The sequence below is a fragment of the Lonchura striata genome, chromosome 24, assembly GCF_050655825.1.
Source record: "Lonchura striata isolate lonStrDom1 chromosome 24, ASM5065582v1, whole genome shotgun sequence".
NCBI classification, from domain to species: Eukaryota; Metazoa; Chordata; class Aves; order Passeriformes; family Estrildidae; genus Lonchura; species Lonchura striata.
This window is the reverse complement of record NC_140726.1, coordinates 1,443,214-1,585,014: the sequence shown is the minus strand read 5'-3', so window position 1 is coordinate 1,585,014 and position 141,801 is coordinate 1,443,214. Positions and strand designations below refer to the sequence as shown.

Genomic DNA, 141,801 nt, shown 5'->3' with positions numbered 1-141,801 from the left:
AGTTTGGCAGTTTCTCCTCCTTTTTCCCCTCCTTTATCCCCCAATCAATATGGAGGGAAGAGCAATGTGTTTGGAGATTCAAACTCACCCAAACTCTCCCACCAAGCCAAGGAAAACCTTCTGGAAGCTCCTTTTTGTCACAGATTATTTGATGTGGCTCAGCATGGAGCAGCCGCCTCCCATGACCCTCCAATCCCTTGTATTACCCAGGCACCTGGGAAATTTAACGCTGCTATTTGTAAATATTCTGGTTTTTGCAAAGCCCAACAATACTCTTTCTTTAAAGGCATATAAATCACTGTAAAATCTTGACTTGCCGTGGTCAACAGCCTCTCTCTGGCCCTGATCATAATCTGAGCCAGCATCTCCATGGCCATGAATATTGGTTTTGGAGACCTGTAAGTCAAAAAAGAACCATTCTATTATCAGCAAATGATCTCTTTTGGAGCTTGCAGGAGCTTGCTCTCTTTTAAAATCCAAATGAAAAAGGAGATTGAAAGCAGAACTGTGGGAGAATTCCCCTCTTTTCCCGAGCAGAGCATCTCCTGTGGCTGCAGGTCCATCCCGGGAGGCAGCTGTGCCTGTGGGAGCCCTGTCCCGCCTGTGTTATTGTGAGTGTCACGTTACAAATCCCCTTTCCATGCCCAGATCCCGACGGGAAAATAAACGGGGCGAGGTCAGGACCCTGCCAATAAACAGGAGCCCAGCCCCGGCTGCAGCGGGGCCGGAGGGATTTGCCGGCCTGGCTGCAGATCCTGGCTCTGCGGTGGTCATTGTCCATCCCCATCCTGCCAGGACACACAGATCCCCTGGGAAAAGCAGCCCAGCAGTGCTGGGAGGGGCTGGCGTCGCTCTCAACCCCCTGCAGGTCGATCTATAATCGATCATCTTGCAGAGACAGAGGGGAATTGTTGGGTTTTCTCCAGAAATGGTGTCAAAGGGCCAAACCCCTTTGTTTTCCAGGGAATATTCCTTGGTGAACATTTGTAGGTATGGACCACACTCGAGGGGTGAAAATTCCTTCAATCAGAATAAGGCATGGAAGGAAACTCTAGGCAGGAGCTGTGGATCCATTCCTGGCACTACCCATGGTGGATTTGCAAAAGGTTTTTGGCGTCTGCTGAGGGAAAGGAAATGTTGAGGGCATCCCAGTGGGAGCCAGGGACTTTGAGCCGTAGCAGGGAAAGGGTTAACATGTGTATTCCCACAGGAGAATCCCATCCCATCCCATCCCATCCCATCCCATCCCATCCCATCCCATCCCATCCCATCCCATCCCATCCCATCCCATCGGGGTCACCAGGAGCCCATGAGGGAATTTTCAGCAGTGTCACCTTCAAGCTTCTCTTCTCCCCACCTTCCCCAGCCCTGGATGCCCCTCCCAAGGATTTTTCTCCCTAATTAAGGATGTTCCCTATGAATCTGTGGATTTGCTTTGCTATACAGGGTGGGGAAAGGCCAGAAAAGCAAAAATCCCCCCAGAAGGGACCAAAACTGAAATTCTCCTTTTTCCACATCCCTTTCCCACAGCTCCCTCCAGCACCTTCTGCCCTAACATGGTTTGGAATGAGGGCCTGGGTAAATATTTGCAGAATAGGGAAGAATTTAAAAAAGGAATTTGTTCACTATAAGAACAGAAACAAAATAATAACCCACAGACATTAAAAAGACAATATGGTTCAAAGCATTGGGGTTTCCATGGGATGAGGGGGTGAGGCCTTGGCACAGGTTGGGAGTGTCCAAGGCCAGGCTGGATGGAGCTGGGAGCAACCTGGGAGAGTGGAATTTCCCCTGCTATTGTCAGGGGGGGACAGGATGGGCTGTGAGGTCCCTTTCCAGCCCTAAGCACTCTGGGATGCCAATGATGCCTTGTGCAGGCTGGCCTAGAGCAGAGCTGGGCAGTGCTAAGGAATAAAGCAGGGATTTATTCAAATTTATTCAAAGGATCTCCTCCATGGATCCACCTTGGGCAGCACAAGAGCCCAGCCAGGGCTGCCCCAGGATGAACCAAAATGGTCCCAAAGTGCTCCCGGGGGCTCTCCCTGGGATCAGTTCTGCTCCATTGGCACCTTGGAGTTCATTGTCCCATTCCAGCTTCAGCCCAGGCAGTCCCATCCTGCTTGTTTTTCTCTCTCCAGCCCACGCTGTTTGTGCTCCTGGGCTGAGGTTTGGATCATTTGTCCTTGGTGCCCAGCTGGAGCAGGAATTGTTTTGTGTCCCTGCTCTGTGCAGAGAGCTCAGCATCCCTCATGTGAATCTCAGACCCACACACTGAAGCAGCACAGAACCTGAAAAGTAGAAAAGCTGAACCTGAGCCACCACCATAATTCCGTGGTTCCAGGTGATTTCAGAGCTTCTCCCTCACTCAGGTGCAGCTCCCACCACAGATCCCATCAGGGGAGGGGTGGAGGGGAGGGTTCGTGCCCAGGTCCAGGAGATTTTGGGTGGTGCCCCAGAAACCCCCAGTCCCAAAGAGTCGTTGGGTGCCCCAGGACTGAAACAGGGACCTGCCACACCTGGGAGCTGCCAGCCCAAAAGCACCTGGAGGGAGCTGGTAACGGGGAAAAATGAGAGAAAAAGAGGAAAAAGAGTAAAATGGGAAAGGAAGGGCTCAGCTGCACAAAACTGCTCAGGTCAAGGAGCACCTGGAGCTGGTTTTAGGTCCAGATTGGAGCAAACTTTAACAGCCAAAGTCTGGTTAAACCCAGACTTGCATCACTGCAAACTGAAACTTTGCTGCATTTTCAGGAGTCAATAAAGTATCCACATTTTGTGTTATATTAATATCATGTTTCATATCTTCATGAGGCAATAAAGGACACAAATTTCACATCATATTTGTATCATATTTTGCATCTTCAGGAGCCAATAAAGGACCCACATTTTATATCTTATTTTCTATCTTCAAGAGACAATAAAGGACCCAGCAGTTTATATCATATTCATATCATATTTTGTGTCTTCAAGAGCCAATAAAGGCCCCACATTTCATATCATGTTTGTATCATATTTTGTATTCTCAGGAGCCAATAAAAGCCTCATATTTTATATCATAATTGTATCATATTTTGTGTCTTCAGGAGTCAATAAAGACCCTGTATTTCATATCATATTTGTATCATATTGATACTTTTAAGAAACAATATTTTGTCAATAAGGGCCCCCATTTAGAATCATATTTTGATTATTCAGGAGGCAGTAGAGGCCCAACATTTTGTGTCATATTTGTATCATATTTCACATCATCAGGAGCCACAACAAAGGCCCCACATTTTGGGCCATATTTGGCTTCATTTTCAGAGAGGCTCGGGAGGTTTTGAGTGACACCCAGACACGTGAGCAGTTCCAAACTTCTCTCTCTCTCTGTTGCACCTCTCCAAAAAGCAAACGCTGCAGATGCAGAGGAGAGATTTCCTCCTATGCTGAGCTCTGAGTGTTGCCAGGGCACCAAAACCCCGAGCAAACAGTGGTGACACCAGTCTGGGGTGGGTGTGACAAGAGCTTCCCTCTCACCTCTGCTGCAGGCCAGCTCGGTGACAGCTCCTGCTTCAAGGCACAAAGGTGGTTTCTTTTGAGTTTTTGGGGTTTTGGTTTGCAGCTGCTTTGCCCAGGAGCTGAGTGAAACTCTTGAGATCAAGATAAAGGTTGCATGGCAACCAAGCACCCTGTGATGGGTGAAACATGACACAAATACAATATGAAATGTGAGGCCTTTTTTGGCTCCTGAAGATGCAAAATATGATCTGAAATGTGGGTCACTGTTGACTCCTGATGATGTGAAATATGATACAAATATGATATGAAATTTATGTCCTTTATTGCCTCCTGAAGATATGAAATATGATATGAAATATGACATGAAATGTGGGTCCTTTATTGACTCCTGAAGATGCAGCAAAGATTCAGTTTGCAGTGATGCAAGAGATTTAACAATACTTAGTCTGTTAAAAATTTGCTCCAATCTGGACCTAAAATCAGCTCCAGATGCTCCTTGACCTGAGAAGCTCTGTGCTTCCCTTCCCTTCCCTTCCCTTCCCTTCCCTTCCCTTCCCTTCCCTTCCCTTCCCTTCCCTTCCCTTCCCTTCCCTTCCCTTCCCTTCCCTTCCCTTCCCTTCCCTTCCCTTCCCTTCCCTTCCCTTCCCTTCCCTTCCCTTCCCTTCCCTTCCCTTCCCTTCCCTTCCCTTCCCTTCCCTTCCCTTCCCTTCCCTTCCCTTCCCTTCCCTTCCCTTCCCTTATTTTGGAGGATTTTAATCTCTTTATGGATCAAAGCATGCAGTTTATAATTTCTTCAGAGGAGGGTGGCAAAGAAATTCCCTGTTTGGAAAAATAAGGAAACTGCAGCACAGCACAGGGCTTGAAAAATCCTGGCCAACTCAAATATTCCACATTTCTTGGAGGATTTTTGGAGCACATTTCCTGGTGGAATAAACATGGGGCAGGTAGAAAATAATCCTGTGTCCAGGTAAACTTGGACTGCTGGATCAGGGGCGGGAATTATGCTGGAAAGGTCATGTTCAGCTCTAAAAATCAACCCCTTGTTTGGGCAGATTCCCCCTTTTCTGGAGGCAAAGGAGATTTTCCCATGGAAAACCGAATTTTGCTCCTTAAGAAGAGAATCTGCTCTGCCGGTCTGAATATCCTGATAAATGCCGGATAAATAAATCCTAAAGGATCTGTTTAATAATTGATATTTTTAGGCATCCTCAGCAGATCCCTTCTGCCTCTCGATGAAATTCAGATGATGCCCAGGAGCAGCAGGAATTCCAGAGGAAAATAAATTCTCCCTTTCCTTGCCACTCTCTTTCCCCCCCAATCCAGGTACTTCTTCAGGAACCTCCAGGATCAGAAATATTCACATTTTCCAGCCTCCTTTTTATGGGAAATCTGGGAAGGAAGCATCCATCCATCCCCCGGTGACAATTTGCATTTGGTGAAATCCCCATTTTCCACAGATCTGTTCATTTTTATTGTGATCAGCCACAAGTCCTTTCCCTTTAGGAGGAAACATTTTCATGGTCTTGGAAGGAGATTTTTGGGCAAAATTCCACTGAAATAACACCAGAGCAGCAAAGATTCCCCATCCTTCCCTCCTGTTTTCCAAGCTGGAGCATTCCAGGCTGGAGCACTTTGCCTGATCCCCTCCTTGCCTGTTTTCACACAGAAAAATGATTTATTCCTCAGGTTTGGGGGAATTCTGCCCCTTCCCCACGCCCCTGTAAAACCCCACAGCTCCAAAAGAACGGAATTGCTGCGTTTGATCCCCGTTTTCCCTCTCACTCCATCCCCCGTTCCAAATTTCCTCTTCCCCACCTCATAAAAGGATTTTCTCCGCAGCAAATGCTGTTCCTGCTCTGCGGCTGGGGTCAGGACCTTTCTTTTTTAGGTTTTTTTTTCCCCTTTTTTAATCGATTTTATTACCCCCGGGGAGGGAGGTTTTCCATCTGGGAGCTGTGTAATGCAATCCAAAAATAATAGCAGGGCTGCTCCCTGGCTGTGCCCAGAGCCCCGGGAAGGGACCACCAGCATCCCTCTGGAATGACGGGGAGATGGGAAAACCCTGCCCAAGCCAGAATTTATATCAGTATAGTCAGTATATTCTGAATAATAGCTTTAATAGTCCTTAAATGTATTGAATATATGAAATAATTGAAATCATATACAATATAAATATTGTTATAAATAATGTGTCTATATTAATATATTATTACGTTGATTATAATATATATACTATATTCTATAATATGTATAATTTATTATATTATATATTGTATAATATGTATTATAGCTATAAAATATAATATTATTATAATATTGTAATATTGTAATATATTATACTAAAATATATAATTTATCACACCCCTACTATATATATAAATATTTATTTATTATAACATTATTAACATACTAATGTTACATTTATATATTATACATAATATAATATTATTATTAATTTATATTAGATAATTGTAAACTTTCTTTAATAAAGGAGACATTTATATATATATATTTCCTCTGGAATTATGGAGAGATGGGAAAAACCCTGCCCAAATCCTAATTTAGGGAAATATATTCTGCAAATTCTGTTTAATAGCCAATATATGTATTGTATATATTAAATAATTTAAATAATATACAATATAATGTATAAATCTTATAAAATAATATAAAATAATCTATAATTTTCTTTAATAAGGAGACATATATATATATATATATATATATATATATATAATCCCACTTGTATGATGGAGATATTGGGAAACTCTGCCCAAACCATAATTTATATAAATATATTCAATATATTCTGTATATTAGATTTAATAGTTATTATATGTATTGTATATATTAAATAATTAAAATAATATACAATATAAATCTTGTCACCAAATATTTTTTATATATTATTATATTAATATATATTATTATATTCTGTATATTATACATTATATATTATGTGTTTATTATGTATTAGATCTATAACATATAATATTATTATTCCAATATTATATATTACATTCTTAATATACAATATGTATTATATTACACTAAATAATTTATCACACCTCTCTTATATATTATAATATACAATTATTAAAATATTATTAAAATATCATTGCTATATTTATATATTATAAATAATATAATATTGTTATAAAATAATATTATATAATTGCAAATTTTCTTTAATAAAGGAGACCTTTATATATATATATATATTAGGTTGTATTGTATATATTAAACAGTTTAAATAATACACCATATAAATATTGTTATAAATAATGTTTATATATTAATATATTTTATGCTTATTAAAATATAATATAATATAATATAATATATATAATATATAATATATAATATATAATATATAATATATCATATATCATATATCATATATCATATATCATATATCATATATCATCATATATAGTATATAATATATAGTATATAGTATATAATATATAATATATAATATATATATATAATATATAATATATAATATATAACATATAACATATAACATATAACATATAACATATAACATATATATAATATATAATATATAATATATAATATATAATATATAATATATAATATATAATATATAATATATAATATATAATATATAATATATAATATATAATATATAATATATAATATATAATATATAATATATAATATATAATATATAATATGTAATATGTAATATGTAATATGTAATATATAATATATAATATATAATATATAATATATAGTTAGTATATAGTCTATAGTATATATATTCTGTATATTCTGTATATTACATTTAATAGTCATTATATATATTGAACATATTACATACCTTAAATAATATATATCATAATGTACAAATGTTATAAAATAACGCTAAATAATTGCACATTTTCTTTAATAGGGAGATCTTTATATATAGAAATATTTATTGCATAAATATATCTTTGAAATAAAAAAGTAATCCTACCAACCAAAATATTTCTCCCCAAATCCCATTCCTGAGCGTCACCTCCTTAAAGAAACTCTTGGATACTTTATAAAATGAGCACAGGGATTGTCTTTGGCCCCACAGAGATCCTGGAAACCTCTGGATTTGGGATCCTTTCCCAAAAATCCTCAGCTCCAACGGAGATGCTGGGGCAGAGGCACAGCTGAGCTGGGCAGCATTTCCTGGAAAATGGGGAAAAAAGGAAAAACTTCTCATTTGTTGTCACGTCAGCCTCTGCCCCACTGCCCAGCTGTGTCCAGGTGTCTGGGCAGATGGGGAGAATTCATCTGAAAATGGAGAAATCCAGAAATATTTTCAATTTTTCCCAAATTTCTGAGTTTCCTGCTGTGCCTCATATCCCAGCAGGAATCCCAGGCTCCCTGCAAGGATCAGATCCTGCCTGGGACCCTCCCAAATTCCCAGATCAGGGCAGGAGGTCCAGGACAGCAGCTTGTCCTGGGCTGCAAGATGTGTGTGTTCCATTGCCACCTGTCAGAGCTGGGGCAGTTTCCTTTATCTCCCCACAGCCAATCCTCCCTCCAGGAGATCTCTGCTGTTCATGGGCCATTAATTATTAATTATCTCCTGTTCATGGCCACTGAGTGTCCCTGCATGGTGGAGAAAATTCCATCATCCATGGGGAGATGCTCTGCCCAGGGGAGGAGCCAAACATTCCTACCTGGATCCAATCTGACCTGGGAACAGCAGAGCAGCCTTTGCCCCCTGCATTCCCAGGGGAGCAGCTTCCTTCCCCCTGCATTCCCAGAGGAGCAGCTTTCTTCCCCCTGCATTCCCAGAGGAGCAGCTTTCTTCCCCCTGCATTCCCAGAGGAGCAGCTTCCTTCCCCCTGCATTCCCAGAGGAGCAGCTTTCTTCCCCCTGCATTCCCAGAGGAGCAGCTTCCTTCCCCCTGCATTCCCAGAGGAGCAGCTTTCTTCCCTCTGCATTCCCAGAGGAGCAGCTTTCTTCCCCCTGCATTCCCAGAGGAGCAGCTTTCTTCCCCCTGCATTCCCAGAGGAGCAGCTTCCTTCCCCCTGCATTCCCAGAGGAGCAGCTTCCTTCCCCCTGCATTCCCAGAGGAGCCCAGGCCCATCTCCCCCAGCCCTGGAGCTCCAAGGAAAACTCCCCCCTTGTGCAGATCCTGCTCCAGCAGAAGCACAGCTGGCACTGCAGGAGGGCTGAGCCCCCCTGGGATGGGGCTGAGCCACTCCCTGACCCACAGGGGACAGGGCTGCTCTGACTCTGGCAGGGCTGGTTTGTACTACTGCATTTTTATTTTATTTTTATTTTTTCCCTAATAAAGAACTGCTATTCCTGTTCCCGTATCTTTGCCTGAGAGCCCCTTAATTTGAAAATTATTATAATTTGGAGGGAGGGGGGTTGCATTTTCCATTTCAGGGGAGGCTCCTGCCTTCCTTAGCAGACACCTGGCTTTTCAAACCAAGACACATCTCCACCCTCACACTCAGCCCTGGAATTCTGACTCAGCCCCTAGTTCCAGCCAGCAAGAAGCAGGAATGCTTTATCCCAAAAAGTGGGGTGTTGATAATTCCCCTCCTGCTCCAACTTCCCAGGTTCCGGTGTCCCTGGATCCACCTTCCCCACCTCCTGTCCCAAGGGAAAAGCCATAAAAATTTGGGTGTCCATTGCTGCATCCCCTGCTCCTGCCATTCTGGGAATTCCCCTGGAAATGGAGCACCATCATCCACCCACCCCAGAATCCTGGAAAAACTGAATCCCCTGGGCTGGAAACAAACATGAAATCCTGAGCTGGGATGTCTTCAGCTGGATCAGGTTGTTCAGAATGTCAGATTAAACCCTTTTCTGACCCAGAGATGAGGCAACAAAGAGGCATTTTAAAAACTATTATTCCATTTTCAGTCTCATGAGAAGGGTGAGACAATACAGATGTTACAATTCACACTGTCACAATCAGAAGCCAACTATTTCCTAATTACAATACACTATAAGCATTTCTTGGCCTATCAGATTTGCCACACCATGCTGTAAATGCTTTAAAGACAATAATATAAAATCACCTTTTATGGATCCTATTTCAGTGCATCTTTCATAGTTCTATTTCTCCAAAGTATCCAGTCTGATTTGCAAGGCCATCCTTTAAAACCGGTTTCTAGTTCCATTTCTCTCTCAGCAATGTCTGTCCTACTCCCTGGCATTTCTAACTCAGCATTCCTTGTCTCAAGGTTTGCACACAGATGCACACTGCGTGATCCTTCTGTCAGGCTGTGATTTCTGCAAATCCATTTCCCACACAGAACCTGCTCCTGGGTGATTCCAGGGAGCAGTGCTCAGCCCAAGACATCCCAAAGGACAGAGTGGGGCTCAGGGGGGGATGTTGAATTGAGGGTTCCCTGTGCAGACCCCTTTGGATCACAGCACTGGTGTGACCCTCTTGGAAAAACATATTCTAAAGCCAAACCTTCCCAAATCCTCACTTCTGCAGCTTAAATATCTCCCAGAACAAGCCAAGCCTTGGCTTCCCCAGCCTGTCATCTCAACCCCACAGCCCTGTCCCAGGACCAGGGGCTTCCTTGAGTCCTTCCCAACCCACACACAAGGAGGAATCTGGGAGGCTGCAATCAAGAAAACAGAATCACAGAATTGCAGGAATGGTTTGGGTTGGAAGGGACCTCAAAGCCCATCCCATTCCACCCCCGTCATGGCAGGGACACCTCCCACTGTCCCAGGCTGCTCCAGCCCTGTCCAGCCTGGCCTTGGGCACTGCCAGGGATCCAGGGGCAGCCACAGCTGCTCTGGGCACCTGTGCCAGGGCCTGCCCACCCTCCCAGGGAACAATTCCCAGTTCCCAATATCCCATCCCTCCCTGCCCTCTGACAGTGGGAGCCATTCCCTGTGTCCTCCATGGAGTTATCCATGGCAGGAGGGTCACTGTGAGCCGAATTCCAGCCTGGGAAGGGGAATGGCACTCATGCAAGTTGTATTGATCCCAAAAAACTTCAAGCAGGTACAAATGTACCCAAAATATGGATGATAAATAAAATAAAGATATTGGCAGCTGCAATCAGGGGCTGAAATGGGAGAGATTGCTGAGATTCCTTTATATAAAAATCCTCCTAAATAACTGCTGGGCCTTCATTTTTTTTTTCATTCCCTTCATTCCCTGTGTCCCTCCAGACCCCGGGGAGCTGCTGAGGACTGACCCAGCTCATGGCATGTGCTCATCCCCAACCCCTCCACACTGGAGAGGTGGGAAAAGGATGGGAGAGGAGTTTGAGGCTGGTAATTCCATGTGGCACAAAGGACTTTTTGGGAAGTTCCTCTGAGGATGGACTGTCGATGTCCATGGGAGTTATTCCCTTGGCTATCCAACAAAATGTCCTTGCACCCTCTTCTTCTACCCCCTCCCTCAAGGCTGTGGAGGAGCCAGAAGGGAACAGGCACAGAAAGCCACCCCAAATCCTTATCCAGCCCACTAAAAATGCTGCCTCTCCTCTGCAGCCCCTAAAACCAGCTATTTTCAGTGGGAAATGGATTTGTAGAGAGTTCTCAAATGCTGACAGAAAGTTCACATAGTGTGCATCTGTATGTATACTTCAGAGAAATAGAACTGTGAAAGATGCATTGTAGGAGGACCCACGAGGGGTAATTCCAGATGATTTGCTTTAAGAAATCCACAGCATGGCATGGCAAAAAGCTGACAGGCCAATAAATGCTTATAATATGTGGGAATTCAGAGCTTCCCTCTGGCTGCCCTGGCAGGTCTGGGACCCTGGCAGGGGTCAGGAACCCCCCTGGACAGAGCCCCCAGAGACACTGGCTGTGATCTCTGGCCATGGAAAAGAGTTTTCAATCTTACAGGATCAATTACCAACTCTGAGTGTTTGATATCAGTAATAATTAAGTGTAGCATGGGTACAAAAGTAAAATTTTAGGATTCTAGATGAGGGGTTCAAAGGGGACAAGATGGAGGAAATTGGGTGTGCCTTGTCCTTTTTCTCCTTCTTCATGCCCTCCATGTCTCACTGTGGTGTTGGCATTTTTCTGTTGGTTCAGGCTGGGCACACACTGTCCAACGTAGGTGACAGATATTGGCACGTTCTTGTAAATCCAGCCCAGGGAGTTTCTGGTATTGAATGTTTGTCACATCCCACTGAGGGCAGAGCCCCACACGCTGCCCTGCAGGACAGAGCTGGGCAGGGCAGCAGAACATGTGAGAGATAAACAGAATAAACAACCTGGAAACCAGCACAGACCAATTATGGCTTCTGCTTTGGCAGGGGGCTGACAGACAGAGACTTTCTACAATCTGGGAATCATTTAAATATCACAGATTCTGACAATAATATATTGCAGTTAGGAAATAGTTGTCTTCTGATTATGATAGTGTGAATTATAACATCTGTATTTTCTCACCCTTCACGTGATACTGAAAATGGAATAAAAATTTTTAAAACACCTCTCAGTTGCCCCATCTCTGGGTCAGAAAAGAGCATAATCCAACAATTTTGGGGAAAAAATGCCATCCTTAACAAAACTGGATGTTTCCCATGAAAAACTGGGGTAGGATATGATGGCCAGATTAGTAGATGGGGAATAATTTATTATCTATTTATATCTCCGTTTTATATAGATATTTAATCTCTATCATATATTTTTTATATCTCATATATTTAATCTCTATCTTATATTTCACTCTCAAATCCCCAAGGACAGCATTTCCAAGTCACCTTTTTCCATTGTCCCCTTTGCTAAACCAGTTGCAGCTTCCAGGCAGGAAATAAAACTGAAATATTTTGCCCCTTGCAGCAAACTTAACCTTTATTTATTTTAGAGACATGTCTCGGAAAGAAATTCATAAATCCCTCATTCCTCAGAGCTTCCAAAACTCCTGGGAACATCATTTTCCTTTGAAGTGGAGAGTGGGAAAAGTAAAGGTTGAGAAAGGAGGCTGATCCTGCATAGCCCAGTTTCCCCTCCTGCTGCACCTCTCCCCCTTCAGAGTTTCCAAAGGGTTTCTTTTCAATTTTAAAATGAGTTTCACTCCCTGGTTTTGGTTCAAAAAGTGCAAGAGAAAGATCCCAACCGGTAGGATTCACAGCTCTTCCCATCGGTGTGCTTTGAGAAAAGAAGGGAAAAGTAGACATTTGACCTTTTTCTCCTTATTTGAGGGAAGAGAGCAGGCAAAGTGCTCTAAGTGGGATTTGTGGTGTTGTTTTGGGAAGCAGGGCTGACTCTCAGCACAGCCAGCACCGCTAGAGGGCCCAGAAAGCGCTTTAAGTGATGTTGGTGCTTTCCTTGTTGTGCTTATCATAATATCCAGTGCCCTAAAAATTGCTTGTGCATCACTCAATCCCTTCCAAAAAATCATGATTTAAAAAAAAAACCAAAAAAAACAAATGAAGGCCCAGCAGTTATTTAGGAGGATTTTTATATAAAGGAATCTTAGCAATCTCTCCCATTCCAGCCCCTGATTGCAGCTGCCAATATCATTATTTTATTTATCATCCATATTTTGGGTACATTTGTACCTGTTATTTGGGATCAATACAGCTTGCATGGGTGTCATTCCCCTTCCCAGGCTGGAATTCGGCTCACAGTGACCCTCCTGCCATGGATAACTCCCAGGGGCTGCAGGACCCTCCTGGAGCTGGGGCTGAACAGTGACAGTCAGTTCTCCCGGGATTTTTTAAACACTAATTCCATGAAATGAAGAAGGGAACAGCTTTTCCTGCCATTCCTCTCTTGGATATTTGGATTCCATCTCAGAAAACAGGGAGAGGAAGTTCCCCAGGAGTGGGCTGGGGGTGTTCCAGGCCTGGGAACAGGGATATATCCATTCTGAACCCAAACCTTCCCAAACCCTCACCTCTGCAGCTTAAATATCTCCCAGAACAAGGACAGCCTTGGCTTCTCCAGGCTGGGCTCTCAGCCCCACAGCCCCATCCGAGGATTAGGGGCTGCCTTGAGTCCTTCCCAACACACACAGGGGGGAATCAGGGAGGTGGGAATCGAGCAGGGATGGAGCAAGGATGTCAGGAGATGTTATCCCAGCCTTTATCTGTCATTCCCGGTTGATATCTGTGCCTCCAGCAGCCTCTGCCCTTCCCAATCATCCCTGAGCATTCCCAGGGGAAAGCACTGAGGGCTCCAGCAGCTCCTCAGGGACACCATTAGGGACTGGAGGTGGGAAATGGGATATTGGTGGGAGCAGTGATGGGGGAGGGCAAATCGAGAGCACAGAGCACCCCCAGCCCTGTTTCTGACCTAAACCTGGGGGCTCCAGGGCCAAACCCTTGGAGATCCCGGTGATGCTCCCAGCAATGCTCCCAGCACATCACAGCCAGGGTTAAAGAGCCCTTCCAGCAGGAGAGCGAGTCCCAGGGGACGCTGTCATTCCTGGAGTGACTCTCTGGGGTGGGAAATCCATGCAGGAATTCCCAGAGTGGCTCTCCAGAGTGGGAAATCCACGCAGGAATTCCCATTGCCAGAGTGGGAAATCTGTACACCTGCAGAAATTCCCATTCCCAGATCACCTCTCTGGGCTGGGCAATCCACGCAGGAATTCCCATTCGCAGAGTGCCCCTCCGGGCTGGGAAATCCATGCAGGAATTCCCATTCCCAGAGTGGCTCTCCAGAGTGAGAAATCCACGCAGGAATTCCCATTCCCATAGCTAGAACACCTCTCCGGAGTGAGAAATCCACGCAGGAATTCCCATTCCCATCGCTAGAACACCTCTCCGGAGTGAGAAATCCACGCAGGAATTCCCATTCCCATCGCTAGAACACCTCTCCGGAGTGAGAAATCCACGCAGGAATTCCCATTCCCGTTGCCAGAGTGTCCCTCCGGGCTGGGAACTCCGGGCACCGCAGGAGCCAGCCGGCCCCGCTGCCGGGAGCAGCCCCGGGCGCGGCAGCCCCGCAGCATCGCGGTGCTGTGGGGCGCAGGAAGGGGCCGGGCTCCCCCGAGCCGCCGGGATGTTCCCTGCCATCCCCTGGCCCTGACCCGCCTCTGGCCATCGGGGCTGCCGCCGACCCTCCCCGAGCCCGGCCTGAGCACGCCCCGGGCTGGCGCTCCTCTCCCGGGGTTCCTCTGGCGTCTCTGGACCAGCACGGAGCAGGGGAGGCTGTGTGGGCTGGAGGAGGCAGCAGGGGAGCGCCGCAGTGCCCAGGCACAGAAAACCCCTGGGGATGCCAGATCCTGCTGCTCCACACAGCTTGGCAAGAGCAAATTCCATTGTCCACATCATCCATGAGCAGCTCCAAAACCCCTCTGTTGAAACTTGCATTGGTGTAAGGTCCTAGCGAATCCTGGCATGGTTTGGGCTGGAAGGGACCTCAAAGCTCACCCTGTTCCAGCCCATGGGCAGGGACACCTTCCCCTCTCCCAGGTTGCTCCAAGCCCTGTCCAACCTGGCCTTGGACACTCCGGGCGTGGGGATCCTGGATAAATTTAGGGTGTCCTTGTGAAGTGCTGGGAGGCTCAGGGCACGTCTCTGCCCCTTCCTCCCCAGCCTGCCGGGACGTTCAAAGATAAACCTTGGTGGGAATTTAAACCAGGCCCTGGCTCCTCCAAACCCCTTTCACAACCCACCAGCATCCATGGGTGGATTCTGCCCTTTTTGAGGAATGGGAATCCCAAATCTAGCTATGGGAAGCTGCAATTGCTGAACCCAAACCCCAGCTGCCAGCTCACGCAAAATTACCTGACCCTGCAGAGAGCCCAGCCTTTAACGGGCCCTTCCAACCCAAACTCCCCAGGATTCCATGACTTTCTGGGGGCTCACGGCGCGGTTTGGGAACACCATCACCCCACAGCCGCGTTACCCGGCAGGCTGCACCCCAAAGCTCGGGGGCTGAGCTGCGGCACCGCCCGGCGGGGTGGCCTTGGCCCCCGCGCGTCCCCTGCAGCTTTTCCATCCTCCTGCTGCCCATTGTTCCCGCAGCCCGGCCCTGACCCCGGGTATTTATAATCCCCTTTCCGGGCCGGCATTGTGTGCGCGGCCCGGGATGAGCCGCGCTCCGCTCCCGCTTCCGACCTTTCCTGTTTACAGCCGGGCGGAGAGCTCGCACAGCTCTGCCTCCCTCCAGCAGGGACACAGAGCTTCCTTGGGATGGACCCGCCAAAGCCGTGAAGCCCCTGGAGTTTGGGAACAGTTGGGTCAACCCAGGAGGAGCTCTAAGACACCTCCACCTTCAGCTTCAAACCACGGAGAGTTTGGCCTGGGACAGCTCAAGCAATAAGATCTGGGCTGTCTCAAGTTCCTCTACACCCCTGAAACACTTTGTGACCCCAAAAGAACGTCCAGGCTCGGATTTGGGCCCCAAATGGATTTTTTTGTCTCCTAGAACAGGCAGTGTTGTAGCTCAGCAGGCCACGGCCATGCCTTGACACAGACAAGATTTGGATGAGTTTTGTATTTTAAAAAGTGGAAAAAAAATCTCCATTCTGTGCAGTTCCTGTGTGTGGAACTGTTCATTCCAGCAGCAGGGACCTTTTTCCCAGATAGTTTTTATTGTTGGAGGGGTAAATCAGCGCTGGCAAGGGGCAGAGCTGGGGCTGCCAAGAGCTCGTGGTGACCTCTGTGACAGAGCTGGGCCACAACAGGATGGGCTGTGGGCTCCTCTCTGCTGCAGGGCTGAAGCTCAGGCCGACAAAAAAGAGCTCGGTGTTTAGAAAAGAAAAGAGAAAAGGTGTGGCAAGAAAATCAGACCTGAGCCCTGTTCCAGTTGCTCCTGCTTGGACGGGTGGGTGAGTGTGAGGGATCCTCAGTCCTCGCTGCAGTCCTGGCAGAGGGAGAGCCAAGGCAGAGAGAAAAGGTGTTTTTCTTGTGCTAGAAAGAGGAAAAATGGCAAAAAGGAGGCAAACCAACACCTGGGCTTGCTCTGGCTAGGGTGTGACCAGCAGGGTGGGCAGAAGGATGGCCGGTCCCCAGCCTGGTCCCCTCTGCAGGCACAGGGGGTGATTTATCCCCATTTCCCAGGTGTTTTGGCGAGCAGAGCCATCATTACCCCACAGTTTGGAGTTACCCCACGGCCAAACCCTAGCCCGTGCCAGCAGCCTGGCAGGCCCAGGAGCCCGGAGGGGTCCTGCCCTGGGAATGGAGCAAAGGCTAAGCCCAAAGGCACCAGGAGCCCTGGCAGCATCAACCTGCCCCTCGCAGAGCAGGAAACCCCCACTGCAGCCACTCATGCATCCATCCAAACTGGAGAAACCATTGTCTCTGCTCCTGCCCCCAGCCCTCAGCCCCCCTGCTCCTGGGGACGTCACTGGCAGCCTCCATCCATCCCTGGAGGAACCTGAGGCGTGTTTTCCCCTCGGAAACAATGGCCTTGACTCACGGAGCTGGAAGGTTTGTGGGGGATTTTCCTGCTCCCAGCACGTCCAGGGAGAATTTCCCCCAAAATCCCACCTGCAGCCCTGGCAGATGTGCAGAGCCCACGGCTGTCACTCCACATTTATCCTTTATCAGCCCCTGACAGGCCAGCCAAACAGAATTCCAGATGTTTCCTACCCCGGAGCCCAGCCCAAGGTTTTGGGGTTTTTCAGTGTTGTTTTGGGTTCCTCAGTGTTTGCTCAGCTCGCCTGGCACTGGGACATCTGGACAGAGCAGCAGCCTGCAAACATTGATTTTTTTTTTCTCCCCCAAAATAGGGGAAAGAAAATTTAAATTTCCATGCAGCTCCTGTTAGCCAATACTTAATACAAAAATAAAATCCTGGGATTTGTCCTGGGACTGCTCAGGCAATAAAATCTGGGATATCTCAAGTTCTTCTACACCTCTGAAACACTTTGTGACCCTAAAACAACACACAGACTCAGATTTGGGTCTCAAATGGATTTTTTGAAAAAAAAAAAATTAAATTTCCATGCCACTCCTGTTAGCCAATATTTAATATAAAAATAAATTATGCTGTCTAATTTGTTAGGTCACTGGTAACATTATTTATGGGAAGAGGGATGGATAACAAGAATAATCCCACACAAGGGAGGCAGTGGGATCACACCAGCCTTCATGTGAGGATCTGAATTCCCTTTGCTGGGAATGGCACCAGGATGGAAACCCAGCTGAAGGCTGGTGCATGCATACCACAGCTTTCCTTGATCCCTGGGAGGGATATGATCAAACAGCTCCTGAAGGGTTTTGGATGTGTTGGTGTTGGCAGAACGAGAACTCTTAAGTAAAACAAATATTTAAAAAAAAATAAATTGTAGTTTTTGCTTTCTAATTTTATTTTAACTCTGAAGCACAATATTTTCCATGGAAAGCCCCTGTCTGGCTGTCCCTGTCTGTGAAGTGGGGCTGGGGGACCCCACCCAAACATCCCACCCACGGCCTGTGCCAGCCCTGCGGAGCTGCTCAGGGCTGGGTTCTGCCCTCCTGTGCCAGAGCTGCTGCAGGCACCGAGCACAGATCCCACCCGCATCCCCCCAGCCCCCAAAAATCTCCCGTGAGGCAGCAGCTGCCGAAGGGACTCCTTGGCAGTGATTCTGGGGGAGCTGGTGCATCCAGGGGCACGGCGTGGTGGGGTGGGATGGGGCCGTTTCCAGCAGGAAAATTGGGTTTTCTCAGGGCAGAATGCAGGATGGGGCTGGCGACCTGCCTCAGGTGAGCCAGGAAATTGGTGGAGGTGAAACTGGAGATCCACATCCCGGAGAGATGGCAGCCAGGAGGTTGCTGGAAGATTCCACCATGTATTGCCAAGTATTTCCTCTGCATTAATTCCCAATTTCGGCTTCCCAGGTGAGCCCCTGCAGAAGCTCCCAGCAGTGCAGGTGGTCCTGGGCCTATGGATGAGCTCTGTGGAGACAGAAATTCCTTCCCTCATGTGGAGAACAATAGAGTTTCTACCTTGACCTGAAGTCTGTAGTCACTGATCCATGCAATCATGACCAGTTTGGGTTGGAAGGGATCTCAAAGCCCACCCAGTTCCAGCCCTGCCATGGCAGGGACACTTTCCTCTGTCCCAGGCTGCTCCAGCCCCATCCAACCTGGCCTGGGGCACTGCCAGGGATCTAGGGGCATAACTCCATCCCTAATTAATGAAGGGAAACAGAGGCAGAACAGGGTCACACATTGATGGTGTGACTGAAAAACCCCACAGTTCCTCCATGTCCAGAGGAGACTTCCCAGAGCATTCCTGCTTTGTGGCCATCAAGCCCTGCTGGGTTCACATGGAACATCTGAAAAAACAAGAATTAAAGGGGTTGGAAAGGGAAAGATCTTTATTTCACTGCCTGGTGAGGGGCAGCTAGGGGCAGTGGAATTTCCCTCATTATATGCAGGTCATCCCTCTCCCCACACCAGGAAAATCCAAGTCCTTTCCTCACCAGCCCTGTCAGAAAGGTCCCCAAGGCCTGAGCCTTTTCCCGTTATTCCCGGTGGGACCATCCAGGCTGCGAGGAACCAGGATAAGCAGAATATTGTTGAGACAGGAGGATAAACAGGGCTGGGAGGAGGGGACTGGCATCTCCATATCCACAGGGAACAGGGACATCAACAGGAACCCTTGGAGGCTCTGGGCAGGTTGGAAAAAGTCCAGCTTGAGGATGTGGAATTCCAATTGTTCCTGCAAAACCTGGCTCTGGAGATGTTCAGTTTAAATCCAGCATCCTTGGGAACATCCCTCAAATCCAGCAGTGCCACCAGGCATGAGGAGCATCCACAGAGACCTTGTCCCATTCCTGCCTCCATTGCCCCAGCAATTCCATCGGGATCAAGGATCTTTTCTGTTGGAACCCTGCCTGCTGGGAATTTCAGACTTTCTGTGCTGACAGACTCTGATCCCCAGGAGAACACTGGATTTAACCTGAGGCCATGGAGAAGCTTCCAAAATGGAATGACAGAACTGGGATTGTGGGTGTGGAGTTTGGATAGAAGTGTGTGATACCACAGGGTGGGAAACTCAGAGTTTAAGGGCTTAGAATATAGTAATAGATATGGAGCAATATAGATGGAGGTTTTAGAGCAGAGGCTGCTCCTTCTTCTTCTCCTCCTCCATGGGTTTGGGTGGTTTTGTGTAATTGGACAGAAAAGCCCACATTACAGGCCATGGGTGGTTGGTTATTGGGTTAAAAGTGAAAATAATTGAGGTGTCATTTCTTAACTGGACGCTTTAGCCCTAAAAGACCTTGAGAGAAAGTTGGTGAGCTGTTTTGTAGCTGGTTAGTGAAGAACTGCAGAGCTCACTGCTGTGAGACTGTGACATGGATAAGAAATAACAAACACCCGAGTCTGAACACAAAACCTCTCCTTGAGTGCTCCAATCCCGACCTCGACAGAGGAAGGAGGAAGCTGAAAACCTGGAAAAGTGAACACCTGAATGCCACAAGGGATCCATTTCATTAATACAAATTTTAATAGATTTCCTGCTTTTTAGAGCTTAATCCTCACAAGAAGGGGCCAGCAGAGGGGGTCTGCACTGGGAGCTGTCAGAAATCCAGCACAAAGCTCTTTTTAGGGAACAGGCATGGAGAGAAGGGGCTCTTGGGTTATTTTCCAGTGTTTCCTTGTGCTTTCCAGCTTTGGTGGATGTAAGGAAACCCAGGATTTTTCCCTGGTGCTGTTAATCCCTTTCCATCCATGCACTGAGCAGAAAAGGGTGGGGAAGGACCAAAATCAACCAGGAGTCACTGGCAGGGAGGGGGCAGGAGCTGCCAGCATTGATACACAATAAATAACAGCCAGAGGGGTTTTGGAAAAGGAAAAAAATCCAGGGAAATTCCAGAATAAAACAGGAGAGAGCCGGGATTAACCTGGTGGGTTCAACATCCTCTGCAGTCCTCGGGGCAGGAGCAGGGGCTCTCTGTGCATAAAGAACAGGATCGCTGGGGAAGTGCAGGATGGATTTCCTCCCCAGCACCCTTTGGATTGTCTCACCAGTGCATTACATCCTCTAAAGCTTATAAATCAATTAACTCGGGCCTGCTTAGCTAATTAGAGCTGCTTACACTTCCAGATAATAAAATATTTGTCATTTCTGAGGCACGTGGGAGTTTTTCTTCAGCTTAACCCAATCACCCTGACAATTCCTGCAACTGAAGACATTCCCAGAAGTGTTTTTTGCCAGAGGTAAGAAAAATCTGGTTAGGAAGGATGACAAAAACGTGTATTCCTGTAGTTTTCCCTGCTGGAGTGTGGATGGATGGAGATGATGATCCAGCATCACTCCCATTGGTAATCCAGCAGCAGGAATGGGATTTGGAGGAAATGTTGGGTTTAAAGGTGCAGAGATCTGTTGGACACTTGGGTTCAACGAATTTCATCATTTTGGCTTCATCCTTAAGCCAAGCCTTGCTGATCTTGGGAGGATTCAAGCTCACCTGGTTTTTGGTGTTTATTCATCTCCACATGTTTAATTCAACAAAGGAAAAAGAAACTCTTTGAATGTGCTGCTGCATCCAAACAGGATTTTTCCTCCCTTCTATCTTCCCTTGTTTTTTAATGGACTTAATAAAGAAGGAAATGTATCAGCCAAGTCCAGCCCATGCAGCTTTAACAACTCAATTTAATTAACATCTCCCAAACTGTCTTATTAAAACTAAATTAAATCCCGATTTGAGAGGTTTAATAGATCACCCAGACCTTGTGCAGAGACAACTGCAGCCGTGGGAGTGGCAGAGGAAGGAGCTGAGCTTCTCCCTGCTCACCTTTGTGGGGCCAGAGCTGCTCCATCCCCCATCCCCAGGCTGCAATCCAGCTCTCCTGCCCAGTTAAACCAGTGTTCATTCACTGGGCTGCAGACAGCCAGCAGCTCCCTGAGTCCCGAGTTTATCTTGCAAGACAGGAAAAACTGCCAAAACAGAAGATAATGCAGAATATACAACCCTTTCCATGTTTTTTGTTTTTTTTAATCCATTTACCTAAACCACATTATTGTAAGATTATTTTTTGACTCATTAAAAAAAGGAAGATGTTCAGGTTAAATAAGAATCATTTTAAAAATGGCCCTGTTTGCCATACGTGCTGTGTGGGGAAGGATTTTGGCTTTGGGGGTATGTGGAAACTCATCATTTTTGGAAGAGAAACAGGGAAGAGCAAGAAAACACCAATTCCTTTTGGAAATTTTTGTTCCCAACAAGGAAAGTGCTGCTCCATCAGCCTCTTCTGTGGAGGAGCTGGTGCCTTCCCCCATCCTTCTGTGCCCTTTTCTCTCTATTTCCCTTTCCCCTTTGCTTCCTTCTGCTCCGGGGTTTGTGCCTTCCCCCTCTGCTCTCCAGCTCCCACCAGAGAACCTCCAGGAGCTGCTTCTGCTCCAGCCCTTCCCATCCCAGGTGTGAGGGCAGCGTCTGCTCCCGCCCTGCCAGCCCAGCCCGGCTCAGCCCGGCTCAGCCCGGCTCAGCCCAGCTCAGCCCGGCTCAGCTCAGCCCAGCCCGGCTCGGCCCAGCCCGGCTCAGCCCAGCCCGGCTCGGCCCAGCTCAGCCCAGCCCGGCTCAGCCCGGCTCAGCCCAGCCCGGCTCAGCCCAGCCCGGCTCGGCCCAGCTCAGCCCGGCTCAGCCCAGCCCGGCTCAGCCCGGCTCAGCCCGGCTCAGCCCAGCCCGGCTCAGCCCAGCCCGGCTCGGCCCAGCCCGGCTCAGCCCAGCCCGGCTCAGCCCGGCTCAGCCCGGCCCGGCTCAGCCCGGCTCAGCCCGGCCCGGCTCAGCCCGGCTCAGCCCAGCCCGGCTCAGCCCAGCCCGGCTCAGCCCAGCCCGGCTCAGCCCGGCTCAGCCCGGCTCCCACACCCTGCCCCGGCTCCAGGGAGCTCCTCGGGGCGAGGCTGAGGCTGAGCAGCCCAGAGCTGCTCCTGGGGATGCCTCGGAGCTCCTGGGGACACCTGGGAGTTCTTGGGGACACCTCAGAGCTCCTGGGGACACCTCGGAGCTCCTGGGGACACCTGAGATCTCCTGGGGACACCTGGGAGTTCCTGGGGACACCCAGGAGCCCCTGGGAACACCTCAGAGCCCCTGGCAACACCTCACAGGTCCTGGGGACACCTCAGAGGTCCTGGGGACACCTTGGGGCTCCTGGGGACATCGGGGAGCTCCTGGGGACACCTCGGAGCTCCTGAGGACATCTCGGAGTTCCTGGAGAGGCTGGCAGGGCTGGAGCTGCTCCTGGGAATACCTTGGAGCTTTTGGGGACACCTTGGAGCTCCTGAATGGACTGGAAGGGCTGGAGATGCTCCTGGGAGACCTCAGAGCCCCTGGGGACACCTGGAAGCTCCTGGATGGGCCAGCAGGGCTGGAGCTGGAGCTGGAGCTGCTTCTGGGGACACCTTGGAGCTCCTGGAGGAACTGGCAGGGCTAGGGCTGTTCCTGGGGACTTCTCCGAGCTCCTGGGGACACCTTGGAGCTCCTGGGTGTGCCAGCAGGGCTGGAGCCGCTCCTGGGGCTGTTCCAAGGTGGGGTTGAACCCACCTGGAGTTTTGGGGAGGGGTTGGTGGCCGGGCTCAGCTGCTGCTCTGGGGGATGTGCCCATTCCTGGGCACCCGGCGTGCTGGGGTGGCCATGGCAGGGACGGTGCCAGCCTGGAGAAGGTCTCTGCTGGAGCCAGGAGACGCCGCCCCGCAGAGCAGAGCTGTGGGGCCTGGAGGGAGCCGGGCAAGCGCTCAAATCCCGAAATCCAGCTGGCCTGGGGGCAGCACTCCGAGGAGTGGGAGCCCGGTGCTGTAGGACCTGTTTCCTCTGGGAGCTCTGGGATTCATCCCTGCGGCCCTAGAGGAGCCCCTGCCCATCCAAAGCAGCCAGCAGAGATGGAGGCCAGGATGGCTCAGGCTCCAGAGCCTGGGCAAAAAAAGGACTTAAAGCCAGATTTAAACCACACTAATTAGTTAAAAATCCACTGTTTCATCATTTGGTAGTAAAAGAGTGATTTTAAACCAGCAGCTGTTCATTTTGCAATTCTCTTGACGAGGATTTTCCATCCCTGCTGACGTTGGTGGAGTTATATCACCTGGAAATCTTCTCCCAGCGTGTGTGCAGCAGCGTTGTTTACTGAAGGGTTTTAATCCTCCATTTACAGCCCCTCTGCTGAGAATCTGAGCTGAAATCAGGAAAGGCATCTGCAAAAAAAAAAATATCCCTAAAAAAACCCTTTGTAAGCAGAAGGGAAGGAGATTTGAATCATCGAGTGCTGGAAAACTTCTCTCATCTATTTATTCCTGGGCCTGACATCTCTGAGAAAAAAATCCCCAACCATTTTCCAAACTCCAAGAGGGGTCTGGAAAGGTTAATCCTGGCACAGTTTTGCCATCAGCCGCTCTGGAAGCCGTTTCCCCATGGAAAATGTTATCTTGGGCTGGGCTGGGGCATCCCCGGGCGCTGCAGGGCAGGAGGAGGATCAGCCCCAGCCCGGCTTGTGACTCCCTGAACGCCGGGAGATAAGGATCGTGTGCTAATTCTGGCAGCAGGGAAAGGGAAATATTCCCGGTTACTGCTCCAGCCCTGGGGGACAACTCCCTTTGCCCTAAAAAAATGGGGGGAAATGCCCCTTTCCCTAAAATCATTGGGGGGAAATTCCCTTTCCCTAAAAACCATTGGGGGAAAATTCCCTTTGCCCTAAAAAGCACTGGGGAAACGCCCTTTCCCTAAAAATCATTGGGGAAAAATTCCCTTTTCCTAAAAACCATTGGGGGAAAATTCCCTTTCCCTAAAAACCATTGGGGGAAAATTCCCTTTCTCTAAAAAGCATTGGGGGGAAAATGCCCCTATCCCTAAAAAGCTCTGTGGGAAATCTCCCTTTGTCCTAAAAGATACTGGGGAAAAAGTCCCCTTTCCCTAAAAAGCATTGGGGGAAAAGTGTCTTTGCCCTATAAAGCATTGGGAAAACTCCCCTTTCCCTATAAAGCACTGGGAGAAAATGCCTCTTTCCCTAAAAAACTTTGGGGGGAAATGCTCCTTTCCCTGAAAAGCACCGGGGGAAACTCCTTTTGCCCTAAAAAGCATTGAGGGAAAATTCCTTTTCCCTAAAAAACATTGGGGAAAAATGCCCCTTTCCCTAAAAAAGCCTCAGAAAGCTGGCAGAAAACCAGCAGTCACCTTTTTTTTGGCACCTTCCTGAGGCTGACAGGATTTTTCCCAAAGAGGATTTTCGGGAGCTTTGTCCCCACCCATGGCTTGGGGTTTGTGCTCCAAAAGGAGGCATCTCCCCAGGTTTGTCCTGGTGATCCTGAGCGTTTTTGGGGATCAAAAACAGAGCTTGAGTTAGAAATGTCACTGAAAACCTGAGCTCTGTGAGGTTTGAAGTTGTTGTTTTCTTTTTATAAAGGGTCCTTAGAGGCTTCTACTTTTTGGTATGAACAATCTGCTTTTCCCTTTCCTGGGAATTCACTTTAACAGCTCTTTGGAAAAGCCAAGTGTTGCCTTCCAGCCTCCCAAAGAAGCTGGAATTAAGGACACAGAAATTCAGGTAAAAGAGGAATGAACAAAACCATAGCAATTATTTTCCTCACTTTTTCAAAACCCTTTTCCCCTTTTTGCCATCTCTGCCTTCCCCAGCTCTTGCCTTTCCTCTCCTGAAGCCATTGGTTGTGAGTGTGCATCAACTTTCCATTGTCATATTAATTTTTTCTTTTGGAACTGAAAAACAGCTCAAAAAGAAATAGAATATAAATAATAGAACTATTTTAAAAGAATATTGCTTTTCAGTTTAAAAAAATACTGGGAAGACATCTCTGTAAAATCACAAATTTTGTTCAAGTGAAAACTAATACTAAAACCCAAAGTTATGGACAGAGATATTGACCCTTCTGTGCAATGATGATGTGGAAACAACTTCCTTGGGCTTATTTTTTATATATTTTGGTTTAATTTTAATTCCCAGAGCTGCTTTCCTTCTGCCCAAAGACTCTTTTAGTAGAGAGAGGTGGGGTCCCCTCCTGGGGGCTCCTGGAGCTTCTCCCTCTCCCCCACAGCAATGAGGTAACCTGAACTTCCCAGGGCAAACATCGAAGCCAGGGGGAGTCCTGCTGCTCCAAAGGGGCTCATTTTGGGATTTCAGGCAGCAGAATCTCCCAGTGAATCTCCAGTCTGGAGCAGAGAGGTTTCTGTGGCCCTTTGGAGATGGAGCAGGGATCAGACACGTGGAGAGGGGAGAGGAGGAGGGACCCAGAGCTGCTTTGATCCAGCATTCCCCCAAGGCCCCCATGTGCCCAGCACCTGAGAAAGGCTATTTATAAACCTGCAGGAAGAACAGGGAGCCCATAAATCTTCTGGGCTTCCTTTTCTCTCCTCTGGTGCAGGAGGAAAATGAAAACCACGTGCTGGATTTCCCAGGGATGCTCCATCCCCCTGCCCAAGCCTGGAGGTGCCCACGGGGACCTGGCTGTCCTCACCTGGGGTACCCAATACGGCAGGAGGTGAAATCCACGCACTGGACAAGAGGGAAGAAATTTTCCTGACATTTTGGGGTGTTTCATGTAAAAACCCCAAAGCTCCCAAGCCATGAACTTTGCTGCTGCTGGATCTTCATCTTCACGGCTCCTTTCAGGACCAGATTCCCTCATCTCTCAGCCAAAGCCATTTTATTGAAGGAGGAGAGCTGATCACTTTGAATAGGAAGCCAAACCCTCCATTTTTAGCAGGGAAGAGTCACAGAGTTTGCTACAGGCTTCTGCAAGCGGCCGTGGAGATTCTCTGGTGGCTTACACAGGGCTGAGCTTGTGCTGCAGCCCAGCATCTCCACCCTCAGTATAAATGTGGCTGCTGGACCCCAAATTCCTGGAGGAAAGGTGGGTGCCATCAGGCACTGGGGTGGTGATGCCTCCCTGATGGGCAGAGCTGTTTTCTTTGGGATCAGCAGGTCAAAGGCCACTGTTATGTGTAGGAGATATAATTTGTGCCATTTCTAGAATGATATATGTGATATTGTGTGGGAACCCAGAGATTCCCTCTGGCTGCCCTGGCTGCCCTGGGACCCTGGCAGGGGTCAGGAACCCCCCTGGACAGAGCCCCCAGAGACACTGGCTGTGATCTCTGGCCATGGAAAAGAGTTTTCAATCTTACAGAATCAATTACCAGCTCTGAGTGTTTGATATGAGTAATAATTAAGTGTGGCACGGGTGCAAAAGTAAAATTTTAGGATTCTAGATGAGGGGTCCAAAGGGGACAAGCTGGAGGAAATTGGGTGTGCCTTGTCCTTTTTCTCCTTCTTCATGCCCTCCATGTGTCACTGTGGTGTTGGCATTTTTCTGTTGGTTCAGGCTGGGGACACACTGTCCAACGTAGGTGACAGATATTGGCACGTTCTTGTAAATGCAGCCCAGGGAGTTTCTGGTATTTAATGTTTGTCACATCCCACTGAGGGCAGAGCCCCACACGCTGCCCTGCAGGACAGAGCTGGGCAGGGCAGCAGAACATGTGAGAGATAAACAGAATAAACAACCTGGAAACCAGCACAGACCAATGATGGCTTCTGCTTTGGCAGGGGGCTGACAGACAGAGACTTTCCACAATCTTGGGATCATTTAAATATCACAGATTCCGACAATATTGAATATTTGTTGGAGTATAGACGTTTGTATTAGGAGGTCCCCCCCACCCTTGCACGAAACCTGGTGTGTGTTGAAACCCAATTTATGAGTAAAAGGATGTAGCTCAGCCAGGAGATGGGGATGGACCATGGCTGGAGAGATTCGGGACCCCAGGCGCTGATCACCGCGTGAACGACCCAGGACGGATCTCATGGAAATCCTCGGGCAGATCCATGGGAATGCAGAGTTCCGTAAATTTCATCAAGGGATTCACCAACTCTGGACACTGAATTGTTCTTCATCACCAAAAAAGAAAATCTCATTAACCTATGGACTCTGCATGGAAGAAAAGACTGACTGCCAAAATCTTGGCCTCAGGTGGAATTTTCCCTATAAAAACCGCTTGTGCCAGGGTGGAAGTGTGGGCACAGAGGAAAACCTCTGCTGAGGCTGACTCCTTGTTGCACACCCAGGGCCGACCCCAGGCTCGGCTCTGTTCTTTCCTTGTGGCTGGCTAGATAGAATTTGATTGCAAATAAATATTTTATTTTTTCATTTTAAATTTGGCTGGACAAATTTTCATTTCTAACACCACCAAATGTGTGACCTCCTGTGGGGCCCGGGGCTCACCCCGACACCAGAACTCCTCGTGGGGGCTCTGGGGGAGCAGAGGGGAGCTGCCCCTGTCCCTGCTCCCGGGTGACAGGGGCCAGGCGCTGCTGACCCCAGCAGATGGCAAACAGAAGCTCCAGTGTGGCCCTGCCCGCAGGAAGTGACCCCGGAATTGTCACCAAAATCCTCAACGGCACACGGGGCCGAGGGACTGCACAGAGCTGCCCCGGGCAGCAGCTGCTAAAAACACTGGGAGGGACAAAAACTGGCTCCTCCTGCCCCTGCAAAAATTGGGAATTTGCTGTGCTGTTTGCATGGCCATTAAAAAGAAAAGTCCCTTTTTTTTTTTTTTTTTTTTTTTTTGTGCTTTTTCTCCCATCCTTCCATCCTTTCCACTGGTGCTGTTCAGCTCTGAGCCTAAAATGAAGAGCACAGGGATCCCTTCTGCCAAGAAAAAAACAACAAACAAAACAAACCCCTGAGAAGTCATTCTTGATATGATTTTTAAGGTGGGAAAACTGAGGCACAGAGCAGGGCTGGATTTTGCCTTCCACTTCATATCCTGGGAATGAGACAGGGAATTTCATGCAAGTTTTCATGCAACCCTGGCCAAAATCAAAGCTGCTGCCCATGGACACGTGGGATGCTCTCTACATGGAGCAAGGCTGCCCCACTCACTTTGCATCCACTGAAGGAAAAAATAAATCAAACAAACCAGTCAAAAACTCCCTCCTAAAAGCCCCAGTTCTCACAGCCAGCCTCCCTGTGGTGCTTTCCTTGCAAAAACTTGGGATTTTTTATCCCTGTAGGATAACTGGGACAAAAAAAGGAGCTTATTTCAAAGTCCTGAGGAGAGAGGTGCCAAAGAAAGGAATTCAAGGTAATGAGAGGGAGGTGCTTGGCTGCACTTCTGGGATCACACCGGTAAAAACTGAGAAGAATCCAAGAAAACCACCATTTTGGGATGGAGCTGGGCATAAAATTGGGAAAAGCAGCAGAAGAAAAAATGATAAAATCTCCTCCAGCACCATCCAAGAGTTCCCTGAACCCCCAGGCCGGGCTGCACATGTGGGAAAACAGCCATAATTCAGGAATTGGGATTGGGAGCTTTGGGAAAAGCAGCGTCTGAAGTTTCCATAAAGGTCCCACAGCACCTGTGGAACATTTTCCCTGCTGCCTGCCCCTGATTGCATCCAGCTGGGGTGGAGGATCTCTTTCAACACCGCCCTGCCCTGCGTGGGCAGAAAGTGCTGGGCTTTGCCCCATTTTCCCCTCAGATCCCAGACAAACACTGCCCCGTCCCTGCAGGGGCTCCGGGCTGCTGGGACACACCCGCTTGTGCTTTCAGGGCAGCTTGGAGAATGAAGCTCTGGTTAAACAGATGATTTTCAGCCTCTTTTTGTGATATTCTCGGGAGAGAGAGGATGACAATGAAGGTAAAAAGGAGGGGCAATCCCTCTTGCCTTTTTCCCCAGGGGCATCACTGGGAATATCTCAGTTTCCCTGTTTATCTCTGGGACATGCTAAAGCTTGCTGCCCAGATGAGCTTAAAAAAAATTCCAGTGCTTAAAGTGACATTTCCATGTGCCACCCCCACGTGTGATGTCCCAGCAGCAGCAATGTAAAGAAAAAGGGAAAATTCCTCCACTTCACATGGAAAACTCTACTGGAGGGAAAACTCCTGCAGAGGAAGGACCAGGGCATTTGGAGCTGTTGGTTGGAGTTCAGAATCCTCCAGGGATCAGCCTGAGGCTGCAGCAGGGGCTGGGATTGTCATCACGTTATTAAACAGTTCTATAAAACATCCAAGTTTTCTTCTGGTGGGAAAAAGCTGCAGGAGGGAGGATGGGGGAGCTGGAGTGGATTTTTTCCTTGATTGCAATTTTCTTTGTCTGGATGTCAAGCCCTGATGCTCTGAAACAACCCAGTGACTCCAAATGATTCTGGACTCTGATTTGAAAAAAAATTCTTTCACGTTTTGGCAGCATCCAATAAAATTCTGGAGAGATTTCTCTCCCCATTGTCTTCCAACTAATTCCTAGAGAGTGGGGAGAGGAGATAATTAAGTCAAGCCTCATTAAGCATTTCAAGAATCCTTCTCTCCTAAGTTTTCCTGTGATCCATTCACTTGCAGCAATCTTTACCTGAGTTCATCCCACCTAACACAGAAGGAGAAGTGGGAAAAATCCAAGTGTGAGGTTCCCAGGGATGGAGAAGTGTCAGAAGCAAGGATTTAAATCGTTCTCTGGGTGACATCTCTGCTTCTCCTGACCAAAAGGTTGGGATGAGATATTTATTGTCAAGCAGCAGCACCTGAAATCACAGAATCATGGAATTACTTTGGCTGGAAAAGACCCCTGAGGGTCACCAAGCCCAGCCATAAGTCCCAGTGTGACTCACTGAGGTCCTGTAGGATGCTGTGGTTCTGACACCACCCACTGCCCCTTGATCCCCAGGGCACAAAATCCCTCCTCAGGTGGGTCAGAAGAGGCTTTTCATGGAACCATGGAATTCCAGCATGGTGTGGGTGGGAAGGGACCTTAAAACTTCTCCAGTCCCACCCCCTGCCATGGGCAGGGACACCTTCCCCTGTCCCAGGTTGCTCCAAGCCCTGGCCCACCTGTCCCTTCCTCTTCCTCATGGTCCTTCCTCCCTGCTCCCATCAATCCAGCTGAACTTCATGTAGGGAGTGGGAAGTGGAATCCAGGGAGGTGGAAAAGGGTGGGAGAGGAGGAAGAGGAGGGAGTTCCAGGCCCAGCAGCTTGCTGAGCCTGTTGCTGTTGCTGTTTTTATTTTTATTCCCTTTATGTTTTTCCAGTTTTGAAATTCCACTTAATTAAAAAAATAAAAATTCAAAGCCCTGCCTGGAATTTCTCCTGCTGCCCGTTCTCAGCCTGTGAATTTCCCAACGCCTCAGCAGGGGCTGCCTGGACTCAGTGGGCCCAGAGCCAGCTCTGGTTTCTATTACAGTGATTAATGCCAGGGACCACGCTCAGATCCCAGGCCTTCCACGCTGCTCAGGGATTTGGGGAATTTTGGTACCAGCTCTGGTGAACCCCTTCATTCCTGCGGGGCAGCCAGGGTCACATTTCCAGCAGGAGTTTGGGAGTTGCTCTCCAGGAGGATTGGAGCAGGGCAGGGCAAGGCACCCCCAGAGCTGCTGGGGTCCCCCTGCTTTCCCCGCTCTCTGCTGAGGATTTCTCCATGCTCAAATCCCAGATTTCCCTGCTCTCTGCTGAGGATTTCTCCATGCTCACATCCCAGATTTCCCCACTCTCTGCTGAGGATTTCTCCATGCTCACATCCCAGATTTCCCCACTCTCTGCTGAGAATTTCTCCATGATCACATCCCAGATTTCCCCACTCTCTGATGAGGATTTCTCCATGCTCACATCCCAGTTTTCCCCGCTCTCTGCTGAGGATTTCTCCATGCTCAGATCCTGGGTTCTTCTGTGGGAAAGCCACTGCTGGGATATGGGGAGGGCTGGGGGTGAGAGGTTTGTAATGGACCAGAGCATTTTCCTTCTTCCCTGTGTGCCTATAAATCCTGGAAACATCCAGGAAGCCACCACCAGGACCAGCCTCTTCCTCACCTCCAGCGATTCCCAGATATTCCCAGCTAATTCCTTCCTGGGAAAGGCATCACTAAATACAGCTTTATTCCTTATACTTTCATTTGCTTCATACTTCGTTCCCACAGACCACAGCTGGCTGCTCCCAAATCCCGGGGGATGGGGGATTTCAGGAGGAATCAGGAAAGCTGGGATGAAAGCAATGCTGTACAATCCATGCCAGATCTCCCCTGGGAGCGCTGAACTCTCCACACCCTTGCTCAAGGCTCCTTAGAGGCACCTCCACACTTACCCTGCTTATGCTCACGGTTTTCCCAATGCTAGATTCATTGGATCAGCCCCGGGAGGAAACGCCCAGGATCCCCAAATTCCTTCTCCAACAGATGTTCCAACAAGAGCACATTAAAAAGGAAGTTCCCTCTTCCAGGTAGCTCCAGCTGTCAGCGATCCAGAGGTGAGCCTTATCCTTTGCTCTTGTCCCTGTAAATCCTTTCCCGGGCTCCAGGCCAAGGCAGCTGCTGCTGAGGGGCCAAGGGGTGTCCAGGGAGTTCCTTCCTGCTGCCCTCACCCCAGCCAGCCTGCACCTCTGGGGAAAACCCCCAAGTGCCTTAAAATCCCATGGGATTGCCCTGTTGGCAGCTCCTGGAAATAGGATTTCTCCTTGTCCAGAAAAACAAGGTGGTCAGGGAAGTGCATGGATTGTTTGGGATGTGTTGACAGCCTTGGCCTGCCCAGCAAGACCTGGTCAGGTTTTTTGGATCTCCTCTCTTTACCCACACAGATGGATCCATCCATCCCATCTCTCTCAGGCATCTCCAAAGTCTTGGATGGACACCATATTATTTGGGATACATAGCAATGCCCTGGACAACAAAACCTCATCAGGTTGGCTGGGTCATCTCCCTCTTCCCAGAGAGATCCATCCATCCATCATCTATACGTCATCAATCCGTCATCCATCACCCATCCATCCATCCATCATCCATCATCCATCCATCACTGATCCGTCATCAATCCATCATCCATCCATCATCTATCCATCCATCCATCCATCATCTATCCATCCATCCATCATCCATCCATCATCTATCCATCCATCCATCCATCCATCCATCCATCATGCATCCATCATCCATCCATCCATCCACCATCCATCCATCCATCCATCCATCCATCCATCCATCATCTATCCATCATTGATCCATCATCAATCCATCAATCCATCCATCCATCCATCCATCCATCCATCATCCATCCATCATCCATCCATCCATCCATCCATCCATCCATCCATCCATCCATCATCCATCCCTCCCTCCCTCCCTCCCTCTGGGTGCCTCCAAAGCCCTCATACGACCCCACAGAAGTCTGTAACTTGGGTTACAGACTCTGGTATCAGGAGCCTTTGGGAGAAAAAGATTCTGGAATTTTTTTGAGAGGTGATCAAAACATGTTTTCATTTCGTTTGATTTCTGTTCTCTCCCAGAAAATCAATTTTTTCAGCTCAAAGCCAAACTCACCCCCTTTACTCCCACACGATTTGTATTTCTGTACTGATTCCTTCACCTCTTTTGTAATGCCCATCCCAGAATTTCTATGCACGGCTGATATATTTTACAAAGAGCCTATCAGGAATCCCATTCTTCACCTGGAGAATTGTCTTGGGGATTATTGCCTTTTCCAGGAAGAATTTTTTCAGGCTTTCCTTTCGTGTGCCAGCTCAAGTCTCCAAGGAGCTGCCAGAGCCATGGCACTCCGGGACATGCATTCCACAGCTCCCAGTATCCAGCTGGGAAGAGGAGAACAAGCTGGGGCTGCCTTGGCCCGTTCAGCCCTGCTGGAGGTCACAGTCCCTCGTGTTCATCCTCGTTCCTGGAATGCACATGGATATTGTCATTCCCAAGCCAGGCTCTGCCTCCCCAGCCCAGCCCACACTTCCATGTGCGGAGCCTGAGCAACCACCTGGATCCCAGCTTTGTCCCTCTGGTGATGGGGATGAGGAGCCGGCATTCCCTCCTCAGAACCACATTCCTGAGTCACCCCCCATGTGCCTCCTGCTGCCTTCAGCGAGACTCTGTCTGCTTCCCGCCGTGTCCTTCCCGGGACAGGGAAAGTGCTGGGAAAGTTCTTTCCCAGGGCACTCAGCTGGCTGCGGCCTTGGAACAATGCTTGGAAGGGAGGATGGGGAAAAAATAGCCTGGCTGATGGCGTACGGACTCATCCAAGCAGCAGCAGAGCATAGTTTGTGGTGGAAGTGTCCTGAGTTATTTCCTACGGAAATCTGGATTGGGCTAGGCAGCCCTGCTCGCGGGCTAGGATCTTCCCAGCTCAGAGGCCCTGTGCTGGACGGCCATTCACAGGATCACAGAATCGCAGAATAATGAGGTTGGAAGAGACCTCTGAGATCATCAAGTCCAACCTGTGCCCTAACACCACAACTAGACTATAGCACCAAGTGCCAAGTCCATTTTTTTTTTAAACATATCCAGAGATGGTGATTCCACCCCCTCCCTAGGAAGACAATTCCAGTATTTTATTATTCTTTCAGTGAAAATTTTTTTTTCTAATATCCAACCTAAACTTTCCCTGACGTAGCTTGAGGCTGTCTCCTCTTGTTCTGTCAGTGCTGTCTGGTGGAAGAGACTGACCCCACCTGTCTAAACCTCCCTTCAGGAGCTGTAGAGAGCAATAAGGTCACCTCTAAGCCTCCTCTTCTCCAGGCTAAAAAACCCCAACTCCCTCAAACATTCCTCACAGGACTTGTGTTCCAAGCCCCTCACCAGCCTTGTTGTCCTCCTCTGGACGCTCTCAAGTATCTCTATGTCCTTCCTGAACTGAGGGGCCAGAACTGGACACAGCACTCAAGATGTGGTCTCACCAGTGCCGAGTACAGGGGAAGAATGACCTCCCTACTCCTGCTGGTCACACAATTCCTAATGCAGGCCAGGATGCCATTGGCCTTCTTGGCACATCGAGGCCCATTGCTGGCTCATATCCAACCACCTCTCAACCAGCACCCCCAGGTCCTGGTCCCTTCCTGTCCATTCATTGGTCACCAGCTTCCTGCTCCAGGCTTTTCTTTTCCCAAGGAGATCTACTGGTCTCCTCCTTGGCTGGTTTTCTGAGGGATGTTCCCAAAACAGCATCTGCTGGATGCTGAGATTCCATCCCCAGGAAGACACCACAGGACTCCTCACCTGGAGCCCCCCAAGATCCATCCCATCCCAGTGCTGGGGCTTCAGGACTGAGTCAGAGCCCATGCCTATGGATTTGGTGGCTACGCATGGTGAGATGGAGCTCCTGGACAGGGTTTGTCCAGCACAAACCAGGACATCCTGGGCTGGGCTTGGCCGTGTCACTAGAGCATGACGAGGAAAGCAACCAGGAACTGAGTTGTCCCCAACAACTCCTGGTGTTTTGTTAGGAAAACGGGAAAGACAAAACTGAGTTCATATTTGTCAGCACTTCTGATCTCTCTCAGGATGTGACTTATCCTGATCTGGTGCTTTTGGAACAAATCTACCTTTGCAGAAAAATCTTCATCATCCACAAGGAAAGCACATAAAACACCAGAGTTCCTTCACATTGCACCTTCCCATTGTCAAGCCCGCTCCCCCTCTCCACAGCTCCACCATCTCCTGCTCCTAACATCAGGAGTGGAATTTTGGGACCCCACTGGCTGGCTTTAAGCCTTGCTTTTCCCAGGCCACGTCATCGCTGCTCTCCCAAAACCGACCCTTCCGGAGCATCTGGAAGCTGAGCACACAGAAGTCGGGCAGGGAAAACCACACAGCATTTTTATCCCCCAGCAGAACCTCCTGTGTTTATTTCTGGAGTCAGCAACCCCAAATGAGGAGTGCTAGGGCTGAGAAGGAATGTCTGAGAAAATTGTTAGCGGGGCTGGGAGACTGGCTGGGATGTGCTCTCCAGAGGAGGGATGTGCTCTCCAGAGGAGGGATGTGCTCTCCAGAGGAGGGATGTGCTCTCCAGAGGAGGGATGTGCTCTCCAGAGGGAGGATGTGCTCTCCAGAGGGAGGGATGTGCTCTCCAGAGGGAGGATGTGCTCTCCAGAGGAGGGATGTGCTCTCCAGAGGGAGGGATGTGCTCTCCAAGAGGAGAGATGTGCTCTCCTAGAGGAGGGATGTGCTCTCTAGAGGGAGGGATGTGCTCTCCAGAGGAGGGATGTGCTCTCCAGAGGAGGGATGTTCTCTCCAAGAGGAGGGATGTGCTCTCCAGAGGGAGGGATGTGCTCTCCAAGAGGAGGGATGTGCTCTCCAAGAGGAGGGATGTGCTCTCCAGAGGGAGGGATGTGCTCTCCAGAGGGAGGGATGTGCTCTCCAAGAGGGAGGGATGTGCTCTCCAGAGGGAGGGATGTGTTCTCCAGAGGGAGGGATGTGCTCTCCAAGAGGAGGGATGTGCTCTCCAGAGGAGGGATGTGCTCTCCAAGAGGAGGGATGTGCTCTCCAGAGGGAGGGATGTGCTCTCCAGAGGGAGGGATGTGCTCTCCAGAGGAGGGATGTGGCGCCTCACAGCACACAGCTCTGGAGGACAATCACCTGCTCTGTGCTGTTGTCCTTCCTGTGCCATCTCATTTTGGTCATGGACAAGGCAAAATTTGGGGTGAAATCCTTCAAATTCTTCTTGTAACCAGATCCCTGAGCTAATTCAACCCTTATCTCCAAGGAATCATCTCCGTCTCCACACTGGGGAGGAACGGGCGCTTGCAGATCTGTGCAAACCCCAGGCGAGCACAAACCACCCCCAAGTGATTCCTCTCAGCTTTTCTTGTGTGGTTAAACAAGTTTGAATTGCAACCCAAATTGTTAATTAAACCAATTTCACTAAAATGTGCCACTCCCGGAAGCAGCCTGTGCTCCAGTTTCCCCCTCTCCCACAACCCCAAAGCTCACAGAGGGGGAATCCAGAGCTGCAGCTGCTGAGATTTCTAAATCCACACACCAAACCTGGAATTGTTGTTTCTGTTTGTCATTTCCATAAGCCATCCCAGTAGGAATTGCATATTCCTTGTTGCTAATTTTATCGGAGAAGGACTGGCCAGATCCCCAGGCTGATATCAGGAATGCTGCTATGGAAAGAGCATCGTGTTTTCCTGCCAGCCTTGTGCGTACACACAGTGGCTCTTCCTGAGAGGAACTGCAGACGGATTTTTGTTGAGTTGTTGGGTTTGTTTGGAGTTTTTCCCTCCTTGCTGGTGGCTGAGCAAGCAGCTGGCACAGCCTCACCACAGATGATTCACCATGACCAGGCAAAGGCGGATCCAGCTCTTCCTGGCCTGTCTGCTTGTGACGGGAATTTTGGGTTCAGGTTGGGAGGTTTTGGGGATGGGCACCAGCTTTGGGTTGGGTTGGTGCAGCATGAAGTGTTTGGGAAGTGGAACATGCAAAATCCCATTTTGCTACTGCTACAACGTGGTGATCTTGGGATTAGGGAGGGATCATGGGATCAGAGTGGTTTGGGTTGGAAGGGACCTTAAAGCTCAGCTCAGCTCCAGTGGGACACCTCCCACTGTCCCACCTGCTCCAGCCCTGTCCAGCCTGGCCTTGGGCACTGCCAGGGATCCAGGGGCAGCCACAGCTGCTCTGGGCACCCTGTGCCAGGGCCTGCCCACCCTCACAGGGAACAATTCCCAGTTCCCAATCTCCCATCCAGCCCTGCCCTCTGGCAGTGGGAGCCATTCCCTGTGTCCTGTCCCTCCATCCCTTGTCCCCAGTCCCTCTCCAGCTCTCCTGGAGCCCCTTCAGGCCCTGGAGGGGCTCTGAGCTCTCCCTGGAGCTTCTCCTCTCCAGGTGAGCACCCCCAGCTCTCCCAGCCTGGCTCCAGCCCTTGGAGGATCTCTGTGGCCTCTCTGGACTCACTCCAGCAGCTCCAGCTCCTGATGTTGGACTCCCAGGCTGGACACAGCACTCCAGGATGGATTTGCCACTGGCACTGAGGTACATTTCCAGCTCAAAATAAGGTTCAGTTGCAGAAACTCCCAAAACTCGTGTGAAAATCCCAGGTTTGTGGTCAGCACCTCAGCCAGATGGGATCCCTGCAAGGAGCTGCTGTGTCCTGCTGCAGGAATGATTTCTTTGGGCTACAGAACAAATTTGGCGGATGAGGAGCAAAAATGAGCCCCAGGCTCCAAATAAGCTACAGCAAATCCTTCCAGAGCTTAATGAACCTCACCAATTAACACCTCCCTCTTTGCCACTCTATTTGTTCCTCATGGCACTCTGTATTTGTTCACTGATCAGTTTTTGCCTCCCAGCCCTTCATGGCCAAATTTCCTTTCCCTGTGGAGGAAGGGAGCCTGTGAGTTGGATAAATCCCTTCCGACACACAGGGAGAGAAATGGAGCTCCCAGAGCCTCATTCCAATAATTTTCCTCGCTCTCTCCTGAACTGCTGCCAGTTTTGCAGCTCCTCCACTCGGGCTGTAAATATTGGTGCTGTTGAAGCCCAAAAGCTGTCACAGCTCTGGGATACTCCTGCTGCTCCCGGTTCACATTCCCTGATTTTCACCCCAAAATCAGAATTATATTGGCAGAGCCGTGAGACCAGGCACCGTTTTTTGTTCTTATCCCTGTTTTACTGGGGAGATAAGGATGTATAGACATTAAACCCCTGGAAGTGACCAAGGCCAGGCAGGAGGGGGTTGGAGAATCTGGGATAATGGAATGTGTCCCTAGTGGGATGAGCTTTAAGGTCCCTTCCAACCCAAACTCTAAAGGATTCCATGACAGATCTTCCCAAAACCTGGCAAAACGCAGGGCAGAACGAAACAGAGCCTCACACATCTCATCCTAACAAATCATCACATCTCATCCATGGGTGCCAGGGGGGCTTGGGAAGCTGCTGGCATCCCACAGAACCCACACCAGCCTGGACACCGTGGGATCCAAACCCTTTGCACATCCCAGACCAACGCTTGGCACAGCCTTTAAGTAGGTCAGCAGTGACAGAGGTTTCCAAATCCAGCTGGGAGAGGGGCTGGAGGGTTTGGATCCACACTGAAGGGCATAAATCCATTGCTTCACACCAGCACAGGGCTTTTGCCCTGTGTCACCCAAGGATGGTGACAAAATCGCTCCCCTTGATCCCTTTTCACGTGTTGATCCCACCCAGCCAGAAGTTCCTTGGATCCTCAAATCCTCCTGCAGCTCTGTGAGTGCCACTCTGCCACTTTTACTGATTTATTTGGCATTCCATCCCCCTTTCTCCTCTTTCCCTCACTGGCAGGAAGCCCCTGCCTTCTATTTTTATCATCAGGAATTGGCTCTGCCATGAAAGTGGGACCTCACAGGAGCAACCCCAGGATCCAGAAAAGGGGAGAGGGAAAAATAAACATCCATCTCACCCCGTGCCAGCAGCTGAGCCAGGGCTGCATTTCATGGAGGAGGGAAAAGCCAAACCAGGGCTGCGCCAGCTTTGTGCTGAGAGTGAGATTGCCCCCACTTGCTATTTTCTGGGGGGATTTCATGATGAAAACCCAGCATGGTGATGCAGATCCCAATGATTTATGGGGAGTTCTCCTCCAAGGAGGACTTTCCACTTGGCCAGACTGGGCAGTGTTGAGGAGAAGGGCTTGGAGCGGTGGAAAGAGGAGCTGGCAGGGAATTGGGAACAGGTGCTGCAATACACCTTCAGTCCAGCCCCCAAAGGGTCACCTTATCCCAGGGTTTGGGGCACAGGATGGGGACTCCAGGTGCCTTTACTGTCCCCAAAGTGCAGCCACTGTCACCAAACCCATTTCCAGTGTCCTGACCCCAAAAGAGCAGGATGGATCCAGCTGGATGAGGCTCTGCAGAGCCTTTGCACATCACAAAGGTCCCAAACGACCCAGGTTAACTTTTGATGCTCCGTGTTGATGTTCCCCATGCTCCTAGGAAGGCGTTTGGGATGTGCTGGGGAGCTGCTTGCAAGGGCTGCTCACAGGAAATGCCCTGAGCTGTTTGGGCAGGGCACCCCACCGGGCTTCCCACAGGATCCTGGTGGTCCCAGCTCCCAGGTTTTGGGTGTGGTGTCTCCAGGGAAACCCCAAATAACATCCCCAGTGTCCCCCATCCCACTTCCCTGGGAAATGTCTGGGAAAGAGGTGGGGAAAGGTGGCAGCAATGTGGGAATGGGTTTATTCTGCTGTGCTGGGTTGATCCTGGCTGAGGATTTAGGGGACTGGAAAAATGAAACATCACAGTGGCAGTGGGGATGGAAGGAGCAGCCATCCCATCCCATCCCATCCCATCCCATCCCATCCCATCCCATCCCATCCCATCCCGTCCCAGTCCCAACCAGGGACCCCCAGTGTGTTTAAGGCAGGCTGGAAAGGTTTGGGATCTGGGATTGCACTTGAGGAAATTGAGGCAAAGATGGTGAAAGAGGCCAAACTTGCCAAGAGCTCCCCAAATCACAGATCCTGAATCCCAAACCTCCACTGGGAGATCCCTGGCAGATCCTCGTGCCCTTCAGACAGGGAGCAAAGCCTTTTCCTGCTGCCAGATCCCCCTGCTTGTCTTTCTGGGTTCATTCAGCCAAGGATTCTCCCCCTGGAGCAGAGCCCCCAGCACGAGGACAGCGCTGCCAGCAGTAGCTGGGGATTTTGCAGGAGCAACCAAGACAGGGAAGGGGAAAAACATAAAAAAACCCAAAGAAAAATCTCAATGTGGGGAATTTTAGGTGGTTTTTTTGGGTTTTTTTTCTGGCAGAGGATGATTCCCTGCTCCAAAAGAAACCCTTCTCTGGCAGGGCTGGAGCTGAGCAGACCTTGCTCGCCCCTCCAGCCTTCCCAGCCTGCTCCCAGCTCCCTCCAGGCCCCTGGATTTGGGCTGGGAGCCGCGGGCTTGCTGGAGGTCTGTGGTGGGCACGTTGGTGGTCTGCCCCGAGCCAAGGCTGATGGCTCTGGCTTCACCTCGCGTTTTCCAGCTGGGAAATGTCATTAACGGGAGCTGAAAATCCACAGCACCGCTCCTGCCGTGCCTTTTCCACCGTGCCGGAGCTGGAGCGGCAGGATGGGGGATGGGGGATGCCAGGGATGAGCCCGGGAGGAGGGTGGAGAGTTTGGGAAGGCAGTTAAGGAACGAGCGGAGCGTAGAGGAGGAGGGAGAGGCTCTCCTGGGTCCATCCAAGGCAAGTCAAGCTCAGGGAATGGGAACCTGGGAAATTTACCCCATGGAAAGATAGTCCTGTCTTAAGGAAAAGATAATCTCAGTTCAGCATGAGCAGGCTGGGAGTGTCCTCCTCCCTTCCCAAAATGATGCTGAAGGCAGGAGGGGGATGCAGCATCTGGGGAGCATCCCCACCTCAGGGATAGAGAATCTGGGGGAGTATTCTCAGCCAGAGATGGAAAATGCAGAAAACAACCCTACCCCAGGCATGCAGAATTTTGGGCAGTACCTGCACTCCAGGGATGAAGTTTTTGGGGAGCATCCCCAGCTCAGGGATAGAGAATTTTGGGGAGTATCCCTACCCCAGGGATGCAGAATTCTGGGGAGTACCCACACTCCAGGGATGAAGTTTTTGGGGAGCATCCTTCTTTGATGGGTGTAGAATTTTGGGGAGTATCCCTGCCCCAGGGATGCATCAGCTATGGGAGTGTCCTGACCCCAGGGATGAAGACTTTGGGGAGCATTCTCACTCCAAGGATGCAGCATTTTGGGCAGTACCCCCACCCCAGGGGTGCAGAATTTTAGGAAGCATCGTTCTTTGATGCACGGGGAATTCTGGGGAACGTCCCTGAGCAGGGATTCTTGGTGAGCATCCTCTCGCCAGGGACGCTGCGCTTTGGGGACCATCCTTTCTGCAGGGATGCAGCGACCTGGGAAGCATCCCTACCGCAGGGATGCAGAATTTGGGGCAGCACCCCTGCCCCGGGCTCCCCACGAGGCCCTCAGGCTGTTTGGCCTCGTGTGTCCCGCAATCCCAAATTCCCGCAATCCCAAATTCCCACAATCCTAAATTTCCGCAATCCCAAATTTCCGCAATCCCAAATTCCTGCAATCCCAAATTCCCACAATCCTAAATTTCCGCAATCCCGAATTCCTGTAATCCCTAATTCCCACAATCCCAAATTCCTGCAATCCCAAATTCTTGCAATCCCAAATTCCCGCAATCCAGAATTCTTGCAATCCTGAATTCCCGCAATCTCAAATCCCCGCAATCCCAAATTCCTGCAGTCCTGAATTCTCACGATCCCAAATTCCCACAATCCCGAATTCCCGCAATCCCGAATTCCCGCAATCCCGAATTCCCGTAATCCCAAATTCCTGCATTCCTGAGTTCCCACAATCCTGATTTCCTGCAATCCCAAATTCCCTCAATCCCGATTTCCTGCAATCCTAAATTCCCGCAGTCCCGAATTCCTGCAATCCCGAATTCCCGCAATCCCGAATTCCTGCATTCCCGAATTCCCGCAATCCCGAATTCCCGCGATCCCGAATTCCCTCAATCCCGAATTCCCTCAATCCCGAATTCCCACGATCCCGAATTCCCACGATCCCGAATTCCTGTAATCCCGAATTCCCACAATCCCAAATTCCTGCGTTCCCGATTTGCTGCGTTCCCGATTTCCCTCAATCCCGAATTCCCTCAATCCCGAATTCCCGCGATCCCGATTTCCCGCGATCCCGAATTCCCGCAGTCCCGATTTCCCGCGATCCCGAATTCCCTCAATCCCGAATTCCCTCAATCCCGAATTCCCTCAATCCCGATTTCCCGCGATCCCGATTTCCCGCGATCCCGAATTCCCGCAGTCCCGAATTCCTGCCCTCCGGAGCAGCCTGGCACAAAGGCTCATTGTGGGAGCGCCGTCCAAGCGAGGCCAGGGAGCGGCCGCGCTCCGGGCGCGGGGAAAGGCGCTGGAAGAGGCGGAAAGTCGCTGCTGGCCGAGGTTCAGAGGCCGGGACGGAGCCGGGGGAGGAAAGCAAACAGCGGGAAGCGCTGACTCCGAAAGGAAACCCCGGCATCCCACGGCAGCGACCCCGGCACGGCCGGGGAGTGGGCACCAAAGGTGTCCCGGTGCTCCCAGAAATCTCCATTCGGGAGGGGAGTGGGCACCAAAGGTGTCCCGGTGCTCCCAGAAATCTCCATTCGGGAGGGGAATGGGCACCAAAGGTGTCCCGGTGCTCCCAGCAGCCCTAAATCTCCGTTTGCCTGGTGTGATGTGCTCTCTGTGCTCGGGATCCACCAGGGGGATGTGTGGAAAGGTGTGCACACCCCTCATGGAATCACAGAATGGTTTGGAAGGGATCTAAAAGATCATCCAGAAACCATCACCCAGGAAGAAGCCAAGTTCATCCCCTGCTGCTCAGCACCTCATCCTTCTCCTTCCCCCTCTGCATCCCCCCAATAAATTCATCCTTCTCTCCCACCACGTCCTTCCACCTCCCTGGGATCTCAGGGATTTTCAGAGAGCCCTTCCCTCACTTCAGCCTTCAGCAATTCCTGTTCCTGTTTCCATCTCAGTGTCCCTCAAACACCGGTTTCAATGTCTCATTTCAAGACACCAACCTGAAAATGTCCCTTTTCCTCGCTGGTCTCCCCTTGGAGCAGCAGCTCAGGGTGTTTCCAGCCCAGAAATCCCCTCCATCCCACAGGGATCCCTCGGGATACGCTGCCTCCTGCTCCACTGCACTGCTGGATGTGTGCATCCCTGGATAATCACATGCTGGAGTCTGGGAAATTTCCAGCAGAAGATCTGCTCGTTCTGGGTCTCTTCAGTCCCACACCTGAGCAGCCACACAGCAGCCAACACACCGGAAACATCCTCCTCCAGGTGCAGTTCCCCACACAGGCAGGATTTTCTTGTTGGGGAGGACATCACTCCCAGCAAACCTCTTCCTCTCAGCTCAATTCTATAATGAAACTCATTTATTCCATGATTCTACAAAATTATTGGACTCGAAGGTCTTGGAGCAGCCTGAATTGCAACCTGAGTTATTCTATTCTATTCTATTCTATTCTATTCTATTCTATTCTATTCTATTCTATTCTATTCTATATTCTGTAATCATAATCTATGAATAATTCTATTCTATAGTACTATATAGTATTATTCCAAATTCCCATGGTTTTTATTAAAAGCCTGGTTGCAGGATGCTGCAAAGAGGACGAATTTTGGGGGAGCAGAGCTGTGGTGGGTTTTTCCATGGGAAAAGCTCCGGCTCCCTCCCCAAACTCCACTTCTCCACCCCAAATCTCACTGCAGCCGGTGGTGGCATGGAGACACTTGGGGAAAGGAGGGGTGGGGACAGGGCAGGGACATCGGGGGGGCACATTTGCTCCGTGTGCCCCCCCTTCCCACCCCCCCGTGCTTGCTCTGGGGGAGCAGGGGGCGGTTAATGGGGTTAATAATTAACGCGGGGCGGTTAATGGGGTTAATAATTAACGCGGGGCCGTTAATGGGCGCGGGGCTGCCCCGGCCCGCGGCTGTTTCACCACAGGCTGCAATCCCTGCGGAATGCGGGATTGGGGCTGCCGGGGGGGAAGCTGCGGCATCCCCAGGTTCTGCAAGGAGGAAAAATCCCCGAGAGTCGGGGCACCTTCATCCCTCCGGGGTTTGGCTGCTGCCCCAGCCGGAGCCTCCGCAGCGGCTGCGCTGGGAAAGGAGCGGGAAGGAGCGGGAAGGAGCCGCTGGATGTTTATTTTCCCGGGACAGCCGGGCAAGAGCCCCGGCGGCTCCCGCTGCGATGGAAAAGCCGCGCCGGGATCCAGCGATCCCGCTCGGAGCCCGGCGCTGCAGGGAAGGGATGGAGCGGGCCGGGCGCTGTCCCACGGCTGTCCCCGCTCCGGGTCCGTCCCTTCCCTCCGAGGGATCGGCTGAGCCTCGGGAGTGCCGCGATGTCCCGGGAGCACGCCCCGGCTGCCGTGAGGACCATCAGGATTCTCCACACTCATCCTTGGGTATGCCGGGATTGCTCCCTGCATGGCTGCAAGTTGTTATAAAGGGAGAGAGTTCCTCAGCCTGGATCTGCATCCCCCCGTGACTTGTCCGCCGTTCCCGGTACCCAACAAACGCGAGCATCCCATTCCTGAGCAGAGGCTCTGACCCGGTCCGTGCTGACTCAGCCAACCCAGCGTCACTGGCGTCCCTCGGGAGCTTCCCATCACGCAGAATTTTATGGATCAGCAGCAGCTCCTGGCCCACGGACGTCTCCCAGATGCCGGATTCGTTAATCACCACTTCCAGAGGTCAGGCTCCAATCCAGCCCCGTCCAACTGGGCACAGCACAGTTTTCCTCCTGGCTGGATGAGGATGAGGAAACACCAGAGCCAGTATAAAATTCCCTGGAAAAAGCATCCCAAGTCCTGTGCAGGCTTGGGAGTTGGAATCATTGTGAGTCTTTAAGGAGCTGGAACAGAGGCTAGACGGAGTTCAGAGGAATAAAGTAATAAAGTGGATATTTATTGAAGTGCTTTCACAGGCGACACCCTGGCAGGACCAGAGCCACAGTCCTGGCTCCAAGGTGGAAGCACAAGAGGCCTTGGCCACGAGATCTCAGGTTTTCATAAGTTTTAGTCCGTTTGCATACAGGATTTAACTGCCCAATTAACAGCTTCAAATGATGAAGTTTCATCCTCCTTGCTTGCTTGCCCGCCCTCCTCACGTTGTTTGTGCTTCGGGCCTGAAGTTTGAAGAGATTGTCCGTGAGTCTCCAGCTAGAACAGGATTGGTTTGTCTTCACCACCCTGTGAAAAGATCCCAGTAACACTGAATATAAAGCTAAAAGCTGCACACCGAAACAGAAGAGAAAAACTCAAAAGCCAGGGTATCATTCCAACCCAGGATACTCCATACTGGATCCAAACGTGCTTTTTTCCAGGATCTGAAGCACAGTGTGAAGGACTTGGAGAGAGCTAAGGTGGATTTCTCCTCCCCATGGGCCACAGCCTGAGGTGTCCAGGAGGAGAGCGAATTCCCAGCACATCTTCCCCTTGGTGGCCACGGGATCTGCAGAGGTGGCCACATCCATTCCCTGAGATCCTGCTGAGGAAAATGCCCCTCTCGAAGCTCATTTGGACTGGTGAACCAGATACCCCATCCCTCCCAGTGAGGGATGAAAGAGGGTTTGGAAAGCCTGGGATGGGATCCATGATCCCAAAGTGAGAGGGAGCCAAAGGTGAGGAGCATCACCCCGCCGTGATGTCAGCCAGGCCCTTCTTCCCCATAAAACCCCAATTTCAGTAACGGGGAAAACAGAGAAATTGCTGGATTTTCTACATTTTTTGTTTTCCCTCTTTCTGCCCCAGATCTAAAGAGAAAAGGCAAGGAATAACCACACGGACACCAAGGGTTAGGAATTATTCTTTTAATTTCACATGGTTTAAAATACGATATGAAATAAGGCTACAGTATATAAAAAACTCTCCAGCAAAATGATGTGCCAGCATCAGCAATTCACACAAAACCAATCCCCTCCTTCTCTAGGAATTCAGTGGAGGAGGGATTTTTTATTTTTGAATCCTTTAAAAAAAAAACAAACGGAACCAGACACAACACACGGACACACACACACATCGCTACATCTCTAAGCTACCTCAGCTCAGGTTTTTTTAAAAAAGCACCTGCTTTTTCCTTGTTTGTTTTTTATTTTTTTTTTTAAATCTCACTTTTAAACTTTTTTTTCCCACTTTTAAAAAATATAAATTATATGAAAATACACGTTGGAAAATAGTCAAACAGCACAATATAACAATCTCTTTTTCTTTACTTCTTCTAAGTTTATCAGCTTAAAAAAATGTGTAAAACCAAAATAAAACAAAAAAAAAGACTTCCTTATTTTTGTTTTTTTTTTTTGTTTGTCTGTTTTTGGTTGTTTTTTTTTTTTTTTTTTTTACTGAGGCAGTTAATTCCTGGAGATATTCCATTATAACATATATGTATACATAGATTTATCCTTTATTTAAACCTCTTTGGAATGTAGACAACAGCTCCTGGGTGTTACACAGACCCTACCAGGGAGCAGAGCACACCAAGGCATCCCAGTTTTCCAAAGTTCACAAGGAATCAGCAACTGAATCCTAAAAACCTCAGAGAAAACCCTCCAAAAACTCAAAACTCAGAAAGTGGAGATGTTTCCTGCAGCATCTGGATTGACTGCTGCTTTCTGGGACTGTTTTTTGGAGGAGATGCTGCTTTGGGAAGACAGGAGAAAGTGAAATTTTACATTACTCTTTATTTGTTGCCCTGTTTTGTTATTTCTCCCCTTGAATGATCCCATCTGGATGGCGGGAGTGTGGGAATGCCATGGATCTCCACTTGGACACACCCCAAAATCCAAGGATTATGGTGATCCCACACATGGAGATGGAGAGGGACCGGCAGCAGGAAAGTGCTTGTGGTTTTTGTCATTATTGGTGTGGGTTTATCATTACTGGGGTGGTTTTATCATTATTGGGGTTTTTCCCTTTATTTTTGAGTTCCCAAATATCAACTGTCAAGGCCCCCAAAGCTATTTGCAAGCAGGGCTCAGGCTCTGCCAGAGGGGCCAAGGGAACAACAACCCACATGGAAACAGCAGAGAATGACCAGGACACAGAAATTACCCCAAAATCTCACCCAAAGCACCTGAGACATTCCAAACCAAGACAAAATTACCCCATTTCCAACAGCATCTGCAAGGAGGAAGGAAATTCACTCCTGTGTGGAGGAAACAGCACAGGAGGGAGTCCAGCCCTGGCAGATCTCCATCATCCCTCTCAAATCCATCCTTCTGGGCCAGCAGGTGGGAATTAACCAAATTTTCATGGACTTGAAGGAGCTCAGAGGGCTCAGAGGGTTGAGCTCGTCTGGCTCAGCACAGCCCTCGCCAAAGGCCAGCAATGAAAAGCAGAAGGAAAAAGGAACAAAGCAAAAGAAACAAAGAGAAATCTGCACATTTCCAGTGTATAAACAGCACCCATCTCTGGGATGGCCTCTAGAACGGGAATAAAAGCAAAGGAAAATAGGAAATTATGGAGCTGATGTGTCTGGGACTGTTCACAGGCTGTGAGCTGGGAGGGCAAAGGGCTGGGAGAAATGATGGGGAAACTCCAGCCAGAGGCTTCTTCCAGAAATCCAGAGCTGTTTCCCATGGCTCACCCTTCCTTACCTTCAACCATCTCCCCAAAATCACTGGGAACACACAAGCTCAGCTTGGAAACCTGGAATAAGCACAGTGGAGGAAGGATTTAGCCTGGCAGGGGCATGGGGTTGTAGCCAAACCTGCAATTCCTCCTATTGGAGGGAAATTTTGTCCCATTCTTTTCCTTTTTCAGCTGGAGCATCCAAGCAAAGCAGGAGGGGTGTCCTGGGACACGACCCTTGCCAGGGGCAGGAGCTGGGATGTCTGGGAGTCCCTTTCTAAAGGTGGAAGGGGAATTGAAGTGACCCATGACAGAGAAGCTCAGGGCACTTTGCAGCAACCCTGAACATCCCAAAAACCCCTCTGATTGCTGTTGGGATGCTCGTTACCAGCTCCTCCCTGTGCACTCTGTGCCCTCACACCTCTCCCGGCTCCCTGCCCAGCTGTGGCTCAGGCTGGATCTGTCCCAGAGCCTCACCTCTGGGGGTCTCATCCATGATATCCCAATTTTCCTTTCCTCTCTCCAGCTTGGCCAGGCTGCCCCCATCCTCCTCCTCCCTGCCTGCCCAAGGAGATGAGCCTGAGTTCCACTTCTCAGTGGGCAGCATCCCTTTCCTCCTTTGGGGTTCCCTTCACCTTCCTTCCATGCCCTCTTCCCTCCTTCCCCTCCATCCCACCCTTTCCTTCGGACCTCCCTTCCTGGACCCCCTCTGCTTCCACCCCCTTGGCAGGAGCTCCCTCCTGGCCTTCCCATTCCCCTCCAACTCCACCTTTTGTAAGGACACAGCAATTCTGGGGCTGACTTTCCCTAAAATGCCTGGGTTTAGGATACAGAGGTGCTGGGTCCCCCTGCTCCAGAGGCAAAGGAGAGCCCACCACCTCTGGGCATCATTTTGGGGTTGGGCTCCCCCCCAGCTCTGCCTCTGTGAGGGGGGGGTTGTGCCTGAATATTATGGGTATTTACACAGATTCCTGTCCTGTCCATTGGGGTCAGGCAGGAATCGCTCTGCAGCACCTCTGGAAAGGCTCTGACCCCCTGGCTCCACAGTGCCTCTGGAATGAACTCTGTGCCCCAAGACACAGACAAAGCACGCTCAGAGGAGGGATTTTGGTAAAGTACAAAATGCTGCCTTTAAATGCAAACACCCGGGGGGGGTGAAAGATTCCCTTGGGAGGCCAAATCTGCGAGGATCTGGCTTTGGGGTTGCACTGGGATATGGGAACGACCTCTGACCCTTCAAGTCCCACCGCTGCACCCGAGGGTGGTGGGACCTTGTCCTCAGCCTGCCCAGAGCACCCCGGGGAGCAGAGGAACAGCAGGAGCGACCCCCCAGAGAAAAGCAGCGACCCCCCCAGAGAAAAGCACGGTGTCACCTGGGCCTGACCCCACAGCCCCCGGTGACACCGTGCCACTCACACCCTGACAGGGCTGCTGGCAGCAGCAGCCCCGAGCCATAAAGAGCCCATTCGCAGGGACAATTTCCTTTCTGCTGTGCCCACACACGGCCATAAAGACAGAGCTGCTTGAAACAGGAAGGAAAAAACATTTCCCTTTGGGTTTTGAACTTTTTCCTGATTTTCCCCCTCGATTAGCTTACGTATTTTCCATTTACCACATTGAAAACATTGGGAATTTCTCTCCTTTCCCCCTCCCAAAAAAAAACATTTCTGTAAGCACCAAAGTGTTCCTTGAGCAAAAGAAGTGATTTGGAAAATGCCAAAAAGACATTTTCCATAGGAATTTTGAGAGGATTTGTGCAGCCAGGCATTAAAAAAAAAAAGCAGGGATTTCAACCAGCATTATCAGCACAGCGTGTGGGGCTGGAAACAGGAGTGGCACCCCCAGCCAGCATCAACAGGAGCCACTTTGGAGTTCATTTTCCTTCCCATCCCAGTCCCAGCATTCCAATTCTCCAGTGGGGTCTGCATAAACTAATTCCTCTTTTTCTCTTTTTCCTCCCTGGGATAAAACTCCCTGCTGGCAGAACAGAAACAAACATACACAATATTGCAATACTGAGACCATCTTAGACCTTAAGACTATTTAGGAAAAAAAAAATACTGGCACAAAATTCAATAAAATAAAACTTTAAAAAAAAATAAAAGGTTTTGATCCCTAATAGGAAAAATTATCTTGTAGAAAAGAAGACAACTGACAGAAAGGTGATGGAACAAGAACAACAGTTCTTGGTTTTTTTCCTATATTGCCCCTCCCCAAAGCAAGAATATTCACCCATTTTGGTGTTATAAAAGATAAAAGTTTAAAATTCCTCAAATCCTCAGGAATATTGACATTCCTGACCTGTCAGTTTGTGTGTGAGCAACCAAAGGGATCTATTCCGTCGCATTTTTTTCTAAAGAGCCAAAGGTGGGGAGGGGATTGTTGGATTTTTAAGTGAGCTACATTTTCCTGGCCTTCTCAAAACTCAGAGTTTTCCCCCAGAAAAACCTGTCTTGGAACTTTCAGGAAAATCAACAAAAAGCCAAAGCTTTCCTCTTCCTCCCCCCTCTCCCCCGACATCCTCAAAGCCTCAAATCTGAGCGGCCCTCGAGAAAAAAAAGAAAACCGAGCAGAAGAACAGCGAAAATCAATGCAGAAAGAACCACCAAAGAAGTCCCTGGGCTCTCCCGGGGGACAGCGCTGTCCCCGCGTCGCTGTCACTCGTCGGCGTCGGGTTTGACGTCGAGCATGGCGTGCAGCTCCTCGGGGGTGTAGCCCAGCAGGCTCTGCAGGTCGCAGACGAAGCGGTACACGTAGCGCTTCCCGGCCGTCTTGTGGATGATGTTCTTGTCGTAGTAATAGCGCAGCCCGCGGCTCAGCTTCTCGTAGTTCATCTTGGGCTTGTTTTTCCTCTTGCCCCATCGCCGGGCCACCTGCAGGCACAGCAGGGACAGGGAGGAAAGGTCAGCCTGCCTCGCTCGCCGTGGCTGTGGGGGTGCTCCCTTCCCAGCAGGAATTTTCACAGAATTCACAGAATTCCTCGTCATTAGGAACTGATGCTTGGGAAAAGCAACCTCTGTGCAATGGCAGAATATGGCAGAACATCCCATGAGGATTTATCTGGGTAATTTCATGTGGTATCTCAGATATATCCTCTTATCCCAAGTCCTTCACCCCTTTCCCAAGGCTCCTGCTCCACCTTCTCCCAGTTCCAAACCGGGTGACACCGACATGCAAAGGCCCAGTGCCAGTCGCTTTTGCACTTAGGGAGGCTCCAGTCACTCATGGAATTATTTAGGTTGGAAAAGCCCTCTGAGATCATGGAGTCCAATTTGCCCAGCACTGATGCATGTCTCCAAGTGCCACATCCACAGAGCTTTTAAATCCCTCCAGGGTGGGGACTCCATGGGCAGCTGTGCCAGGAGAAATGGAAGAAATTCCCATTTGGAAAGATGGAATTTCCTCCAATGGAAGAAATTTCCATTTCTTCATTTCCATGAAGAAATGTTCCCTAATATCCAACCTGAACCTCCCCTAGTGCAGCTTGGGGCCACTTCCTCTTGTTCTGTCACTGGTGCTTGGCAGAAGAGACCAACTCCCATCATCCCGTCAGGGGAGGGGGCAAAGATCCCATCTGTTCCCCAAAGCAGGGACAGTCACCCCTCGCCTGTACCCTGCCTATCTGAAGAGCTTTGCCACTGCTCCTCTTCCTAAGGTGTTCCAGCTACTTCCCACCAACTTTGGGCACAAACCTCTGCTTCCAAAGGGTGACTGCATCCCAGTTTTCAGCAAACCTTCAGCTGGACTCTGATTCCTTGGTTCCCCACACCATGCCCATGACCAGAACAAAGTGACTGCCCAAAGGGAGGAGGAGAGGCTTATCCACACCAATATTTCTGAGGAATTTGGGTTGTGCACTTAATTCCAGGGCACTTTACCTCGTCTGGGTCTGAAAGTTTGAATTCCCAGCCATCGCCCGTCCAGCTGATGAAGGACTGACAGGACTTGTCAGTGAGCAGTTCCAGCAGGAATTGCCACAGTTGGATGGGTCCACTGCCTAGAAAGACAAAGGAAACATGGGATATTAATGCCAGGAAAACACAGTTTGTTCTACCACAGCGGGGGAAAATTCCCATACAAAAGATGCTCACTGAATCAAATAAAGCCTTCTCCTGTCAAAAAGAGCCACCAGCAGCCACAGGGCAGGAGCTGAGCTAATCCCTACAGGTAACAGAGCTTCCTGTTTGCAGGAAGAGCTGAATATTCATGCCCTGGAATGCTTCGTGTGGAGTTACATAAATAGGATTATTTTCCTGGCACACGAACAGGAGGAGTCACTGCCTTGGCACCAGAGCAGTGCCAGTCCCTCGGTGCCAAAGCGCCGCCGGCCACGGCTGAACTCGGGCAGACTCCGCTTCCGACCGTGACTCTTTGCTCTGCGCTGCTGATCCAGATAAGGGCACCCAGCTACGAGAATTCCTTGGCCTCTTTCCAGGGCGTGTTGCTGCAGGAATGGGCTCTGCAGGCCCATGGGGAGGGCGGGGGCACACAGAGCTCCCCAGCCCAGGATCTCCTCACTGGCACAGCCTCAGCAAACCCACAAGGAACCTCCCCGCGGCTGCTGCTCCCCTGGCCCAGCTGGAGAGGCACGAGGTGATGCAGAGCATCCCATGCCATGGGCATTCCACCTCTCCTTCCTCACCTGGTCTCCACCTCCCCTCCAATCATTCACTCTGACCATCACCAGTTTGTCCCAGTGCACCCAGTGAGAGCCTGTGGCGGGGTTTGGCCGGAGTCACAGAGAAGTTTTGAAATATTTATTTCTTCCTTGGGCTTGTGTCCCAAACCAAGGTAGAGGAGAAGCCCTGGAGCTAAAATCTCCTTGATGAACAACTTCCAAATGTGGCCACACTCCAAGTATTGCCCCAAGTACCCACTTAGCTGTGGGTAAGGTGTTTTGGGAGAGACCCTGCCATGGTTTAAACCCAGCTTGGAATAGATCATTAATAATGACAGTAATTACAATGAGACAGCCAGAGGAGAGAGGAAATTATTTATCCCACAGAGAATTGCACAGGCTGGATTAGCTGGGGTAATCCCAGTGCTGACAGCACTGAGCAAAGCTTCAAGCAGGGAAAAAATGAGTTATGGGCTCGGAAAAAGGGATGGAGCCCAGCCTGTTCCCAGCAATGACAATGGATGCTGTTTGAGCTGTGGCTGTGGGATAACCCATGGAGGGAAGGGAGGGCTGCTCCCCTTCTCCACAGAGTTTGAAATGACTCAAAAGCTGCTGGGGAGGAGGAAATGAGAGAGCTGGCTCCAGGACACGGGAATGGCCGTGTCCCATCCAGCCCTTCCCAAACTGTCTCCAAACTGTTATCCCTGTGGAACCGCTCCAGGGCTTTGTCAGCGCCAGGCCTAGGGGTTATCACAGCCACAGGCAGGGCAGGGCAGGGAGCTCCTGGCTCATTCTGCTGGAAACGGAGAGGGACCCGGCAGGAAAAGGCTCCAGCCTGCTGCTCCTCTGGAGCTTGCCAAGATGTTGACTCCACAACTGCACTCTCCAGTAGGGATGGAGCTCGATTATCCACATCAAAATTAGGGAGGAAATTCAGATGACGCCTTCGCCTCTTGTTGAAAGGGAGGAGTGAAAAGCCTGGCCTGAAGTGCCACCACATCTCCAGGCTCAGGCCTATTTATAGCAGTGAGCTCTAAATGCAGAGAAAACACCTCAGTGGCTGCCTGAGGTCTTCTACAGGTGAATTCCCAAGGGGATGAGTTATCTTGGCCCATCTGGCCTTACACTGACTCCCCATACACAGCCAGGAAACATCCAACACCCAAATCGAGTTAACAGAGACACAGCCCAAGTGTCCAAGGCCAGGTCCCTCTCCTCCCATTGATTTCTCTCCTGCCAACTGAAGAATAAGGATTTTTAGTTGATTCCTCCCCCAAAATAAGAGGGATGGAAATTCATCACCTGCCCTCAAAACACCCCTGGGCCATCCTGACTCTGCAGGGTCTTTGGAGGTTCCAGCCTCTCTAACCCTGAGCCAATGGCCAGTGCTATTCCTGTTTTGGTTCCTGGCAGGAAGAGGTGCTGGGAAACCCAGGAATTCTTGCCCTCTCTGCAGCAAGCAAGGTAGGGCTCCTGCCACCACCCCCAGTGCCACCCTGCTGGGTATTTTGGGATTTCCAAGGAAATGGTGTCATCTTTGGAACAGGGATTCCCAAGGTCTATTCTGGGCTGCCTGCAGGACACGCGTAAAACCCCAAATTCCTCTTGTTGGACAGGCAGCTATGTGAGGAATGTGTTTGTGCAGGGCTCCAGGCATGTCCCAGCTCCTGCAAACCCCCTCCCTGCCCGAGGGGGAGGCACGGCTCCCAGATGGCAGCGAGGTGGCAGGAGCCAAACCCCGGCACATGCCCAGGCCTGCGCCCCAGGTCTGCGCTGGCAGGGAGGAGAACAGAGCAGGGAGCAGTGCTGGAGGTCAGGGCATCATCTGCTGCAGCTGCAATCAGTGCTGGGAGGGGATCTCCACAAATGAGCCACTCTGCAGCCAGCAAGGAGCAGGGAATATCTTCCCACAGGATTTCCAGGTGGCTCATGCAGCAGTGCCTCCCCTCAATGTCACAGGGCGAGCAGGGAGCTCCTGGGCTTGCCCCTGCACCCCAAACCTCATCCACAGGAGCTGGGAGCAGCGCCCATTTTCCATCCCTCGTGCTCCAACCCTTCCCCTCATCCCAGCCAGGGCTGGAAATCCCCATCAGGATGCCAGGCTGGGATCACTCCCTAGGATCCCACGGGCTGGGATCACTCCACACAGCCAGGCTGTCCCAAGGCCACGGGATCTGCTGCCTTGGTTATCCCAAAACAACCACCTGTTCCCACAGCCTGGATTGGGATGCAGCTCCAAGCGTGAGGTGGAGGGGCACAAGGCAGCTTTTATGGCACTGCTCCCTCCACAGACATCCAGGGGCTTCCCAGAGCAGACCCAGCCCTGGCTGGGGACTGGGGGCAGCCCCTGATCCACAAAAGACAAGAGGAGGACTCAGAGTGGTGGGGGGGTCCTCCCACCCCGCTGCGACCTCCTGCACCCATGGGGCTGCTGAAAATAGCGCCACAATGGGGGCCCTGTCTGGCCTTGGTGGCACTGAACAGGGTCCTTCAGCAGGGACTGTCACACCACAGGAATTCTGCGGCGTCAGGGGGAAAATATTCCTCTTGGGCCGGCTGTCAGCCGGAATTGTGGGAACCGGGAGCCGCTGTCTGAGCGGGGCTCCCTCAGCACCAAGCCCTGACGGTGTCCCCAGAGCGAAGGGTTTGGTGCCACGCCATCCCTGTGCCATCCTTCCTTGGTCAGGGCAGGTCCCTGAGCTTCCCCACCGCGGGGACACCAAACTCTGCCGGGTGGGGCCGTTCCAGCGGCACAGTGCCGGTGGCACCGCACAGGGAGGGCACAGCCCCAGCCCTGCCGTGTCTCTCGGGACGGTTTTACACATCCACCCCTCCCAACGGCCTCTGTTTTGTTCCCCGTGGTTCAAACAAGACAAGAAGACAGAAAAACCCCAGCTACCAACCCCCCCGCGAGGCACCTTTGCCTGGCGCTCTGCGGTTTGTGGTTCCAACCCCACAAACAATCGGCCCTGGCAACGGCTCCAAAACAGCCCCTGCCCCACTCACCTGCCACCCTGCCCCACTCACCTGCCACCCTGCCCCACTCACCTGCCACCCTGCCCACCCCCTGGATGGCACACGGTCCCCAAAGCCCCGGAGTGTTGGGAGTGCTGGTCCCCATCACTGCCTCGCCAGACCAGCTCCCACAACTCCTGCCCAGACACTGCAAAGCGGTGGAGCTTGGATGGAGCATCTCCAAAGAAGAGGTGTGAAAAAGCAGGAAAGGACCCAGGAGGCTCCTTCCTCCTTCCTTAGGGAGCCACACGGCCATGGCTGCAGGCAGGAGAGCAGCCAGGGGGCCAGGCCAGGCCAGAGCTGCCTCCCTGCTGCAGCTCCTCTGCTCTCAGGAAGGGAGTGCTGGGAGGACTGATCTCATGGAATCTCACGAGTGGGAAGAGACCCACACAGATCATCGACTCCAACCCCTGGCGCTGCATGGGACTGCCCCGTGCCTGAGAGCGTTGTCCCAGGACTCAGAGGCTGACTCCAGAGGCACCTGGCAGAGCTCCAGGGGTTCTGTGAGCTCCACATCCCCCTGACAGTGCTCCTGCGGGCCACGAGCTGCTGAGCAGCACCAGCTGGGTGTCTGGAGGAGACCCAGCCAGAGCTGCTGGCCCCCATCACCCCCGGGCTGGAGGAGCCCTGGGGGGAGCTGAGCTGTGCCACGGTTGGGCAGCGGTGCGTGGGGCTGCGTTTGCTCTCGTCTGCACGTCTGGCAGGCGGGGCAGGAGCCACTGAACCGGCCCTGGGCCCACCCTGAGTCCCACCCTGGGGAGGCCAGAAGGGCACTGAGCCCACTGGGCCCTGCCTGAGGCAAACGTGGGCAGGAGCTGCTGGGTGGCCACCCTGAAGTCACCTGCAAGGGCAGCTGAAGGACGTGAGCCAGGAGGGGCACGACACAAAGGACATGAGCCAGGAGAGGCAGGACATGAAGGACATGAAGGACATGAGCCAGGAGGGGCAGGACATGAAGGACATGAGCCAGGAGAGGCAGGACATGAAGGACATGAAGGACATGAGCCAGGAGGAGCAGGACATGAAGGACATGAGCCAGGAGGAGCAGGACATGAAGGACATGAGCCAGGAGAGGCAGGACATGAAGGACATGAAGGACATGAGCCAGGAGGGGCAGGGTGACCCCCTGCATCGCAGAGGGCCAGAGGAGCAGTTGTGCTGCTGTGCACAGGAAGGGGTGTCTGCATTCCCAGACTCCTGTGCCGAGGCTGCAGATGGCCAGGTGGACACTCTGCTCCAGCAGTGCAGGCAGGGAAGGTGCTGGAATGCAGGAGTGCTGCAGCACAGGCTGGGGAAGGGAAGGCAAGGACAGCCAGAGCACTGGAGCGTGGCAGGACAGGGACAGGAAGGCAGCTGCTGGCAGGTTTTTGGGTGCTGATGGCCACAGCACAGGGGGGATCTGGCCCATGGAGGCTCCAGAGCAGCAGCACAGCAGCAGGGGGAGGGCAGCAGCACCTGAGGTGCCCTGAACGAGACCTGCTTTCCTTGGCACCGCCTCGACTTTCTTGCAAAACAGCAGCTGTGCTTTCACTGCGGGTCACAGATAAGCATCGCTGACAAACAGAGCCGGGGAGGCTGCAGGCCCTGCAGCACGGCCAGCTCACACACTGCAGGGGCTGAGGCACATCTGGGCCCCATGGCACAGCCCTGGCACAGCCCTGGCACGGCCCTGGCACGGCCCTGGCATGGCCCTGGCACGGCGAGCTCTGGCCTGGGCAGTCCAGCTCAGGGGACAGAGCTCAGGGTGGGATAACACCTCTGAAGGAGGCTGTTCCTGCACTGCCTCCCGAATTCCTGCCGCCCAGCAGGATACCCGGGATGCTCGGAGAGGGACACTCAAGGCATGGTGACACCAGCTGGAAGGGGCACTAACTCTTCAAGTGCTGGCACTGGCTTTAAAGGATCAGCACCTCCCTAACCAGGCCCGGAGCAGAGCACAGGCAGCAGCAGCCATACAACCCAGCCCTGCATCTGTGGGATCAGGGCTTGCTGTGACCACCCCAGCTCTGCCATCCCTCTCCCCTCCCCTCTGGAACACGAGGGATGGCCCTGCTGTGTGCTCAGTGATGTGGAGCAGCCCCTCTGAGCCATGGCAGCACCACCACCGTGGATGGAAAGCCCCGGGGTGTCAGTCCTGCCCACCACAGAGCAAACAAACCCCGTCACTTGGCTGCCAAACCACACAGCTGCTCCAGGGAGCCCAAAACCAGCTCAGTGCTGAATGGCCACAGCGACCCAGCAAGGTCTGAGCCTCCTGTGGCCCTGCAGCACCAGGGGAGCGGCAGCACGGGCTGCAAACACAGGACACAAGGATCCAGCTGAGTTTGCCCAGTTGGTGCCAGGCTCCTGCAGGATGCTGGTGGCCATGGGAATCACCAGAGGCTGCAGGATCCAGCTAGGGCACAGCCCCAGGGGATGTGGAGGCAGAGCTGAGCTGGCTTTGGCCCAGCTGGGCTCGGGCACTGGAGGGATCTCTGCCCACTCACACCAAACACGGCTCTGCTGCTGAACCACAGAGCTCAGACTGAGCTCAGCTGAGCCAGCGTGAGGTTCAGCAGTGAACACACATCCTGAGCCATCCCTTGCCTGGATTTCATGGATGCATTCTGTGTCACGGCAAAGACAATAAAATCTGGAGTAATGTAGACTCTCAGAATCAGAGAATCTCCTGAGCTGGAGGGACCCACAGGATCATCCAGGGCAACCCCTGGCCCTGCCCAGACACCCAACATCCCTGGCAGCGCTGTCCAAACATTCCTGCAGCTCTGGCAGCCTCGGGGCCGTGCCCATTCCCTGGGGACCCTGGGCAGTGCCAGCACCTCTGGGGGAAGAACCTTTCCCTGCTCTCCAGCCTGACCTCCCCTGGCCCAGCTCCAGCCATTCCCTCAGGTAAAATTCAAGCTGCCCAAGCTCTGAGCCAGCTCCAAACCCAGGTGTCCAGGGCTGGCCCTCCCTGCAGAGATGGAAACTGAAGTTCACCAACTCCTGAGCAATTACATTTCTTCTTCAAAAAAAAAGATAAGAAAATTGCATCAACCTCTCTGTGAGCAACCATGGCAACTTGTTAAAATAGGTCAAGATGTGGGGGCAGATAAGGCAGCTCTGAAAGGCTGCTCAGAGCTGGGTGAAGAACACATCAAACGCGAAGAGAGCTTCCGCCAAAATGCACCTTCTCACCCCAAAACGCGCCTCTGGGGCAGATACCATCAGAGATGTGCTGGGGCCACCTCCCTGGGCACCTCAGAACCAGGGCTGCTAGCAGAACCTGAACAGGATTGTCGGGGCCTTAAAGCCAGGACAGAGCTCTGGGGATGAGGGATGCGATGTCCTCTTCACCCTGCCAGCTCCAGCAGGGCCACCACGAGGAGGGACCTGGCTGCTGGCTGAGTCCTCAAGTGGGAAATGGAAAGCCAAGGTCTCAGTGTTTTGGGCTCCTGGGCTGGCAGAGTCCTGCTCTGCTCCTTGGGAGGCTCCTCCACCTCATCAGAGCCACAGGCAGAGCCCAGACTCAGTTCCTCTGCTCGGGCTGCCAGAAGCACTTCCTCCCCCGAGTAAAGCAGGAGTAAAGCATAGCAATGCACAGGGAGGCCTGAGCTCTGCCCTTCCCCACTCTGAGCTGCCCTTCCCCACTCTGAGCTCTGCCCTTCCCCACTCTGAGCTCTGCCCTTCCCCACTCTGAGCTCAGAGCCCTTCCCCACTCTGAGCTCAGCCCTTCCCCACTCTGAGCTCATCTGGCCCAGGCCAGACCTCCAGCATTCTCAGTGGGCAGCCTGAGCTGGGTTTTCCTCACTGACACAGACACACAGTGGGGAGTGCCCAGTTCTCCTCCACTTTGAAACCCCATATGTTCTACTCACTCTCCCCAGGTCCTGATCTAACAGCAACCCAACTCTGGCTCCCTTTGCTTGGCAAGCCCACAGCCAAAAGTCTGGGGCTATAAAATGGCTCAGAGGACATCTCTGGAGTCACTGCCTGCCAGGATCACCTGTCCAGGGATCTTTCCCAATGGCAAAAGCTGGCTTGAGCACTGAAAATTGCTCAGCAGCCTTCAGAGCAGGCAAACAGAGCTCCTGCTCGAGAATTCCCAGTGATTCCAGATTCTCCTCTCCACAGTTAAATCCTATCAAGTGAGGCAATGCAAAAGTAAAAGAAAAATTCAGGCATTCCCACTTATCATCCCACCAAAATGCCTGGGCCGAGGGATTCTCTTCCCAGCTTCAAGGGGTTGGAAATGAGAGGAGGGAAAATGTTACACAGAGCAAAGCATTTGGAACTGTGCTCTGGCATGGCATGAACCCGAGTCTCCCCTTCCCAAAGGCACTGCTCCAAGGACAGCCTTTGGGGTGCTGATATTCCTTGGAAGAAACACAGGGCCCAGCCACTGACTTCAGCTCCTCTCCTCTCTCCAGGGGTAGTTCCTTCTGCACTCTTTTCCATGAGCAACAGCAAACGTGGAGGGAAATATCCAGCTTGGAAAAGACTGGAAATATCCATTATTTTCCAATATCCAATTGGAAAAGAATGCTCCTGGTTTTGCCAGCACCGCAGTGCCTCAGTTTCCCCAGCTGTTCAAATGCTAGGCTCCCAAAGCATTTCCAGGTGCCACAGGGAAAGGCAACATCAGGAGAAAATAGGAATAAAAATAGGAACAAAAAGAGCAACTTGTGCTCAGAGGTCTCTTTTGTCAGGAACATCAATTTCCAGGGCACAGCAGAGAATGAGCCCCAGGTCACAGTCCCTCCTCTCCCTCCCCAGCACATGCCCAAGCCCCAGTCCACTCAGGAATGCAGAGCACTCTCATATTTTGCATGGACTTGGTAGAGTCTCATTCAGCAGGCAGGGCTGAGTTCTCTTTCTAACTAAAGCTATAGCAACAAACCACTTCCTTTTTTACTCTCCTAAAATTATCTGCCCACCTTTCCTCCCTCCTGCAGCTCTCCCCACCCTCACAAGGGCTCGGTGTCAGCCCCAGATGAGCCGCGCGTGGGAGGACGCTCGGGGACAGCCGCACCTCAGGCTCTGCTCTCAACCTGGTGATGATCTTTATCGGCACAAACTCTTCCCACCAGCTGCTCCCAGCTGGGCCAGACACATCTGAAGGTGCAGAGCCGGGGGAACTGGCAGGAGGCAGCCCCAGAGTTTTGCTGAGAGCACAGGGAAAAGCCATGGCACAGAAGGGCTGGAAAGGATTAGCTCAGCTTTAGCTGGAACTCCCATCCCACCAAGTTTCTCTCCTTGGAGATGCCAGATTGCTGAAGGGCTGTCATAAAGAGCCAGAGTTTCTGTGGCCTATCACCTTCTCATCTCTCCCAGCCCAGGGAATGGAAAATGTTTGGGATGGCTCTGGCAGCGCCCCATCCCTGCCTCACACCAAGGTACAGCGGGGCCTCCTCTGTGCCAGAGGGAGAGGAGCAGTGCTGGAGATGAGGCTGCTCCTGCCCCAGGGGGGCACAACCAAGAGCCCCCAGGGACCAGCACAGGGGCTGGAGGCTGAGCAGCACCTCCTGCTCAGGAACCAAACCAGCCCCAGCTCCTCCACAGCCAGCCAGGGGCAAATGGAGAACAAGGCACTGAGTGCCCCGCGCCCAGCCAGGTGCCACATCCCCCATGAGCTTGGGATGCCCACACTTGCCACAGCCCTGGGCTGACCCCCCACACCCCAAAACCCTCCCTCACACCACAGCGAGCTGGGCAGCCCAGAGTGCCCCAGAGTCTGGCCCTGAGGTCGGGAAGGTGCTCCCCGAGGCGCGGGGGGCACCGAGGCGTTCCCAGGATGGGGCCCTACCTGTGTAGCCAGCCAGGGCAGCAGCAGGGATGACAGGCTTGTCCTTGTTCATGTCGGCCCGGTCCCGCACATAGTCCTTGAAGGTGCCCTTGGGCTTGTGGCTGGGCAGGGTGGCAGGGTAGTCCTCGGAGTCGAAGCTGTCGTAGGAGGGGACGCGCTGCAGGCTCTGGAAGGAGGACTGGCTGCTCCAGGACTGCGTCAGGCGGTCACAGCTGTCGTAGCTCTCGATGCTCTCGAAGGAGTCCTGGCCTCCCAGCTTACCTGGGGGAGGCACAGCAGGTGAGATGGGCCTGGCAGCACAGGCAGCCTCACCTGGCCAGACAGCGTGGTCACCTGGCCAGCACAGTGTGCTTCACCTGGCCAGCACAGTGTGCCTCACCTGGCCAGCACAGACAGCCTCACCTGGCCAGCACAGTGTGCCTCACCTGGCCAGCACAGACAGCCTCACCTGGCCAGCACAGTGTGCCTCACCTGGCCAGGTCAGGCTGCCTCACCTGGCCAGCACAGACAGCCTCACCTGGCCAGCACAGTGTGCTTCACCTGGCCAGCACAGTGTGCCTCACCTGGCCAGCACAGACAGCCTCACCTGGCCAGCACAGTGTGCTTCACCTGGCCAGCACAGTGTGCCTCACCTGGCCAGCACAGACAGCCTCAACTGGCCAGCACAGGCTGCTTCACCTGGCCAGCACAGTGTGCTTCACCTAGCCAGCACAGGCAGCCCCACCTGGCCAGCACAGTGTGCTTCACCTAGCCAGCACAGACAGCCTCACCTGGCCAGCACAGGCTGCTTCACCTGGCCAGCACAGGCAGCCCCACCTGGCCAGCACAGTGTGCCTCACCTGGCCAGCACAGTGTGCCTCACCTGGCCAGCACAGGCAGCCCCACCTGGCCAGCACAGTGTGCCTCACCTCGGCACTGTGCAGGCAGAAGGCAACTGATGCTGTTCCTTTACATCCCATCTCCAAAGTAAGCACAGCCCAGAGCTGCAATATTTTTACCTTTGCTATTCAGAGCAGGGCTGAGCCCTGGAAAACTTCAGGCAGAAGAGCAAGGCAGAGAGAGATGGGAAAATCCCAAATCTGGCCTCTCTACCCAAGACTGGTGCCTGGGGCTGACTGAAAATGGTCCCTCAATTCCAATTTCAGAGACATAATTCGCTTTAGATACTCAAGGCTGAGCTCAGGAGCCTCAACATGGGCACTCCAGGACCTCTTTATGAGGCTGGGCAGGCCCTGGCACAGGGTGCCCAGAGCAGCTGGGGCTGCCCCTGGATCCCTGGGAGTGCCCAAGGCCAGGCTGGACAGGGCTGGGAGCAGCCTGGGACAGTGGGAGGTCTCCCTGCCCGTGGCAAGGGTGGAACCAACTTTAAGGTCTCTCCCAAGTGAAACCTTTCTCTGATTCTTTGATTTCTGTGATTCTCTTGCTGCTCAAGGATATTGGACGTCTCCAATAAATCCCCCACTACATCTGCCAGCCCTATTCAAACACTGCTCAGGCACACCCAGCTCCTTGAATCTGGATGTTTCTTCCCAAATTACACAGCAGCCTTCTGCTGCCATCTGTTCCAGCCAGCCCCAAATCCCCAGCCAGCAGCAGGTTTGATGGAGGAAGAGAGCCAATGGCTGAGAGCTCCAACAGCTTTTCCCAGCTCTGGTAAGGTGAGCACAGCTGGTTTGTGTCAAAGTCACTCTCTGGGGTATTTTTAGTCAAAGGCAGAACATGAGAGGCCAGATCCTCAGCAGTGCTGATTTACATCCCCAGAGCCAGCCCTGTGCTGAAACAGAGCTAAAAAAGGCCCCAAAGAACAAACTGAAAATGCAGCCTCTGATCTCCCTACTCTACTGATTGCTCAACATCTTTCCTGACAAGCTACAAGCGTAACAGGATCATTCAAGTTCACTAATTTCCCAAACCCAGCTAAAAACAGCTGCTGGGATTGTGCAAGAGCTCCTGGAGAAATTTCCATTGGCAGAGCTACCCAGAGCTTGGGCCCAGAGAGCAAATCCCGGGGGACAGGGAACATGGAAGGGCGCTGGCACACGCCCCCAAATATTTGTTGTGTTGTAGTTTGAAGAGCACTTGCTATGAAAAGCTTCAACTCCTGCAGGGCCTGCCCTGATTGCTGGCCTGGAATCACTGGGAGCTGGGATCCATTGGCTTTGTTCTGATGGGACAGCCCTGGTCCAAACTCTTTTCTATTTTATTTTGTTGTTGTTGTTGTTGTTGTTTTTGAGGATTTTCACACTCCAGTCCTTCCCTGAATCCTGCTAAGGAGAACACAGTACTGCTGTGTGTGTGTACATTAATTGCCATAACCAATTCCCTGAGCAGTCCTGCAGCACAGGCTTGTTTAGAAAAGGAATTAAAATCTGACAGAGATGTGATTTGTGTCAATCCACTGGAAATTCACCTAAATTCCACCTAGCTGGAACAATCACGCCCTGCACTTACTCAGGAGAAGCTCAAGTGAGTTTGGCAGCTCCACTCCTGAACCAGCCGCCCTGGCTGACAGGGCAGAGAGAAACAACTCCTGTGGGACCCCAAAATTTCCTCCGAAAGGCCCCACAGAAGGAGAGTGTCTGCAGAACCTTCACCCTGAGGTGATGCTGAAGGCCTTGACTTGGTGTCAGACTAACCTTGTAAGACAGTGCAAGGTAAAGAGGGACATAAATATCAATTAACTGGGCTCTGCTTTGTATTAAGGCTTTCCCCTGGCCCTGGGAGGATTTGTGTCCCCCAAAGGCCCTTCCATGGCTGAAATACAGCACTGGTGTGAGCTGATCTTGCAATCAGCATTCAAGTCTTTGCTAACAGCAGCAGCCAGGGCTCTCTGTTCCCCTGAAACCCTTTTTAGGTTTGCCCCTGAGAACAGGCTCAAGGTACAGTTGCAAAAGCCTTCCTGAACCATTGCACTGTGAGAATGATGAAATCACCTGTGTTAAAGTAAAGGTCAAGAAAAGGGAAAGACATTACTGAAATTTCAGCAGAAAAACAACCCAAAAAAAGAGAAGTTTACCCTAAATTAAAACCCTGCTGCCCTTCTGGCTCAGGTCACCTCTCTCAGAGGGAGAGGCAACAGCACAAAAAATAACTTCCCTCAAATTGGCTCTCCCAGCTTGGAAAAAGAGTGAGAAAGTTCAAATGAGCTGCACGTGCCCCCCAGCCCCAGCAAGCAGCTCTGGCTTCCCTGGGAAGGCAGCTCATCCTCAGCTCTCTGGATAAATGGGTTTAACACCAAACCTGGTCACAGCACCACGTCACTGTAACGAATTCTGGGGCTGAGGACACCCGGATTCCATTTTAGGGGATGGCAGGGTCACATCTCTTCCCTGTGCCTCAGGTTCCCTACATGGAATCTGCAGATAATGATCCCACTTGTGAGGGACTTTCAGCTCCACGGATTCAGCTCTTTGCTTTGAAAGGAGACAGCCTCATGCCAGCCTGGCATCACTGATGTGATCACAAAGCAATCAGACACGTGGGCCCGCGTGTTCCCAGCCTCACAGCATTAATTGGGAAGGTATTTGGGCTCAGATCCTCCCAAGTGTTCAGGTGTTTGAATCCCACCATCTCAAAGATGAATCGTGTACCTATCACTTTTGGAGAGGAGCATTTGGGGGGTCCTTAGCTCTGCTGCTGCCCTGACATCTGCACCTCGTATCCAAGCTCAGGAATATTGGCTACAGCAGAATATTTCAAACAAGCAGCCATCAAATCCCTGAACAAAATGGACAAAGACTTCAGGTCACAGAGTGCAAAACTCTTCAGAGCCTGCAACAGCAATTCCTGATGAGAAAGAATCTGGGGGGATTTGCCTGGGCTCCTAAAAATGGGATTTCTACAAGCACCCAGCAGTTTGTCCTCCCTGATAAGATAAAAACTCAATTCAAATTCACAGCACCAGAAATATTGAATTTCTGCAGAGGATGTAAAAGAGGAGAGGAGAGGAGAGGAGAGGAGAGGAGAGGAGAGGAGAGGAGAGGAGAGGAGAGGAGAGGAGAGGAGAGGAGAGGAGAGGAGAGGAGAGGAGAGGAGAGGAGAGGAGAGGAGAGGAGAGGAGAGGAGAGGAGAGGAGAGGAGAGGAGAGGAGAGGAGAGGAGAGGAGAGGAGAGGAGAGGAGAGGAGAGGAGAGGAGAGGAGAGGAGAGGAGAGGAGAGGAGAGGAGAGGAGAGGAGAGGAGAGGAGAGGAGAGGAGAGGAGAGGAGAGGAGAGGAGAGGAGAGGAGAGGAGAGGAGAGGAGAGGAGAGGAGAGGAGAGGAGAGGAGAGGAGAGGAGAGGAGAGGAGAGGAGAGGAGAGGAGAGGAGAGGAGAGGAGAGGAGAGGAGAGGCCTTCCTTGTGTTTTCCCTGGAGAGAAGGGCAAGGAGGGCTCAAAGGCACCAGGGATGTGTTGGGAGAGGGCTGTGTCAGCACTGCACAGCTCCCTCAGTGCTCCCAGAGCCATTCCCTCGGGAGGGAAGAGGGGAGAACAGCAGGCATCCAAGCCAGCCCCTGTTGTACAATACCTTTTCTAGAACTTTCATAGTTCTATTTCTCCCAAGTATCTAGTCTTATTTACAAAAGCTATCTTTCAAACTGTTTTCCTAACTCCATTTCCCTCTCAACAACATCTGTCCCATTCCACGGCATTTCTAAGTCAGCCTTTCTTATCTCCAAGTTTACCTACAAACACACACCGTGGAAGCCTTAAACCCCCAGACCTCTCTCCAGACCCAGGCCCTGGTCAGCCCAGCCTTACCTCGGCTGGCACGGCCCATGCACATGTTGTCTGGAGTCACCACCTCCTGCTTGATGGAGAAGAAGTCGCTCTGCAGCGCGTCCTGGGGCGGCTCGCGCAGCAGCACGGCGGGGTAGTCGCTCTCGTACTTGAGGGACAGCAGCTCCTCCGAGCTGATGGGGTGCAGGGTCTGGTAGGACTCGGTGATGAAGCTGGGCTCGGAGAACTCGGAGGGGGGTACGCACTGGGCGTGCTCGATGCCATAACCTGGGGGCACAGCAGAGTCAGAGCCCCCCCAGAACCAGCCCCAAGGACCCACAGCATCGCCCGCCCCAGCCCTGGGCACTGCTTTGGGTCAGAAGCTACAGAGCTGGGGTCTAAAAATGCAGCAATTTAGCAAAATAAGACACCCCCGACCATCCTCAATGTGCTTTGCACCCAACTCCTCCCAGGGGAGCTGCCAGAAGGAAAAAGCTGGAAAATCCTGGGGAGTGGAGTCTCAGGATAAAAATGCATCATTGCTGATTGGGAAAGGGGGGTCCCTTGCACAGCCACCTCTCCCCAGTGCCAGAGCCTGGAATCCCAATCCTCAGAGTCATGGAAACCCAGAATCTCAGGTTTTGGATTGGAAGAAAACTTAAAGTTCATCCAATCCCACACCTGCCAGGGGCAGGGACACCTTCCACTATCCCAGGCTGCTCCAAGCCTGGAGCAACCAACCTGGCCTGGGACAATTCCAGGGATGGAGAGTCCACAGCCTCTCTGGGCACCCTGTGCCAGGGCCTCCCCACCCTCACAGCCAAGGATTTCTCCCTCACACCTCATCCAAATCTCCCCTCTTCAGGTCAGTTAGGCTTTTTAGTTGTTCATGAAATATCTCCCATATTTCCAATGCCCTTAAAGAACATCCCCAGAGCAATGGCAATGGGAAGTGCAGGAGTGCATTCCTCATCCCTTTCCTTGCTAGGCTCCTCCCTGGCAATCCAGAATTAAGCCTTCTCCTCCCATTCCCTCCCTTTTTTACCAGGTTTTTTGCAATTCCCAAACTCAAGTGTGCTGAGGCTGCTTTCAAAGTCGGCTGAGTTACAGCTTCAGACAAACAGTGCTTGAAAAATATCAGATGTTGGCACACAAGGCAGCCACCAAAAAGTACAGAAGGCTTCCAAAATCAACCCTAAACCCTTGGAAAAACAACATCCCCCCTTGCATGATGCAGTCCTATTGCGGTGCAGACAAACCTCAGCTCAAAGGTGCTTCCAGACATGATAATGGTGATAATTGACACTGCTAATTGAGACTTACTAATGAAGTAGTCTGAGGTGTAGCGGGACTCGGGGTATGTGGTGTTCACTCCGTTTGCTGGGTACGGTTTCACCTCTTCTGCAAAGAGGAAAGGAAGGAAATGTCACCAGTCGAAGGCACCCAGAGCTGTGCAAGACTTGCTGTGACACAGAGAGCCCCGAACTTCCCAAAATCTCCTCCCCAGGTTAAACTGGGGCGTCCTGAGCAACAGAATTGAATTCAGAGCCGAAATCCCACAGAAACCTGGGGCCTGTGGGGTCCTTTGGGAATTCCTGCTGCAGGTGTGGCCGAACTTGAACAAAACCAGCCCAACCCAAACAGCAACAGCTTTCTCAGCCAGGGCTCCAGGAGGCTCTGAGCTCCCAGCTGCATCATTTCCTTGCTTGCCTCAGGCTTTGTCACCTCTCCTTCTCCTGAGGGTTGCTGAGCACACTTCCATGTGTGAGCTCCTGGAAAAACTCCCCACACAAGGACAGCTGTTTTCCTGGAAAAGCCCTATTTTTAGACCAGCAGTAGGTGTGTACGAGGGAGTGGGTGACCCATCCCAAACCCAGCTCCTCTAACCCCAAATCTGTGTGATTTCCCAGCCTGTGCAGCGCCTGACACCCATGTTCAAAACTGCTTTGTCTCACTGTCCCTGACCCCACTCCTGACACAGACTCCTCCATGTATATATGGTCAAAATGCCAAATTTCAGCTTTCCATAGGCATAACTCACTGGGAGAGAGCATGGAGCACGTCAAAGCATGGACTCCCTGCTTCCTGTGGCACTTTGCTCCTCCTGGGCTCTGCTGAATTTGCTTTCCCATGTAAAATCCACCCTGCCCCTACCCCAAAATTTTTTTCCATGAACACCTGACTCATTCCAGCGTGGCATGCTGAGCAGGGGTACTGGGATGGGAGATTTTTTCCTTTACCCAAAGCAAGGCCTCCAGGCAGCTCTGGGCTGGGTTTGGTTCTGCCCCGGCTCTGGAGGAGCCGAGCACGGATAACGCACGTTCGCCTGTGAGGAGCCTAAATTTGGCCCTCTCCCCTGGGGACTGCAGGCTGGAAAATATTCCCTAACAAAAAGGAGGGCTTGTGCAAACACAGAGGACTAATGAGAAATGCTCTGTTCCTCTCTCCACAGTGTCTGCCAAGGGGCAGGGGGTGACCACAGAGCAGGGGAGAACCTTCGGCTGCGCTTTGAGTCAAGTGCAGGGCACTGCTGACTGCTGGTAACTGAGGCGGTTATTTTAGGAAGAATTATGGAAAAGTGAGCCTGAAAATACCCAAATCCATGCAGGGAAAAGGCACCCATGTGCTGTTTTTCAGCCCTGAGCAGCCTGTGGTACGTGAGTCACGCACTGCTCCCAGGGGACAGCGGGGTCACAGCCCGTCCCAGCACAACCCCGGGCCAGCAGCACAGGTAAAGCCAGGAAATTCGGGGTCAAGAACCACTCCCAGCACCAACACCCCCAGTGATGATGGTGGGAAGATGGAGAGACAAGCTGGAGCCCTGGAGATAGCTGATCTCTTCCCATGTCACATCCAGGCGCAGAGGGAGAGCCCCAGCTCCTCCTGCATGGGCAGACGTGGCAGGACAGCTCAGTTCTGTCTGTACAGCACCAGCACAGCTCTGGTCAGGCTGGAGATGAGCCCCAGCACTCACAGGAACAGAAACCACTCCTGGGGGAAGGCTGGTTATTTCTTGGGAGCTTCGTCACCCACCAAATACCTCACTGGAAATGGGTTCAGAGCCCACCAGAGGAGCAAGGGCCCTGCTTGTGCAAGAGTGACAAAGTCACCAGTGAAACCAAGCAGGCAACAGAGATTTCTGGGCTCCCAGGGCAACACCAACAGTGTGAAGACAGAAATTCAGCTTTATTCATTTTCATCCTTTCAGAAGAAGAGTTGCAGCAGGCACAAAGATTTTCAGCCTCTTTGAAAAAACTCCTCCCTGTCCCAGGCCTTTGTACCATCAATACTGCAGTGTCTGAATACCCACATGTGTCAGTGCTCTCTGGAATTATGATTCCCCTCTGCCATAAATTTACAGCATCAAGTCCATCTCCATGTGTGGGGAATCTTCAGGAAGGAGGTGCAAACCCAGCCCTGGTGCCTCAGTCAGTGCCTGCAGCACATCCCACCCTCTCCAGTGGGCACAGCCCAAAAAAATCACAGAATTACAGAATCCTAGGAGGGTTGGGTTGGAAAGGACCTTGAAGACCAGCTACTCCCAACCATGGGCAGGGACAGCAGGGAGGAAGGGCTGTGGGAAGGTGCAAGCAATGGCTCATTGCAAGGAGAAACTGGGCTGAGCACAAGGTTTGGCTTTGTTTGGTTAAACTGCTCGGTGTTGATCCAAGCACTCCATGAAAAATATGCAAAACAAAAGGGACAGACCAGATTTAGAGCCCAAGAGCAGGAAAACAGCCTGGCCTGCCCAGAGCCCGGGAAGGGCCATGTTTACCTTCTGCAAACCACAGGTAGCAGTAAAATTAGTAATGGGCAATTAACATCCATTTGTCAATGGTTTCCTGGAAGGAATAACTGTGCTCCCCCTCCCCTTCCTGCCACCAGGGTCAGTAGGACAGCACAGGGGACATTCCAGGAAAGCAAACAGCTCTCCAGAGAAGGGAGCTGGAAAAAGAGCTCAGGTGTGCTGCAGCTCCTGCTTGTGCCTCAGGTAGAGGTACTCGGTCCCTCCCCTGCCCCTTGGAAACCATTCCAGTGCTCCTGGGCATCCAGACATGGAAAATCAACACCCTAAATCAAACTGTGTGTCCCCAGTCACTGGAAGTTAATGTTCTTGGATGCTGTCATGCAGGGAATGGCACAGATGGCTTCTCCTCCCAGAAATGCTGGTTTTGGGGACATGGAACAAAGCAAAGCAGCTTCCAATCGCCGCTGGGAAATTTGGGTAGGATTTTGGCTGTATTCCTGTACCCAGTTCCAGTGGAGGAAATAGTAAAATTCACAACAGGAGCTGAACAGGCTGAGGAAAAATGCTTTGGAAAATCCCACCGTGGATTCCAGGCAGGCAGAGTGTCCCTGCCCACTGGGGATCCCTGCCATGCAGCCAGCACAAACACTCTGCCTCTCTGAGGCACTGCCAGGATTCTCCCTGCCCGCTGCCGTTGGGATGCCCATTTGGAATCCTGCTGAAAAGCTGGGCTCTGGAAGATGTTTTTCCTGGGATTAAAGCTCAAGGTGAACACCCCCTGGTCTATGGAAAGCCCCAGAACCAGGCTGCCATGAGTTGTTCACCCGGGACACCCCGGGACTGACCTTTCTGCAGGATCTCCAGGTGTTCCCAAAGGATATCTCCCACAAAGTCAGGCGCCAGCTCCAGGAAGCACTCCTTGCCCAGGGCACAGAGGGCAGCTCCGTTCATGCAGAACTTCTGGAAATCCACTTCCTTCAGGCTGAACTCGTTCACTGCCCACATCACCCAGTCCCGCACGTGCGTCTCCGTCCACTGCTGGGGGTCTGCAGAGGGATCCAGCAGTGAGCACCCACGGGCAGTGATCCCAGGAAAACAGGACAGGGCAGTGCTGCAGTGCCTGCAGCAGCTCAGCCTCAGCCCTGGATCCAGCAGTGACACCCATGGGCAGTGATCCCAGGAAAACAGGACAGGGCAGTGCTGCAGTGCTTACACCAGCACAGCCTCAGCCCTGGATCCAGCAGTGACACCCACGGGCAGTGATCCCAGGAAAGCAGGACAGGGCAGTGCTGCAGTGCCTGTGCCAGCACAGCCTCAGCCCTGGATCCAGCAGTGACACCCATGAGCAGTGATCCCGGGAAAACAGGACACAGGCAGTGCTGCAGTGCCTGTGCCAGCACAGCCTCAGCCCTGGATCCAGCAGTGACACCCACGGGCAGTGATCCCAGGAAAGCAGGACAGGGCAGTGCTGCAGTGCCTGCAGCAGCACAGCCTCAGCCCTGGATCCAGCAGTGACACCCATGAGCAGCTCTCCCAGGAAAGCAGGACACAGGCAGTGCTGCAGTGTCTACACCAGCTCAGCCTCAGCCCTGGATCCAGCAGTGACACCCACGGGCAGTGATCCCAGGAAAGCAGGACAGGGCAGTGCTGCAGTGCCTGCAGCAGCACAGCCTCAGCCCTGGAGCCTGGCAGCCCACCGGCAGCAGAGTGTGAGCACCACACCCGATCTGGCTCAGCCTTAACGTGGAAACATTTTGACCAAGGAAAAAGCTTTGGATTTGTTTGTGAATTCTAAAAATTCCATCACTTCCCTGACCCCCTTCTCCCACCCATTTCTCCAATTTTCTTGGTTTCTCCCTGTCACCAGCCTCTGGTAAAGGGGACAGCTGCCTCTTTGTTTAGTGGAAATGACTTGTCCACGTTTTTCCAGCTGAAGCTTCCAAGAACCAGCAGGGGAGATGGCAGACAGGGAATTCTGGGCAGCCTGGGAGGAGGACACAACCCCTGTGGGTACTGAGGTCGTTCATGGGAAGCCATGTCTTACCTTTGGGAATTCCCAGCCGCTGCTGCTCCTTGGCAAAGCCGCTGAACGTGGCTTTCAGTGCCTGGGACATCATTTCTTTGCTGCTGGGCGTTAATAAAGGCACATCTGCACATTCCATGTCTGAAAGAAGCAGGAGAGAAACACAGCCATGAGGACACGGGGCTGGGAAAGATGTCAGGGAATGCTAGCCAGGTGCACATGGTGTCCCTACGCTTCTGGAATGTGCTACTGGATGATGGTATCAAGGCTTTTCCAGACATCAGCCTGCTGGGCTTCAGCATTCCAGGTGTGTCTGGAGCCTGGGAAGTGGCTCAGCAGCTCCAGGCAATGAGGAAGGCAAAGAGTCCCACACCAGGGTGAGCAAGAAAGAGGGAGAAAAGCATCCCTGAATTACCACTCTGTCATCCCAGTGCAAAGAAAAGCAAGGAGAAAATTAAAGAATCCTAGAAAATTCTTTATCCTAGGAAATTCTTCCCTGTGGTGGTGGGGAGGCCCTGGCACAGGTCACTCAAAGAAGCTGTGGCTGCCCCTCCCTGGAGGGTCCAAGGCAGGAGGTGGAATGGGAAGGGCTTCAAGGTCCCGTCCATCCCAAACCATTCCATGACTCTGAGACTCCATGAAAAAGCGAGCTGACAGCAGGCTGAGACAGGATGGAGGAGTGGCAGAATACCCATCTGAGAGGGGAAGGGAAACAAAGAGCTGGAAAATCCCACATGAGCCCAGAGTTACGTCATGCACATCCATAGCACGGAGCCACGGGTGAGTCACGGACAACGCCAGCCATCCCATGGGACAGCAGGGCCAAGCCAAGAGCCAGGCCTGGAGTCAGTCCTGACATGGACCAAACCTCTTCCTTTCCTTTTTTAAATCCCTTTTTCTAATTTATTTGGAAAGAGATGAAGCTTTGTAGCCAAAGAGTCTCACAAATAAAAGCAAACATTTGAGGCAAAATATCTGAATAGAGGTTTGGCTCTTTTCCCCGTACTTTCAATATTCCTGAAAAACATCTTTGATGGAGAAGGAAAGTCTTGAACAACCACCACCCCAAAAACTGCACTTGGTCAGCAGAGATGGAAATCTTCCACCTGAGGTTGGTTTAGTTCTGCAGCCTAGTAGAAATTTTCCATGAAAACTCAGTGGAAAAATGACACCATGGGCAAAGTCTTTGGTGTTCTCATCAATATCTGGACGCAGACATTGAAAATCAAAGAATTCTCTGTCTTGTGGAAACCCAACCACCACGGTTTTCCATCGCTCCAAGTTTGTTAAACTCCTGATTTAATAAACCTTTACACCTGCAAAATGCTGCTGAGGGCCTGTTCCAGGCAGTGCTGGTGTATTCCTGATAAAACACGGAGTCACAGATGGCAGCAGCCACCGGGAAGAGCCAGCCCAGCTGCCCCAGTCTGGAATTCCTGCTCCACTCAGCTGCTCCCCAGCCAAACTCATGGGCATCATTTAAAGGCCAAATAACCCAACACTGGGGTTTTTTTCCAAGTGGGAATCTGGGGGTTGGGTAAACAGAATTCCAGGGCAGTGGTGGAGTCATCACCGCTGGAAATGTTTAAAAAACCTGTGGATGTGGCTCTTGGGAACATGGGTTGGTGGTCGCCTGGCAGTGCTGGTGAATGGTTGGTCTCCATGATCCTGCAAGGCTTTTCCAGCCTAAACAATCCTGGTTTTCCATGGATAAACCTCCACATGCAGCTCTGTAGCACAGGGTGAGGGTTACAATGCTGCAAAGCATCCCCAGATCATCTGAGAGATGCTCCCGACGCAATTCCACTCCCAAGCCAAACAGAGCAACTTCTCTGTCCCCACTTCTGCCTCTCCCACCTCTCAGCCCCAATTCAGAAATTCCCCTTTCCCTTTCACATCCTCCAGCCAAGCCCCCAAGGCTCTCCAGAAATGATTTGCAGACTCTTGGCTCAGGTGGGAACAGTGAAACTCCCGACATGGTGAACACAGGATACAATTCCTGCCCTCAGCCCACCACACAAATCCGGGATTGCCTCCACAGTGGCAGGATCAGGACCTTTGAAAGCAAATCCCACATCCAAAGGCTATTTGGCAAATTACACTTCATTATTTACTGGATTTGGCTGGAGAGGGCACGGAAAATGAGCAGCCACCATCGCTATCTCTGTTCCCCATCTGCTGCTTGAGATAACACTGGGAGAAAGTGGCTCGGTGCCCCTTTCCCTTCATCCTCAAGTTACATTTGAATGCTCAGCTCTCCCTGCTCTGTGGTCACAGGGACCACCCAGGAATCTGCTGCCTCCGCCTGCTCAACAGCAGCTCCTGCCTGCCCTGGGAAGATGACTCAGAGCCAGGCTGAGAAAACGGTTCTAACCCCAATTTTAACACTGAATCACCAGGAGAACCTGTGTGGAGGTGAGCTCCTCAGGCCAGGCACCAAGAGCAGGGTGAAAAAGTGAAAAATGGTATTTTTATCTCTGCAATAGCAAGGGCCCATCCCTGATGCCGCTGTTTGCTTGTGCAGGATCCATGGGGTTGGCTTTGCACAAACCCAGAAAATCAATTTTGCAGTAGCGAGAGGATAAGATTTCGGTTTAGGAAGGTGAATGCTGAGCTCTGCACAAACAACCTGTCAAAACAGGGGAGACATAAAAGTGATTCTCTGGGAGAGGTCACAGGGAAGCAAACAATCTGTTCCCAAATAAAAAAAACCATGCCAGAGGACAGTGTCTATTTAAACACCCAGATCAACCCAAGTGTGCATTTCAAGGCTTCTGCAAAATATATTGTGCTCGGCAGTTTCAGGACTAAAACATCATCTGCTTTTTTCCTATGAAATCGCAGCTACTTGTTGGAATTTCTGCTGAGGACAGAGCATCCCCAAAGCCCTGAGCCTGCAGAAGCCTTGGTTGGGTCAGCAGTGTCCCAGAGCTGGGGAAAATTCACCCAAGGGAAACCAAACGTGTGTGTGAAGCTCTGCAGACGTGTTTGGGGACAAGGCTTGGCTGGGTGGCTGGAGAAGGATGGGGTGGATGGACAGTTTTTACTCTAAATTCTGTTTCTAGTGATTTGGGGGTACTGAATTTATTTAAATAATTCAGTATTTATTTTAAAACAGGGTGGTTTATGTGCAGGAAGCATGGTGGAGTTCACCTAGCTCAGTGCAGGGCCAGGACTCAGACTTGGTGATCCCTGTGAACCCCTGGCACCCTGGAATATCCTATAACTCTATGAACTTTGCTGGTGCAGGGAAATTCCTTCCCATGGAGGCAAACCCTGGCAATGTCCTCCAGCCCTTTGCCTCCAGTCTGGGATGCCTAAAGGTCAGAGTTGAGCAGAATTTCAGGAACAAAAGCAACAAGCCTGGCTTAGCTGCCCCGGTATCAGCTTTCAGTGCCATCTGAAACCTGTTTGAAAGATTTTAATCAAACCTTGCACCAATAAAACCTCTCCTTTAGTGCTGCCCACAGAGCACAGAGCTGTGTGCAGGGCTGGGGTGGGAGCCAGCACAGGCCCAGCTGTTCCACCTAAACCCAGTTTAGGAATGCTGGGGCTTTAATCCCAAAAGCAAGCTCAGCAGCAGGGGCCAGACTGGGATTTCTGGCTGATTTTTAGGAGCCCATCAAAGCCCCCTGACACAGCTGCCACGTGCACCCGGCTGTGGGGATGCCGTGTCCTCATCCTGCGCCGACAGAGCCGCCTTTGATTCCCCTCCTGGGAGAGCAGGCTGGGAGTATGGTTTGATTTTTAAACAGTGCCAGGAGATGCAGTCGCCCTGCAGAGTTATGTCAGCAGCATTTGCAGCATCTGTAGAGCAGAGATGCAGGATTTGCCTCGCGTGGGGACAGCTTTTATCTGGCTGCAGCTTTCCAAGGCAAAGAGGGATCTGGGGGCTCCGTGGCTTCTCCAAACCAGGCCCCTTCAGCTCCCTGACACCCCTGGGGATGGCGCTCAGAGACACAAGAGGATAAAACACCCTGACACTGCCCTGGATGGGTTCTGTGCTAAGGGGGACCTGCCCAGACCCCCCAGCCAGGGGCACATGGAGCCTGAGAGAAAACAAGGAGCAAAGAGACCAACACCAGCCAAATTCCCACTCTGCTCCCACCAGGCCCTGCATGTGTAAACTATTTCCACACATCTGATCTTTTTAAAGGACTTGGATTTACAAACTTTAGGGATTTTGACCTTCAAATGCACAGAACTCCTCTGCACGCCAAAGCCATTTGCAGCTGATTGCAGAAGGAAAATAAATGGCAGGCAGGGGAAAAAAGGATGCCCTGAGCAGAAGGATGGGAGCACAGTCATTTTTCAGCCAAGTTTCCACTCCGGGTCAGTGACTCCTCCAAGCTCCCCTCGGCCACTCACTCTTTTTTCCAGCAGAGCCCCGGTGTGCCCCTGTGTGGGGTTTCACCCAGTAGCTGCTGGAAATGGATGTGGGGAGGGTCAGAGTGGAGCCACCCGAACCCACAGCACCTCCTGTTCCTGCCTGGATGGATGGATGGATGGATGGATGGATGGATGGATGGATGGATGATGGATGATGGATGGATGGATGGATGGATGGATGGATGGATGGATGGATGGATGGATGGATGATGGATGGATGGATGGATGGATGGATGGATGGATGGATGATGGATGGATGGATGATGGATGGATGGATGGATGGATGGATGATGGATGATGGATGGATGATGGATGATGGATGGATGATGGATGGATGGATGGATGGATGGATGGATGGATGGATGGATGGATGATGGATGATGGATGATGGATGATGGATGATGGATGGATGGATGGGGATGGATGGATGATGGATGGATGGATGATGGATGGATGGATGGATGGATGGATGGATGGATCGATGGATGATGGATGATGGATGGATGATGGATGGATGGATGGATGGATGATGGATGGATGGATGGATGGATGATGGATGGATGGATGATGGATGGATGGATGGATGGATGGATGGATGGATGGATGGACACCAAGGGCAGGAACCCGAGCTCTCCTCAGTCTCCCCTTCCCCGGCCTGGAGCACATGGATGCCTGGAGATTCCAGGCCCTTGTGTGGCTTGGCAGAGGCACAGGGACAAGGGGGAAAGGCTTCAAATGAAACAGGGTAGATTTAAAATTAGATTTTGCTTAGATTTATATTTAGATTTAGGCTACATTTTAGGAGGAAATTCCTCCCTGGGAGGGTGGGCAGGCTCTGGCACAGGGTGCCCAGAGCAGCTGTGGCTGTCCCTGGATCCCTGGCAGTGCCCAAGGCCAGGCTGGACAGGGCTTGGAGCAGCCTGGGACAGTGGGAGGTGTCCCTGCCATGGCAGTGGGGTGGGACTGGATGGGCTTTAAGGCCTCTTCCAACCCAAACCATTCCAGGATTCCATGGTTAAATTAGGGGGGAAGAGGCACATTGGTTTTAAACAAGATCATTTGCAGGGACTATGCATCCAAGGGCTCCATGAATTCATGCCTGTGTCCCTCAGAAACTTCAATCCTTGAGCCCTGAGGCACCTGAGATCCCCCTGGAGCCTCCATCCCATCTTTTTGGAGCTGCCCGTGCTCCAGGACATCCCCCCACTGCTGGGTGCTGATGGAGCAGGAGTTTCCCAGAGGGGTGATCGGGGTTCACTCTCCCACCGGTGACTCCGTGGCCACCAAGCCCACAGCTCCCCCAGCCCACCCCAGGCTCATCTCCCTGAGCCCCTCTGTCCCAGCTTTCCCCGGGATCCAAAGCAGGGCAGAGCTGGAGCTGAGGCAAGCTGGAGCACAGATTTCCCAAGGTTCCCCAGCTGGGAGGGTTCAGCAGCCCAGAACCTTTCTCAGGATCAGAGGAGGCTGAGGAGAGGGGGGCCGGGAGCTGAGACCCTTCCCACGCTCCCCAGCGAGGCCACCACATCCCCACCACGTCCCCACAACGTCCCCACCATGTCCCCACAGTGTCCCCACAACGTCCCCACCACGTCCCCACCACATCCCCATGTCCCCAGCTCGGGTTTCCAGCACCCCCAGGCACCTCCAGCCCCTCGGGCAGCTCTGCTTTTCCCAGGTGCCCCCGCCCTGGAGCAGGGACACCCGGGCTAACAACCCTGGCTGAGCCCCCTGTTATTTAGGCAGGATTAGGCAAAAATTTGTGTGCACTTTTGAACTGTTTTCACAAGCGTTGCCTCTCACTCCCACGCAGGAAGCAGCAGAGGAGCCGGCCTGTTCCAATTAGGGCTCCTCGGACCCAAAGGGCAGCGAGATCCGAGGGGGGGAAAGGGAAAGTGGGACATAAAGCTGGAAAAAAGGACCAGAAGGAAATCTGGATGGGGAGCAGGGATAAGCACAGCAAGGGGTCTTTACTGGGGCTGTGGGGATGGGATGGGATGGGAGCAGATGGGGGAGATTTGGGAGATTTGGGTCTCTGTCCTGCAGCAACGTGCCAGAGACCGGCCCTGCTTCCCTCTGCAAGGATGGCACAAAAGGTGCAGACATTTGCTATTTTAATTTAAAATAAATACATTTCTTAAACAAAAAAATAAAAGAGAGAAGAAAAATAAGTCTCTTTTTTCCCTCCTTCAAGCAGTGAAAAATAAATACTGTGAGATGAAAGCTGGGCTTCAAGAGAAAAACAAGAGAGGAAACCGAAAGCCCACAGTGCTTAGCACTGCAGAAAGCCCAACAAAGCCGGCTTTTTTCCGGCCCTCAGCAGTTTTCTTAGGGAGATGTGGTGTGCCATGGGGGCCAGCTCTTCCCCTAGAAAAGGGGCCTGAACAGTGTCCTCCCTAAATGCAGATAAAAGCATTTTGTCCCAGGTTGGGCTCTCAGCACTCGCAGAACCAGAGGGGAAGGTTCAGCTTGGGATGCTCTGCTCGGCCTCGGGTTTTGGGGTTCAGCCCCGTGTGCCATGGGCAGCCTGGCCTGGCAGAGACGTGTCCATGAGGAAAAGTGGGCACAGAGCAGCCAGCAGGTGAGGGAGGGCTGGTTTGGCTCTGGGCTCTGGCAGCTGTGAGGAACCATTCCAGGGAAAGGATTCTGCAGCCACCATCGCTCACAGCCCGCCCTGCTCAGGCTCCAGCTCCTTCTCCTCCCTCGCTCTCCCTGCTTTGTAACGTGGGTGTTGGATGGCAATCCTGGGAAAGCAGCATCCTTGAGAGTCCCAGGAGCTCACAGGGGAGCAGCCTGGTGGGCAGCTCGCTCCATCCTTGGCTTTTGTGGGAGAGAAGAGGGAATGAAGTGCTAGAGAAAGGCCAGGGCTGAAGCTGAGCTAAACCACAGCCCCTGAGTCAACACTCACTGCAATTTTGGGAAAGCTCCCCCAGCTCAGCAGGGCCAGGGCCCAGGGCTCCCCTTCCTTCAGCAGCTCAGGGGCTCCCCTCAGCTGGGCATTCACCCCATCCTCCCCATTTCAGCTGCTGCAAGGAGCACAGATGGATAAAGCAAACCCTGGGGAGATTCAGCCACCTCTGAGGTTGGGGAACACGGCCATGGCTTAACAGCACTCATTGGAACCACCAAAGATGTCAGAAACAGGATTGCTCATCAGTCAAATTCCATCAGCTTTGCCCAGAGCAGCTGTTGCTGCCCCTGGATCCCTGGGAGTGTCCAAGACTAGGCTGGACAGGGCTTGGAGCACCTTGGGGTAGTGGAAGGTGCCTGTGGGATAAGATAATGAGATGAACTTTAAGGATTCTCTGGACCCAACCCACCCGAGGCTTCTAGGATGGGATGCTACAAGGCTGGAGTGGTTCAGCTCCAGCAGCTCCAGCAGTTCAGCACCAGACCCTCCCTCCCGCTGTTGAATCAGCTCTAAATGGCCTCTGCAGTCCCTTCAGATGTAACAGCATCACAACCTAAGACTTCCTCCAGCCTTTCCTGAGCCCGCTGGCCTGAGGGTGGAATCGAACTCAATTAAACCCCTGTGGAGGCTCCAGGCTGGAGACAGCCAGGCCAGGAGGCTGCAGCCAGCAAGGAGTGACCTCCACCTGCCCAAAGCCCTCCTGCTCAGGTGGCAAAGCCTCATCGGGCCCTTAGAGCCCTTCCCTGCCTCTTTCCAATGGGATATCCCAGGAGCCAGGATTAACACCTCACCTCCGAGCTGGGATAGCTGCTCAGCAGGGCCGGGAGGACCCTCCCAGGCTGGGCAAACCCGTGAGCCAGGCGTCCCCCATAATCTCCCTAATCGCTGCTACCCGCGCCTCTAGGAGCTCTGATCCCTGGGCAGGGCAGGGCGCACGCCTGCGGAGCCTGGACAAGCCCCAGGACACCCAGCCCTGCTGCAAGCAGCTCAGGGGGAGCCCGCCGGCCCAGGCCGTGCCCCACCTCCGGGAGATGCTCCTTTCCACCAAACCCCGCCGCTCACACCCCCAGAGCTCGGGCTGCTCAACAGCAATGGGGAAAAAGGGAAAAGTCCCTGCGGAGCCGCCGGCTCGAGCAGGCGAGCACAGCTCCTGCCCTGCTGCTGGCACAGAGCCGGCTGCTCACGGCTCACGCCTGACGTTCCTCGCTCTCCCCGGGCTGAGCCCTCGTGCCAGCCGTGCCCCCGGAGCCTGGCAGGGCTGCAGGAGCCCAGCCTGAGCCTTCAGAGCAATCCCACGCTGGGCTCCAGCACTTAGGGAGCTCTGGGTCATCCACACCCACCGCCCTGAGAGCTCACATTCCCTTCCAGCCGGGTCAAACCCAGGAATTCTGCTCTTCTCCCCTCAGCTCCCTGGCTGGTGTTGCCACTTCTGGCATCTTTGATGAAGAAGGGATAGGACTGGAGGATTTGTCCCAAGAGAAGGATGAACTCATTCCAGAACCCTGCCATGGATTTTTCCTGGATTGCAGAAGCACCCATGGGATGCTCCCAAGGTACTCCCCGGGCAGTTCAGATGGAACATTTCTCCATCCATCCAAACAAACCCTCCGACTCTTCTGCAGATACTCATCTCCCTCTCTTTCATCATCATCCAGAATAGGGACAGACACAAAGGGGATTCAGCTCCAACACCTCCAGCTGCTGCTGCAGGCTGGGGCTGCCAGAGCATGCACCAGAGTCTCCAGCGAGGGAGAGCAGGGATGTAGCAAGGCCAGGTTGAGGATAACTGGCAGAACATCGTGTGGGGAAGATGCTGTCAGGATGGGAAGTGTGAAAAGGGAAGGCTGAGATCTCTTGGCAGGGCTGTCCCCTCGCAGCAGGAGGAAGGCCAAGGAACCTTCACTCAAGCTGAGCTCTTTCATCACTCACAAAGGATCCCAGCCCTCCAAGCTGGCTCAGACACTCCTGAAGAACAAACTGTGCCAGCACACTTTGTGAGCAGCCACACATGACCTCACAGCTCGGGATGTTTTCATCCCACAGTCCCGATGATCCATGCGCAATGACTCCATGCCCTGGGTAAAACCCCATCATTTGTGTGCCCATCACCAGGAGAGGTTTCTGAGGCCGATGGACTCCAGAGCTGTCCCTGCTGCTGGGAAATCACTGGGAAATCACTCACAGAAGCCTCAATTACCCTTGCCTTGGGAAGGGATTAGGCACAGAGATGCTCAGCCAAACACCTCCAATCCGTCTGTCCCGAGGAATTCCCCAACCTTCCCTTGATTTCCCTGCTCAGACTGATCCCTGTGTGTCCCGGCCCAGCCCCTGCCCCCAGGCCGAGTCACGCCAGACACGAGGCAGCACATGGCAGGAGAGTGGCATTGCCCTGGGGCTGGGCTGATGTTCAACCCCCCAGACACGTCCGTCCACATCAAAGCCTCCGCTGCCTCACCAGCCCCCATTCATGCTCCGGGAATGCTTGTGAGAGCCGGACCTGCTGCGGAGATGCCGTGGGGCGTCCATGCACTCACGGGGAAGGTCCCCGGGGATGTTCCTACGGCTTCCCGGAGCCCAGAACATCCCCACGGGACGCTGCCAGCACGAAGGCGGCGGTGCGGAGGGATCAGAGGATGACGAGGGAGGCTCGGCAGCCCCGGGTCGCCTCCGCCGCTCGGCAGCTGCAGGTTCCTGCCCGTCGCTCCCCGCAGCCCCGCGGGCAGCGCCGGCGTTCGGCCGCGGGCGCTCAGCGGCAGCGCAAGGCGCATCGCGCCCGCGGTGCCCGGCCCGCTGCCCCGGCCCGCACCGCCTCCCTCCTGCCCCCGCACCGGGGACCGCCGGCTCTGCCCGGGCCAGCGGGGCAGGAGCAGCATCCCCAAACGCCTTCGCCCCACAGGAGCCCTGTCCTGCCCATGTGCCCCCTCACCCCCGTGCCCAGGGAAGTCCCTGCACACTCCAGGGCTGCCCTCCCTCAGCAGCCCGAGCTGTCCCGGTGCCAGTTGCACTTTCCAAAGGCGGAGAGGGAAGATTAGGATATTTAGCTTTGAAATCAAACAAATAATTGCACAGGCTCTCTGCAAACAGATCAGGGTTGGGAGGTCAGAGAGCAGCTGGTAAATCTCAGCACTGTTTGCTCTGCCTAAATAATATTAGACCAAGGGTAATCAATCATTTTAATCAACAAAATTATTTATAACTCTTTAGAACAAACAGTCAACTCCACTGGCAGCTGCCAAAAGATGGCAGGTAACGAGCCACATGTCTCCCTGTGTGGTTAGGGATTGACTCCTTTGCATCCCTGGATTTACTGCCCTGAAGGTTTGCCCTCACAAGTGCCATGACCCTCTCTGAGGGTGTCCGTGGCCAGGGCTCACAAGCACACACTCAAAAACACACTCAAACACACACAAATACACCCAGCAGCTGAACCCCCGGCCAGGGCAGCTCACAGCAGTCACTGCACGCTCCAAGCACCTTCCCGAGCTGCCCCTCCCAGGCAGGGAGGGGAGGCAGGACCTGCTGCACACGACAGGGAGAAGGTGCTGCTGCTGCTCTGCCACTGAGCCAGCCCCACCTCCTCGGGCTGTGGCTCTGCTGGTGCCACCACCCGACACCTCCGTGGTACCACTCACGTCCCACACGCTGCACGTCCCCCAGCCCCGGGACAGGCTCTGCAGCCGATGATCCCAGCAGCCACAACAGGACAGGAGCCCTTTCCTAGCTAGGCTGGAAGCCGTGAAAGCCAAGGGATTGCTGGGAGGAGAACAAGAGTCAGCTTCCCATCTGGGACCAGAGGGAACCAGGACAAGGCCTTCCCTGGATGCTCCTGCCAGCCCTGCACCACTTCACCTCCCTGTTCCCTGGCCAAGCTCAGCTCCCCCAGTGATGGAGGCCAGGAAGGGCCTGGGAAAACCCTGGGAACCAAAGCTCTGGAGCCCACGCCAGCCTCAGGAACCAACGGTGCCAAAGTCATTTCATTTCACAACTTCCCAGGAACAATTCTCCTGGTTTTAGTAATTTTTAAGCAGACAAGAAAAACAACCAAGGGGATTTTCCAGGAGAGCCCCAGGATTAATCATCTCTATCCCAGGCTGAGCACAGGGCTCCTGGGCTTTGCCCAGGTGTGTTACACCATGCAACATCCGGGTGTATCCTCAGGCTCAGGAGCAAGGGTTTTCTCCATCTCCGAGAAGATCTTTTCCAGCTCCTACTTCTAGGAAACTTCCCACCAGGGAAGGGACCAGTGCAGGGATTGGGCCAGACCAAGCCCTGGGAAGATGAAGGTGGGAGTGAGCTGGGAAAGGCGGCCAAAGACGAGCTGGGCTGCCCCATCAGCCTCAGTCATCCGCATCCCAGAGCCAAGCGCTGGCTGGGATGGGATTATGTCAGCTCCTGGCCTCAGCCGGGAAGAGCGAAGTGCAAGCAGGGATAATGTGAGTGCCTGGAGGTGCTCGGATCTGCCCAGAGGAAGCCCGAGCTTGGAAACCTCGGCAGGGCTGGGGGAGAGAGGCTGAGGCACTCCCAGGCCTCGCATCCACCCCGCGAAGCATCCGGAAGCTATTAAGGAATTGCAGCCTCCTGGCCCCGAGCCCTGCCGGCAGAAGTGCCTGGGAGCAGATGGTGAAAGGGCTGATTGAATTCGGCTGCTCACGCCAAGAGGCTCTTTAGGAGACTTCACGGAGGAGGGGGTGGAGGGGGCGGCATTTGGGACTCGGGAGCTGGGAGCCCTTGCCAGGAACTCCAGGAATCCTCCGTCAACCCTAAGGAGGCTGGAGGAGCTTTGGCAGTGACTTGGATGTGTGGTTTGAGGGGTGTGAGATTCCCTTAGGAGCTTGGCCCCGAGCTCCTGGTGCTCCAGGAGTGACTCCTCGGTGATCCAAGGCTGGATTCCTCTCCCATCATCTCCAAGGGCACCGCGCACTGGACCTGCTGCCTTCCATGGACCTGGAATGGCCCCAGGAGCTGAGTGATCCCAAGCCTTGATCCCAGCTGAGGAGGAGGCAAAGGAGCTGCCAGCCCAACAGCCCTGCCCACCCCCGGGGCTTTCCTCCCAGAAAAATGCCGGTTCGTAAAGATCCTTAATTCCCAGTTTGGTGTAATCCCAGCTCATACCCAGCGCCCACAGGAAGGCACTGGGTATGGACCAGACCTCCCAAAGAGCCCTCAGAGAGGGATGGAACTCCAGCTACTCTGGCTGGGGAGGAGGTGGGGGAAAAAGACCAGGATGAGAGAAATGTAGGAGGGAAAAGAGCCAACAGGAGGGGAAAAAAAAACAAGGATAAATGTGCTTCGAAAGTCATCCTCGGTGCCAGCCCTCCCGGGGGTGATGCCAGTGCCTGGGCAAAAACACAGATGGAGGAATGAAAATTGCCTGGGGATGAAGGAAGGGTTTAAACCCTCCCTGGAAAGTGGAGGGAAAGAAAAGGAGGAATGCCCCAAAAACCAAAACAGCCCCAAGCTCTGGGCTCCCTGCCCAGGCCAGCCAGCTCCAGCTCCCCATTGCCTGTGTCCCAGGGGGACAGGCATCAGCTCCGAGGCCCCGCGCCATCCCCTATCTCTGAATCCATCCCTGTTTTTCCGAGGGAGAAAGCTGCAGTGAGTCCCCTCGGATCCCTGGCCGGCTGCCCGAGGTTGGGAAATCGGGAGCCTGGTCAGGCTCTGCCGGAGGGGCCGGCACGGAGCGCTCCGTGACCGTCAGGGGATCTTTGCGGAGCAATCTTTTCCGAGACAAGTCATGAGATTATTTCTTGCCTGGAATTTGCTCCCGCAGCTCCCATCGGCCCCGGACTGCTGAGTCAAGAGACCGCCGAGGCTGTGCCCTCCAGATGAGTAAATAAATTGCCATGGGGAGTGCGGGGGGCCGGGGGGGCTGGCGCCCGGCGGGGCGCGGGATGGGGCAGGGAGGGGACCCGATGACTCCCGAGCCTTGGGCTGGGGATGGATCCCGGCTTGGCAGCCCACACCGAGTTAGTCACCAGATTAGCGAGCAGCTACACACGCGGCTTAAAGGCACACCATCCTCCCTCCCCTTCCCTTCTCTCCTTTTCCTCCTTATCCCTCTTTTTCTTTCTTTTCTTTTTGAACTTTCATTCAGCCGAACTTTGGCTCTCAGCGAGGGCCTGGGACAGGCAGCCGGACAGCCACGGAAGGCAGAAGCCCTTGAAGATGCCAAAGGAGGGGAAAGGGTCCAGCCCGGGGGTGACACAGCTCGGGGCTCCCTCCGGATCCCCCCGCTCCCCATCCCGCAGTGCCGGGCACTCGGGTCACTCTATAGGATCCATATGGCCCCGGCTGCTCCGGGCTCGGCTGCTTGGAAGCCAGAATGGTGCGAGTCATCCCGCTGGAAGGCAAACAGGCGCGGGGCCGGGGCCTTTCATGTTCCGCCCTTTGGAGCCAAATTCAAATCTGGAGCCGCTTACAGGGATGGAAAGAGCCGCAGGGAGGAGCGGCCCCGCCGAGCTGCGGCTACCGGGACAGCTCCGCATCCCAAACCCTGCTGCTGCTGCTGGAAAGGCAAACCAACCTTCCCAGCCTTCCCAAACCCGGCACAGCCCCGCATCCCAAACCCTGCTGCTGCTGGAAAGGCAAACCAACCTTCCCAGCCTTCCCAAACCTGGCACAGCCCCACATCCCAAACCCTGCTGCTGCTGGAAAGGCAAACCAACCTTCCCAGCCTTCCCAGACCCGACACAGCCCCACATCCCAAACCCTGCTGCTGCTGGAAAGGCAAACCAACCTTCCCAGCCTTCCCAAACCCGACACAGCCCCACATCCCAAACCCCGCTGCTGCCGCTGGAAAGGCAAACCAACCTTCCCAGCCTTCCCAGACCCGGCACAGCCCCACATCCCAAACCCTGCTGCTGCTGCTGGAAAGGCAAACCAACCTTCCCAGCCTTCCCAGACCCGGCACAGCCTCGGACACAGCCCGAACTTCTGGCAGCCCTTCACACGGATGAGCTTGGGAAATGCCACCCCTGCCACTGCCAACCTGCCGGGCTCCTCTGCTGCCTGGGGCTGATGCCAGGGCTTGAGCAAAGGAGTTTTTCTTCATTTCCAGCTGCAGACCAGGAGGAATTGTGTTTGCTGACCTCACGGAGCAGTCTGAGGGATGGAGCAATTGGGTAACGTGCCTCGAGCACTTGAAAAGAGAAAGCTCTTGGCATTGCATTTTCAAACCGCTTCTAACAATAATGGGTAAAAAAAGAAGGGAAAAAAAAAGACCCAAATTTCACGTGTCCCACTCCATCTTTTTTTAATTTTCCAGTGGAAAAAGCCAGGACTACTCAGCTTTTGCAAGTTGTTTCTTCAGAGGGTTCAGGTTTCGGTAAACAGTTGCTCAAAACTAAAAGGTAAGAGAACAAAAATCCCCTTTGCTGTTTCCAGAGCAGTGACCATAATTCAGTGGCTTTGCACAAACACATGCAGGCACCTCTGAAAAAAACTTTCATGTGGGTCAAAAAGCCACAGTTCGATTATTGTGATAAAAAGCGCTGACAACAGGGGTAAACAAGAGTAAACAACCCCCAAAGCACTGCCCAGTGTCCAGCTTCAGATTTTGGGGTCTGCTGCTGGCAGTGGCAGCTTCCCTGAGCGAGCAGGGTTATCCTGCAAGGCCGTGCCAGCAGAGGCAGCATCCCGGGGGAATGGCAGCACCCCCATCCTGCCGTGCCTGCGAGGGATGCTGAGCCTGTCCCAGTCACCCAGCACCCCCAGGCTGGGAATTCCGGGAGGTGGATGGCTCCAGGCCTGCCTGTGCAGGAGCAGGGAGGAGCCAGGAACACAGAGAATGGAGAACGGGACTGCTGCAAGCAGAGGGAGGCCTGGAGCACCCAGCTGAGGATGCTCCCACCTCAGCAGAACGGGAGTGCTGCACCTCAGCTTCCCTAAAAAACAAGCTCTCATCAAAGCTTTTTTCAACAACTTTTGGGGTGCAAGGCCCCAAAGCTTTAGAAAGAAGCTTTTAAAGAAAAGCTCAGCCTCTGGGCTGGCTTCTCCTGCGCTCCCCACCAGCCATGTGAAGAATGCCCTGGAATCACGTCAAGTATTTGAGATGAGATGGGGGGAGAGAGAGGGGGCACGGCGAGGGGAGAGGGGGAGCTTTTGACTCAGTGTCTGGCTTCTTTCATCAATCCCACATTCCTGCTCATGCCATCACCCTCCGGGAAAGTGCGACAACCTACAGAACCCATGTGGAGCCAATTTAGAATCCCCTCCGTGTAAGAAAATGCATTTTGTTCATTAACAAGCTCTGGATGCTCAGCTGGGGTGAGGAGGCAGCCCCACAGCCAGCCCAGAAACATGGGATTCAGGGGGAAGATATCCTCCACACAGCTGCAGCCCAGAGGAGAGCAGTGCTCCCTGCACACCCTCCCAGGACATTGCTCCAGCCCAAACAGCCCCGGCGTTCCTGCACCAGCCACCTCAGCTGGAGGTCTCTGCCTCTTCTGGCTTTATAGGAAAGGTTTAAACATGAGGGGAAAAGCTGGAAAAAAGGGAATTGCTGGAGCAGGTACTGCTGTTGTGCCCAGCAGCAGTGGGAGATGAAGGAATGGGAATTACAGCCCCAGAGCCCAGGTCAGAGCCAGACAGAGCCCTGTCATTTGCACATCCCAATCCACAACCGAGTCTGTCACAGTGACTCCAATCCTCATTCCCAAAGCAGAGGGAGCCACAGAAACGAGGAGGTTTTCCTCTCTGGGAAAGCAAGCTGCTGTTTCTCGGTGTGTTTGTGATATTTTTCTGGCAGGTTATATTTATCCGTGAGCTCCAGGAACCAGAGGTGGGACCGAGGGGCTGTGCTGCACCAGCTTCCTGCCTTCCTGCAAACACCTGCCCTGCAAGAGCAGGACACAGCCTGGAGAGCCAGGAAACTGGGCAAGGTCAGCACAGCCACGGTGGGGACAGGGAAAACGTGTCACCTGCCTGGTCCTGCACAGGGGCACTGCTCCCATGAGCTGGGGGTGTTCATGGCACAGAGGAGCAAATCAGGGCTTGGATTTTTGGCAGTTGACTGAAAAAACCCCAAAACCTCAACATAAAAATGCGGAGTTTCAGTTCACAAAGCGATGGTAGTGAGAGAGCAGGGCTTGACCCATGCGGGGCTCCTCTGAGCCAGCCACCCTCTGCAGAGGATGAACGCCTTGGAGCAGCTCTGAGAGCAGCACTGGGGCTCTGCCTGCACCTCAAGCCCTCCATGCAGGGCTCAGGCTCTGCAAGGCACCATCTGCAGCCTGTCAGTGGCTCCAGAGCCGGGGGGGCTGCACTGAGACACCACAGCTGAGCCCTCCCACCAAATTACAAACTGAAACCCCCCTGGCAGTGCCCAAAGCCAGGCTGGACGGGGCCCTGAGCCACTCGGGCCAGTGGGAGGTGTCCCTGCCCACAGCAGGGGTGGAACTGGGTGAGATTTAAGGTCTGTTCCAGTCCAAACCATTCTGGGATTCAAGGATTTCTTTCTTTTGCTGCCATCTCTGTGCACTTGGCCTCAAACTGTGCCCGTCCCAGACTGTCCCTCCCTGTTCCAGGAGATATTCAGGCACAGAAAAGGACTGTAGATTTCCACATTTTCCCATCATTGCCATGGAAGGCTGCAGGCACAGATCCCCAAAGCTGGGAAAGCTGGGCTGGAGAGATGAGAGCAGCTCTGCAGGGCTGTGCAGCAGGAGCCATCCCAGCTTTGCAAGGGGTGGAAAGGGATCTCCTCCGCAGGATGAGATCCCACTCCAGGCCCGTTATCTCCAGAGCCATCTCCCAGCTCTGCCATGGGCAGCACTCAAGTGCTTCCCCCCTCAAATTCCACTGCACCTGGGAAAAATGCAGGAGCTCGGAGGAGAATCAATAAATATTTATTGTTTAACCAGCAGTATTTTGACTGGAGATGTAAGCATGGCCCTGTGCCAGGGAAACAAGAGACTTCTTGGCCAGCGCTGCAAACAAATTTTTGTCTGTATCTCGTTGGAAGATTATAAACTACACAATGAAAGGAAAAAAAAGAAACAGAGGCAGCGAGCAGCTTAGTCACGGAAGAGGAACAAAAGAGCTGAGATGGATAACTGTGGCATGGGGTTACAAAAAAAGGGCTGCAGGCCTGAATTTTGGCTGTGAGACAGCTGTGCTGCTCAGATCAGCTGCACATTGTGCCACTGGCTCCTGCTGGGATGGGGCTTGGAGCTGCACCAGGAGGCTCTGGAGAGACACTGGAGTCCACCAGGAACTCCCAGCCAAAAAGCAAACTGGGGAGTCAGGGCTTGGCCTCAGAGGCACAGCCTTGCCCCTACGGAACACCCCAGCTCCCACAGGGATCCCAGCAGGAACAGGCTCTGGCTCCAGGGGAACTTCAGTGCTCAAATAAAGCAGCTCATCCCCTCCCTGAGCACCTCCCCAGCGTCCTGGCACCCTCCTACCCAGCACAGGTGCTCCACCAAGCAAGACCTGTCAGCCTGGGGAGTGCCAGAGCTGCATCCTTTGGATCAGGGACAGCAGTGACACTTGTGTCCTCAATCATGCCATTTCCTCACCTCGTGCCATGCAAGGACCAGCTGACAGTGCAAAAAGGAAGAGATCCTTCTGCCTTATCTGGGACAGATTTACTTGGATTTGTTCCCTTCTTCCCCAAAATCCCAGCGGATCCTGGTGCCACAACTGCCAAGAGCCATTTCGGGTGCCAGCTCTGCCAGTTCACATCCCTGAAATGTACTCAGACAGTCTGGTCCTGCTCACACCCACCTGGGGGTTTCATCTATGGGACAGCCTGTGCACTCTGAGCCTGATCCAGCTGTCCCCAGCTCCTCACACAGACAGCAGGATCCATTCCAGAGGAATGTGACTGTAGATTCCCACATTTTCCCATCATTGCCACGGAAGCCTGCAGTTCCACAGCAGCAAATCCAGAGCTGGCTCCCAGAGCAGCTGGGGCTGCCCCATCCCTGGGTGTGTCCAAGGCCAGGTTGGACAGGGCTTGGAGCTCCCTGGGGCGGTGGGAGATCTCCCAGGTGAGATCCGCAAGGGTTTCAACCCACACCATTTTGGGATTCTGTGATAATCCCGTGGCAAAGCTCAGTGTGCCACAGTCCTGCTGGAGTCCCAGCCGCTCGCTGCCTGCCTGCCAGCAATCTGCTCTGGATTTGGGAGCGCAGGAAGTCTTAGGATGTCTCAGCAGTTGGCTCTGGAGAGCTGGAGCACAGCATTCCAGCGTGAGCCTGTGTTATCCCGGCATTCTGCAAGGCCTATCAAAGCACGGCACGCTGTAATTACATGGTTAATTAGGGGCCACTTCATGTAACGACACTGTAATTACACACTTGGTGTGTGCGTTGGGGAGTACGGGATGGAAACGTGACAGGAACGGGGCTTGCTCCTGTTGCCTGGAAATCTCCCTGCCTGTACCCAGGTTAAAAAGCGGGGATGTGCTGCGCGGATGTGTCCCTGAGGGACAGCTCCGTGAGCTGCCCTCTTTCCGCCCCTTTTCAGAGCTTTGCTGTGAAGCTGACACTAAAAAACTCGAAGGCGGTGGCAGCCAAGTGCAGGCAGTCCCCCCTCCTGGGAAGCTCTCATTGCCGCATCCCGCCTGGATACCACAGTAATGGGCATTTTGGCAGCGCATACACAGGTAATTGCTCTTCTTCAGCTGAGTTCTCACCTCCTCCGCAGGCAATCAGCACCGAAAATGCGAGAGCGGCCCCGAGCCCTCCATTTCTGAGCCTCAGCCTCGCTGCTGAGCATCCCAGCCCACAGAGCATCCCCAGCCGAGCCCAGCTCTCACGCTGGTGCAGCGCGGAGCAGAGCACTCCAAAAGACGCTGTGCCATTCCCTGCATCCCTGGAGATGCCAATCAATCAGTGCTCTCCTTTCCCCGGGCTCTGGCACCCCCGTGTCCCCGGGAGGACAGGTGAGCGCTCTCCCAGGCCCACTGAGGCACAGGGAGGACACAGAACGTGCCAGAGCAGGGAGGGAAATGCTGGAGATCCCTGATGGAAAGGAAACGTGGCCATGCAGGAGCCAGCGCCTGTCAGCAGCAGGGAAACTGAGTCACACAGCAGCTGACTCAACTGGGGGGCTCAATCCTGAGAGGACGACGCAGGATCAAACCTGTCTTTTTGGAAATAATGTCCCAAGTCCCTGAGCACTTTAACCCCGAGCAGCTCAGCAAACTGACCCCCCCTGGTCGGGCTGATCCAGCTGTGACCCTGTTCCACGCACACCTGGAGCCAGGGATGGCTGCAAACTTGTCCTCCCGAGACAAGCTAGAGAACAGAGTGAAAGATCCCCTCCTAAAACCTAAAGAAGGCAGATTTTCTCTGCCACTTGCCTGCGGCGAGGCTCTGTGGAGGAGCTCTGCATTTGCCAGACTCGCTTTCAAAGCCAACTCCCTTACTTGTCTGCACTGAAAGTGAAAGCAAAGCCTGGCCTGGCTGTGGGAAGGGGGAGAAGCACGATTCAGGCAGGTCCTACATCCCAAAGCAGCAGGGAAGCTGTGCAGGAGCTTCCCTGTACCCTGCACCACCACAGCAGGAGAACCACAACCTTACAGAGGTTTGGGTTGGAAGGGAAAATCTTGCTTCAGCCCCAGTGTTGTCCCAGATCCCAAACAGAGGGAAAAGCTCTTGTCAGATAAAAACACACCCCTGGGATGCCACCCACGCACAGGCCAATGGAAACAGCGTGTGCACGTCCCAGCTGTCCTCAGGGTAGGCATGGGAAGAGCCAAAAATCCCGGATTTCTGTGCTTTTTCCAGGAACAAATCCCCCACTGCTCAGTAACACACCTGCAGGAAAAGGAGGCAGAAGGAAGGCTGGATGCAGGATGGGGAATTTGGCTCCACCTGGGATGCCCAGGAATGACAGCTGGGATTGCAGCCCTCCTCTGGTACCTCGGGGGAGGCAAATCTGCAGCTCCCTGAGCAAGAATGAGCACTGGGAGCCCCAGTTCCACCTCACACTCCCAGCAAGGGCTGCAGCTGCTTCCCACTGCCCACAGCCAGCAAATGCAGCTTGGCCAAGCTGCAGGAAACAAAGTGATTTGTGGAGGGCAGCCTTCATCAGCCCCCAGGTGAAGTTCCCTTGGGGTTGAATTTTGCGTGGTTTGGGGTTTTAGTGTCTGAGAATGGTCCCACCAGCCATGTATGTACAACCACAGGTGATGTTACCACCCTTCCATCACATCCTCATAAACATATCCACTCACCTAGAATTGCATCCTGAAGGAGAACCCACCCCCATGGGGTTCTGGCTCTGACCTCCTCTTCTCACTCACACATTCCTGCCGGTAATAGCGGGGGTGGAGGGGGAGGATTTGGCTTTGGAAGCTTTCTACAGATCCACATCCCTTCCAGATTATTTTTAAACCCTTTGGACACAGCACAGATCTCCCCGGAGTTTCGCAGGCAGAGCTGTGGGGTGGAGCAGGGGTTGGCTGGGGGGTGAGAGCGGACAGAGTTTCACGGGGCATCAGACACCTGGCATATCAAACATCCTGCACAACTGAAACCCTCTGGCTGCAGGGCCCTCCCTGCCCGAGGTTAACCCCATCGGCAGGACAGGACAAGGGGCTGCAGTCCTTCCCAGCCCGTTTGGGAATTAAGGACGATGGGGACATTTGGTGGCAGATTCAGGGCTGAAGGAGCCATCAGGGAGCAGATGAGCCCTCCAGGAGCAGAGAGAAGTGATGTTCCCTCCTCCCCTGGCCGGATCCCAGGAACACAACCCAGCAGCATCCACACTCCTTCCCTCACCATCAATCCCACCAAACCAGAAAGCTGCAGCGTTCTCTGCGACTCGGAGGGGAAATGAGGTTAAGCCAGCTAATTGACAGCACTGACCTTTGTGGCTCCCAGCGAGCGCAGCCACCAGCACAGGAGCGGCTGCAGCTGAGGCCGATGGGGGGGAGAGCTTTTCTGCCTCTTGGGTTTGTGTTTTTCAGCGCTCTTCCTGCCCAAGCTTAACTTTGGGGCAGCTCTAAAAGCTGTTTGCTGACATCAGCTGCAGAAGAGCTTTCAGGGACAGAAGAAAGTGAACTTAAGGCAGGGTGAAACTCCGAGCCCTCCCTTCAGACACCAGGGAATTGCACTGCTCCAGACACCCAGAGCACACAGAGCCTCGTGAGAGCTCCCACCCGCACCAGGAGAGTGCAAATTTTAATACTTAACTCCGGAGTGAAAAACAAACTCCACCCCACCCTGATGGTCCAGGTGTTTATTCCTATCCTGTTTTCCCCCTCCAAACAAACAGGCTGCCCTCAGGGGCTGAAGGGCACGAATGAGTCTTCCCCAAAGTTTTAGGAAATAGGCACAAACGGCTCCACTCCGGCCTCTCATTTCAGCGGTGTGGCTGCATTCTTAGCATCCCTCGGGCATTTCGAAGCCGGGCGCTCCCCAGCCCGGCCGGGGCCAGGCTCAGCCCTGCTGCCGGGGCAGGGAGCGCTGGACCCTCCGAGCAGCACAGGGGCTCCCTGCGGCCAGGGAGGGAGGGATGAGGGATCCCAAGGGAGGCTCCTGCGCTGGACACTCCGGAGCCCATGGGCTGATGCCCAGGCGGTGCTGCCTTCGGGGCTCTCTGCAGGCCAGCTGATGCTGCACCAGCATCTAGTGAAGTCTAAGCACCAAGCCCTGTGCGGCTCCAGCACTCAGCTGTCATTTTATTTCCACTTGCAGCCCAAAATCCCAATGCCTGCGGGAGCTGTGCCTCCCTTCTGGCCTTCCTAGAAACTTCCTAACCGGCAGAGAAAGGTACAACTCAGTCGTTAATTTGATTTTCTTCGCCGCACCGGTGCTGCACAAAATTCAGCAAACTTCCAGTTTGGCGCAGTGGGAATTGCAGCAGGGAGAGATGAAGCAACAGGACTCGTTTAATGCATAAAAAGGGTTGGGGTTTTTTTTGTTGTTGTTTTTGATTTTGATTTTTTTCCTGCGGGTCCTCCAAGCTCCATCCTCCACCGTGCCTGGGCAGGGCAGAGAGGAGTTGAGCACCCGGGATCGGCGAGCAGCCAGACGCCACCAGTGTGTGAACAGCAGCCCTTATTCCGGCCAGGGCTCGGCTCGGAGCAGTTAACCACAGCCAGCAGCAGCTGAACTCACCCCTCTAAAACACACAAAACCCCCTTCTCGCCTCCCTTCAGTAACTGTTGCTCTCTGCACCCCCTCTCCAACCATTTCTCCAGCTGCAGAAGGGCGAAAAAAATATCAAAGCGGCGGTTTTTCCTAGATTAAACGTGCTAAATCCAGAGTATTTAGCACTGGAGTTGTGTTTCCCAAATACCACGAGTGCTTGGACCACACAAGACATTTCCAGCCAGGGATGGGGAGAACGCAGATCCCAGCTAACGATGGGAACAGGCGGGGAGCCCCGCGGAGCGCATCCCTCCTGCCTCCCCGCCGGACGGGCTTCCCTACATCCCGGCAAGGATGCCGGGAGCGTGAGGGAAGGAGGCTGGAGGGGCGGCGGGATGGATTTTAAGGGAAGGAGGGGGATGGAAAGTCATAAAAGCGCTCGGAAAGTCAATTCGCCTTCGCAGCGGGCAGAGCCCGGGCGGCGCCTCTGCGCTGCGACTTGGGGTGCGCTGCGTGTTCCCTTCCGAAAGACACCCCCAAAAACCGCACCCCGACCTCTCCGACCACCCCGTCCCCCCCGGCCAAGCCTCCCCCGCCACCTCGCAGGGAGAAGGGGACGGGGCCGCGCGGAGCGGGGCGCGGAGGGGACGCGGCGCTCACCGGGGGACGGGAAGAGCTCGATGTCCACCTTCTCCGTCTTGATGATGGTGAGATCCACCGCCGCCTTCATGGCTGGGGCAGCGCCGCGGGGGCGTCGCGCCGGGAGCGGGGGGCGGCGGCTGAGCCCCGCCGAGCGCGGAGCGGGGCGCCCGGGGCAGCGCGGCCGGCGCTGCCTCCCTCCTCCCGCTGCTCTTCCTCCTTCTCCTCCTCCTCCTGCTCCTTCTCCTCCTCCTCCTTCCTTCCTCCCTCGCTCCCTCGCTCCGCTCCGGGCTGAGCTGCGCTCCGCGCTCCGCCGCGCTCCGCCCGCCGCCGCCCCGGCCGGGCTGAGCTGAGGGGAGGGCGCTGGGCCGGCCCCGAGCGGCGACAGCGGCGGCCCCGCCCCGGGGGCGGCCCCGGCCCGGCGCTGCCGGGGGGACCGGGGGAACGGGGGGATCGGGGCTCCGGGGACCGAGGGGGCCCAGGGCGCCTCCGCCCCGAGCTCTGCTCGCACCCCGGCCCCCCAGCAGGACGGGTTCAGAGTCTCAGCACGCTGGCTGCGCGCAGCCCTGGCTGGAGCCGCTGCCCAAAACCGATAGTTCTTGAAACCAGGCCAGTTGTGCTCACCCTGCCTGTCTCGACATGATCCGCTGCCTTTCACACTCACCCCTTCGGCTCCCATCACCCCTTCATGCTCACATCCTCTCCTCACATTTCCATCTCCCTTCCACATTCCCATCATCCTTCCTGGAGCAGCCTGACCCTCTCACACCCACAAGCACATCCAAACTCAGGGGCACAGCCAGGGCAGAGCAGTGCACATCGTGCAGTGGTGGGTGACAGCCAGGGGTGGTTGTTCCTGCCCTGCTTGGTAGAGGTGGGAGGCCAAAGAGAGGTGGGAACTGACTGGATAAAAAACATCTTGAAGATGCAAGATGAGTGTCATGCCAGTACAGTATGGAGTTAACAGAAGAATATCGGTTTTCACATGAAATCTGTTTGATTGTATTTAGGTAGCACAAACTTGAGACCACAAACGGCACAGCAGAAGGAGCGTATGACTCACAGATGTCAGCTTACCGGTACGGAGAAAAAAAGTCATTAGCAACCAGCTCTTGTGGTTCTGTCACTCTGAAAGTCTTTAACAGCTCCCGACTCTGGCACAGATCAGGCTGCTCTCATCGAAGATGGCCTCAAGTGAACATAGGCCCTCAGGAGCAGCTGCCTGGGGTCATGGTCACTGCTCAGCCCTTAGGATGGACCAGGGCCCCGCTTGCAAACACCCCTGAAACCTCCCGAGGCCCCAAAAGATGAGCTGCAGATGCAAACACTGCAGCTCGGATTATTTCGCTTCTGCAGCAGGGCCTTTCTCAGCCACCCCGGCGTATTTATAGCGGGGAAGTTTGTGCAACTGAAAGAAGCTGCGAGGCTGCCGGGGCCAGACAAGGAGGGGCGGCTCTGGCTGCACACACACGGCTCTGCCAAGGCAGGCACATCGAGCAGCAGGAGGGCTGAAAGCTGGCAAAGCTGGGCAGAGAGCTCCAGCTCCAGGTTCATCTTCCTCACCCAGTGGCAGCCTCTCACATTCTCAATTTTACAGGCAATCTTGCTTCCAATTTACTTGAAAGCTGAGTTCTGGACAACCTATTCCTGCAGCAGTGGAGTGGGACCAGTGATTTGCTGTGATGAAAAACTTCCCTCCACTGATTCCCGAGGGCTCAGGAGAACCTGAGCCGTGCTCAGGCAGAGCACAGCGTTGGAAACCTCAGCTGGTGGTTTGAAACCTACCACAGGAATGAACCTGGAAATCCGAAGGTGGAAAGAGGATTGCTACAGGGATAAAATGTGGTCCCTCCCCGGGACAAGGATCATGTGCTTGCACCTGCCCTCGGTTTGGGTTTCTTTCTTCCCCATACAGCAAGGATTAAAGGAAGAAACTACAGAGAGGAGATTTAGCAGAACATTTCTAGTTCAAAATCAGAAGGGGAGTCAGGAGAAACAGCTGCCTTTCTATCTGATCTCTGATCCCTCCCGAGCAGGCTTGGGCAGAGAAACCTGATGCAGTTATCAGAGCCCCCAGCCCTTCCCTCCCCGTGCTCCCGGGCTGGGATCCGGCAGGATGGGAAGCGGGGGGTTGCCTGGGGGTGCCGCTTTGTGCAGCTGCCTGCCGGAGCCGTCAGAAAGCACCTGCGGTCCCAGCCGGATGGAAATGACCCCGGGCGGATCGCTCGGAGCGCGGCTGCAGCAAACCACAGCCCCGCACCGAAACAGAGGAGGAGGCGCGCCGAGGTCACTGGGACTTGCCCAAACACAGGCTGGGACAGGCTGCTGGTGGCACACAGCACAAAGCAGAGCCCTGGATGGAGCTGCCACAGACCGAGATGCAGCAACAGAGGAGGCAGCGGGTGCCCTGAGGTGTCTCTGCTTTAGCCTCGCCCCCCCGGGCTCCCCTTTTGGCTCAGCCGCTCCTGCAGTGTTACAGTCTCGAGGACTGGCTGAACTCCAGGGCACCTGTACTGGAGATCCTTCTCTTCTGCACCAGCACAGAGGCTCTAATAAAGACCTTTCTCACAGCTTGTGGGGTTTTTAGCAGGAGACATCCACGCTCTCCTGGCATCCCGGCTGAGCCCTGATCCCACAAAGCCGATGACACTGAGCCCAGCTTGGTGCAGGATGGCTGCAGAGGAGCTCTGGGCTTTGCCTCACCCCCTTTTGTCTCCCCAAACCTGTGTTCCATTTTGCTGGTGCAAAGCATGACAACCCCAACACGCAGAGAAACTGGAAATGCTTCCAAAAGTAACACCAAGGCAAAAATCCCCAAAGGGGAGGAAGAGAGTGGCTGCGGGCAGAGGTTTCCTCCCAGGGCAGCTGAATCTCTCCTTCAAACTCCATCCCAGCAGCCGCCTTAATTTGTGTTCACTTCAGAGCTGCAACATGAAAGCCCTGGCTCTGAGCTCCAGCTGAGCCGCTCAATGGCTCAGTGTTCGCAGAAGGCATGGAAGGAATCCATTGATTAGTTTCTTCAGCTGGGATGTGACCATTCTGAGTCCAAGACCTGCCAAACATGACTTCTCCTCAGCAACTGGTTCCTATTTGCTGCTCACAGGCTTTAGGAAAATCTTTCCTCTTCTTCATCCAAGTCTCACCCTCGTTTTCCACTGTGTCGTTACCGAACGTGAATATCCACGGAGGCTCTGTCCGGGAGGGAGGATGCCGGGCTGAGAACGGCCCTGCAGCCCCAAGATGGGCGATAACCATCTGCCCTCCCTCCCCAGCGCAGCCCCACTGTTTGCAACTGCTGGGAACAAAGAAAGGATGGGCAGTAATGCCCCATTGTTCCCAGGGTCGCTGACTAACCTTGGGTTAACAGAACAAGAGTAATTATTATTCATTTAGCACTGAGGAAAGGTGTTAGGAGAGCGCAGCCTTTGCTGTGATTTCCGAACCCGGGGACGGCTCTCCCATGACCTCTCTCCTGGCTGGGATGGCTCTTTCACTTCTCCACGGCCAAATTCACTCCTGCCCCAGCCCAGGGTAGCTCCTGGCTCTCCTTCAGATGTCGTGGGGCTGTGCCAGCTTCTCCTTTCCCTCGTGTTTCCCCACTCTCATTCCAGCAGGAATTAGGTGTAACTTCTGGTCTGGAGAGGGAGCTTTTCCCAGCACTGCTGCTACCAAAACATGGGGTGAAATACAACGGCCACGTAATAAAGTGGAGCATCCACCCAGCTGTAATGGCCAGGAAATGAAGAACACCATATCCAATTAAATCTGCAGGGGGATATTTATGGCAGAACGTAATTAGCCAAATTGGAGCCTTCCCCAAAACTGCCATGGGATTTTTAATGACCGTGAGCGGTCAGGGATTGGGTTTGATGTTTTGTCAAGTAAACAATACCCAGAGGGCATGAGACAAAAATCAGGAGCAAAGGGGAAAGGGAAAAGGAAAAAAAAAAAAAAAAAAAAAACTGTCCTGCAATTCCAGGGAGAAACGGAGACATGAAAGGATTTATCGTAACGGGGACATTGTTGGAAGGAGCAGCAGCCACCACTCCAAGAAAGGAAAGAGCAGGGAGGTGGCCCTGGGTGGGGAGGTGGCCCTGTGCAATGAGAGGAAAGAGCGGGCAGCTGCCGCGGCCGTTCCCCTGGGAGATACCTTTCCTGGAATTTAAAATGATACAGAAATTCTTTCAAGCGCCGCAATAGCTGGGAACTATTGGAGTATTTTGGTAGGAGGAGGCTGGGTTAGCCCTGCTGGCTCCAGCCTCCCGTTTTTGGCTGGGGCATGGCAGCGGAGCTCGTTACTGGCGCATCCTGCGTGTGCCCGGGCGGCTGCGGGAGCTCCCGGAGCAGCGCGGGGTCCCGGCGGCGACAACGCAGCCCAGACGCGGCCCCGGGCTGCCCTCGCTGTCCCTCCCCTCCCCGGCCCGGCCGCTGGGGGAGGAGAAGCAGGGCAGCGTCCCGGGGACCCCAGCCCGAGCCCCGCGGCCACAGCGCGCTCCTGGGAGCGCCTGTCCCCGGCTCCGAGCTCCGCGGCTCCTCTCTCCTTCGGCCGCCGGGGAGGGCTCACAAAAGCCGCTTTGTGGCCAGCGGGGGCCAGGGCTCGGCACACAGAGCCCGCGTGGCTCTGCCACAGCCCTGTCACACGCCGGGGATCCCGGGCCGGCCTCACAGGCTGCTCCAGCAGCTCCAAGTGCCTCCCAGAGGTGCTGATCCCGCAGCTGAGGAGCTGCTCTGGGCCCCGGCAGTGCCATCCCGATGGGAACTCCGATGGCAGGGTGCTGTCACCCACTCGTGTCCCAGCTGGATGGAAAATCCTCGTAAGCTGCTCTGCAGCCCTGTTTGCTCTCCGGAAATCTTCCTGCTCCCCTCCGGTCACAGCACCGAGCTCTGGGTGAACACATCCTGAAGGGTTTTGCTGTTGAACTCCCAATATTCCAAACTTCACCGAGCATGTGCAGCCAATGCACATCAAATCCCACCTGCAGGACACCTCTCTTGCCTTTGCTCGCATCTCCTGGCTCGGATCTCTGTTCTCAGATCTCTCTCCTTCAGAGCACACACAAAGCAGCCAGCTCAGGTTTAAGCAGCACAGCTCTGCTTGTGGCTGGGCTCTTGGAATTCACCAGTGTCTCCTTACTGAACTGATCCCTGGTCGCCCTTGAAATTCCCTTCCCTGGGATACATGGGGGGTTACAAAGGAGACCCAAAGGAATCATTGCTCATAAATGGTCTCCTGACAGCCAGACTGTGATTACTGACACTTATCTGCCCTTTCCATCTTTCAAAAACCCATCACCACAAAAACACCACCCACTGCTTCACCAAACACCGAGGGACAGCCACGTTTCACTTTACCAAGGTCCGAGAGACTCACAAGCAGCTCCCAAGGGAGGTCAGTCCAGATCCAAGCTCTGGTATAGAGTCCAGAGCCTGAGAAGTGGCAGCCACCAGGACAATCCCGTGCTGGCAGCCAGTTGGAAGTGATCAGCCCAGGAAAATAAACCACAGCACTGCAGTGACCCTCGGGTTAATGCCGGGGCCAGGACAGAGGGGTTCAAGTCATGGAAGTTTAATTCCTGGCCAATATTTCCACCTTTGTGCCTCCATCCCTTTTTTTTAACGACACTTTCTCCCCTTCCAAGGAGCTGGGAGTTCAGCAGTCCCAAGGGAAACTCTCAGGGGCTGGGGACCGTGATGGGGTCTCTCCAGACAGGGATTTGATGGGAGAGCTCAGAGAGAGAACTGCGATTTCCATCCCTTGTTCCACAGGACCCTGCAAGGCACAACCCACAGAGATCCAGCAGCCAAGGTCCCTCCACCCCAAACCACTGTCCTGCCGAGGCCACGAGGTGACAAATGCACACTAGAGAGATAATTCGGGGTTGGGGGGTTGGGGGCACGATTATTCCATGTAACCCGTGCCCGGAGCACGGAAATTCCGGGATGAGACCCGCAGCCCTGGAGCTGCCCTCCCCAGAGAGGCTCTGCCAGCAGAGCCACCCCCAGCATCGCTCCTGGATGAGGGATCCGCCTGCCAGTGCGTCTCAAAGAGGAAAAACCCTCGCCCGGCGCTGGAAACCTCCTCTCCCGCAATTGTCCGCGCTTGGCAACCTGGCCTGGCAGTGAACAAACGCCAGGGAAATATTCCTCCCTACACGTGTTTGGGTTTTTCGGGGTGGTTTTCTTGGCCACCGCTCCTGGCTCTACAACAATGCCCGGCTTGTTCGGCCCCGCGCTGCAGGGCAGGCTTGAATAGATCTGTCTAAAATTATAAGCGGGCAGCCCCTGGGCTCTGCGAGATCACAGAGCCCACGCTGGGGCTGAACAAAGCCCCCGCTATTTCCCAACAATTAGCCCGGCTAAAAGGACATCTATCTCCTGCCATCAGAGCCACCACGTGCCTCCCAGCCAGCCCATTGTGCGCTAATTAAATAACACGCCTCTCTCCCCGGGAGCGTCTCCTGATCAGCTCGCCGAGGTCCCAAATCGTCGCGGGCGTGAATGGGAGCAGACAGCGGGGCAGGAGCGCGGCTCCGGGGGGACGCGGTCACCCCGGGACAGCCGCGGCACCTCAGGGCTTTAAGGGACTCCAACCTCATCCACCGCCACCCCTGCCGTGGCTTCACTGTCCCGGCTGCTCCAAGCCCTGTCCAGCCTGGCCTGGGATGCTTCCAGGGATCCAGGGGCAGCCACAGCTCCCTAAGCACCCTCACGGGGATTAACCCGTCCCATCACCCATCAAACCCACCCCGTTCCAGGCGGAAGCCATTCCCTCATCCCATCCTCGGCAAGCTGTTGAACAGAGCATCCAAGAGGGTTCAGCACACTCTGCTTCCCTACCCACCTCCCAGCTAACTGCCTGCAGAAAAAGCCATGAAAACAGATGATTTATTTATTATTTTTCGTGCTTTGCTGATGGTTGGAAGAAAAAATCAGATGCAAATATTTTTTTCTAAATATGTTCCTGGCTGATACAGAGGCAGTTTGTTGTAGGGTTTTTTTTTTTTTCCTTTTCCCACACTTCTCGTTGGGTTAAAGCAGTGGAAAGAAAATAAACAAGGAAAATGTTGTGTCATTCAACCAGAGCTGAAACTTTCTATTTTTGCACTTTTAATATGGAAAGGAATTGCAACATGGAAAAAAAAAAAAAAGCCTATTAAAAGTAATTTGTTAACAAGCTCTTTTCACCCAGTTAGTTCACCTCCTCGAGGAGGATTCTGTGGGAGGGGAAGGTCTTGGATAAGGATGAGGCCAAAGGGAAGCTGGGAAGCTGATTTGTGTTCTGTGAGATGAAACAAAATAGCCTCTGGGGCTTGGAGTTTCCTTCCAATCCGAAAAGGGGTTTTGGAGAGTGAAGAAAATCCACTCAGATGATGCATCAAACACCCCAGGGCTGCCTGAAGTATCCTGGGCCACCACAACCATCCCTGGGGGAGGTGGACATGGACCTTCTGAACACCCAACCTGCACCAGCTCCAGCCAAAAGCCACGGGAGGATTTCTCCCCATCCCAGCCCAGTTCCTTGGGCTGAGCTCCAGCACAACAGCCCAGAACTCCTAAATCACTCCAGATGTTCAGCACCTTTCCTCACACGCTCCCAAGACCCGGAAGAAATTCAGTTCCCTTCTGTCAAGGCCCCAGTCAGCAATAGTTGCAAATATTCCTTTTACCCTCTTTAAATCATTGTTTCCCACCTCTGGCTATTGCAATCATCATTTTCACACTGGGAGAGCCTGGCTGGAGGACTGGGAAGGTGGGGCAGCAGATTAATGAGCTGATTTCCTGTGGACCTGCGGCTCCAGGCTGGGAGCAGCTGGACCTGCTGCTGCAGACAGAGCTCCATCCACCCAAGGCAAAGAGAAAATTCCCATTCCTCATCCCTTGCGGAGAGGAGGCAGCAGGAAGAAGGACACAGAGGAGGAGGAGGCAGAGATTGGTTTTGTTCTAATGGGAACCAAAGCTGGCTCCTGCTTTCCAAACCCACCCTGGGGAGCAGCTGCTGGTAGAGCTTGGGTGGGAAAAAGCTGGGAAGCTTTAGGAATTCATCAGGGAATTACTAATCAGTGCATGTGCACACCCATAGGGTTCCACTGGAAAAGCACAGGGATCAACTTGATGCACACTGTTGTTGAAATCATCTTTGCCCTTCATTCAGGAAATGCAATGGTTTTACACCAAATAACCAAATTTTACATGGTTGCATCCGCAGGGCCAGGAAAAACAGCATTAAAAGAGATGCCATGGCTCACACGAAGGCCCAGAAGAGGCTACACAGGAGTCCAGCCCCAAACCCAGTTTAACATAACCCAGGAGCAGCCTCCTCAGCCCTCTGGCAGCTTCAAACCTCACAGCCAGGTCTGAGAGCTCCATTCATCCCAAATAAAGGGCAGGAGCCAAGAAAAAGCTGCCTCCCCTCACCCAGCCAGTGCCCTCGATCCCAAAGCTCTGGGAATGGCTCCACGGCCACTTGATTAATAAGGGCCCAGGGGGGAAAACCGTTTATATAACCTTGTCTTCTCTAAACTTCCTAAGTGCTTCAGAAAGTGGCTGCCCAGGAAACCCAAACTGGAATCGAAAAATATTATCCTGCCATTTATAAACATCCCTGGTGCTAATGAAGTGAGGAGCGGCAGCGACGGCCAGTGAGGGCGAGGTGCTCTTGGCAGGCGTGGGAGAGCCCCCAAACCCTGACTTCAGGTGGTTTTTGGAGGGGAAAGTGCCCCCACCATGACCCAGTGGCGTTGGAGCTGAGAGGCCCTGGGCAGGGCTTTGGGAAGAGGGATGGTTGTGGGAGTATGGCTGTGCCAAACGCAGGGCTGGGGGCAAATGCAGGGGGAGAAGGGCAGGGTGATCGCAGCCAGGCAGCAGCAGGAGGCTGAAAGCTCTCAGATCGTGCCCTGAGCTGGGAGCGTGGCTGGGTGAAGCAGCACATCCTGCTCCTGGAAAGCAGGGAGGGGATTTCGGTGCTTGCTGCACTCTGTGGGCTGAGCTGCCCAGGCCAGGCTGCTGGTGCAGGCCAGCAGAGCACGGCTGTTTACACCACTGTGCTCTGAATAAACACTGAGCAGCCCAAATTTAGCTCCTGGGTTTAAGCACCCCGCTCCTCCTCGCAGCCCCTCAGCCGCACATCCCCAGCAGACAGCCAGGACAGCAGAACACTCCAGCCCACTGCTCCATCTGCTTTCCCTGCTGGCATTTCCCACGGAGATTTGTTTGTGCATCAGCACCAGAAAACGCTGAGGTTTGCCTGGAAATATTTGGATTTGGTTTTGACAAAATACTGATGATTTCCACCCAACAATCTGTCGGTTTTGGCAGCAACAAGGAGGAAAGAGGAAAAAAAAAAAGAGGTTTTTCCTCAAGATATGGGGACTGAGCTGACACCCAGCCTGGGACTCAGCACAAGGAAAAGGCAAAGCAAAGCTACTGCGCTGCCTCATTATCCTGTCAGTCTGATTACTGCAGAGCAAGGAAAACTGCTCCTACTTCCATGGCGTGGCTGCTTGCCTGGGTGGAAACACAGACACAGGAGCCTCTGCTCTCCTGGGGTCAGGCAGGGGCTGGGTGCAAAGCTGAGGAGGAGCAGGTCTGGTCACCTCTGGAGATGTCACAGATACCCCAGGGTAGGAGCTGGTGAGGAGCTGGTCCAGGGCAAGAGGAGATGCCAGCTTTATTTCCATCACTGCCTTCCAGAATTAGGCCTGTCTCTGGAGTCTGGAAAACTGGGTTGAAATCTCCCAAGCACAGACTCTTCTGCAAGATGCCTGGAACTGACCAAATTAGAATTTTTCCACAAACAGGCTCCCTTGGGGCATCTCTTCCTTTTTTCCTTTTCTACCTCGACGCTGACATCAGTTTGACCAAGCAAGAGCTCCCTGGCCCAACTTGAACCTCAGATGTGGAGAGTGAATCACACAGAGCTGGGAGAAAGGCATTCCTGACTTCTGAAAAAGAACTGCTGCTCAGTTAAGGAGAAGGAGTTTGGGCTGGATCTCCTTAGAAATCAAATCTCCCCTTTGGTGGAGCAGTAAATTTTCTCCATTTTTCCTAAATACCAAACCCTGGCACAACTTGAGGCTTTTTTCCCTTGTCCAGTCCCTTGTCACCCCGAGAAAAGACCAACCCCCACTGGGCTCCACCCTCCTGACAGGGATTTGTGGAGATCCCAGCTTTGCATCCCAACCTGCCCTTGCAGCATCACAGGGGAAGGAAAATCATCAAAAGAGAAGTCCTGTCTGACCTCTGGGGATCAGAGGTCCCCAAAGGCAGCTCCCAGGGCACAGAGAAGCTCCTTTCAGGAGCCTAAAGCTGGAAATGAGCCCACGTGCAAAGTTCACCCTGCATCCCAAGCTGCTCCCACACCTCACTGAAGCCCTCAGCTCACATTTTGGAGTGTCCCATGACTGTGCCCCAGAGGAACCATCATCCCAACACACGCAGGGCCTGGTTATCCCTGCCTGCTTCCACAGGGGCCTGTCCCTCCCAGCACCAGCTGCACAGAGAGGAACCACGGTCCAGCTCTGCTCCAACTGCCAACAACTGACCCAGTGCAGCTTTTCCAAAGGCGATTGTTCCCGAAGCCCAGGGGGAAGGTCCATCCCAAGGGCTGGGATACTCCAGCACGTGCTGGGGACATGGCAGGCAGCTCCAGGGCTGGCCACACCAGCAGCCAAAGCTCCCTTCAGACATCTCTTTTTGTGTGCAATCTGAAGCACTTGTACAGCCCAGCTCTCCAGGGACCCTCAGCCACTCTCCTGACCTCACTGAATTAAGTACGGCAATAAAATGTGTACTGAATTAATCATCTGCATCTCCAACGTGAGAAACTGCTGTGCAGGGGCTCACAGGAGCGCTGCAGGCATTTAGGGATCTCACTCCAAGGGAAGGCAGTGGGGTTGAAATGCCTAAAGACTTTCTGGTAAGTGATAGAGCCAAGGTCTTCCAAAACCCAGCTGTAAGATCAGTCTGGTCTCCTGGATATTATCCCTGAGAACCCTTCTCCCATAAAAAGCCAGGCTGGACAGGACTTGGAGCAGCCTGCTCCAGTGGAAGGTGTCCCTGACCACAGAACAAGATGAGCTTTGAGGTCCCCCAGGCCAGCCATTCTGGGATTCTCTGTTTCCATGGCCATGGGTGCTGGGAAGAGTCACCAGGACTGGGGGCTTGGCTGGATGAGCCCCCACCCTCTGGGAAGAGGAGGTTGCCCTGTGGGGTCCTTGCAGCCCGACAGCTCCTTGCTGCAAAGCTGGGTTGAAGAGTCTGGCAGAGCAGCAAGAGATCAGGAACCCCGTATTTCCCCCAGAGGCTCCAGGTAAGGTGAGAAACATCACAGGCACAAAGCAGGCTCTGGAAAAGGAGGTGCAGAGAGCTCTTTTGGAAAGCTCAGCCCTAGGTCCACTCAGAAAAGGAGGAATCACTTCCATTCCCAATTGACAGCAGGGGCGGCTCGGGCTGATTTCTGCCTCATTTTAGGAGAGCAGAGATGCTGGGCTCTCCCAGGACATCCCTCCTAATGCTCTCCTTGCTCTCTGAGCCTGGTGCTTCTTCCTGCTGCTCCCCTCTCCAGCCTGGACAAGCTCCCAGAGCTGTGCTGGGGCACGGGACAGTCCCATCCTCCTGGAAGTGTCTCTGTGTTGGAAATAACAATTAAAGAACCCAAAGACAATCCTAATTGCCCCTCTCCCTCCCCCAAACGTCTGACAGCAGTTTCTCAGGCTGAAGTGATGCAAATAGCTCAGATAAGGCTCTGATAAAGTATCTGTGCTCTCGAGGGCTTATCTGCGCTGAACACCAACTCCAAAAATCCTGAAATTTGCCCCGTGGGACTGTCTCTGGAGCCTGATTTCCATCTGAAGCCCTGACCTCCAGAGGCTGCAGAAACAGCTCCTGTTCAAATGCATTCTTGAGATAGCAGGGTGGGACCCGGCAGGTCTGCAGCTCCCCTACTGCGGCTATCTGGGATTTGCCTCCTGCTGGGAATGTCGCAAGAGCGGGGCTGATGGCTCAAGGAACCGGCGACGGCACCTTTCACCACCCCCTCACACTCCCAGCACTGGGGGAAAACCTCTGCTCGGATGGAAAGATCACTTTCCCTTGGCTAGAGATTGCTCCGTGCTGGCTTTGCTTTCCAGGCGGAGGGAAGGCTGGTGGGACAGCTCAGGGTGATGGGAATTCCCTCAGGGACCGTGGCAGTGTGGGCATCGGGATAAGATTTGGAGTTCCTGGGGGCAAAGTCTCCCCGGTTCTCTGCCAATCCCGGCCTGGCAGGATGCAGAGGGAGGCAGCAATCCCTGGCACAAGGTCTGATGAAGCAGACCTGCCTCCCAGCAATGGCCAGTCTCTAATATTCACTTATTACCTGCTTAGCAAGCCAGCCTTTCCAAAAACACACAGAGCTGCAAAAGGTGTGAGACCTGGGAGTGACACCCATTGCTGTTCCCATTCCCATTCCCATTCCCATTCCCATTCCCATTCCCATTCCCATTCCCATTCCCATTCCCATTCCATTCCATTCCCATTCCACTCCCATTCCCATTCCATTCCCATTCCCAGTGCACAGCTCGGGATGCGAAAGCAGCTGGGAAGTCCAAGGCCAGGCTCTGAGAAGGAAAATTGGGATCTCTTTGGAAGCTGGTACAAAGGCCCCTGGGCTCTGACCTGGCCTAAGACCATTCCTTGTCCTGTGGGAGCACCAAGGGTTTCCCATCTCCTGGCCAGATCCCACATTCCGTGTGCTCTGCAGACACTGGAGTCAAAAAGAGCAGGAAGGATCCCCCCCTGGAGGATTTGTGACCAAAGAATCCACAATCTAATCATTTATACACCTCATGCAAATCTGGCAAGGATGGGAAAATTGAGTTTTCTGAAAACCTCTCAAATCTCTGCAGAAACTGCCCAAATCCCACTGATCCAAGCAGAGAGAGATTTCCTCTCTGCAGAGGTTTGCAGCCGACAGGCAGAGTTCTCAGGCAAGGATGATGATGAAATTCTATAGGATGGTTCATGAACCAGAGAAAAAAAATAATTTCCTACTAAAATTTCCCAACAGATCATTCCCAAAGGGCCGCAGAACTGCTGTGGAGTGCTGGCTCCCCTTCCACCCCCCAAAACTGGGATTGAGGGAAAACATGTGGGCAGCTCTGGGCTCCTGGGGCTCGGCAGCACCAGGGTGAACCGTGAGGTACCAAAACCGAGGGATTGAGGGAAAACCTGTGGGCAAGGTCCAGCTCACAGAGCCCCACGGCACTGGCAGCCCTAGGATTAACTACAAACCCCAAAATCCCGGGGACTGAGGGAAAATGAGTGGGCAGAGTTCAGCTCCCCGCACTGCTAGCTCAGAGTGAACCACAAGGTACCAAATCCCAGAGGCTGAGGGAAAATGCTCCATGGATGGCACTGGCAGCCCATGGGTTAACCATGAGCCCCAAAATCCCAGGGATTGATGGAAAATGAGCAGGCAGAGTTGGGCTGCAACACTGAGAGCACCAGAGTGAACCACAAAACATTGAATCCCAGGGATTGAGGAAAAACATTCCATGGATAGCACTGGCAGCCCATGGGTTAACCATGCACCCCAAAATCCCAGGGACTGAGGGAAAATGAGTGGGCAGGGTCCAGCTCTCAGCACTGAACCACAGTGCACAGTTCACTCCCAGAGTGAACCACAAGGCACCAGATCCCAGGGATTGAGGGAAAACACTCCATGGATGGCACTGGCAGCCCCTGGATTAACCAAGAGGCACCAGATCCCAGGGATTGAGGGAAAACATTCCATGGATGGCACTGGCAGCCCCTGGATTAACCATGAAGCACCAGATCCCAGGGATTGAGGGAAAACATTCCATGGATGGCACTGGCAGCCCCTGGATTAACCAAGAGGCACCAGATCCCAGGGATTGAGGGAAAACGCTCCATGGCACTGGCAGCCCCAGGGTTAACCACAGCGGCGCCCTGTGAGGCAGCGATTTCTGCTTTATTTCAGCAGGGGAAGTGTGTCCCGGCCTGATTAGCCCAATGGTTTCCTCTTTTCCCATAACCTCCAGACCCCCATGGCCTAAGTGTTTACTTTCTGAAATAAAAAATCTGCCAGTGTTTTTCTTTTTGCGGGGCATGTGTATTTTGGGAGGACTCGGGGGGAGGGAAGCGGAGGGGGAGCTGAATGGGACGGGAGGCTGGCGCACACCTCCCTCCCCTCTCCCACCCCTCACCCCAGCTCCTTCCCAGCTGCAGCCTCGGAGCTGAGGCTCCTGGCTTCGATGTGAGGAGGAGAGAGAGAGAAACGCATTAATGAGAGAGTTCAGGCTCTTGCTCCAGCAGCCATAAACACAAGGAACATCTGGAGGGAGAGAGAGGTGCTCCGAGCTGCCAGCAGCTGAAAGGATCAGGCTGTTGCAGGGTCCTGGATTCCCCACTCCTCACAGCCCCTCTGCCTGCCCTGCTGTGCTCCCCTGGCATCCCATTGTCCATCCAGGGAGAAAACACAATCAGACAATCCTAAAGGTTGGAGAAACCCTCTAAGATCACTCAGTCCAACCACCCCCCAGCAGTGCCAGGTCCACCACTAAACTGTGTCCCCCGTGCCACATTTACACTTTTTTTGAACATTTCAAGGGACAGGGATAGCACCACTTCTCTGGGAAGCCTGTTCCAAATATCTCTCCTCACTTCTGCTGTCTTCCCTGTTCCTCCCCAGCCCAGCAAAGCCCCCCTAAGTGCTGCTACAAGGGCTGGCCACGGGCAGCCAAACCCTCTGGAGAGGGTGCTTTGCTGCCCAGTGTCCCCACAGGTCATAGTTCCAAGAAATTTTCCTGGGAAGGCTCAAACACCACACCCCCCCTCCCCCAGCTGTGCTTTGTGTGGCCTGTCTGAGGTGTTTGGTGGTGCAGGATGGTTTCCACCTCTGGAAAACCCAGCAGGTACATCCATCTCACCCCATCCCTATAGAGGGGTCAGTCCTGCTCCAAGGGCACCCCAAAACGAGGTCTCTTCTGCAGGCAGCCTCAAGGCATCACAGAAACCCTGGGCAGGCTGTGGCTCAGATCCCTTCTTCCCAGACATCCCATTGTCCCTCCTGCAAGGCACACTGGAGCTCTCAGTGCTGCTGCTCATTTTTGCAGCTCCCAAACTTGAGTTCTGCCTCTTGCTGAGCTCCCACCCCCTTGTTGTACCTGAGAATCCCAGCAATCTCCAAGCTGCTCCCAAAACCCACACACCAACATTCCAGCCTTCCCCCAGCCTCATCCCAGGGTCCTGTTCCCAGCTCCATCCCTCATGCCCAGCCGACTGTGCAGCTCAAGTGGGAAAAGAGCTCTGAGCTCATTCTCTGCTGATGACCGAGGCACAGGGAGCTCCCTGGGGCTTTGTCTTGGACGGGCAGCACAGGGAATTTTCCAGAGTCAGGCAGGAAACAAATGGAAAACTGAAAGTCTGGATTTTTGTCATTCTGTTGCCTCAGAGCAAATAATCCTCTCCAAATGCTGAGCTGCAGCAGGTCCCAGCAGCACCGAGTGTCATGGGAACCCCTGGGTGTGTTTTCCTCACCTGGGAAACAACAGGACCCACAGGAGCCAGGCACTCCACGTCCCACCAACCTGAGAGCCAAGCAGGGACTGCTCATGCTTCCCAGCAGATTCAGACACACCACAGGCATCCCACAGCCCTGCAATCCATTCCCAAGGCATGGAGGGATCTCCTCTCTCCACCGACAGAGTGGAAAATGCCCTTAACAGAGAAATGATGTGTGTCCTTCAACAGCCCAGAGTGTCCCAGCACAGCAGCTGGGACTGGCCTTTAACTGGAGCCCATGGAGCACCCAGAGGTCCACAAAGGAAAAGTGAAAAACCCCATTTCAGCCCTGAACAGCTCCAGAGCCAGAGAGGCTGTGTCACCTCAGGGGCCAGAGGGTGACAACAGAGCCCAGCAGCCTCACTCAGCCCTGGGCCTGGGAGAGCTGTGGATCAGGGAGTGCTGCAGCACGTTGGGAAGGGCAGGATTTTGTGCAGGGCTTTCTCTGAGCCATGGAATGATTTCCCAGCCAGTGCATCCCTCCCCGTGGGGCTCACCCTGATTTCCTTCACCTTCCTGCACATCCTGCATTTCCCTGCTCCTGGTTTGTTAAAGAGGGTGAGGAGAGCCTGGCTGGCCCAGGGATGATTCTGGCCGGCCCAGGGATGATTCTGGCCGGCCCAGGGGTGATCCTGGCTGGTCCAGGGATGATCCTGGCCGGCCCAGGGGTGATCCTGGCTGGTGCAGGGATGATTCTGGCTGGCCCAGGGGTGATCCTGGCCAGCCCAGGGAAGGACTGGCTGGCCCAGGGGTGATCCTGGCCAGCCCAGGGAAGGACTGGCTGGCCCAGGGATGATCCTGGCTGGCCCAGGGGTGATCCTGGCTGGTCCAGGGATGATCCTGGCTGGCCCAGCGGTGATCCTGGCCGGCCCAGGGGTGATCCTGGCTGGCTCAGGGATGATCCTGGCTGGCCCAGCAGTGATCCTGGCCAGCCCAGGGGTGAGCCTGGCCGGCCCAGGGAAGGACTGGCTGGCCCAGCGGTGATCCTGGCTGGCCCAGGGATGATCCTGGCTGGCCCAGGGATGATCCTGGCCAGCCCAGGGGTGAGCCTGGCTGGCCCAGGGAAGGACTGGCTGGCCCAGCGGTGATCCTGGCTGGCCCAGGGATGATCCTGGCTGGCCCAGGGGTGATCCTGGCTGGCTCAGGGATGATCCTGGCCAGCCCAGCGGTGATCCTGGCCAGCCCAGGGGTGATCCTGGCTGGCCCAGGGAAGGGCTGGCTGTCCTGCAGGCAGGAGCAGCAGCTGTGCGTGCCCTGTGAGAAGGCGCCCATTCATCTCAGCGAGAGCGTGCGGGGGAGGCAGCGCAGCACAGGGGAGGGGGAAGTGTTGGAGGAGGCTGAGAAAAGGAAGGAGGCCGCAGTTAAAAATAGGATAAAAGGACATGAAAAAAAAAAAAAAAAAAGCAGATTTAAAAAAAAAAAAAGCTTTGCTCAGAAAATGCTCTGCAGCTGGAGAAGCCATCGGGCTGAGCCTGGTCAGCTTTACCTTCCCCCCTTCTCCTCCTCCTCCTCCCCAAGCCCCCTTCCTCCGAGCGTGGGCCTGGAAGACGGCCCAGAAAGCGCTCACAGAAAAGGTTTTCCTGCGGGGTTCTCCACTGGAAGAGGAGCAGGCAAAGGAGGGGGACACGTGGGGAAAGGCAGGGAGGCTTGGCCACGGGTGTGGGTGGCCCCGTGGGACCCCGGCCGGGCTGGGAGCCGGGCTGGGAGGAGGATCACAGCGTCCAGCCCTGCTCGGTGTGGGGACGGAGCACACCCAGGTGCTCCTCCAGCTGCAAGGTCTGGCCAAACCAGCTCAGCACCAGGGCAGCCCAGGCTGCGAGGACTTGATGCCCATGAAGCACCAGCTCAGCTTTTTGCTCTCCAGAAAATCCCTGGGATTGTTCAAGGCCAGCCGGGACACGGCTCAAAGCAGCCTGCTCTGGTGGGAGGTGTCGCTGGCAGTGGCAGGGCATTGGGATGGGGTGATCCTTAAGGTTCCTTCCAGCCCAAGCCATCCTGGGATTCTGTGATTCATTTTTCAGGGAAGCCAGGAGCACTCCCCTAAACGCCTCAGAAGTACCCAAAAGGCTGGGAGTTCCCTCAGTCCAAGGAAGCTAATTCAGAACAACAGCTGTGGAAACTTCTTCCGCTGGAGTCGGAGTGGTTCCATCCCTCATTGCCATTAACAACAGTTTTATCTCCCCTATCAGTAAGGAAAACAAATCCACTCTGAGTGCAAGGGGCTGTAAAAGTGGCCTTGGCTCCTAAAGGCAGCACAGCCAGCACTGTGTCCATGCTGAAATCGTCATGGAATCACAGAATCCCGGAGTGGTTTGGGTGGAAAGGGGCCTTAAAAATCATCTCATTCCAACACTTGCACCACGGGCAGGATGCCACCCCCTAGATCAGGTTACTCAGAGTCCCACAATACTTTGACAATTCCACTGGCAAATTTTTTCTTCCACTCCAGTTTTACATCTAACCTTGTACAGTCCAAAAAATATTCCCAGGGAGGAACACTAAGATCCTCTTTCCTTATGAATTCACCGTAAGGTGCTAGGTGTGGCTTTCTGCATCCTTCCAGCAGCGCTTTGGGCAGGCACGCCTGCACTTGGGGGGCAGATGGAGCAGTCAAGGTGCCTTTACAGAGCTGGTGCCAAGGAGCAGAGCTCTGTCCATGAGCAGCCAGCAGCTCCTCTCTGGATGGCCTTGTTCTGTCACATCTGGGCTGGGCCGTTCCTTCCTGTGGTGATCCCTGGGCACTGACATTCCCAACACGTGCACCACACATTGTGGTACAAGCTGACAAATAAAACTGAACTCCAGTCCATTTTCAAATGTTGGCCTTTCAAGACAAAAAGACTCCACCCCTTCTTGCTTTATCTGTGAGCTAAATCCACATCAGGCTTTCCTTTATCCATATCACAGAATAATCTTATCAGCTTCAAGCACAGTGTAAATAAACTTGCCCAAGCTTCAAAGGCAAAGCATCTTCCCTAAACACAAGCAGCCCTCAAACTCTTAGAAATGTTGTGGGTTTCTATTGCAGGAGGATATATTCACACTTGCATTTTCCTTGTTGACTTGTTTCTTTCACCAACATCAAGACCATGAAAACCAAAATAGCCTCTGGTGCAGCAGAAGAATAGATGACAAATGGTTTTCATGTGCAGCTGAGACACAAAGGAGAAATGAAAGGCTGTTCCTGGCCCCATATACAAATAAGAGTTTCCTCTCATTTAAAATTAGAAACTGCTCTAGACTGAAGAACCAGCAACAGTAAAAAACAAATCAGAGAAAGAGCACCTTGCAATGCAACAGGAAGAACTGAAAAGTAACTTTTAGGTATTGCAAGAGAGCCAGGGGCCTGTCCTGCTCATCCCAACTCACTAAAAGCTGAATCAAAACCTGTGGAAGACAGCAACAGTTTGGATTTCCTTCCCTGGTTTCACTAATGTTTGAGGCAGGCTCCAGCCTCTCCAACGAGAAAGTTCACAGAGCCATGGTGGAGTAAGGAAGATCTGGGCTGCAGATATGTTGGTCCCTGGAGACAGCACTTTCACAGAAAACAGGAGAGGGTTGGGGGAAAAAAAACCTAAAAAAACTTTCCAGGCACAGATTTGTAAAATGTTTGAGCAAATCCAAATGCTGCCAGGGCAGATTGCATCAGAGCAGAGCTGACATCATGCTGAGAGAGGTCACTCACAGGACTTGAGCAAATAGCTGGAATAAGGATGCCTGGGAATAGCAGAGGGGCTTTGCTCCAGCCACAGGCACAGCTCTCTGTGTCCATCTCCTGCTCACACTCAAGTGCTCACCAAAGGAGAAAGGAAAAAAAACCCAAATGCCTGAACCTTTGCCAAGGAGAGATCTTGAAGTGCACATCTGACCCAGCAGTCACTGGTTCTGCTGAACTCCTCAGCTGCAGAAAGGCCCTGAACACCAGTGCTTTCCCTCCCCAGGGGCCTGTGAGCACCACTAAGGAGCAGGAACGTTCCCAGGAGAGCTGCACGTGCCACAGGGGAGCTTACTTGGGATTTAAGTGCTTCAGGACAGGCTTATGTGGGACTGAAGTGAAACATCAACTTCACCGTGGCCCTCGGCACAGGTCACCGTTGTGCAGCTTGAGCTCTTTCTGTTGGTTCTGTGGCCAGGCCATGCTGGGGGTACCTGAGCCCTGAGCTGCTCCCTCCTCACCCAGCCCAGGCCAGAGCACACCTGCCCTGCCAGCTGCTCATCCAGGACTCCTGGAATCCCAGGCTGGGCTGCCTTCCATGGAACCTTAAAGCTCATCTCATCCCACCCCACCTTCCACACCACAAGGAAGGGCCCAAAGTGTAGCTCAGCATGAAAATTCAGCTGTTGAGGCAAGAACCTGGTGCTTTTCTAGCAGCTTCCAAACTCTAAAGGTGTAGGAGACCTCAGCCAGGCCCAGGCAGGGAGGTGCTTCAGCTGATGGCCTAGCGTGGCCACTCCTCTCCAGCTCTGGTGACCACCAATCTCCCAAGGAATCAAAAAATCCCAGAACTGGGTTGGAAGAGACCTTAAAGCCCATCCAGTAGCACCTCCAGCCATGGGCAGTGACACCTTCCACCATCCCAGGCTGCTCCAGGTGTCCCAGCCTGGGACACTTCCAGGGCTGGGCAGCCACAGCTGCTCTGGGCACGCTGTGCCAGTGCAAAGCACCGAGTTACAAGAGACCCAAAATGAGCAGGGTGCAATGGGAATTTGGGAATCCCAGTTTCCTTGCAAGCCTCCCTGGATGCCACCTTGCACAGCCACTGGCCAGGAGCCACACCATCAGTCCTGCAAAGGGCAGGAGCAGTGCAGACGATGCAGCCAGCAGCTTGGCAGGGGCACCCTGCCCACAGGACCCTCCCAGAGAGCCAGGGAGCAGCAAGCAGGGCACACAGAACTTCAAAATTCCAAAAACCAGCAAAATCACCAGCTGAAAGGGGAGAGGAGCATTCCCACAGCACGGCAGGGAAGAAGGAAGCTGCCATCCTTCAGCATCACTTCAATAGCAGGAAAACAGATACAAAACCCCCATATTTAAGGGTTTTTTCTGCTTTCTGGGCCAATCTTCGCTAAGGGAGCCCGTTGGCACCATCAAGGCAGGCACCAGCCTGGTGATGCTGTGCCTGAGGGTGGCACTAAGGGCAAAAACCCCAGAACATGAAGGCAGGACTGGGTCAGAAAGCAAATCTGGAACGACACTTGGAGGGGACGCAACAAATAGAGCCCGGCGGGGTTCAGGCTCGTTTTCCAGCTGAGGCTGCCCCGAGCACCCCAGAACAGGGGAGGTGCCACCCCCTGTCCTACCCATGCCACCCCCTGTCCTATCCCTGCCACCCCCTGTCCTATCCCTGCCACCCCCTGTCCTACCCCTGCCACCCGTCCTACCCCTGCCACTTGCATATCCAACCTGTGCCACCTCCATGTCCTACCCATGCCACACCTGTATCCTACTCGTGCCACCCCGTGTCCTACGCCTGCCACCCCCTGTCCTACCCATGCCACTGCCATGTCCTACCCATGCTACTTGCATATCCAACCTGTGCCACCTCCATGTCCTACCTGTGCCACCCCCTGTCCCACCCGTGCCACCCCCTGTCCCACCCATGCCACCCTGTGTCCCACCCATGTCATCCCCATGCCCCAGCCATGTCCCACCTGTGCCAGCCCGTGTCCCACCCATGCCAGCCGGTGTCTCAGCCGTGTCCCACCCGTGCCAGCCCATGTCCCACCCATGCCAGCCGGTGTCTCAGCCATGTCCCACCCGTGCCAGCCGGTGTCCCACCCATGCCAGCCGGTGTCCCAGCCGTGTCCCACCTGTGCCAGCCCGTGTCCCACCCATGCCAGCCGGTGTCCCAGCCCGTGTCCCACCCATGCCAGCCCGTGTCCCAGCCGTGCCCCAGCCGTGCCCTACCCGTGCTGCAGTGCTCCAGCCCGGTGGGCACCTCCTGCGTGGCGGGCTCGTCCCAGAGCGGGCAGCAGGGCCGGGGCGGGCAGCAGGAGGCCGGGAAGCCACACGTCCCCCAGGGATCCTCGCAGGGCCCGGGCAGCCCCGGCTTCTGCAAGGAGCAGGGGGAACCGTCAGGGCAGCGGGACCCCAAAGGTGCGGGGCACTGGGGCTGCCCCCAAAATCGGGCAGCAAACCCTGCCCGGCAGCTCCAGCTCAGCTGCCTGAGGGGCGCTGGGCAAAAAGGGCATTTTTTAAAGCAAGACGAGGGAAATGTGAAGGTCAGGGTGAGGCTGAGGCGGGCAGCATTGCAGCTGGGGGGTCTCCATGGGGACACCTCCATGGCACAGCTTTGTTCCACTCCCCACAGCTGGAAATGCCATTTTTAGGCAGCAGTAAGCCCCAAAAGCCCACAAAATGTGTGAGGTCACCAGGGGGTGCACTGACAGGGAGTCATATTTATATTCCTCTTCCTATTTATAGGGATATTATTTGGGATTATTTTCTTTCTATTTGGGTTGTTTACATTGGTTTTATTGGTGTGTCCACAGATAAGTTTATACATGTGGTAAGCACACGTGGGTATATGAGTTATACACCTCATATGAAATGTACAGATGCATATATAATTTATATAACATAATGTATAATTACCCAAACATTACATAATACACTGTATTATTATGTGTTAACACACAATGCATTATAGATGTACTAATTATATGGGTGATATAAGAATTTATACACCCACGCCTATGTAATTCTAGCTTATAACTCTGTATAAATTCCACAGTTATTTTTATTGTATATGAAGCTAAATTTGTACTTTATAAAGAAAATACATGTCTTACGCATAGATATAGAGGTATTTAGAAACATAGATTTTTTTTTTTTTTAATTGGGAACAAAGCTTTAATAAATAATTCCAGGATGTAATTTTCATTTTATTTTGTACACACCTATTTTATACATATATATTTATGTATATATGTACACACCATATTTATTATGTGCATCTGTGTGCATATTTTATATATATATTTACCATGGACGCACACACAAATGCATATATAGCATACAATAAATACGTTGCATTTAAATGTTTGTCTCCCTAGAAGAGGACAATACCATGCACATGCCTATAAATAAATGCAGGATGTTTGAATTTTTTATCATTGTTACCATTTCCCTGTGGGGGAATAGATTTCCTTGACGGCAAATCAATATTTAAAAGCCAAATGCTTGCTTGGAGCCATTTAAAGGAAAGCTATGAAGCTGCCTTGGGAATATTTCATGGCTCAGGACAGGCTTTTCTTCCCAGTTTGGGGAAAATGTCGGGTTTTAGCACAAGTTCTGTGCAGCCTGAGGTGTCAGCCCAGAGCTTATCTGACCTCTAACGCTCAGCAGTTCTTTGGACAAATGGTTAGAAATGTCATTTCTCTAAGTAGAGATCTGATTTCTCTGAGTATATTTCTCTGATTCATTGAAATATAGATCAGATTTCCCTAAATATGGATCCGATTTTCCTAAAAAAGGCTCAAATCCCTGCCCAGCCTGTCCCAGGATCACACTGCAACCTTTATTACACACAGCCCCCCATCAGCTGCAAAGGGAACAGAGCTGGCTGGGGAGAGGGAGCACCGGACACCCCAAAACTCCGAGGAGCACGGGCACCTCTCCCCCCTGCTCCGTGGGATCCCGCTGCTCCCAGGTGACAGTGCTGCCCCTGACAATCCTCCCAGCGCCAGCGCAGGGAATCCCACCAGGATCCCATTTCCAGGGGACGTTTGCAGGCTCAGAGGGTCAGAGAAGCTCTGGGTAAACGCTTGGAATTCAGGACTGCCCTGAACTAAAACCATGGATCCTCAGGAGATGGCACCGAGCTGGGTCAGGCCTGGAGAAATCACAGCAACCCGAGAGAAAGCTGCCGGGGTGGGAAAGCAGCCCCCGTTCCTGTCTTTTACAGAGGCATGGAGAGATTTGGGATGGAAGGGACCTTAAAGACTGTCTCACTCCAAGTCCTACCTACACCTTCCACTCTCCCAGGTGGCCCCAAGCCCCAGCCTGGCCTTGGACACTTCCAGGGATCCAGGGGCAGCCACAGCTTCTCTGGGCAACCTGTGCCAGGGCCTGCCCACCCTGCCAGGGGAGAATTTCTTACTAAAATCTAATCTGTGCCCAGCCTCATTCAGTGCAAGGCCATTCCCCTTGTCCTGTCCATCATTGCTTACCATCATTCCAGGCCAAGCCAAAGGATAAGGAGCTGCATTGCCGATGGTTGTGTCCATATAATAACTCATCATCTTGGAGATGCCTGCAGGAATGGAGAGGGGCATTAGATTCCATGCCATAAAAACTGACAGCACCAGCTAAATCCATGCTTTCCACAGCTGTATAAAGCTTGGAGCAGACTGTCACCTTAAGGAGTTTAGGCTGGAAAAGTTAAAAGGAAAAATACCTGGATTAATAGGAAATACTGTGATTAGAGGGGTCACATCAACAATGCAGCACCCAGATGCAGGAGTGTGACCAGGGGAGAGCCTGACAATGGGGAATGAATTATCACCTGCAAGCTGAGGGAGCTGCTCTGAGGGAAGATGAGATCATATTTCCTTTGCTGGAGAATTGGTGGGAAATTGTTGCCAATATTTTTCTTTTAAGAGAGAGGAAAAAAAACCAAAAAAGGCAGTTTGTTGAGATCAACACCTTTCCTGTGAAAGCTTTGTCAGGCCCAGTCTGTCTCACAAAGGACTTTGCCGCTGTCAGGACAAACCCTCTGGTTTTGCACATGAGTTTAGGTTTCCCTCGCTGAATCGCTGCCTTGAGTCCCACGTGGAATTCCTCACACGGGATTCCCTCTCCTGAGCAAGTCCTCCTGCCAGAGCTGCTCATTAGCTGGGAGTTTTAATCATCCCTGAACCCATCTGGGAGCTGCAGTGTGGCTCTGCTATCAGAGCTGTGGGTCCAAGGCACCGTCTGTGTTTGGGGGATGTGACTCCAGGGTGCTGGGAGGACAGAGGGAAGGGGAACAGCCTGGCTGGGCAGGGCTGGCCGGGGCAGGATGGGACCTGGAGCCATGGGAATGGCTGTTCCCAGCCTGCTGAGGCAGAGGAGCTGCTGCAGCCTCCCCGAGGACACAGCTCGGCTCCTGGGGAGCCCCTCTGCACTCCTCAGAGCCCTGGGCTGTGGCCACTGCAGCTGCAAACCCCCGGCTGAGTGCCCTTACAACAGAATCCCAGAAGCGTCCAGTCCAACCCGTAACCTGGCCCTGCCAGGCCCACCACTACCCCAAGTGCCACTTTACACATTTTTGGAACACTTCCAGGGAAGGGGACTGCACCGTGCCCTGGCCAGCCGTGCCAGTGCTTGGCAAACTTTGAGTGAAGAAATTTTCCTGATATCCAACTTAAACCTCCCCTGGTGCTACCTGAGGCTGTTTCCTTTACTCCTATCACTTGCTTCCTGGGAGAACAGGGAACTCCTCCTGGAGGCCCTCCTTACAGGGAGCTGTGCAGAGCCAGAATTCACAGAATCACTGGGTTGGAAGAGACCTTCAAGGTCATCAAGTCCAACCCAGCCCCAGCACCTCAACTAAACCCTGGCACCCAGTGTCACATCCAGGCTTGTTTTAAAAAGGGACCCCCAAGCCTCCTTCTCCTCAGGCTGAGCTCCTTTCCCAGCTCCCTCGTCACACTCCACATGTTCTGTGCTCAGCTCTTCTCAGCAGAACCAGCACAACCACATCACCTCCAGCCTCCAGCTCCACACCGGACCCTTGATCATCTCCTGGAGGCCCCGGGATCATCTCCAGCCTTCCCTCCGGTCCTTGCCCGGGGGTTTTGCTGCTGCTGGATCTCTGCAGTTCTCCACCCTGGGGAAGGGCAAGCTGCTTTGGCTGTGTCTCACTCAGCACCTCAGCAAACAGGGACCCCCAGAGCATCTCCCCCGTGCCCTGTGAGTAATGGCCCAACACAAAACACCTGCATGTGCACAGTATTAAATTGTCATCATTTCCTGCTCGTTATTACTAACTCTGCCTCGAACACCAGAATATTTTTTTTTTCAAACTTCTCTTTTTTAATTCACAAGACTGAAAACTACCCCTACGTGGTGGAAGAACAACCAGCCTATTTCTCTTTGTGCTGTACCCAAAACCACATCGAGTGCGAGTTCGTGTGGCTGAGAAGCCTTAACTAATCTCAGCATCTGTGCACGCCCTGCCAGCCCGCCCCAGCGAGGCGTTAAAACGCCTCGGCTTCAATCTCCCTGCAGCTGGGGCAGACAAAGTGCACGGAGCCCATTGCTGCAGGCTGAGTGAGCACAGAACGTTTGGGTTCGAAGGGGCCCTAAAGCTCACTACCCCTGCACTTTGCCATGGGCAGGCGTGGGAATCCAGGGTTTCCCTCTGGCTGCCCGGGCAGGGTCAGGAACCCCCCTGGACAGAGCCCCCAGAGACACTGGCTGTGATCTCTGCCCATGGAAAAGAGTTTTCAATCTTACAGGATGAGTTACAAGCTCTGAGTGTTTGATAGAAGTAATTATTAAGTGTGGCACGGGTGCAAAAGTAAAATTTTAGGATTCTAGATGAGGGGTCCAAAGGGGACAAGATGGAGGAAATTGGGTGTGCCTTGTCCTTTTTCTCCTTCTTCATGCCCTCCATGTCTCACTGTGGTGTTGGCATTTTTCTGTTGGTTCAGGCTGGGGACACACTGTCCAACGTAGGTGACAGATATTGGCACGTTCTTGTAAATGCAGCCCAGGGAGTTTCTGGTATTTAATGTTTGTCACATCCCCCTGAGGGCAGAGCCCCACACGCTGCCCTGCAGGACAGAGCTGGGCAGGGCAGCAGAACATGTGAGAGATAAACAGAATAAACAACCTTGGAACCAGCACAGATCAATTATGGCTTTTCTTTGGCAGCGGGGCTGACAGACAGAGACTTTCCACAATCTCAGAATCATCAATACCTCAGATTCCGACAGGCAGGGACACCTGCCACGAGCCCAGGCTGCTTTAATCCCCGTCTAAGCTGGCCCTGAGTGCTCCCAGGGTGGAGCATCCCTGGCATGAAGGGCAACCCTAACGCAGGGCAAGGTGCTCAATCCCAGCCCATCACACACCTGAGCTTCAGCACCATCCCAGGTAAACACGGGCTGGCCCGTGCCCCAAAGCAAAGGTTGATGCTGCCAAACAAGGCAGGACAGACAGGGCGGAACGGAGCCGGAGAGAGCTGGGGCTGCTCACCTGCCCCAGCGACACCCACGTGTGCAGGGGTGAGGGCTCCCAGCCCCAGGGAGCAGCAAGCAGCACCCCCTGCTCTGCTCTGCAGCTCGTGCAGCGGCAGCTGGGGTTCGGTTTGGGGTTTTCTCCCCTTTGGTGGAGGCACCTCGCCTGCAGCAGCTCTGAGAGCCGGCTCATGCCTCGCTGGCTGTCCTTTGCATCTTTCTCAGGCTGAACCTTCCAGGGGGGCAGCACACGCTGCTGCTCGAGGCCGTGGTGTGCGCTGAGCTCAGCAGCACCAAACCCAGCCTGACACCCAGGACAGGCTTCACGCAACAAGGAATAGCAATAGGATTTAACCAGGGCTGCAAGGCAGCCCCAGCAGCTCCCTCACCAGCCTGCAAGAGCTGAATTAGCATCTCTAGACAGCAGCTCTAAGACATTTAGAGCCAGTTTGCTTTCTGGTTTCTCTTCCCCTCCAAAGTGAGCTGTTAAAAAGCACAAGAGAGGCGCAGGAACACAACACAAAACTCAGCAACAATTTGCATCCCCATCTCTGTGGATTCAAGAGAAGCCCTGGTTAAACACAAATTAAACCAGTTCCTCAATGTGATACCGGTTTTGTGGGTGACAGTGGTTAAAGGGCAGAGAACACGGGCTGGAGGCTGTGAAAAGGACCTAGAATTACAGAATCCCAGAAGGGACCATTCCAAGCCCCCACTGTGGATGGCAGGGATGGCACCAGGTAGGTGACATGCCCTGCTGGAAAAGGCAGGTGAGCAGATCCTGTGCGTGAAATAATTGTGCTCTGGAAAAGGGAGTGTGGAAAACGAGGCAGGGACAGCACAGAGGGAGCTCTGCTGTGCTTTGTCCAGGCTAATTTTAACAGAACTTCCACCACTTCCCAAAGGAAACTACTTCACAGCCCAAAACATCTCTCACTGTCAGCAAGTTTCCCTGATGGCTGAGCGATATTTCGCTTCTCTTCAGCTTCCTCTAAGAAGAGCCCACAGAGTTCCTCTCCTCCCCTGGATGCTGCCAGGGAGCTCAGCTGAGCTCCATTCCAGGCTGGAGCTCTCCGGGCAGGTAATTTGGCTGATACTGAGGAAATCACTGCAGATTTACATCAAGATAATCCAGAGCCACAGCTTGCTGAGAGATGCTAGTAAATAGAGGGGAATCTGAACTGTTTGGTAAAATCCTTAATGATTTAACAGCTTGACTTCAGCTCTATTGTTTGCTCTTATTATTCCTGTCCTATTGTGAAAACATGTGTGGGAGAACCAGCATTTATTTTGGGACTTGATCAAGTACCAGCCAAAGCTATTACACTCTTGGGTCATTTCTAAACTAAATTAAAATTTTAATTTCATTTCAACATCCATCCCTCCTCTTTTACAAGGTTGGGTTTGTTGCTTTTTCAGGTTTGTTTTTTTTTTTTAATTTTAAGTCAATTATCAAGCTTGGTTTAAAAAGGGAAACGCTGTTTGTGCTCATGATTAACACACACTCCCCTGTAGAAGTTGGGAAGGAGTTTAAAAAGAACATTAGATATAAGTGAGCTTTGTCTGTTGGATATATGAAGACACTTCATGGTTGTTGTTTGTTGTTCAGTTTTATGTTTGCAGAGGGAAGTGGAGCGATGCCCCAGTGACTTCCCAGTGGCAGAGTCAAGTCCCATCTCTGTTTCCCAGTTTAATGCTCCCTCCATGGCTGTGCTGCAAGTGCTGAGGCTCCGACTGTTCCCCAGTTCCTGAGCTGCTGCACCACACTCGGCTCCATCCCACATCCCCCAGCCCCAGCCGGGCACCAGGGAAGTGTCACTGCAGGGTGGCACACCTGGGACAGCCACCAAACCCTGTTTGGGTGCTTTCCTCCCTCCCAATACACTGAGAAAATTCCTTTTCATGGGGCCCACCGAGAAGCCAGGAGGATGGGGCAGCATCAGCAACCCCACCAAAATATTTCTGCCTTCAAGAAGGCGAATCAAGGCTTTAGGAACCTGCAGCAGCCCCTGCCACACACCCACCCTCCTCTGGCTGACCCAGAGCTGCTCAGGGATAACCACTTCATTTTTGCATCGAGCAATAATTTATTATCTTTGAGAGGGTGGGGCGAAGAGCCGGTGGAAATGACATCCTTCCGCCGGCTTTAACCCTTGGGATCCGGGCGCTTTCCAGGCCGCCTGCCAGCCCGTTCCCAGGGGAAGAAGGGGATGTTGATCTGTTGGCATCTTAGAAACCTCCTCCCATTCATCAGCCCCTGGCACCGCCTCGCACAGAAGGAGCATCCCTAAGGCAGGAGCGGCGGGCAGGAGTGTGCTTTCTGCCACGGTTTTAACAGATTGGCCGCACGATATCCCACATTTCTTACGATTTTACAACTTTAGAGTGTTCGCACGCTGTGGGGCAGAGGGCGGGCAGTAGGAGGTGCAGCGGTAACAGCAGAGCAGCAATGGCCCTTCTGCACCGGCTGGGAATCTGCGGGAGGTGAAAGGGCCGGAGAAGGTGCCCGGGGAAAGTGAGGGGCGAGGCCGGGGATGCGAGCCCCGGGCCGGGCTGAGGATGCGAGCCCCGGGGCAGGGCGGAGGATGCGAGCCCCGGGATCAGACCCAGGATGCGAGCCCCGGGATCAGACCGAGGATGCGAGCCCCGGGATCAGACCCAGGATGCGAGCCCCGGGGCCGGGCTGAGGATGCGAGACCCGGGATCAGACCCAGGATGCGATCCCCGGGATCAGACCGAGGATGAGAGCCCCAGGCCGGGCTGAGGATGCGAGCCCCGGGATCAGACCGAGGATGCGAGCCCCGGGGCCGGGCTGAGGATGCGAGCCCCGGGGCCGGGCTGAGGATGCGAGCCCCGGGGCCGGGCTGAGGATGCGAGCCCCGGGGCCGGGCTGAGGATGCGAGCCCCGGGGCCGGGCTGAGGATGCGAGCCCCGGGCCGGGCTGAGGATGCGAGCCCCGGGGCCAGGCTGAGGATGCGAGCCCCGGGATCAGACCGAGGATGCGAGCCCCGGGGCCGGGCTGAGGATGCGAGCCCCGGGACCGGGCTGAGGATGCGAGCCCCGAGCCCTGTCAGGGATCAGCGCTCTGCGGGGATGGGGCAGGGGCCGCCTGCAGCGCATCCCCCGCTGCTCCAGCAAGGGGCTCTTCCCTCCCCCGGTGCCTGTCAGATCTGAGGGCATCTCAGGAGCCTTCCCGTTTGGCTGGACAAGCTGTGGCTGGGACGGGTGACAGCGGCCGTGGAAGAGCGCCAGAGTGGTTCAAGCTTGGCCCAGTCTCACAAAGCCCTGGCTCTCTGTGCTTGGAGTAAATTGCGTTTTCTCTGCATTTCTCCTGGCTCTCTGCTCATTCATCGATTACTCAGCTGCTAATTAAGCGAAGATAATGCCCCCAGCAGATGCACAGCGAGCTGACAGCACGGGTCAGGCAGGAGAGGGTTTAGGTGGGATGCCAGAGCTGTTGCCATTAGATCAGCCTGCTCTGCCCTGGCTCACAGCAGCCACTGGCAACTGCAGGAGGATGTGAAGGGAGGGTTAATTAGGTCAGCTCTTGTTTCACTCACGAATTTGCCTCTGTGAAGCAGTAAGCTCAGGCACAATGCCATGGGCCAGGCCCTCAGCTGGGACAGAGCACAAGGGGAATGAACAGGAGCAGTGTCCCGCTGTTCAGAGGGGGATCCCTGCCCTCTCACACCTTCCCCATCCCACAGAGCCCAGCCTCTCCCGTGGCACAGGGGCTTGGGCAGGGCTGCACAGCGAGCTGGGATCCCCCGGGATCCCTGTGGGACCCTCAGCTTGACACCTGGAGCAGGCTCCCAAACCTGCTCTGAACATCCCACCAAACCCGCTCTTCCACAGGGCCCCAAACCACCGGGGAAGGTGGGGTTACCTCCTGTTTCTTTGTCCCTCATCTTGCCAGATGGGAAAGAGCTTAGTGACACGGAGGGGCACACGGTCCCTCCCGCAGAGCTCCGTGGTGAACCTGAGGACAAGGGACACACACACACCCCAGTGCTGGGGAGCACCTCGGGCTTCCACACACCCCCAGCCGCTGGGCAAGCAGCAAATGCCCCATAAGCCAGGCCTGGCAGAGCATTACTGGCAGACAGGCGGGGAGAGCTGCACAGGAGCAGCGGGGCAGGAGCAGCAGGGATCACCCCGAGGTGCCCGCTGGCAGGAGCGGAGGCTGGAGGGGGCTCCAGCATGGGTGGCCACAGGCACAGCAGTGATTTACAGACTCACGGGAAAGGGAAGGCCCTGGCCGGGCTCCTCAGGGAATCCCAATTCCCTCTGCCTGAGCCAGGCTCCTCAGGGAATCCCAATTCCCTCTACCTGGGCCAGGCTCCTCAGGGAATCCCAATTCCCTCTGCCTGGGCCGGGCTCCTCAGGGACTCCCAATTCCCTCTGCCTGGGCCGGGGGGGCAGGATTCTGCTCTTCCCAAAGAATGGCAGCACATCCCTGTGGTTTTCACACTCCAGCTTCTCCCAAAAGCAAATGCTGGCACCTGTGGCACTCTGGGACCTTTAGGGGATGGCATCACCATGGAAAACACCTGGAGGGGTCATAGCAAATTCTTCCAATCATCCCTGCAAAGCAGGAATCAGCCCTGGGTCTGTCTGTCCCATCCTGGGCACTTTGGATCTGCCCTCCCTCCCAGCAAAACAAAACCATATTACACCAAAACCGAATTACAATTCAGAACAGCAAAGGAACTGCAAATTTAATTCACTGTACTAATGCCAGTGCATAGCCTTCCACCTCTATGAGGAAAACAATAATGTTCTCCTAAATGTCCATATAAGATTTATGTACTAAATATATATATATATATATATAAATTTTTAAAGGGAAGCATCATCTAAGACATTTATAGAAGATCCTGCAGTAGCAAATACACAAATTAATTACTAGGTGAAACTGGAAATTGAGAGAGGAAAAGTAAATCACCACAAACCAAATCTGAGGTGTCCTGAAAACGTCCGCAGGTACCTCCAACCCCCGAAAGAGTTCAAAGAGCCTCTCCCCTCACCACTTACGGCTCAGCTGAAGGACCCGGGGAAAGGCTTTATATCCTCCACGGCTTCGCACACTCGTGGCCGCTCTCGTCCCAGCCACCTGGTGCTGTCCGCGCCGGAGCCGGGGAGGATGGAAATGCCATCGCGTCCGAGGCAGGGCTGCTATTCAAAGGCAGGGGGAGTGGTCAGCCCCGCACCCAGGCGCTCGGAGGCCGCCGGCCAGGAACGAGCCACCTCTGGCCGATGGCACGGAAACAAAACCTGGGGAAACAAAACCTTCTGCTGGGAGCGGGGCTGGGCGCAGCGCCCTGCCGGCCCCGCGTGGGGCGGCCCGTGGGTGCCGCGCCGTGCCGTGCCGTGCCGTGCCGTGCCGTGCCGTGCCGTGCCGTGCCGTGCCGTGCCGTGCCGTGCCGCGCCGTGCCGTGCCCTGTGCATCCCCGCGGCTCCAGCCTGCCCGCCGAGTCCCGCGAGCGGAGCTTGTCCTGCCCAGCGAGCGATCAGGGCTCGCAGGGCACGGCCAGGTGCGCTGCCAGCGCTGACCCCAAACCCAGCCCAGCAGCTGCCCCTGCCCCAGGGCAGAATTCCCTTCCCCAAAGGGCCTGGCCCCGCTCTGCGCCCGCTCCCGCGGCCCCAGGGCTCTGCTCTGCCTGCTGCCTTACCCCAGCCCGGGAAGGATCCCCCCGCTGCAAACCCTGCGGGCTCTGGGCACGCACCTCTGCAGCCCAGGAGCCCCGGGAGCCGCTGCTCGCTTTGGAGCCCTGGAGGCTGAGGGAGCCTCGCTCCGTGGGGAGCTGCAGGGGGAATTCGCTCGCTGGCAGCGCTGGGAGCCGCCGGCTCAGCTCTGCCAGGGGCGGATGCCCCAGCCCGCATCCCTGCAAAGCCCAGGCCAGGGCGGTGCCCAGGGGCCTCTCCACACAGGAGAAGGGCAGGAGGGCACATTCCCGCTGGCCAGGTGCGGGCAGAGGGGCAAAACACGGCGTGCAGTGATCTCACTCCTGCAACGCCCCTGGGGATTCTCCAGAGGCTCTGGAGCAGCAGGATCTGGGGTGGCCTTTGCCGAACACCCCTGTCCTCCTCTTGGCAGCCTGGCCAGGGAGCTCAAACGCCGGTGGCACCCCAAATCCCGGGCGCAGGAGATGTGCCCATCCCTCTCCCTGTCTCGCTCTCCAGAGCAGAGCCGCCTTTTCCTCCAGGAGAGGGCTCCAGGCTGGAGATCCTGGCCGGCTCCAGCCCGGATCCCATCCCGCTGTGTCCATGAGCAGCCCTGGAGCAGCCCCTGCCAGGGGCAAAGCCCAGGCCCCAAGGGCTCCATGTGTGCTGCTCCAGGACAAACTGGGGCGCTGGGAGCAGCTGCTGGCATTTCCCTGGAGATCCTAAGGGCGAACTGGAGCAGCACAGCAGCAAAGAGCCCCCAGCCCCAGCGGGCTCAGCTCTCACTGCCTCGCTGCACGGACACCGTGAGGCTCTGCTTGCACAGCATCCGTGATTTCCAGGGAATTTAGCAGCACTCTCATGAAAAATCAAAGCAGCCTGTACATCTGAGAGCTGTCACTGCTGAAGGGTTGGTGTGTGGGGAGAGGAATAACTCCTGCAGACTCCTTCCCCAGCACAACCCTGGGTGTTTTGAGTACTCTCAGCGCAGTGGACATTTGCAAAGTACAAACCAAAGCTGTGTTTGCTCCTACGTGGATCATTTCTGCCTGCACAGGGCTCCTGTAGCATCTCCTGCTGCCAAATGTTCCCCAGAGAAATCAGATGTTCTGAACAAGTGTTCACAGGATAAAAGTCCCTCCTGTCCCACTCTCCCAGACCAGGAGGTTGCTAAAATGAACAGAATTACAAATACAAAAAAAAACCCCATTATTTATGCACATAAAACTATTCCCAGATCCTTCAGGAGCTGCCAAATGATGAATGAATCTCTCCTTTAGCCCTGAATTTAGAAAGACACAGCTCCAGGTGGCCCAAATCCGTTACCTGCTGGACTCGCCAGGCACGGCCCCCTCTTGTAGCTGTTTTAACACAGGAAATGATTTACAGGGTTCCACCTCCCCAGGAAGGTTTCCAGCCTCCTGGGCTTTGCTACAAAGGCTCTGTCACATCTGAGCTCCAAAGGAGTGGAATGTGTTCAGCAATCAATTTTTAGCTGGGCAACTCTTCCTGGGATAACCCTGCTGGCAGCTGCGAGCAAGATGTCCTTGCCTGGATGCTCTGCTCAGGAGGGTGCTGGGGTGCAGAATCCAGACATTAACAGCTCTGTGGAGTGGCTGTGCAGCCAGCTGCGAGGCTGGGACATGGAATCAGAGTCATGGACTGCTTTGGGTGGGAAGGGACTGTGAAGATCACCAAGTTCCACGTGGTTGCCTGGTTTCAGGGTCACTGCTGTCACATCAGTCACCCAAACCAGTTGCTTGAGCTCACAACAAAAAGTAGGGTTAAATTTCGGGCAGCTCATGGAATTGATCATAAAGTCATTGCACTTTCCATGGCAGCTGCTTTGGGTTTGCTCCGTGCTCATAAAAAATAAAGCGATCCCTTAATGTTTCCCTGCAGCAGTTATTGATGGTTTCACCAAATTGGAGATGTCTTGGGGATGTTTCACAGGTTCTGCACTCGTAGGCTGCTTAAATTTGGGGGCACTCAGGCTCCTGTTGAAAGGTGCAGCTCACTGGTGTCAGCAGAAACAGCCCCTTTCCCAACGACCTGAGAAATCCTCATCAGCACTTGGGGTGGCAGCTCAGCAGCAGCACTGGAGCGTGGCTGCACCTGGAGATGCTCCTGCTTTGTCTGCTGGAGCTGGGCAGGGAGCATGGGTCATCTGGGCAAAATTCAGCCCAATCCTGAGTGCCACCCACTGCCACCTGGCCCAGCTCCACTCCCTTGCAGCCCCCAGGTTCCTCTGCAGGGAGAGATCCCTGTGCTCCTGCCTGAGGATCATAAACCACTAAAGGGGAGGAGCTTCCAGAGCCCTTCATGGATCACCATTTCCATCTTACTCTGGGAAAACAGAGAAGGAACCAACAAAATGATCCTGAGCACCTGAATCTCTGCTTTTAGTGTTGCCTCAGGGCAAAGAGTGAAATGAGGATTCCTGAGCTGGAGGAACCTGCGCAGTGTTTGCCCTGGGAGAAGGTGCCACAGCCAGATCAGGAGCTGCCTGGAAATCCATGGCACGTTTGCCCAGGGAGATGTTCCCTCTGCCCCTGCTCAGAACCCGGGTGTGACTCACAGCCTGTGCCCAGATGTTCAGAGGTCCCAGAGCTGGGCACAGCTGGGACCCAGCTGCTGACACCCTCTGCAGCTGCCTGGCCTCAAAAGCCAGCAGGAACAGCACCAGAGCTCATCCCTCCGGACCAACCCCGGTGAATTCCCTCCTCTATGGAGCCCAAGGATGCTGAATAGCTGAGCTAAGGGGAAATTTCTGCCCTCACAAGCAGGAGAAGGAGATTTTTCTACTCTTGGATCAGACAGGAGAAGGAGCTTTTTTCTACTCTTGGATCACACAGGAGCTCAGACCTTGGATGTCCATTACCTTGGATGTGCAGGTGCAGGATATGCACTGAAACAGAAAAATGTGGGGTGCAGAGGAATATCCTGAATGCTTAAACTGCCCCAAAAGTCACTTTTATGATGCTCTTTTAGGCTGGGAGCTGCTGCATGTGGATCTCCTCCACATCAACCACAATAATTTTAATGAACTGCCTCATCCTTTGTTTATCCCACTTTTCTAAGGGAGATCAGATCTCTGTAAAAACAGGCTTTAAACAGGGAATATATGAAGGTGTCAGGACTGGGTGAGAAATGACAAGGGAAAAAATTTCTTTTTCATCTCTATCCACATGGATAAAAACACATGGATGTGTGGGGAGGTGAGAAAACCCAAAATCCCACAACATTTTCTTCCCCGTGAGAGTGGCAGGCCCTGGCACAGGGTGCCCAGAGCAGCTGTGGCTGCCCCTGGATCCCTGGCAGTGCCCAAGGCCAGGCTGGATGGGCTGGGAGAACCTGGGACAGTGGGAGGTGTCCCTGCCATGGCAGGGGTGGCACTGGATGGACTTTAAGCCCTTCCCACCCAACCCATTCTGGCATTCAGAGATTCGGTCACGTTTTCACTCTGGAAGAGGAAGTGAGAAGTTTCCACTCTGCTCTAACTCTGCTGTTAAGCAACATCTCTGGGGAAGTTCCAATGAGAACATCTCCAGCCTGAGCCCTTGAGATGCAAACTTGTGGATTTTGCACAGCTGGCACAAAACCTGATCCCTTTTCTGCAGGCCAATGTGAACATTTTCATTGCAAACTCCTCGTGCAGGTGCCTGCCCACTCACACCATTAATAAAAGTCCTGAAAGCTGCAAGAACAAGGTAAATTAATTCTCATTTCTGTCAACATTAACTGGGAAATCAGTCCTTACTCACAAGTTCTCCCATTGCAAGAAGAATTTGGCCTCTTGGTTGGAAGAAGGATCTTTGATTAGTCTGATACACTCACACAAAAAACCAGCGAGGATTTCATCACACACACCCTCTTCAAACTGTAAATGAAAATCCTCATCCAGAATCATTTAATCGAGGACTATAAAGCCAGATTTCAGAAGTGCTCTTTTCCCAGGCTGGCACATAAATAGAGATCAGATTTATAAAAATGCTATCAGCCAACAATTCCTGCTCAAACACATCTGGCCAGATTTCAAAACCAATTCAGCAGCCAGTTAATCACTTGCTCTTTATTACTTAACTTACTATTAGCATTGGGGGTAAAAAAAAAAAAAAAAAAAAGAGATATTTTTATTTTCTTTTATCTGCTAAAATATTCCCTGCATCTTGCCGGGGTGGAATTCAAAGCCTTGATAAAAATCATGACATTTTTAAAAAGTCAACTGCTTCTCAAACCTCTGTAAAAATGCAGGGGGTGAATTGAGATCACTTCACTGCTTCTCTTTGCAGCTTCTTGTTCAAAAAATTGAGATTAGCGCTGCACTGAGAATGTCCCACAAAACCCACCCAGAAAATAATCAGCAGCTTAGGAGGGTTGGGCTGGGATGGGAATGAATAGGAGGCTGGAATTCTCCTTTCTGCAGGTTCCCTGAGGACAAGGATGCACATCCCAAAGCTTTGTGTCCCCAGGGTGTCTGTGGTGGCCATGGCCCAGCCTGGACAGCAGGGTGTGGTGGCTGCGGTGTCCTGGGTGTGGAATTCCTCCTTCCTGCCAAGCAGAGTGTCCAAAAATACTGGGGAAGGGCTGAGCAGCGAAAAAGCTCCCAAGGATGGAGCCCCATCTCTGGAGGGGGTTAGCAGAGTGGGTGTGACTTGGGGACAGGCAGTGGTGGATCCTTGGCAGTGCTGGGAGGGTCACAGTTTTCCAACCCAAAGGAACCCATTTTCCCTGAGCTGGGGGTTGCAGCAGCACCTGGAGGAGGGGCTGCAGAGGCTGAGCCCGCGACTTGCACGTGGCCCTGGAGGCCTCGTGGGGTCTGTCCCCCCAGGGCAGGGACCCCGGGAGCAGTGGCCAGCACCGGTCTCAGCTGGAGCCATGAACCAGCTCCTGCTCCCTAGGGCTGATCCCAGGTTCCATCTCCGTTTTTCAGGACTCGTGACTCCACTCCAGCCCAGCTCAGCTCATCCTCTGAATCCCTGGGCTCTCCTTCCGTGGCTCGCAGCTCTTCCCACCAGGAATGCCACTGTGTGGGGAGGAGGAGGAGAAAGGACACGGATGACAGAGGAATCAAGAGATTGCTCTGTGGTGGGTTCCGTGGGGAGCTGATAAACCTGGGAAATTCTCCTTTTCCTGAGGCCTTTTCCCATCTCAAAGTGACCTTTGTGTTCTCCATCAGCTGACGGACACAAGGACAGCGAGGGCCACGAGCTCAGCAGGGCCGAGGTGGGAGCTGAGCCCTCCTGGGTCCCACCAGCCCCCAGCAATGCCAGGGACACACTCAGCTCAGGAAATGTTACCCTGCCTCTCCTTAGGGCAGGGAAGGTGCAAGATGTTCCCAGTGGAACAGAAATTGGGCATTTTTCAATGCCTTATTTGCATCTCCAAACCAATGCAAAATGATCTGTACCTTCATAAACATTTTTTGTTCCTGGAGCGAGCAGCAGAGGGAAAAATTCCGGTAGCAGAAAAGTGAGGCTGGGTTTTGTGGAAATGAGTTATTAACATGTCCTTTACCTCTCTGTTTATTTTCCACACGGTTCCAGGTCAAGGAAAGTTTGTCTGTGACAAGGATTAGGCTTTGGGAACAGCTGTGTCTTTTCATTCCTGAGCTGCACACAGGGTGTTTGGACAGGTTCTCCTCTGCCAATTGTCAGGGAGCTCAGGCAGGATCACAGGACACAGGTGACACCCCAGGGTGTGATGTCCCCTCCTCGAAGGACACCCAGAGCTCGCTGTCCCCGTGGCTGGCTGGTGCTGCAGGGGTTATTTATGGCCAGGCTGGGAATTGCAGGGCTGGGTCCCACATGTGAAGTGAAAGTGGAAGTGTGTGGGTGGGAGGGGAAGCAGCAGCATCCCATTTATCAGCGCTGCCGAGGCCGAGCAGCTTTCCCAGATCCCGGCTGACATCGCCCAGGCAGCCTGAGGAGCCCCAAGGCACGACCCTACCCCATCCTCGGGGTGCCGGGGCAGGCACAGCCACCCTGCAGAGGGAAAACCCTCCTGTCCTACAGCTCCCTAACCTGCCCGCCCAGTGCAGCTCCTAAAAAATGGCCCAGCCCGCCTTCCCCCTTCCAGAGCCAGCGTGGATCTGTGGGGTTCCAGCAGGGCAGGGGGATGGGGCTGGAGGGCTGGAGGGAGGGGTCACGGCGGGGTGAGCTGATGAACAGCAAACGATCCTAATTTATGCAAAAAGCAGTCTGGAAAAAATGACATTCCTGCTTGTCTGCATGTGTAACATGCGGAGATCCTAAAGAAAGGAGCCAAAGATGTGCCCATGAATCAGAGCTTTATCCTGCCAGCCCCCCAGAGCCCAGCCCTCGGATTTGGGGCGGTTTGCCTGGGTAATTGCCTGGCTCTCCAGCACAGGCTGCACCAACAGTGCCCTACTGGAATCAAACAGCTCCTTTGGGCCTCGCATTTTCTCTGGTTTTCCACCCTCTTAGACAACAAACAAGCCATTAATGTCTGGAAGCACAGGCTGACTCCCACTCCCCGTGCACAGCTCAGATCCCTGCTGGGATGCCAGTGCCACGTTCAGGCCCGAGCTCCCTGCCCGCCGCCACCTCCCGTGCCAGGGAGACACTCTGGGTTCACAGCTCCGAAAATAAGATCCCAGTGTGCCTTTTCCTGATGGAAAACTCCCAACAGAGAGCAGGCACAGACTTTATTATGACCCCTTTTGGCTCTCCACTGGGACAAGGACGCTCACAGAGGATCTCTGGGCTAACTTGTGGATCTGTATCTTCATTAACAGGAATCAGCTCTGCATTGAATTACCCCTGGTTTCTTCTGCTGGCGAGTCATAGACTCATGGAATGGTTTGGGATGGAAAGGACCTTAAATCCCATCCAGTGCCACCCCTGCCATGGGCAGGGACACCTCCCACTGTCCCAGGAGGCTCCAAGGCCCATCCAGGGATGGGGCATTGACAGATTCTCCGGGCAGCCTGATCCAAAACCCCAAAGCTTTACCCATCTGTCCCTGTCTGCAGGGTCTCTGCCCAAATCCAACCCCTGGGCACATACCCAGAGTGCCAACCCATGGAAAGCTGCAGGATTTCCCCAGGTTTGCCCTGGATATTCCCAGGCACAGCTGGCAGCTCCAGCTGGATGCCCCACAGCAGGAAGTGGAATTGTGGCTCAGGCTGAGAGCAGCCAGAAGGGGAGCCTGGCTCACGGGGAGGGTGAGGGAAGCAGCCATGGAGCAGCGTCCTGGCTGTCACTCCTGCTCCAAGGGCTTGTCCCACATGATGCCTCAGGTTCAGCTTTTCTACTTTTCAGGTTCTGTGCTGCTTCAGTGTGTGGGTCTGGGCTCCACATGAGGGATGCTGAGTTCTGTGCACAGAGCAGGGACAAAACAATTCCTGCTCCAGCTGGGACCAAGGACAAATGATCCAAACCTCAGCCCAGGAGCAGAAACACCGTGGGCTGGAGAGAGAAAAACAAGCAGGGTGGGACTGCCTGGGCTGGAGCTGGAATGGGACAATGAACTCCAAGGTGCCAATGGAGCAGAACTTATAAAATGAGAGACCTCGTGAGCAGTCGTGCATTTTGGGACCATTTTGGTTCATCCTGGGGCAGCCCTGGCTGGGCTCTGGTGCTGCCCAAGGTGGATCTATTGAGGCCTCCTAATAAATCCCTACTTTATTCTTCAGCTCTGTCTAGTCTCTGTTCTAGGGCAGCCTTCTCAAAGCATCACCGATAGGAACTGCCCCAGCACTCACCAGCAGTGATAACACAGCATTGGCTTCCTCCCAGTCCCTTGGGATCTCCCCAGAGTGACTTTCCTCCCTTTTTCCACCTGGATCTGTCATGTCAAGTAGGCACTGGGGATGGTGGTGCCCGTGGACGGCAGGGAATGGATTTCCCAGGGGGAAATGCCATCCTTGGCCAGCCTTTCCCAGCCCTGCAGGGATTTCCCCCCACAGCCCCAGCTCTGGGTGCAGGGCCCCAGCTCCAGGTGATGCTCCTGGTGGCAGGAGGAGCACACCCCACTGGGGACATTGTCCTTGTCCTTGTCCCTGCTCAGAAGGACTCGGCTGGTACCGTCCTGGGCCTTTTGAAGTCAGCAGGAGCCTGGCCTGGGGAAGGTTTGTGGGGAGAGCTCTGGCAGTGCTGTCTGAAGCTGGTTCCAGCAATCACTGAGTGCCATTTCCAGCACACTGAGAGGAGCTGGGGCTCCAGCACCGGCTCCTTCAGTGCCTGTAAATCTGCCCCTGAGAATTCACCAACCTCAGCTGGGAGTTTTATCCCATTTGCCCCCCCCGGGCACTGCCATGGGCACAGATAAGCCTTGCAAAGAGGAGGAGGAATTATTCTGTTTCAGTCCCATCCTGTGGGCTGAGAGGGACCTCGCTGAGACCCAGCGCAGGCTGGATTCACCCCCTCCCTCAATGAGCTTCATTAGCTCCAGCTTTTCATGGATGCAGCAAATGAGAGAAATAAATACTACAATCAAAGTGCTCAAACCTACGCCTTGCCTATGCCAACACAAACCCTGAATGGGAGGAAGTATTAGGCTAAATTTAGCTTTTCAAGCAAAATCCAAGAGCTTTTATTTTTTCTTTAATTTTTTTTTCTCTAGGTTCATACTGTAAAACATCTGCTGAACAGTTTCCTATAACTGTTTTTGGCTTTTAAATCAAAGAAAGAAGAAACAATGTCCCATTTTTGTAGAGAGAAAAGGAGGAGGGGAATAATAGACCTTCCTCTCAAAGGAGGATGACAATGAGGATAGAAATAGAAAGGGGGGAGGTTTGAAACATCTTGAGTCCAGACAAGGAGTGGGTGGATGACAGGTTCAGGTATCTCTGCTTGCTTTGGCCACTTCCCATTCCAAGAAGGGGCTGGCAGAACTGCTGACAGCCAGAGGGGAAAGCCACGGGCAGGGCTGGATCTGCCCGGGTGGAGGGGGGCTGGGAAAGGGGTGCAGCAGGGCTGGGGGTGCACAGGAGGTTGTGGAGGAGGAAAACCAAAGTTATTTAGCAGGAAAAAGAAAGAGGAGTTGTGCTCGGTTGTGCTGGCTTTTCCCCCAGCCCAGGAGAAAATTCCCTGCTCCTTTCATCATCCCCTGGTCCAGCTGAGCTCCTCGGGGTGTCCCACAGCTGCAGCCACCTCCACCCACCTGCAGCATCCCCGACATGGGCGTGGGTGGCCCTGAGCTGCCACATCTGTGCTTGGTCCCCTGCCAGTCTCAGGCCATCCCCTGCCTGGATAAACCTGCTCTTCCCTGTTCTTTTCTACCCTTCCCTGCCCTTCCCTGCTCTTCCCTGTTATTTTCTGCCCTTTCCAGCCCTTCTCTGCCTTTCCCTGCTCTTCCCTTTTCTTTTCTACCCTTCCCTGCCCTTCCCTGCTCCACGGAGACCACAGAGCCCCTGCCCTGGAGGAATATGCAGCCCACGGGGAAATGCAGCCCCCAGGGGGGATGTGCAGCCCTGGAGGGATGTGCAGCCCCAGGAGGGATGTGCAGCCCCAGGAGGGATGTGCAGCCCTGGAGGGATGTGCAGCCCTGGAGGGATGTGCAGCCCTGGAGGGATGTGCAGCCCTGGAGAGATGTGCAGCCCCAGGAGGGATGTGCAGCCCTGGAGGGACACGCAGCCCCAGGAGGGATGTGCAGCCCCAGGAGGAATGTGCAGCCCCAGGACGAATGTGCAGCCCCAGGAGGGATTTATAGCCCCTGGAGGGATGTGCAGCCCAGGAGGGACACGCAGCCCCTGGAAGGACGTGCAGCCCTGGAGGGATGTGCAGCCCCAGGAGGGATTTATAGCCCCAGGAGGGATGTGCAGCCCTGGAGGGATGTGCAGCCCTGGAGGGACACGCAGCCCCAGGAGGGACACGCAGCCCCAGGAGGGACACGCAGCCCCAGGAGGGACACGCAGCCCCTGGAAGGACGTGCAGCCCACGCTGTCACACCTCGCGGGCTCCTTGGCAGCGGGGGCTGTGCACAGAGGCCTTTCCTGCCAAGTCACAGGATGCGATGACGGCGCGGCTGGGAAAAGCTTCAAACCAGCCCAAACAATCGGAGATTGTCTGCGGAGAGCGGGCTCTAAAATTGGCTCCTTGGATCAGCACCAGGCTCACCCCGGGGCCTCTGTCAGGAGAAGGAGCTAATCTCGCCTCCCATCGGGGATCGGCTCGGATTAGCCCGGCCCAGCCGCGCATCCCGCGCTGGGTTGGAGCCGCACGGCGCAGGGACCAGCAATCCCACCTTATTTACTGCCCTGAAAAGTTCCTTAGGAGTGTGCATCCCTATTCCTGTGAGGGCTGGGGGATGGGCGGAAGAGTTGTGCTTTTTAAATGGATTTAGCACCAGTTGGGCTGGATTTGCTCCTTTTAAGTAAATCCAGTTAGGTGGTGGCAGAGCCCCTCTTGTCCTTTGGGGTTTCTCATCACGTTTGTCACGAGGGGCTCTGCCACAAAGCCGCTGCAGCAGCCCTGGGGGCTGGGGCCAGCATGGCAACACATCGCCATTGGCCATGAACCTTCCCCCGCCGCTCTCAGCATCAGCCCGGCATCTTCCCGACCCCAGCAGCCCCGCAGCCCTGCCGAGCTGCTCCCGAGGGTGTGGCAGGCGTGGGCAGCGTGTGTCCGACGGCTCCGGCAGAGCCCGGCGCTGCCCCTGGCTGGGCACACTGGCTGCTCCATGCCCCACCCCCCAGCATCCCCCCAGCATCCCCCCAGTATCCCCAGGGAAACCTGGGACAAAAGGAGCTCAGAGGAAACGCAGGAGCGGGGAAGTGGCCGGCAGGGCTGTGTCAGATCAGCCAGAGCCTCGGGAGAAATAATCAAAAGAGGGCCCTGGCACGTGCTGGGGATGGGATGGGATGGGATGGGATGGGATGGGATGGGATGGGATGGGATGGGATGGGATGGGATGGGATGGGATGGGATGGGATGGGATGGGATGGGATGTGCCGTGCCAGGATCGTTCCCTGCCAGCTCTCTCTGGGCACTGCAGGCAGGAGCAGCCACTCCCCTGCCCCAGTCCATGAGAGGGTGAGGGAGAGGAGATCAGAAAATGGCATTTTGGTGGAAAAACCTCTCTGTGACTGAACTCCTCAGTCTCCATGGAAGGGGCTTTGCTTTCCTAGGAGATTCCTCTCAATCTCACTATACCTGGAGGGAAAAGTGTTTGAGGCACTTCCCAGGCAGCCAGAACCACTTCTCACCACCCTGCTCTGAATACACCTTCTCCTCCAGGCAAAGGGCGTCTCCAAACCCTAAACACCTCCAAGGCCCTTTCCCAACCCTGGCTCTGCAGCAGGGGAGCTGCAGGGGATGGGGGCAAGTGCCCAGTGCCAGGGGGGCTGTGGTGGAAGCCCAGCACTGGGATAAATCTGTGAAACACATTTCAGCTCCAAAGGGATGTCTGTGGGGTGAGAGGGCAGCCGTGGGGGGAACAATCATTTGTCACACAGCTCGGGGCTGTGTGCAGGTGCTGGGGCTCGCATAGGGGGAGGGCAGGCACTCACAGGGATATTGGGAAAACCCACAGGAATTGATGGAGAAACCGGATAAACGTGGAGAAACAGGGCTGGGGGGCAGTGGCGCTACCCTGGTGAGGTGCCACACCGAGGGCAGAGATGTGTCCCTCCTTCCCAGGGAACCTACCCAGGATCCGTGGGAGAGCTGGAACAGGTTTGGATCCGTGCATGGACACACAGAGCACCTCCTTGTATGTTCAGGTGCAGCCCGGTGGGCAGGACAGGCCGGTGCTGGGGCAGGGGTGGCACCAGGGGTGCCGTGGGTGTCCCTTGCCCCAGGTGACAGGGAGGCGATGCCAGGAGCGCTGCCCGCAAAGCCGAATTCCCGGGCTGCGTTTACATTCCTGCAGGCTGCCTTCGCCAGAGCGCTGATTGCAGGCAAAGCTTTGCAGCTTGGAAACTTGGACGGCTCCGGCTGTTTTCACTCTCTCCCTCTCTCTCTCCCAGGCTCTTTCATTCATGCTTCCTCTCTCTTTTCCCCAGTGCATTTCTCACTCACGCTCTCATTCATGCTCGCTCGCTCATTCTCATTTTCCTGGCTGTATTTTTAGCTCCCTCGCCGTTCGGAGGATGTGAACATTATCCCTGAGTCATGACTTTGTGAGGAAGCAGCCAGCCAGGGCTCCCATTACAGCCCGCCAGGGCTCTTATCAGCTGCAGCACAGCCTTGCTGGGGAGGGGGCTTTATCTCTCCGCTCCTCTCCCCTTCCTTTCCCTCCAGCTGCTGCGGCTCCGGCCCCTCTGCGAGCCACGAGCCTCATCCCCCCCGGCCGTGTCGTGATGCGGAGCCCGAGGAGTCAAACCAAGATTGGCAGCCAGGAAATGGGAGTGAAGCGTGGGGGGCAAAGAGCATCATCCACCCTCCATCCTCATCCTCCCTCCTCCCTCCTCCAGCCCCGGCCCTGGGGTGCTGCCGCCGGGATCGCAGCCAGGGAAAAGGTGTCTGGCAGGCTCTGACTCCGAAAGCTGCCGGGTTATTCCCAGCCCGAGCGAACAGCCATGAGGTAATGGCACCTGTGGGCTGAGCCCCGAGCCTGCTCCGCATTTGCGAACACAAAATCGCCCCCGAGGATTTCGCTGGCTCGCGATCGGGTGGAAGCAGCGGCTCTGTTCCCACCCCGGGATGAGCCGTGGAAATAAAAACCGTCCCACGTAGAAAGCATTGGAGCCAATCATTCATTTGGGATTCGTTCCCGAATGCCAGCGACACGCTGCGTGTCCTCTGGAGGGACAAGCGGGCGCTCGCCCCCCCGGGACAGGAGCGGTGCCCTGCCTGCGTCCTGCCCCCGCAGCCCGGGGACAGCACGGAGGATTCCCAGGTGTCCCGGGTGGCTGCGGGGGCAGGGGGAGGCCAGAGGGCAGATTTCGGCGTGTCTGACGAGCATCACGACAGGGCTGGGCTGGTCACGGCGCAGCTTCACCTCCCGGTGACATCCAGGCTGTTTTCAGCTCACTTCCTCTGCCTTTCCTCTCTAACCTTTCTGTTATCTCCCTGACACTCTCTCCTCCCTTTTCCACCCCTCCGCTTATTTTAGCTGCCTCTTCCTGCCTGCTCGTCTGGCCCTGCCCTGCTCCCCTCCCGTGCCCTGCCCGTGCCAGAGGAGGGGTCACTGCCCTGCCCTCAGCTCCAGCAGGCGTTGGCCCCGTTTTCATCCCCATTCTGCCTCCCATCCTCCCCAAATGTTGCTTCACCCCCAGATCCCTGGGAGCAGACCTTTCTACCCCTTTTCCATGCACGCTGCTGGGCACGGGAGTCCCTGCAGCCTTTTCTCTGGCACGGATTTCTCTGGCTCGTGGTTATCCCTCACCATTTCCCTAAAAAGCCCATTTCTGCATCCCAGACACCTCCTCCTGCTCGTGCTGGCTGCACTGATGCTCAGCCTCGGGCTGCTCTTTCCCAGTTAGGCAGACCTTTGTGATCTGTTTAATCTCTGATCTGAGCAGCTCTCCTGCCCCCGGGAGATGCTCCCAGTCCTTCCCCCCTGACTGCGGCGATGCTGTGCCAGCAGCCGGAGCCAGACCTCGCTGCGTTCCACCCTCACGGCCATTTGTCCGCCCCAGGAGGACAACAAAAGAGATGGCACTGGAAACTGCCAGGAGAGATGAAAGGCTGCCATGGAATCAGGAAGCAGCTCAAGAAATTCAAGGAAGAGAAATCCACCCAGGGCTACTAAAGAAGCAAGCGTTGGGTCAGGAAATCCCACTGCTGTGGCTCTTGGAGCTCAGAGAGGATCCCAGGGATGCATCAGGCCCTTTTCTCCTGGTTTTATCTCTGGTTTCCAGTAGGAGCCGAGAGTGGAGCTGCTGGTTTGGCTCAGCAGAACCATTTCTGCACACCCCTCCGAGCTGGGGGCTCTTTTCCTGGGATGAACACAGAACTCTGGGAAAAAGGGATCTGGGCAGGGAATTTTTCCACCTTGGGCCGTGGCAAGACTCAAGGCAGTGGAGGGGTGCTGATGGTGCAGGATGTGTCCCTGTGACACCCTGGGGGTACGCGGGGGGCGGGAGGGGACCCGCAGGAGCTCGGGGACTTGGCTGGTGGTGTTTGTGCAAGAAATGAGCCCTTTGCAGTCCCGAGCCAAAACACTCCCACAGTGGAAGCCGGGGCTTCCTGGGCTGAGCCCCGTTGCTAAATAAAAGACAAAACAAAGAGCAATTAGGTGCCATTAATTGTTGTTAAGAGGGTTTTTGCCGGCAGCCAGCACTCTTCTCCAGGGACACAGCCCCGGCCTCACCCAGAACGGCTGCAGTAACACTCACTGTGGATTGGGGATAGTTCCAGTGCCCTCACTGACCATTTTCTCCCAGTCCCAGTGGCCACCAACCCTCCCATCCTCCCCATCTCCTCTGGCCGTGCTACACAGAGGCCAGGGGTGCTCTGGGATGGGGTTGGCAGGAAAGGAGAGGACAAGCCAGCACCACAGCGGGATCTGACCCATTCCAGGCTAACCTGGAACAGCAAATCCATGGATGCTCCCAGTGTGGCAGCCCTGGGAGTCTCAGCTGCCCTGTTTGTATGGGGATGCAGTGCAAGGGAATGTGGAAATTATTTTCCTGCAAGGAGAGGCTAAGGGAATTAGGACTGTTCAGCCTGGAGAAAAAAAGGCTCCAGGGACAGTTTTCAGTCCCTTCCAGGGCCTAAAGGGGCTCCAGGAGAGCTGGAGAGGGAAATTGGGCAAAGGCTGGAGGGACAGGACACAGGGAATGGCTCCCACTGCCAGAGGGCAGGGCTGGATGGGATATTGGGAATTGGGAATTGTTCCCTGGGTGGGTGGAGAGGCCCTGGCACAGAGAAGCTGTGGCTGCCCCTGGATCCCAAGACCAAGCTGGATTGGGCTTGGAGCAACCTGGAACAGGGAAAGTTGTCCTTGCCCATGGCAGAGGATGGAATGAGATGGGATTTAAGGTCCCTTCCAAACCAAACCGTTCCTGGATTTCATGAAAATACTTGTGGTGCATTTGGCTTTGAGGCACTGGGGATGTTAAAAGGCTCCTGTGCCCCTGTCATTCACCTGTGCTCTGGCTTCTGTGCATTCCCATTAGAGTTTATTAATTATGATGGCTGTTATCTTCCTGTGTGATGGACGCAGCCCTTGGCAGGCCCTGGGACACTGCTGAGAATCAGAAGCAATTCAATAAGGAGCAGCCAAGGCGAGGCCCTGCTTTCACTCTGCCTCGCTGCTGAGGATCCCGCTGTCCTCATCAAGGGCAGAGCTCAGCCAGAGCTGTGTCCCCCCAGCTCCATCTGCTGCTTTCACAGTGATCCTGAAAGAGAGGAGGTTCAGAGTGGAAATCAGGAGGAAATTCCTCCCTGGGAGGGTGGGCAGGCCCTGGCACAGGGTGCCAGAGCAGCTGTAGCTGCCCCTGGATCCCTGGCAGTGCCCAAGGCCAG

At 53.6% G+C, this 141,801-nt stretch overlaps 1 protein-coding gene across 2 annotated transcripts; it reads right to left on the bottom strand.

Annotated features, from left to right (window-relative positions):
* Nucleotides 1-45,911: 45,911 nt before the first annotated feature.
* On the bottom strand, nt 45,912-125,880 carry ETS1 (ETS proto-oncogene 1, transcription factor). Of its 2 annotated transcripts, XM_077787971.2 has the most exons (10): nt 125,795-125,880; nt 117,767-117,849; nt 115,503-115,647; nt 71,075-71,194; nt 69,876-70,076; nt 66,606-66,683; nt 65,325-65,570; nt 60,589-60,849; nt 51,049-51,167; nt 45,912-50,043 (listed from the first exon to the last, which is right to left on the bottom strand). In XM_077787971.2, exons 2-10 carry the CDS (start codon nt 117,836-117,838, stop codon nt 49,828-49,830), a joined length of 1,458 nt encoding a protein of 485 aa, XP_077644097.2. In that variant the 5' UTR covers nt 117,839-117,849; nt 125,795-125,880; the 3' UTR covers nt 45,912-49,827. The 2 variants fall into 2 exon arrangements, with proteins under 2 accessions (XP_077644097.2, XP_021386782.1); XM_021531107.3 differs by lacking the exons at nt 115,503-115,647; nt 117,767-117,849; nt 125,795-125,880 and adding an exon at nt 94,055-94,367.
* Between the last annotated feature and the right edge of the window lie 15,921 nt (nt 125,881-141,801).

Coding starts and splice junctions, on each gene's coding strand:
- ETS1 (XM_077787971.2), bottom strand. CDS start 117,838: ATGATGAGTTATTATATGGACACAACCATCGGCAATGCAGCTCCTTAT. Junction 60,850..65,324: donor CATGGGCCGTGCCAGCCGAG/GTAAGGCTGGGC, acceptor TGCCTCCCCCAG/GTAAGCTGGGAGGCCAGGAC. Junction 51,168..60,588: donor TGCCCTGGCTGGCTACACAG/GTAGGGCCCCAT, acceptor TTGTCTTTCTAG/GCAGTGGACCCATCCAACTG.